At 36.5% G+C, this 144179-nt stretch overlaps 2 protein-coding genes, 3 long non-coding RNA genes and 1 pseudogene across 6 annotated transcripts; 3 read left to right on the top strand and 3 right to left on the bottom strand.

Moving 5' to 3' along the window:
• Window positions 1-348: 348 nt before the first annotated feature.
• Window positions 349-1939, bottom strand: LOC121426377. Its single transcript, XR_005971600.1, has 2 exons — window positions 1142-1939; window positions 349-772 (listed from the first exon to the last, which is right to left on the bottom strand). It is a non-coding gene; the product is annotated as an uncharacterized LOC121426377 (long non-coding RNA).
• A 5962-nt stretch (window positions 1940-7901) lies between these two features.
• Window positions 7902-30886, top strand: LOC121426583. 2 transcript variants are annotated; one of them, XR_005971612.1, is made up of 7 exons: window positions 7902-8331; window positions 16180-16285; window positions 16714-16797; window positions 20843-20959; window positions 26761-27034; window positions 28061-28182; window positions 30310-30886. It is a non-coding gene; the product is annotated as an uncharacterized LOC121426583 (long non-coding RNA). The 2 variants fall into 2 exon arrangements; XR_005971613.1 differs by lacking the exon at window positions 7902-8331 and adding an exon at window positions 10171-10204.
• Window positions 30887-48137: 17251 nt separating this feature from the next.
• LOC121426688 lies at window positions 48138-59152 on the top strand. The gene is made up of 3 exons (XM_041623062.1): window positions 48138-48267; window positions 57754-57954; window positions 58896-59152. Exons 1-3 carry the CDS (start codon window positions 48138-48140, stop codon window positions 59150-59152), a joined length of 588 nt encoding a protein of 195 aa, XP_041478996.1.
• Window positions 59153-84342: 25190 nt separating this feature from the next.
• LOC121426687 lies at window positions 84343-108540 on the bottom strand (annotated as a pseudogene).
• Window positions 108541-109188: 648 nt separating this feature from the next.
• On the top strand, window positions 109189-112067 carry LOC121426896. Its single transcript, XR_005971642.1, has 3 exons — window positions 109189-109276; window positions 110296-110408; window positions 111331-112067. It is a non-coding gene; the product is annotated as an uncharacterized LOC121426896 (long non-coding RNA).
• Window positions 112068-123879: 11812 nt separating this feature from the next.
• LOC121425856 (sushi, von Willebrand factor type A, EGF and pentraxin domain-containing protein 1-like) lies at window positions 123880-141911 on the bottom strand. The gene is made up of 15 exons (XM_041621936.1): window positions 141740-141911; window positions 138873-139085; window positions 138171-138392; window positions 136777-136880; window positions 135693-135861; window positions 135076-135303; window positions 134640-134834; window positions 133391-133588; window positions 132828-132963; window positions 131724-131842; window positions 130805-130993; window positions 129872-130054; window positions 129103-129303; window positions 127767-128013; window positions 123880-123955 (listed from the first exon to the last, which is right to left on the bottom strand). Exons 1-14 carry the CDS (start codon window positions 141786-141788, stop codon window positions 127835-127837), a joined length of 2385 nt encoding a protein of 794 aa, XP_041477870.1. The 5' UTR covers window positions 141789-141911; the 3' UTR covers window positions 123880-123955; window positions 127767-127834.
• Between the last annotated feature and the right edge of the window lie 2268 nt (window positions 141912-144179).

Below are 144179 nucleotides of genomic sequence, written 5' to 3'. Positions count from 1 at the left end.
TTTTAAAGTTTTGCTTATTTTTTACAAAACAGTGATATGCACGACTAGGTGAGTCAGTCGATGATGTCCATCCATTATACAATATTTCTTTTTTTAGATTTGACAATAAGGACCAACTTGACTGAACCATAAACAGTGCTAATTCCACATGTTCAGGGAGGAATTAATCGTTGTATCACTTGACAATGAGAAAATTAGAATATTTCATATAATAAAATACAAAAGAAATAGTGAGTGGATGACATCATGGTCTCCTCATTTGCATACCCGCCAGGATGTGCATATAACTGTTTTTGTGAAATTAAGCTAAACTTTCAAATGTCGTAACTTTTTTTATGGGACCTGTCGTTACATCCAAGTTTGATGAAATTTTCAATGTTATGCTTGTTGGATTTTTCTCGTTTTATACAAACAACTTAATTCCTCCCTGTAGGGATGGACTTGTCGTTTAACTTGTGGCCTGTGATGCATGTTCAAAATTATGTTAACAACATGAATGCAGCTAGTTCAGTACCTGGGATAACAAATTTGTAAAATAATATGTGACAGCTCTCCTGTACTGGGCGTTGTGGCTTGCGCCTGTAATCCAAGCTGTGGGGAAGTTACAAATTGATGCCCTGGTCACGTCTTTCAGATTGTGATGTAAAAGGTCGGTCCCAGACGTAAATAATCTGATTGATACACATCTGACAAAACTCAAATGCACACACATCTCCTGTCCTCCAGAGACTTCTCACTGTCCTTCCCAATTCAGTTGTTGTACTTCTGGGTTCTGTAATGACATTTAAGAAAAAAAAAAATTTTTAACTCTATACAGCAATTATTTTTTTTTATGTCAAATTTTGAAATGCAAAGGTTTTTCATGATCTGTACTGATGGTAATCAATTTTATTTACATCACATTCACTGTTATTAGTGTTAACCTTAAGATGGGCTCTTGTGGCTACTCCATGGCCAGATGTTTGTATACCCCACCCCCCAAAAAAATGAAGTTGAACGAGCACAAAATTTCAACAACGGTAGTGTGAGATGTATTCTGCAAAGCGATTTTCTAAACTAAGACAAGGCATAGTATTGATATAGGCGATTTTGTGTCTCACATTATCATCACACATTATCATTAAAATGTACAATAACTCACCTCCATGATCTCTTTGTTTCGCCGGACGGAAACGACAGGCCTGTTGTACACTTCCCCAGTCCTCTTCGATTGAGCAAGTTGCCCGTTGACTTGTAGAAACAAAGTGTAGACTCCGAGTTCATTGTCCCTTTATGGTGTACTCGTCGCTTTCACTCGAACTGCTTGGCTGGCTCTGCAGCTGGGACGGCCGCGCCCGGGTCCCGGGCGGGAGCGAGTAACCACGGACAGTGAACGAGTACGGCACTACGTACCACTACCAACTGAAGAAGATGAAACTCCTAGTTTTAACTCGTAATTAAAAATGTCAATAATAACGCGTAAGAGAACTTCTGAAGAGAGAAACACTCAAACAGTAGCCAAAACGTGATCCAAAACAAAAACAATGTCGAGAAGAGCTATTTTGGCTTAAACAAGGACCTGGTTATCGAGAGCGGTTTGTAATGTCACGATGTGAAAAGGCAAATACCGGTGTGTACGTGTAGCTAGCTAGGCGTTCTTGCGTGACACATCCCCTATTGTTAGAGCGAGAAGGGCTATTATTCTGCTGGTCTCAATAAACTTTTAATCTCCATTCCCTGACTGTGGCTTTTGTTTTGCAATTGCAATGCTACTGCTAGGGTTGCAGCTATTCTACGAACCGAGACCCTTAAGTAATTACAGTATGTCAAATTATTTCTGATATTGCAAAAAATATATACGGTATATACATGTATAGCGATATTCCTTTGCTAATGACTTGAGTATATCCCGAAATCATAATGTGAAAAATGAATTAATATAATATCAACTAAACTACAAGTTTGGGTAACAGTTATAGGTTATCGGCCTATAGCATGGTGCGCCAGAAGAAATTAATATAAGAAATTTACCTTTGGAAAATCATGATATAATATATCATTATTTTCCAATTTCCAAAGGGAAATCTAGTACGAGACATGTTTTGCATATGGCATAATTCGCGGGCGCGTTCAAAATTTTGGGGAAAATTTTGCTTTTAACGCCTAGGCTCGATCGAGAACCCATAGTCGTTGTAGGCCTATATCATGATCTGCATCATAAAGATGACATGCGTATATAACCCCCCTATGAGCTGTATACATTGTATTTGAATTTCCGGCTAACTGGCCTACTTTTCACAGTAACATTTTGTTTTACCTAAATACATGCATGAGGCACTAGCGTACCTACGGGGGGGGGGGGGTCGAGCCGGGGGCACTCTGCCACCCTGACGAGTCACAGCCTATGCAAAGGACGTATCCCTATCCCTGCCCCCCCCCATCCTCTGACGGCTTGATCGAAAACCTTTTTGGCCCCCTGACGAGCTTAAAACCTTTTTTTTTTGCTTATCATTTTTTTTTCTGGTACGAAATCCTTTTTTTTGTGATTGAAGACATTTTTATTTGCTTGTCAACTTTTGTGGCGGACGGTTTTGCCCCCCCCCCCCCGGCTGTGGAAAATCCTAGGTACGCCACATGTTTTGTGGATGATCTGGAATAAATAATTTAACGGCAATTCGCTTGTGCTCGAGTATAAATGCGTCTGTGTATACATCATACTACTAGTATTGTCAATGTGCCCCGAACTTGTGTTCATGATAGATAGCATATATTATGACCGTGAGTATGGAAAATGAAATACTGGGCATTAATATTGACCGTCCTTGAAAAAAAAATGGCACTGGTAAAAAAAAGGGTTTGTTCAAAAGAGTAAATCCGTGGTCTTGTGATGTTTAAGGGTGATATCTATCATCTCTGACATTAACGTTTTATCATTTTTTATTGTTATTAAAACAAACCTGTGCCACTATTACTTTAGTCATGCAAATTACATGACATTGTCAATCTTCCATATTTTGCCTTTATTCCTTACAATCGAATGGATAAAACCACGGAGTTGGAGTAGATGAACTGCTATATAGCTAGCCTATACTTTAAAATCTAAATTGTTGACTCGTCCTTCTACATTCAGATCTTTGCATGGGTGTCGATCCCGGAGGTGTGGGTATTAACCCCCCCCCCGTCGTATATCATATACAACGGGGGGGGGGGGGGCTATATATCTTGTAGTCTTATAAGGATTGCAACCTCTACAGGCGTGCATGATGTTGGGCTATATTAGGGACCATGGAAGAAAAGGGGTGAATTTGATCAATATAGGCCCTATATTTATGTCAAAATTTGTTACAAAATTAAATTCTTGCAGTAAAAAGGTGATGTTTGCTCGCTCGCTTCGCCTTCTCATTGTTTTCTAAAATAGATTTTGCCTCATAATGTTATGTCTGGACCGCGCAAAATTTACGCATCCCCCCCGGCTCTATCAAACTTACAAAAAATCCCTCACAGAGAACAAAAATTTGGTCTGTCATTCCATTGCCCTCGAAGCAGTGGAGGGGGGGGGGTACTTCCTCGATCCCTACAAAAACTAGGGCCTACCGAAAATGTTCTACTTAGGAAATTGGAAATTGAAACAAAATCAATCATAATAATGTGAACAAATACTTTCGATTTCTTTTAGACAATGCCAGAGCGCCCCATGGCATGGACCTAGTCTGCTGGGCAAACCCTTCACTCGAGATAAGGGTCTGAATGTGCAGCCTACTCATGCCTTGTGTACTGAAGGCTGTCTCGCCCTGTATTGGAACAGCAAGTTTTGTATGTGCCAGTCTTTGCGTGGGGACACACTTGTTGATCAAAGTTCGAATCAGGGTCTGTGCCTGCAGACTAGCATGGACCTATCCACGGAGGATTATCTATTGTTTCTGGGGGTGATGTGACAATGCTCAGCACCCCAGTAACAATAGAATACTCCTCCATGGATAGGTCCATGCCCCGTGGCAAGCTCATTCACTCCCTCTCGTTCGAGTTTGTTAAAAAAAAAATGTGTACGTTTTTATACCCCTCCCCGGGAAAAAATATTTACGATCACGGTCATACCACGAACCTTGAACAAAAATCGACACCCAAGACATGGCCCGATTGACAAAACAGCAAAAATTCAAAAGTTTAATGATATCCTGACATTTAAAGATCATCATAAAAAACAAAGAAACATAAGAAAAAAAATAATACAACATAAACATTACATAGTAACAACGAGGTATTAAAAAAAATGAAATATACAAAGAAAAACTGCATGCAGTCCTATATGATCCGCAAGTCCGTATGGCCAGGAGGTCCGGGTTCCATCGACCCCCCCCCCCTACAAAAATAGGATGAAAAATGTGAAGACAATCGAAGGGAAGGGATTACACTCCCCCTAATGACCCTGCATGGGCCGATCCACAGGTAAGGGAAATTGCCGATCAGCAATTAATAGAAGAGCTATAAAGGTTTTTTTTTATTAAATTAGCTTCGTTTATGCTGTTTTGGCAAGTTTGTTTATAGGGAAAGCAGCAATTGAGGGTTGAGCCAGAGTTATCCTGAAACGTTTATCTGATATTCTTTATATATAACCTTGACGCATTAAATTTTGTAGCGCATTTTATTAATTTTGTATCGCGGATGCTATTATTTCATAGGGGGACCTCAGGCTCTTGGTCAGGGGCCGCGGAACGGTTTTCAAAGTGGGGAGGGGGGCTGAGCCAAAAGTGGGAGGGCTGACCATGCAAAAAATCACAATCTTATGGTCATTTTTACATTTGTGTACACAGTTTTGGGAAAAAGTGCCCCCCCCCCCGCTTCCGCGGCCCCTGGTATAGCTTTTACATAGCAGGCCTACTTTACGTTATTCAGATGAGACGTGGATGAATTATATTGCTTGCAAATCATATTAAATCATATTTGATCATTAAATCATATTAAAAAAAAATATTAGCCATCGAAAAAATTGTGAAAGGCCTCAACTCTCATCACCAAAATACGGGAAGAGATATACGCTGTGTGCATGGTAGGTCACGAATATGTGACTATTCAAATTAAGAATTGCTATTATAGCTTACATGTCATGTTCAGTCAAAATTTACGCCACATATGGGCTGAGTATTCTTTCACGCCCCTTCGCAAAGCATTTTTGTTCGTCCTTTCGATCAGTTCCACAAACTTAACTGAGCGCACATCTTGTCATCAGACTGTCTTCACCTAAGAAATGAGTATTTCCCCTAAGTAAGGCATTCAATTTTTTGACGCCTGTTTTGACACTAAAATGAGTTAATTATCTTTTGGTTGAAAATGATAGGCCTTGAGGAAGTTCCTTCAAAATGGCTGTGATATCATGAAGAACTTAAATCAGAGCAGAAAAGATATATTAATACTTTGGTTTAGGGGGCAAAAATTGTGTTTCTCGTGTAAAGGGAGACCTTAAAATGCAAAATTTCCATTTGCAGTACTCTAGAAACTTCAGCGCACGTTATTTTTATTGTGCATTTCAGAAAGAGTAGTCATAATGCAAGTCAGTAATCCATTTAGCAAATCAAATACTTTTTTGAGAACATAATGCCGAAAAAAACTTTTCAATGTTTCTGATGTAAATAGAAAATAGTAAATATTTTCAAAGTGTACTTTGAAGTGGACACTTAATGTTTAAATAGAAACCACAGATAATACATAAATTAAGTAGAAATTTTAGCAATAACATAAAATAAGATTTAATTGAAGCAATGCATGTCACAACGTAATATTTGGGGGGTCACCAAAATCATCTACGAAATACAATAATGGCCATACTTTTCATTATTTTTTATGTTATTGCTAATCATTCTTTCTAAGCATAATACTATGTAATGGCTACCAGAAAAAATTCTTTAGAAAGATAATATGGATTCTACACCCAAAAGTCGGTGTTTCCCATGTAAGCCATTTGGGGGACACCAAACCTTACATGGTATATAGTAACAATATCTTTTGTTTGTCATTTTCTCTGTAAAACGGGTTATTCTGTACCTTTTTCGTATCAATAGGCAAATCATTTTTTTAGATTGCTCGTGGGCCTGATAGCGCCATCATAAAATGATAAAAAGTGTCCCATGACTGAAACATACACGTCCGATCACGAAAAGAAAACAAATATAAGTTAGAAATAAAAAATGAAAGTCATGTATTTTATATCAACTGCGTAGACAAGATTTAATTTTGGAGGGGCTGTAAGTGCACGCGAAGCGCACTCTCAAAAGGAACTTGAGGGTGTAGGGAGGGGAAAGTTCTTGATATCTGAAAGAAGACGTCTCTTGCATCTCTAGTTTCCTTATCAACTCGCCCCACTTGCTGTGATTAAAACAAATGTATTTAAAAGATACGAGCGTCCCCTAAATGGGAAAAGATTTTTAAAACCGTTGAATGAAATAATACCACACAAAGCGCTGAACGGCTAAAACGTTTTTAAGAACAGATATAGCATGAAATGCCCACCTTGGTCGCATCATGTTTGATGATAAAAACTTTAGCCACCTTAGATGACTTTAAATCACAGTAGTATAGAAGACGGATATGCAAGGCCAGTAAATATTTCTTCCGGCGCGAATGGTTTTGAAGTTCTGAATTGAAACTTTAACCTGCTCTTATTTTGATATTTCTTGGTTAATAAATGGATTACGAAGAAAAAGGGAGCTCAAAATGTGAAAGGGCCTGATGCAAGCCAGAAGAGGGACTTTTCATTTCCCTTCCACGCGAAACATGGTAACATCTGTGATTTATTTCGGAGAAAAAAAGGTGTAATAAAGTCACTCATTATTAAGCGCTTTATTTTGTATGATTTAGAAAGTTCAGTGATATTCAAAATTTCAAATAAGTCGTACCAAACAAGATCAAAGAAGGGTGTAAAAGCAATAAAGTTTCATCGTATATAGCACGGCACGAATTTATAATGCCTCGAGCCCCTTTTGAGCAGATACTTTGCCACAAATTACTCACTGAAAAGTGGAAGATATCTGGGAACTCTGGGAGTGGCAGGAGTGTTGACCCGCTCCGAACAGAAGAGCCGAAATTTTGCGTCAATTATGCAATTTAAAAAAAGAATCATCATATTTTTTTCTTAAATTCATGTATACTCTACGATTTATGGCACGAATATACAAATCCCATAAATGGGAAGGGGAAAAAACCGTATCATAGTTTGGATAGAGCGCGAAAGCAAAATTTTGTATGAATTATAAAAGAACGTCTCATTTAGGTTTTTATTCTTTTGACAAAAAAAATAAAATAGAAAACATTAGGGCTGTACCCATCTTCCCTCTCTTCGCTTTTCCTTTTTCTTCTTCCTCCCTTTCCCCTCTTTCATTTTGGTGCGGTTTTTTTTTTTTGCCGAGGGCGACCGCCCCATCGCTTCCCCCTAGCTGGCTACGCGCCTGTTTTATTATGGTGCTCCTCGTTTGAGGTGAATCTTAAACGGAATTCCTCAAACCTTCACCAATTTTTAGTACTACTTTTTACAACAAACTTTTCTTCAGGGTGAACTTTCCCTTCTTTTAAAAAGGTATACACTTTAACACACACCCCACCCCGCTCCCATCTATTACGGACATGCCCATACAATACATGAACGGAACCGTACATCGGATAGCTCCATGATGGGCCCGTTGCAGAAAGAGTTGCAATCAAACGAACTCTAAAAATTACGCGCAACTTGATTTTCAACCAATCAACATCGCGCATTTTTGACTTGCAAATGATTTTTTGACTCTTTCTGCAACGGACCCCAGACCAGTAACATAACAAAGAAAAAAATACGAGACACGATACACAAACGCACCCTTACACACACACCATGGACATATCTCCTTGGTCCAGCACACAAAACACACACAGGACCTGTCCAGCATTTACACCCTGGCCTATGCCGCCCTATGGCTATGCCTACGGCCAGTGCAAGAAATTTGATTTCGCAATCAATCGCACATGTGTGTTGTTTGTACACAAAGCTGACGCTGAGCACGTGTGTAATTCTACCACACATCTCGAACAGTCGAACTACACATTTGCAATGTGAACTTAATTTAAACGAAGAAGAATTTCCGATGGCGACGAAGCGCGACAGCTTTTCAAAGCTCTCTATTTTACAGAAGAGGAAAATGCTGCAACAAATGAAGAGGCCACCAGTCTACTACGAGCCGGAGTACGGCTCCAGGCCAGCGCCAGGCCCAGTCCCACTCTCAGTCTGATTATTGAGTCGAGTTTTGGCGATTTGACATCAGCTACGGGTTCGAAGATTGCAGCAAGCAACGACGTTGTGTTCGAGCAGATCCGTTGGTGCAGAGAGAGGTAAGGCGCGCCTAAGGCTAAGCCTAGGCTTTAATTTATTTTTAGTTTATACTAAAAACTTTGGTCTCTGTTAAATTGGTTGTTCCGCCACCAATTACTGTTTAGTGTTGGGCCTGTGGCTGTGACAGTGTGAGTGTTGCTCGATCCACTTACAGAGAAATTAAAAAGAAATATTTTTACACTTAGTTTCCATTAGGGGTCATTCTGGCAACAACTTGTTTAGGGCCCAAAATGTGTAAATGATGCCTGTGTAAAACTTGTTTAGGGGGTGTCTTGAAATACATGTAATGTGGTCACGCAGATGTATAGCAATACATTTGACTGCCCCCCCCCCTGGTGATATTGTTCATAGACATCAGCGGCATGAGTTTTTGACTACATTTGGAACGAGTTGAATTAGAGTCGGTAAGCAACACTAGCTTTATATTGGGAGGAGAGAGCTACAGGTCACAGTAGGTGGTTTCAGACCGCCTCGAAGTTCGCCAGTTCCAGGTATTCTCTGATCAGAAAATTTACCCGATCAGAAAATACCAGGTATTTAATGTGAAAGCAAACTACGCGTAATCTCCCCGAAAGAAAATACCCGCTAAATAGTAGGTACTTGGCGAAATTACGAGAACTTTCGTGGGGATTTTTCCAAGGTCGCAGGTATTTTGGCGATGTGAAAGCAAATTACGGGAACTTCTATCCCAGCGTGTCGTTGGGCGCGCGGCGTGGGTGGCTGCTGGGCTAGAGATTTTGAATCTCCCGCCTTGCCTGCTTATCAGACCACACTGCGCATGCTCGTAACTTCGGGAACTTATCCCGAAGGATGTGTTTCGGGGCGGTGTGAATGCAGGAATAATTAACGGGTATTTTTCAGCCTTAAAAAGTTCTCGTAATTTAACGGGGAATCTTGTGATCGAGGCGTTTGAAACCGCCTAGTGATTCAGTTTCGGTTACAGCCCGATAGACCGCGGGCCCGATAGACCGCAGGTCCGATAGTCCGCGGTGTGTGTAAAATTATGATCAGGACATCATAGTGAAATCCATGTCATCAATAGGTCAAAAGGTCATTGATACGAGTCCATGGGGTTCTATAACGATGACCCACAGGACAAATCTCCCCTGACGTCTACTTCAAGGAAAATATCATCTCCATATTTTTATCGTCGGGGACTACACCCCCACCCCCCCCCCCCCCCCCCCGGGAAAAATGCCCTCTTGACGCCATACGGAGCCTCTAAAATGCCATCGACTTGACGACATGGCGAGATACTTTATCTTGCCATGTCGACTAAATAAGCTTATTATGTCCGCATGGCGAGATACGTTATCCTGCCAAGTCAGTCCACTTATAAAAAGTTATATGTCAACATGGCGAGATATTGTATCTTGCCAAGTTTGACTTAATTATGTTACATGTCAACATGGCGATATATCGGGATTCTAGCTTGCCGGAAATTGTACACTTCATATCTCGCCATGTGGACATATCGACTTGACAAGATAGAATATATCGCTATGTCGAAATAATAAGCTTATTAATTACTTTAATAGGCGGCGGAAGGGGGGGGAGGGCTTTCCCCCCTAAATTTGAGGTGGGAGGACGGTCCCCCCTAAATTTTTAGTTGAGAACCTTTTTTTGGTCGTCAATTTCTTTTCTACGCCCCCCCCCCCCCTAAATTGAGGTAGACCACCCTAGAATATTTTTGCCCCCCCCCCTAATTTTGGTTGATAACCTTCTTTTTTTTTCCTTGTCAAAATATTTTGGTGGTCCCTCCTAAAATTTTGGTTGATTTGCTTGTCAATTTTTTACCTGTGTCCATCCCAAAATTTCAGGTGGATCCCCTAAATGTTTTGCCTTCGGCCGCCAATGATTAATTAAAACATGGTAAGTACCACGCCATGTCGTCAAAAAAATCATTGTCTGGAGAGTAAATCTCTTGGGGGGGGTAACAGTCCCTGGCGTTAAAAAAATATGGGGATAATATTTTCCTTGAAGTAGTTGTCAGTGGGTGATTGCCCTAATTGGGTTATTGTTATAGAACCCATGCAGGCGCGGATCCAGGATTTCAAGGGGAGGGAGGGGGAGCAAATTTGACCTGATGTATGGCGCCCATGTGTACTTTTCGAAAAATGGCGCCCACTCCCTCCCGGCCAGGCTAACTTAAATTATCTTATAATCACATAAAAAAAATAAAGACCACTTTTTAATGTGTTCTTGAAAAAAAAATCTATGAATACAAAATACCAAAAGGTAGGGGGGACACAGGGGCGGTTCCAGCCTTCGCCAATAGGGGGGCAGGGGGGTGGGGCGGAATTTGTTTCAGCCATATTTTCCCCGATCGGCAGCTCGAAGATAATTTTTGTTTGTTTCTTTGAAGGGGTAGTCCTCATTAGTCACTTCTTGGCTTTATTCTTATAGATTAATACATAAATATCATAATCCTCATTTATATGATGCGAGCGCGAAGCGCGAGCTAATTTTTGGGATATTTTATGTATTTTTTTCCTAAAATTCGAACTGATTCTGGGCAATGTTTGTTATCATGAAAAAGACATGTATGCAACTTAATAATAACTACGAACGCAAAGCGCGAGGGAAATGAACTGATGAAAAAGATACCTGTTAAAGTAGCATTTAACAATCAAAAATGCAAGCGCAAAGCGCGAGCTGAATCTTTTGAAATTTTCACCCAAAGAAAGGAAATTCTAAGCACTTTTTTAAACTCAAGCAGAATAGGTATATGAGTAAACGATTAAAGCAAGCGCGAAGCGCGAGCGGAAAATTTCTAGATTTAGTCCTATAATATTTACTGAACGAGACACTCTATTCATGATTTGTAAATCTTAAAAAATATGAGCATTAATAATGCGAGCGCAAAGCGCGAGCAAAAAAAAAAATATACGTTTTTACCTGGTACCTGTTAAGGACTGCTTGCACTTGCCATGAAGGCGTCACATAATTATTTCAACAATCAAAAATGCGAGCGCGAAGCGCGAGCTGAACATTTTGAACTTTTTAAACGAAAGAATGGAAATTTTCAATCAGTTTTTGTAATCGTGAACAGGATAGCTATGTAATTTAACGAATGATGCGAGCGCGAAGCGCGAGAAGAAAAAAAATCGAGATTTTGACCTAAAAGTGGGCCACTCTGTTCATGTTTTGTAAATCACCAAAAGGATGAGTAATATGGCGTATTCCTAGAATCCTACATTAATAATGCGAGCACAAAGTGCGAGCAGAAAATTTTTGATATTGTGATCTGACACTAGATAATGATTTAAATTACAGAACAAGTTGGGTATCTGAATAAACAGCGCGAGCGTGTTTCATATTTAGACCTAGAATCTAGACATCTAAATACTTTAATCATGAAAATCATGAAACTTTGATAGTCCGATCTGAAAAAAAGAGTCAATTTCAGCTTTATATTTCTAGCACTTTGTAGAAAAATTGTAAGGTGGATATGGATCGCACTTAAAAAAGAGCTGATATTATTATTACTTTGAGTTTTGACATAGGACCGGGACATCCTTACGACATGCCATCATATGAAAATGATGACTATCTTCCTATTCATCTTGATAAGCACGAGATGAAATGAAGGGAGAATTTAATTATTATATTGATATCATATTTATTAATGCCTAATAAGGCGCGAAATCTGATGATATCATGGCATAAAACTGGACATTTCACTTTTGTTATTATGAATAGGATGCATCAGTTTATATATTTTCAACCATTAATGCGAGTGCAAGTCGCGAGCTATAATTTTTGATAAACAGTCATGAAAAGGGGATTTTTAGTAGTTTGTTGTATAAACAATATTGAAACATTTATATAACTCGCCAATCAAATTGCGAGCGTGCAGCGCTCTAGCTGATGCGCCTTACAATCAGACCAGAAAAGGATATTTTGACAACGTTATGGATTACACGAAAATATAGGTACCTGATAAATCAAAATTTGCGAGCGCGTATCGCAAGCAGCAAATGTTAACATTCAAACCATAAAATTTACATTTTACAGAGCACTTTTTAAAAACCAATTGTAAATTACACAAAATAATGAAAGTTCGATTTCCGAGGTGAAATATGTGTTGTATATTGACTTCCAAACTTGATATTCGAACTCCATATTGAACAAGATATGTAAATCACCTAATAGGCAATGTGAGCGCGAAGCGCGAGCGAAAGTTTTATATAGTTGCACGAAAGATTCTTTTTATTTTCCAAAGTCTTCCCCTCATCTTATTTTATGCCTTCGTCGTCCTCTTCCTTTTCTCTTTCTCCTCCTTTTTTCCTTCTTTCTTTCCTTTTTCTTTTTTTTGCTCCGCCAAGAAGGGGGGGGGGGGAGCTCGGCCCCCTGGATCCGTCTATGGGGACAAGGGGCGGAAAAAAAGGTTATCAACGCCAAAGTAAGGTCATCTTGTCCCAAAATACATGTTTTAATTTGATTTAGAATGATGTATTTCTATGATTATCAAAGACCAAAATAGTAGGGACAGTATTTGATATTGTGTCCCCCCTACTATTTTGAGTAGGTGCATGGGACTAGGCCTACATGGGACACGTCCCCCCTGGGATTTCCGCCCATGATGTAAAATCAATGGGAGCACGAAGCACGAGTGATTGGGGGGGGGTGCAATTCGGTTTAACTTCTCACCAGAGTAGGCCCTACTAGAATATTGTGAACGGGAGCTGTAGTTTCTGTACTATTGTTTTAGTATACCCTTCAATATTATCAATGATAACCTCTAGGAAATATGCAATCTCGACTAATTATCCTCATCAGTGGCGTATTTATTCAGCATTGGTGCAGGGGGGGGGGCGAGGGCACCAAGATAAACAATAAATGAAATGGGGTGGGGGTAGACGTTTAAAGAAAATCTGAGATTTTATTCTTAAAAAACACATTAAGGTATCTCACAAGGCCTAAATAAATAATGAGAACGCGAAGCGTGATCGGATTTTTTTTTCCTGTATTTTATCCTGAAAGCCTAATTCAGGGGCGGACCCAGCTTCCGCCAATAGGGGAGGGGCCATTTTTTTCTCCCATATTTTCCCCGATCGGCCGCTCAAAGTTGATTTGCCCAAGTGTCGTAATGAGCCAACAATTTCGAGGGGGCTTGATATGGCGTATCGCATAAAATTAATAAGAAGTTGGCAGTGAGCGAAGCGAGCAAGCAAATATGTTGACACTTTTATCACAAAAATACAAGGTTGTGATAGATTTTGACATAATATTCGAAAATAATAGTATATTTCATCCTAATCCCTTTCCTTTTCTCTCTATTTTTTCTTAGCCTTGATTCTCTCTTTTTTTTGTGTTGGGGGGGGGCAAACGCCCATGTCCTAACAGTCATTTCCTAGATTTACTTTATAAGCAACGTAATGTGTTATAATCTTATAAGCCATAGGCATATGCAAGCTAAAAATTAAATTTCATGTATATCGTCCTGAAAATTTAACATTCTGGGCAATGTTTGAGAACCTGAACAGGACGCGTATGTAACAGATAATTACCATGTTAAATACTGGTCGAAAAGTTAGTCATCAAGACGATACATATTTCAACAATTAAACTGAAAATTTTTGATATTCCAACCTAAAAAGATGAGATTTCAAATCCCCCAATGGGACATTCGACATTCATTTCCATCTCTCCCTTATCTTTCTTCCCATCTTTCTCTTTTTAATATTATTCTCTTCCTATTTTTTCTTCTTTTCCTTTCTTTTCTTTTCTTTCTTTTCCCTCTTCCTCTTTTTTCTCTTTCCCATTACTTATCCCTCTTTCTTTTTTCTTTCCTTTCCCCTTTTTTCTCTTTTATTTTTTTTCTTCTCTCCCTCCCCTTCCACTCTCTCTCTGTTTATTCTCTTCTTTTCCCCTCTTCCTCTATCTCTCTTTTTTCTTATCTTTCTTCCCATCTTCCTCTCTATTTAAATATTCTTCTCTTCCTTCCTCTTTTCTTTTCTTCTTCTTTTTCCTCCTTTTCCTTTCTCCTAGCTTTCTTTTCTTCTCTTCCTTTTCCCTCCTCTCTTTTTTCTCTTCTTTCTCCCCTGTTCTCCCTTTTTCTTTGTCTTTCCTTTCCCCTCGTACTCTCTTTTCTATTATCTTCTTTTCCCATCTTCCTCTCTCTTTTTATTCTCTCCTTTTCCCTCTCCCCTCTTTTTCTTGAGCGGGGGGGATGGGTGAGGCAGTTCCCCCTCGCCCCCCCCCCTTGGATCCGCACCTGATAGAACCCCATGGTCTCGTATCATTTGACCTTTGGACCGCTCGATGACATTTGATATATCTGATCATAATTTGACACGCACTGCGGATTATCGGACCCGCGGTCTATCGGACCCGCGGTCTAACGAACCCGCGGTCTATCGGACCCGTGGACTATCGGACCAGCGGTCTATCGGACCCGCGGACTATCGGACTCGCGGTCTATCGGACCCGCGGTCTATCGGGATGTCCCCTTCAGTTCACTGTTAGACTACCAGCAGTACCAGGCATGGCACAGCTAGGTGATGCCAAGCAAATGATAATAACATTAAAAAATCAATAGATAAATTTGAAGTGAATGAACGAGAAGTCTAAATACTTGTTATTTTTGGTGTAGGGTGCATAGGGAACTCTTTCCATTTTTTATTTCAAAAGTGATATTTCAAGGAATGAAAAAAACAACTGTAATGCGAGTGATCTACACAGGATTTTTATAAACTGGGAGTTTTATACTGGTGAAACAGTTTTAGGCCTAGAGGGATCTATTCTCTACTCTGTGTTCTAATTCTATGACTATGTGTGTCTTAATGAATGAAATAGATTTGTGCAATGGAAAAGTCAAGCAATCAATGTAAAATCTGATAATGTAAAATTAGATAATGTAAAATTAGCATATTTATCAAATAACATTGAAACAATTTTTTAAGATTATATCTGACCTTAAAGGGGAAGTTCACCCTGACAAAAAGTTTATTGTAAAAATAGCAGAAAAAATAATAAAAGATATTGCCGAAGGTTGAGAAAAAATTCATCAAATAATTAAAAAGTTATTAGAATTTCAATTATTTGATTTGTGACGTCATATGCGAGCAGCATTCCTACATAGCGAATGGTAAAAAATCAATGAAATGTCATTTTCTCAGAAAATTGAAAATGGTTTTTACTGTAACTTTTGTATATCAATAGACAAATCGTTTCACACCCGATCATGAAAAGAAAACAAAATTAAGTCATCAGGAACCATACAAAATTTGAAATTCATACATTTTATATTACATAACACATGGGGCAGCTGCTCGTTTATGACGTCACAAATCCAAAATTTTGAACTCTAATAACTTTCTTACTCTTTAACGGATTTTCCTCAAACCTTCACAGATATTTTTTACTATTTTTTCTGCTATTTTTACAACAAAGTTTTCTTCAGGGTGAACTTCCCCTTTAACACCACAACTATTTTGGGGGGAAGATAATCTTGTAATGATATGAAATGGGGTCTAGAGGCATTCCCTTTGGGGAGATGAACCAAGCTGAAGATAAGCTTTACATGCTTTTCCTTTGTTTATCATATTTAGAAAGTTACACATTACGTACAGGTTTTAATTACCTACCACATGCATGCAAAAGTGAATGCATGGTTAGAATTACATTAACTATATCCCAGGTAAATCAAGTTATCGCCTTATATTAACTGGAATGAACCTATAGCCTGAATATTTGCATACTTTTATACATAGCTAAGCATAGTATTAAAAGAAAGAAGAAGGTTAGCCTTGGTCCTACCTAGGCTACATGTACCGGTACATTGTATGATGTAATTATTCTAATTTTCCTTTCTGAAGTCTGGATTTTTTATCTTTTGTCAGGTGGAACTTGAAGTGTTCAGTGAAAGCAGTGTTGTTCAAAGAGAGAAAGTACATCCATGTACACTACAACATGAACCCCATGCAAGTGAAGTTGAGATTCAAGCAGGTATATTATACGTTTTGAGTAGTTTACAAATCCATATAAAATTGCCTCCTGAAATGTGGCATCAAGGGCAAGCAAACTCAAACAAAAATCGATTTTAAAAAGACGGAGGTTGATATTAGGTAATTTTAACATGTTGTAAACATTGTATTTATGGAAGCAATTTAGTTGTTTTTATATGGTCTTATGTGAAGTTGAAGGATTTAGATGATTTCTTTTCCCTTTAAACTTTTATTAAACAAAAGGTACTGATGCAATTATTTGCATATTATAGAGCCCTCTCTGATTTATATTCTTTATGATGTTCCACCTCTTTAAAATTCTGCTAACATTTATTGAGGACTATCTCTAAATGAATGATGGGTGAAAGGTTTGATCTAAAAATGATTGTATTTGTTGTTTAATTTTTGGTTCTTTAAACATGCTTACAGGTGGCTACTCAACAGAAGTAGATTTCCCTTTCAAAAAGTCGGATTGTTACATTTCTGAAGTCGATATTAACTTTAATTCACCAGGTATGTCTTTGAAAACTTTTTCATGAAGATCGATACAATTACAAAGTACATTTGCATATACATGCAGTGATTGCAGTCTATTTTGCATGATATATGTGTATGAATTTGTATCTCATTTTTTGAGCCTGCCAATTTCCTGAAGACTCTTGTAAACATGAGTTTCTCCAAATTAGTTCATATTTTATCTTCGCCGGATATTTTTTGAAGAAATTGAAAATTAAAGGAAAGGTTAGAATAATAAAGTTTCCATGTGCACTGTGACCTATATAGCTGCCATCTAGGATTTTTCAAAATGGTCGCCCAAAACAGAGTTTTTTACTCAGCTTCTGAGTAACCTAGAATCATGATTTTGACACCAAATCCATCTATTATGAGGTCAAGAAATCTATTCATATAAAAATAATCAACTTAATTCAAGAAAGAAAATCATTTTTGTCTCACCTGCGAAGCAAAGTGAGACTATAGCGCCGCTTTTTCCGACGGCGGCGGCGGCGGCGACGGCGGCGGCGGCGTCAACATCAAATCTTAACCTGAGGTTAAGTTTTAGAAATGACGTCATAACTTAGAAAGTATATGGACCTAGTTAATAAAACTTGGCCATAAGGTTAATCAAGTATTACTGAACATCCTATTAGAGTTTCATGTCACATGACCAAGGTCAAAGGTCATTTAGGGTCAATGAACTTAGACCATGTTGGAGGAATCAACATCGAAATCTTAACCTGAGGTTAAGTTTTTGAAATGTCATCATAACTTAGAAAATATATGACCTAATCATGAAACTTGGACATTAGGTTAATCAAGTATCACTGAACATCCTACATGAGTTTCACGTCACATGACCAAGGTCAAAGGTCATTTAGGGTCAATGAACTTTGGCCGAATTGGGGATATCTGTTGAATTCCCATCATAACTTTGAAAGTTTTATGGATCTGATTCATGAAACTTGGACACAATAGTAATCAAGCATCACTGAAAATTTTGTGCAAGTTTCAGGTCTCATGATTAAGGTCAAAGGTCATTTAGGGTCAATGAACTTTTGCCGAATCGGGGGTATCTGTTGAATTACCATCATAACTTTGAAAGTTTATTGGTCTAGTTCATTAAACTTAGACATTAGAGTAATCAAGTATCACTGAACATCCTGTGCGCGTTTCAGGTCACATGAACAAGGTCAAAGGTCAATGAACTTTGGCCGAATGGGTGTATCTGTTGAATTACCATCATAACTTTGAAAGTTTATGGATCTGATTCATGAAACTTGTACATAAGAGTAATCAGGTATCACTGAATATCCTGTTCGAGTTTCAGGTCACATGATCAAGGTCAAAGGTCATGTAAGGTCATTGAACTTTGGCCATGTTGGGGTTTTTTGTTGAATAACCATCATATCTCTGTAAGTTTATTGGTCTAGTTCATAAAAAGTGGACATAGAGTAACCATGTATCACTGAACATCTTGTGCGAGTTAGAGTAGTATTCAAAGTCAGCACTGCTGCTATATTGTACCGCATGATGCAGGTGAGACGGCCAGAGGCATTCCACTTGTCATGATATTTTCTGCCTTTTCTATGTAGCTGCATGAGGTTCACAAACTTCAACAAAGAATTTTGACTAGAAAATTACTTAAAATTGGTAATTTATTCAAAATTTATTCATTATCACCAAGAAATGCTTTATTAGTTGGTCAACTTTTTATTTTTTCCTACATCTGGTGGAGCTAAATGAGAGTCACCAAACTTCCACACAGAATTTTAAAATGTTGACTAGAAAATAATGCTAGTTTATGTGATATTTATGCAAAATTTAATAATAAATCACAAAAAACACTTATTTCTCCTTCATTTGTCAATTTCAATTTGTTTGCTTTATATGATAGCTCTAGGTGGGGGATGCAAAATTAGAAACTCATTAAATATGCTACATGTTTTTCATGCATGTTTTTCAAAACTCAAGAAACCGAATTTGAATTTTATTGTTCCATCTGATAGCTACATGGGGTTCACCAAGGTTTTACACAGAATTCAAAAATTTTGACTAAAAAATTATTTATGCTTTATTTACAATTTTTTTTCACAAATCACAAAAAATGTTTTTTTCATTTATTCATCAATTTCAATTCTGTTTCCTCAATTTATGTCGCCAATACAGTGACGTACCTAGGATTTTCCACAGGGGGGGGTAAAACCGTCCGCCAAAAAAATTGACAAGCAAAAAAAAAGGTCTTCAATTACAAATAAAGGATTTCGTACCAGAAAAAAATTGACAGGCAAAAAAAAGATCTTCAAGCTCATCAGGGGGGCAAGGATACGTCCTTTGCATGGGTTGTGGCTTGTAGGTACATGTATGCTAGTGCACCAATATAATTCACTACATTGTCAACTGGGCTGAAGTTAAAAATTGCGTTAAATTTCTTTGCGAGTTGGCGGATGAGCTCCACATCATTGATGTGCTAGTATTGTATTAATTTACCTTTTTAAAGTCAATGATTAAGCCCACCAGTTGCTGAAGTAACCTTATTTTATGATTTGGCCTGATAACATGTAATACAACTACTACTACTACTAGCATCATTAGTGTATGAAAAGTAGGAATGGAAATATTTCCAAAAAAAAAATAAGGGAATAGTCTTGTGTATCATTTGACAGAAACCCAGATTCATTAAGTTGTGTATGTGGTATTAATGACCATGTGCCATCCATTGACCACCCATTAACAAAATAGATGTATCAAATAAACCCATATTGATGTTCTGAAAGTATTATTTAGACAGATATTTGTCTCTAAATTATTTTGGAATTTGTTCTTCCTGAAATGCAAAACAAGAGTATTTTCCTAATTTTGTATTCAAGGAAATTTAAAACTTGATAAAACCTTTCATTGATACTTCTCTGCAATCAAGACAGGAAGTGCCTAATTACTGTGTCAAAGTTGCTCTAAGCTGATTTGAATGAGTTATAATCCTCTTTTTGTCACCTTGTACAATAGTGTGAGGGTAAGTGTGCCTCAGTAGACTCCCAAATTTAATCCCTCTTTTGTCAAAAGTAAACATCTGTGGGAGTCAAAGTTCTTCTCTTGGTAATGATGTTGAAAACATCCAATACTCATATCTTCAGATTCAGATTCATTTATTATTGATCCATGATAATTGGCTCCACTTTATATGTTTGTCATTTTGCCTCCGAAGAAGATTCTGCTAGGATCAAAAGTTTAAGCCCCTTTTGACTCTCCATGATAAAATACATAGAAATTTGGCCTCCACTGGCTGTATATACAAATGATATAAATTGTACAAACACAAATGATAAAGTGGGCGAATATATTGGAAAAAAAATACACATAAACAATTCAAACATATATTGCAATACGACATAGAAGGGAGATGTCAAATATATATATATATATCATTATGAAGCTAAGTTTCCCCTATTTCTGTTGGCATATTCAACTGAAAATTTATTTCTGGTGATTTTTGTGGGGTTTGTACTTTGTAGCAATGTCAAAATTGATATTTCCCCAAATATTACCATTTCACTAAGCTACATAAATTTAAAGTGAGTTTAAGGATATTACTTAATTTCATACACTTATTTGTATGATTAATTCTTAGAAAATATTTGGTTATATTTCTCCATTTTACTGCACCTTCCAGAATTCCAGGGGTGCTGCCTGTGGAGAATAATAAATGAATCACTCCAAGGCAAATCTAGCACCTCTGCTTCCCAGGGCCATGGCATCATAATGCTTTTTTTGTTCAGTAGAAAAATGCTCTTTGAGAGGTTTGAAGGCAAGGGGGTTAAGATCAGTGCAAATACAAATGGAAATCTATCCTTAAATTGTTTAAGGCAGGTTTTTAGAATGCTTAGTTAATAGGTTACCAAAACCTAGTTGATATCATAGGGATCTCTGAATGAATGATTAAGCCCACTAAACCATACAGTAGATCTGAAGCTTTAGGCAATAATTTTGTTAGACTTCTTTCAACAGTTCTGAGATCTACTGAAGTATCAATAAGTGATTTTAATTTGTATTTTATCTATTCAAGGTCAACCCTGAGGAAGAAAACGTCAGATGGTATGTTTTGCTGACATAGAGACAGAGTCTGACTCCTCTCATTGCTCTGAAGCTGTATCATGTACGTGTAGAAGGAACTTCAGCAAAAGTAAGCTATTTTTAAATTAAAATTTCACATAATGATAATTTTATGTTACATTTTGCCATTTTTTTTACCTGTACAAACCACAATGTAACTTGTAAGGTAATGACGATAACAGCAGGGCCCGCAGGGAGATCAGGTTTTGGAACTGCATGAGAGGCTACCCTACATGTAGTTATTAAATGAGCTACTATGGGCTAAGGAACGAATGAGAGCATTTGTCGTTTGATAAATCAATTGGAATCTTAATTTGTAACTGTCAATCTAGATTTAACCGTATGTTAGACTGACAAGAGTAATCTTGATTTGGTAGTCATTGCATTTTCATATTTATGTTGTCACTACACTTGGGAAATTAATTTTAAACTATGTCCATGTCACAATATCACAATTTAAAGGTATTGTTTAACTTTGTGAGCAGCCGATTTAAAAAATTCTAAAACCAAGATGAAACATGTGTACAAGTGCATGTATTAGAACTAATAAACCCTGAAAACAACCATTATTGAGAATGAAAAGCTAAAACTACAAGGCAAACCCCGATTTTGTAAATAGGCGTCTTATAGACACCTAAATAGTACACATAAGTGTATGGGATGAAATTAAGATGGTGTTTCCGGTCACTTATATTTCAATTTTTGAAGCACTAAATAATTATTTTCGAACGCAATTTTTTTCTGGGCTTCATTTTTGTAACATATCACAGACACAGGTGACAAGTGTGACCTTCTAGCTCATATTTTTTTAAAGTCAAACCAATGTTAACCAATCACTTTAAGGTCATTTCAGGTTAACTCGCATTTAACGGGGGGGGGGGCTTGGAGGGTGTCCCCAACAATTTTTTTGTCTCACCTGCGAAGCAAAGTGAGACTATAGGCGCCGCTTTTCCGACGGCGGCGGCGGCGGCGTCAACATCAAATCTTAACCTGAGGTAAGTTTTTGAAATGACATCATAACTTAGAAAGTATATGGACCTAGTTCATGAAACTTGGCCATAAGGTTAATCAAGTATTACTGAACATCCTATTAGAGTTTCATGTCACATGACCAAGGTCAAAGGTCATTTAGGGTCAATGAACTTAGACCATGTTGGAGGAATCAACATCGAAATCTTAACCTGTGGTTAAGTTTTTGAAATGTCATCATAACTTAGAAAATATATGGACCTAGTTCATGAAACTTGGACATAAGGTTAATCAAGTATCACTGAACATCCTGCATGAGTTTCACGTCACATGACCAAGGTCAAAGGTCATTTAGGGTCAATGAACTTTGGCCGAATTGGGGATATCTGTTGAATTCCCATCATAACTTTGAAAGTTTATGGATCTGATTCATGAAACTTGGACATAATAGTAATCAAGCATCACTGAAAATTTTGTGCAAGTTTCAGGTCTCATGATTAAGGTTAAAGGTCATTAGGGTCAATGAACTTTGGCCGAATCGGGGGTATCTGTTGAATTACCATCATAACTTTGGAAGTTTATTGGGCTAGTTCATTAAACTTGGACATTAGAGTAATCAAGTATCACTGAACATCCTGTGCACGTTTCAGGTCACATGACCAAGGTCAAAGGTCAATGAACTTTGCCGAATTGGGTGTATCTGTTGAATTACCATCATAACTTTGAAAGTTTATGGATCTGATTCATGAAACTTGTACATAAGAGTAATCAAGTATCACTGAATATCCTGTTTGAGTTTCAGGTCACATGATCATGGTCAAAGGTCATGTAAGGTCAATGAACTTTGGCCATGTTGGGTTTTTTGGTGAATAACCATCATATCTCTGTAAGTTTATTGGTCTAGTTCATAAAAAGTGGACATAAGAGTAACCATGTATCACTGAACATCTTGTGCGAGTTAGAGTAGTATTCAAAGTCAGCACTGCTGCTATATTGAACCGCGTGTTGCAGGTGAGACGGCCAGAGGCATTCCACTTGTTTTCACTATGCAGAGCTTTGCGCAATTTTTTTACTGCGCTGCTCCCTGACTTTTTCTTTTAAATATTGCACATCTTTTGTGATGCCTGGGTATGCGTTTGAGAAATAACACATTTTGAAAGCACATACATGTAAGACCTTCAATTGCTAACATAAATGTATGCACATTTTTCTTTTGTTAATGTTTTCTGCTATTATTGATTGTGAAAGGGTCAGGGTTGGCTAATTTAGATCACTTTGATTTAAATCATGATTAAAATCACTTCCATTGAAACGTGTACAAATTATTGACAATTTTTTTATTTGTGGCTATTTTCTTTTTAATCAAAATTGAAAGATTTTATCAACTTCATATCATCAAGACATGAATAAATCCTTCATATCTACTCTCCAAACAATTGAAATCATGTCATTAAAATCAGGATAATATTGCATTATAGCCTATAAAGTGATGAACACTCGCCCCCTACTCCACTTGCACGATGATTTTTAAAAAATCATTGATTTTAAATAACTTACATTGAAACATGTACAGATGATTGACATGTGGCAGTAATATTTTTTTACTCAAATTAGAAAGATTTTATCAACGTTATATCATCAAAACAAAATCCTTCATATCTACTCAAAACAATTGAAATCATATGTTTAAGACTGGTTGATCATGCAATATAGCCTATATTGGTTAAAGGACAAGTCCACCCCAACAAAAACTTGATTTGAATAAAAAGAGAAAAATTGAACAAGCATGACACTGAAAATTTCATCAAAATTGGATGTAAAATAAGAAAGTTATGGCATTTTAAAGTTTCGCTTCATTTCACAAAAACCTGCACATCTCGGTCGGTATACAAATGAGGAACTGATGACGTCACTCACTATTTCTTTTGTATTTTATTGTATGAATATGAAATATTTTAATTTTCTTGTCATTGTCATGTGAAATGAAGTTTCATTCCTCCCTGAACACGTGGAATTCCGTTATTTTAACATTTTATGCTTCAGGCAAGGAGGTCCTTACCGTAAAATTCGTACAAATCGAAATATTGTATAATTCAAACAATAAAAAACAAAAGAAATAGTGAGTGAGTGACATCATCGACTCTCTCATTTTGATGTAACTGGCTCGTTCATATAACTATTTTGTTAAAAATAAGCGAAACTTTGAAATGTCATAACTTTCTTATTTTACATCCGATTTTGATGAAATTTTCAGCATAGTGCTTGTCTGATATTTCTCTATTGATTCAAATCAACATTTTTCTGAGGTGGACTTGACCTTTAACACTTTATACGCAGCTGTACACCCGCAGCAATAATGGTACTCCAGAACAAAAAAAAATATAAAAAAAGGAATTCAAAATAGTAAAAACTTAATGTATACTATCCTGCCTGAATAGCCAAGGCCTGTTCAGACTTTCTGTACAATTGTGCTCATTCAGCAGGTACACTGAGAAAGGTTCAATAATGCACAGAAAATGCTCCTGCCAATCTTTAAAATCATGGTAACAACCATATAGATCTAGTGCCCTTTGCCACAAATGAGCATTTACTTTTATACATTTCTCATTGAATGTGTTGAATTGAGTGCAATTATACACAAAATCTGCATTGTCCTTGGTTTTTGTCTCACCTGCATAGCAGAGTGAGACTATAGGCGCCGCTTTTCCGACTGCGGCGGCGGTGGCGGCGGCGTCAACATCAAATCTTAACCTGAGGTTAAGTTTTTGAAATGACATCATAACTTAGAAAGTATATGGACCTAGTTCATGAAACTTGGCCATAAGATCAATCAAGTATTATTGAACATCCTATTAGAGTTTCATGTCACATGACCAAGGTCAAAGGTCATTTAGGGTCAATGAACTTAGACCATGATGGGGGAATCAACATCAAAATCTTAACCTGAGGTTAAGTTTTTGAAATGTCATCATAACTTAAGAAAATATATGGACCTAGTTCATGAAACTTGGACATAAGGTGGATAAAGTATTACTGAACATCCTGGTACATTCATGCCCTGATGTTTTTGATGATTTTACAGAGCGAAATGCAGCCTGTCTGGAATTAGCGGCAATACTGAGAATGAAATGCTGCAGAAGTTATTGTCTTCATAAAATATAAAGAATAGATGCAAGGCCCGCAGAGGATTTCAGAACAAGACTCTAGCAGATCAGAGGCTATGGATTTCGCAGTACCTAATTGAACATCACAACTTTGTAAACATGGATGGAGACTCATCCTTGGGATTACTATGACCCGCTTATGGAAGATGGAGTCAGGATTAGCAGGTAAATGTTTCAAGAGGTATCCTTAAAAGGTCAAGTCCATCTCAGAAAAATGTTGATTTGAATCAATAGAGAAAAAGCAGACAAACACAATGCTGAAAATTTCATCAAAATCGGATGTAAAAGAAGAAAGTTATGACATTTTAAAGTTTCGCTTTTTTTCAACAAAATAGTTATATGAACGAGCCAGTTACATCCAAATGAGAGAGTCGATGATGTCACTCACTATTTCTTTTGTTTTTTATTGTTTGAATTATACAATATTTCAATTTTTACGAATTTGTGACAATTAGGACCCCCTTGCCTGAAGCACAAAATGTTAAAATAATGGGATTCCATGTGTTCAGGAGGAGTGAAACTTCATTTCACATGACAATGATGAGAAAATCAAAATATTTCATTTTTCATATAATAAAATACAAAAGAAATAGTGAGTGAGTGATGTCATCAGTTCCCTCATTTGCATACCGACCGAGATGTGCATATAACTGTTTTGTGAAATGAAGCGAAACTTTAAAGTGTCATTGCTTTCTTATTTTACATCCGATTTTGATGAAATTTTCAGTGTTTGCTTGTGGATTTTCTCTTTTTATTCTAATCAAGTTTTAATTGGGGTGGACTTGTCCTTTAACATGACTAGTACCATTCTTGTAAAATTAAATCATCATACGTACTTTAAACTTTCTTTTTTTTCACTTAATTTATTTATAAGGGATTATAGTTTTACATGTTGTCTCTTAGGATCTGGTTCTGCTATTATCATTGGTGCAGGAGCTAAACCCAGCAAGCTTATAGAGGACAATTTTTTGGTTCACTTGATAGTCACAGATGTCTTTTCCCAAACATTACAATTATTCAAGCACAAATTCAATGTGAAAAATGGGTCTCTGTGCTCATTTAGGAGATGGGGAAGGGAGTCTGCTTGTTTTAATCTCAAACAAGTCCTTAACTTATTGTTATATGTGCATGCTGGAAAGAAAGATACATGTACATGTAATGAAGAGGAGTGCTGATATGATAAGACAACTGCAGGAGGCTTGATTGTGGGGATACAGAAAGTCAAAATCCTCCTTACAATGAAAGGTGCATTAATATCAAATTTTTCGACAAATACTGGTCTAAAAAATGGACTTTAAAGCATTGAAATTGGACATATATAAGACCTTGGATATCAAAATTTAGTACACCCAACATTTCACCACCAGAAATGTGGTCACCTATTTCTTAACTCGGTCTTTCCATTGCTTGGCTTGGAATTTAGAACGTAGATAATTCACCCAAATAGAATTTCAAAGGGTAAAAATGACCAAGTACATGTACAAGTGTTACCAAGTTCCCTGCAACATACGTGATGGCAGGATATGATTGAAGGATCAAAGGTAATCAGAATTAATTGATTACATTTTAAAGTGATCACAATTTTAAAGCGATAGTGATTGTTGTACATGTGACCAGTGTAAATTTAGCTCAGGAAATAATATGATTATGTTTCTATTGATAATAATATTGTAGAAGATACATATTTATAGTTTCCTTTGCTTTAAATGTACCACCTCGGTATTCATTTAACCTTCAGAAGGATTGGTGACATCTCGTCCATCAAATCACCATCGTAAAGGACTTTGTTCTTTGTCTGTGATGATGTCAATGGTGTGGCTTAGTGAATTTGTCAATAAGTTTGGAGAGAAACTGCCAACCAACAACAAAATCCATCTTCTTCATGCCTTATACATGGAAATGTGTATCGGATTATGAAGGAGGATGTAGAAGAGCAAGGAGGTTCTGTTTGTAGTCAGCAATACTTCTTCCGCAAATGGAGAATGGAAATGTCTCATGTTACCATTCCAAAGGTAGGTGATTCTCGTGAGTATTTGCACTGTATATTTACTAATATTAACTATTATACATTTAACCATAAATAACTGGGCTATTTCGATACCTAAGAAGACTGGGGTGGGGCTGATTCAGCCACTCCCCCGATATGATCTTGTCCATTGCTCTCAATGAAAATCTGCACTCACATTACACATGGCATAATCTAAAAAATGGTAAAATCTTATTTTCAAAAATATTACATTGCTAATAAATACTGCCAATTTATTATGCTAATTTATGCATAAAATAAAAACCTTTCTTCTAACTATCTAAATAAGGCCCTTAAATTTTGCTAAAAATTATTGAATATCGCAATTATTATTTTTGTATATATCATTTCCAGAATTCTGATTGATTTCTTTTTTTTTTATTGATTTTTATGATGGAAATCTTTATTACACTGATCATGGACAACATGATATTTATTATGTTTAATCAGTGAAAGGAAAGTTGGTAATACATTTTTATAAATTTGGGCTAAAAACACTATTTGCATTGGATTTGAACAAAAATTCATGTTTTGGGGTTTGTATGCACTTACAAAATATTGGGTAATTTTGGAACCATGTATTCAGGGGTTGCAAGTTTATTCTCAAAAGTTGTGTGAGACTTAAAAATAAAAATTTAGTCAATGGCGCAGTCAGAAAATTTCGCATGGCAGATATATCACAAAAAAATGTTGAGGGGAAATCTGAATCATAGGGTAAATCATAAAACCAGAGATTTTGCATTTTATTGAAAAATTTGAAATAACTTCCTATTTCTACCACATTTCATGAAGCTGTTTTGAGACCAAGTAGATTTGATATACTTGACTATGTATTCCCCAACATAAACACAGGTCTTTAGGTGATCTACAATAATAGAGCATACTTTGCTGGCTTTAGCAGTGCAGCTGCTACAATGGTATAGCACCCAACTATGATGATGTTAACTACTGTTCCTCGAAAAACTAAGAAAATATACATTGTGTAATTTTTCTCTTTATTTGTTCATTCCAGGTGAACCGGTTTTTGAAATGCGACATATGCACCAAACTGAAATCTTGCCTAGAGAAGACAACTGGCAGAGAAGAGAGACAAACTTTACTGCAAGAAAGAGAGTCACACCTTTTCCAGCAAAAGTAAGTTTCAATGAAATATTTAATAGTGTATATGTACATGTATTTAGATTTAATCATCACAGTCTTCCAGGATAAGTATTATTTATATGTCATGGATGTCAGCCCGGAAGACTAGCCTCCACAATTATCAATCTTTATTCACTTGCCATCTTTCTTCCCTCTTTTGTGTAAATGTGGTATTTTCAAAGTATATGCAGAGATACGATGTTGAGGCAATTTAAATTCACATTTCAGTGGTACGCAAAAGTTGCAGGGATGAGAACATTCAACACCATATGTAATCCTGGATGTCCATCATGTAATCTAACAGAATGTATTCTAGAATTTGCAATTCCTATTTCTATCAGAAATTTCATGAAGCTTTTTTGTTTTAATAAGTAGAGAATGATTATCTTTTCTAATTTTGAAAACAAATACAGTTTGGAAGCAACATTGCATAGAGAACCATGTGATCTATGTATCAGTATTGTGCAGGTTAAACGGAAAAAAGTCATACAGTCACAGCGAAAGCAACTTTCCTTTCTTTTCAGTCATTGTTGTAGCTAGAAAATTGGTACTGTAAACAGCAAATGATATATTAACAGGCAAAGAGTAATGAGCTAAAAATTGATATTAAATTTTTTTCTGATGTCTTTTTTTAATTTATTATGTAAAATCTTTGTTTTTTCAACTTTTTGTTTTGCATCTTCGATGGACATCATCTGCAATTTATTCAGAATATAAAGAAAATATTATCACTTACTTTTACTGGTAATCAGAAAATGTAGAAATGGTGATATATTTATTGATTTGGCATTACATCACAATTTGCATTGGATCTGTAGAGGAAATCTTGTTTTGGAGCAGTTTTGGGCCTGATGCACACTTTACAAATGTTGTGCGCTGACTAAGGGGTTGCAAATTTGGTTTCAAAAGTTTAGCGAGACTTGAAAAAAACTTTCTTAGAATGAGTCAGCACCAGCTTTTCATGTTACAGATATAATGTAAAATTGTCTGGGAAAGCCCCCCCCCTTTAGGATTAAGTTTTTGCATTTTCAATACAAAAAAAAGTGTACATTCTTATTCCATGAATTATAGAAAAACAAATAGTTATCAAGTATCACTGAAAATATGACATATGAATTCAGGACAATATTTTTCTCAATATTGGGCTGCTATTCTTTGACAATGTTCCATTTAATTATGTTTATTATCTTAACCCTATTTCGCCTGGGCTAATTTAGAATGGCATAGCCCGGGGAGACAGACCTGTTTTTGCTTTCCCCCTTCAAACCTCGGATGTTCATTCCGCTTGATCGCGACAAAAATTTGCATGCACACACGCAAGAAGTAATCTCCACAATTTGATTGTCATTTGTACTAAACTTAATTCAAATTTATGTTTAATCAATTAAATATGTTACCGTAATTAATACATTTAATCATAAGTTGGCTGTGAATCTTTAAAAATACCCACGAAACTGCTAAATTTTGATCTGGGCAGTCTAGACAGGATTATTATGAAATGGTTTAAAAATGGAAATTTTTAAAACTGTTTTTCATTGTTTTTCATTGGAAATCATCTGCAATTTTTTTCAGTCATAACTAACATGAATTCTATTGCTTTTAATCAGTAAAAATAAAAATCGTGATACATTTATTAATGTTAGCTGCATGCAGAATTTGCATTTGATTTGTACATGAAATCACATTTTTAAGCAAATTTTGTTCTTACATACACTTAATGTTTACGTAACATCGTAATTTTGTCTTAAAAGTTGCATGAGGCTTATTAAAGGAAATAAGTCATGAAACATCGCAGCACAATATTTTCTAGTAACAGATTTATCATGAAAGATGTTGAGAGGGCAAAAACAAATTATGAACAACCTATTTAAGCGGTAAGTACCCGGTAAATGTGTAAAAGTAGCCAAATTAATCCTGCCAGTACCCACTTTCCTTAATTTGGGTTGATTGCAGCATAATGTGGTTCAATTTCTTGCTGAAGAAAGTTAACCCATAGCTGGGATTCCAAACACTCAGAATTAATCACTTGTATCCCATAATAAGTTCATGTGCACTATACCACTGTTAACTTGTATTGCCTTTGTAATAAATATTTAGACTTTTCTCATTGTAATATTTCAGGTCCATCTAGGTACTAAGCAGAAAAGGCCTCAACATCCATTATTAAAACTGGGAGATACGGTTGCAGTCTACTTAAAAGAGTTCAGTAATGAGTGGCCACGAGTGAGCAAAGTGTTAGAAATGACTGGAGACAGTGTGAAGCTGCATTAGTACTCAGGATCAGAAACGTCCACGTGGATATCGCCTACCACATCAGTTCGAGGACAGAAGGGTCAGCCGTACACGGGAGAAGTCTCTCTTCAAGAAGTCATTTCTTTCCCCTACAGTCTCACTAAAACAAACAAATTACCATAGGATATCCAGCGTCACGTGAAGAATACTTTGCATGTTAGGTCTGTATGAACATACACTGTATTCATACCAATTTGGAATGAGTTTGTTTGTCCAGGACTCAAAAGCTGTATGTCTATATGGAAGCCACTTGAATTATGTGTTTTTGTGATATTACAATGTACCTATATTTTTCCACATTGGATATGGGGATAATTTCCAGGGTGTATCTTCACATGAGTTTGATCACCTACATGTATCTACATTTAGAAGAGATAAATGCACAATGATTGATAGAGAGTTGGTACCTGAAGTAGGTAATGATTTAACTCTAAATAGACTGGGCTATTTCTACGCCTAAGAAGACTGGGGGGGGGCTGATTCAGCCCCCCTTATGATCTCGGCGGTCGATCGCGCAATCGCGACGAAAATTGGCACACGCATTACCCATGGCATTATCTACAAGACTATAACATCAAATTCTGCCAAAAAACTCATGTCTCATTAATTATGCTAATTTATGCGTAAAATCATAAGTTTGCTCTAATTAATAAAATAATGCCCCTGAAATCCAAATTTTTGTTTCACATACTCGAGATAGGCATCTGATCAAATTTATTTTTAAAAAAATTCAACATCACATTTATTTTCTTATGTATTCTATTGTTTTCTAAATTTCTTATGTATTTCTTTGTTTTTCGACTTTTTGTTTTTTATTGTTTTTTCTATGGAAATTTTCGGGGACATTATTTTGACCATAAAAAAGATGAAATTGATTTATTTTAAGCAGTAAAAGGAAAAATAATGATATATTTATGAATTTGGCTTAAAACACTATTTGCATTGGATTTGTACACAAATTCACGTTTTTTGAGTAATTTTGGGTCTGCATGCACTTACGAAATGTTGCGTAATTTCGGAATCGCATACGCGGGGGTCACAATTTTGGTCTCAAAAGTTGCGCGAAACTTGAAAGTAAAAAGTCAGTGAGCCACGCGGTCAAAAAATTTTGTGCGGCGGATTTATCGTGAAAAATGTCGAGGGAGGGGGGGGCGGAATCAGCCCCCCCCCCCCCCCGTCTTTTTAGGGTTAAGTTCCACTGCCAATGGAAAGTTTACCCTCCCAGTGCTCAAGAGGTAAGCTCCTTACCACGGAACTCATTATGCAGCATTTGCGTATACTGAACAGGCACAAATAACAATTTTCTGTTATGGCACATGTCAGTTATCTCTCAAACAAAAATTTAAAGTCAGACTATGTGAGAAAGAAATTATACATCAACTGGAACCATCTGAAATAGCAGAGCAAGACTATAGGCACCGCTTTTCCGACAGCGGCGGCGTCAACATTGAAATCTTAACCAAGGTTAAGTTTTTGAAATGTCATCATAACTTAGAAAGTATATGGGCCTAGTTTATGAAACTTGGACATAAGGGTAATCAAATATGACTGAACATCCTGCTTGAGTTTCAGGTCACATGACCAAAGTCAAAGGTCATTAAAGGTCAAGTCCACCTCAGAAAAATGTTGACTTGAATCAATAGAGAAAAATCAGACAAGCACAATGCTGAAAATTTCATCAAAATCGGATGTATAATAAGAAAGTTATGACATTTCAAAATTTCGCTTATTTTAACAAAATAGTTATATGAACGAGCCAGTTCTCTCCAAATGAGAGAGTCGATTATGTCACTCACTATTTCTTTTGTTTTTATTGTTTGAATTATACAATATTTCAATTTTTACAAATTTGACGATTAGGACCTCCTTGCCTGAAGCACAAAATGTTGAAATAATGGAATTCCACGTGTTCAGGGATTAATGAAACCTTATTTCACATGACGATGACGAGAAAATAAAAATATTTCATATACCCGGTAATAAAATACAAAAGAAATAGTGAGTGAGTGATGTCATCAGTTCCTCATTTGCATACCGACCGAGATGTGCATATAACTGTTTTGTGAAATGAAGCGAAACCTTAAAATGCCATAATTTTCTTATTTTACATCCGATTTTGATGAAGTTTTCAGTGTTTTGCTTGTTGAATTTTTCTCTTTTTATTCAAATCAAGTTTTGTTGGGTGGACTTGTCCTTTAACCCTATCTAGGCCGGGGGGGGGGCCTCGGAGGCCCCCCCTCGACGAGTCGCGCGATATTTTCACCGCACAAAAGTTTTTGACAGTGCTGCTCGTTGACTTATTACTTTTAAGTCTTGCGCAACTTTTGAGACCAATTTTGCGTCATCCGGGTTCACGGTTCTGAAATTACGCAACGTTATGTAAGTGCATGTCAGACCAAAAATTGCTCAAAAACAGGATTTCGTGTACAAAGTTAATGTATATTGTGTTTTCAACCAAAAATCATAAATGTAGGATTAATTTGAGTTTTGCTGGCCTAAATGTATGTATTTTATGCTGCTTATGATCTTAGAAGAGTCCCCAATGAATTTCATTGAAAAAAACAATGAAAAACAAAGGGTCCAAAAAACAAAGAAATACATAAGAAATTGCAAAAAACATAATACATACTTTTAAGTCTTGCGCAACTTTTGAGACCAATTTTGCGTCATCCGGGTTCACGGTTCTGAAATTACGCAACGTTATGTAAGTGCATGTCAGACCAAAAATTGCTCAAAAACATGATTTCGTGTACAAAGTTAATGTATATTGTGTTTTCAACCAAAAATCATAAATGTAGGATTAATTTGAGTTTTGCTGGCCTAAATGTATGTATTTTATGCTGCTTATGATCTTAGAAGAGTCCCCAATGAATTTCATTGAAAAAAACAATGAAAAACAAAGGGTCCAAAAAACAAAGAAATACATAAGAAATTGCAAAAAACATAATACATAAGAAATTGATCTGATATCAAATTCTTTTCATGTACATTTGCTAAGAACATCACAAAGAGTTTCTATGCCAAAAATTAGAACATTTGGAGCTTTATTTATGGAGTTCGAGGAAAAAGTATGATTTCGCATACTAATACGCATAAATTAGCATGATTACGTAATAACAATTCACATGAAATAAATTGCTATACACTTTAGTAGATTATATCCTAGACAACCTGCCTGCGGTCGACGGCCGAGATCTCAAGGGGGGGCCTGGGAAACCCCCCCCCCCTCCAGGCCATATGAACTCCCAAAATACCCCAGCCTAGATAGGGTTAAAGAGAAATTCCAGTAGTTGCAGTAAACACTGATTTCATGAGAAAGTCTGTAAAACAAGGCTTAATTGTCAGTATATCATCGAGGATCTAGATCTGGTACAGTTACATTAACTGAACTTTGTGAAATCTTGAAATCTATGCTGAAAAATGTTCACACCGAAGATCCCCAACACAGATAAGCCCACGTGGGATAATGTATAATTATTGCTTAGGGCGTCCTACCCGATTCCTGTGCTTATTTGCTGATTTCTCAGCAATTACACAATTTCTTCCAGAATTCTTTGGCACATGCGTTTTATTTATACAAACAGACACTTTGGTGGTCATTTCATTGGATTCTGTACGAACTCATTTTGATATCGTTACCAAAACTAGCATTTACCTTTAAGGGTCAATGAAATTAGACTATGTTGGTGGAATCAATATCGAAATTTTAACCAAGGTCCAGTTTTTGAAATGTTGTCATAACTTGACCTAGGTCATAAAACTTAGACATAAGGGTAATAGTGTATCACTGAAGATCTTCCTTGAGTTTCAGGTCACATGATTGAGGTCAAAGGTCACTTAGGGTCAAACTATGGCCATGTTGGGGTTATTTGAGGAATTATCATAACTTTAAAACTTTATAGATCTAGTTAATGAAACTTGGACATAAGAGCAACCGTGTATCCCTGAATATTATGTGTGAGTTTCAGGTCACATGACCAAGGTCAAAGGTCACTTAGGGTCAACAAACTTTGGCCATATTGGGGTATAGGAGGAATTGCCATCATCCTAAGAAGACGGGGGGGGGGGGGGCTGATTCACCCCCTCGACATTTTTCGCGATAAATCCCTCACTCGAAATTTTTTGACCACGTCGTTCGCTGACTTTTTACTTTCAAGTCTCGTGCAACTTTTGAGACCAAAATTGTGACCCTGGGAACGCGGTTCCGAAATTACGCAAGATTTCGTAAGTAATGCAGCAGCCCAAAATTACTTAAAACGTGAATTTGTGTACAAATCCAATGCAAATAATGTTTTTAGCCCAAAATTCATAAAATGTATCATTATTTTTCCTTTTACTGCTTAAAATCAATTAATTTTATCTTGTTTATGGTCAAAATAAAGTCCCCGATAATTTCCATTGACAAAACAATAAAAAATAAAAAGTCGAAAAACAAAAAATACATAAGAAATTTAGAAAACAATAGAATATGTATATATATATATGTGTATATATAAGACATTTATAAAAAAATACATAAGAAAATAAATGTGATGTTGAAATTTTTGAAAAATAAATTTGATCAGATGCCTATCTAGAGTCTATGAAACAAAAATTAGAAGTTTAGGGGAATTATTTCATTAATTAGAGCAACTTATGATTTTGAATTAGCATAATTAATGAGCAGTGAGACTTTTGACAGAATTTGATATTATAGTTTTGTAGATAATGCCATGGGTAATGCGCATGCTAATTTGCATTCCGATCGCGCGTTCGGCGGCTGAGATCATAAGGGGGGCTGGATGAGCCTCCCCCGTTTTTTTTAGGCGTCGAAATAGCCCAGTCTATTTAGGGTTAAAAGTCTATGGATCTAATTCATGAAACTTTGTGTGTGTTCCAGGAACATGGCCAAGATCAAAGATCATTCAAAGGTTAATGAACTCTGGCCGTGTTGGGAGTATGTGTTGAATTGGCATCATAACTTAGGAAATTTATGTATCTAGCTCATGAAACATCGACAGAAGGGTAATCAAGTATGAATGATTGTTTTGCACATTTCTTATGTCACATGATCATGGTCAAATGTCATTTTGGGTCAATGGACATAGTGTTTTTATATAATTTTGGTGTTTTCTTCTGTGAATAACTATTCATTAGCTGTTTTCAAAGGAAGAACTGCTGCTATATCGAATTGCGATGCAGGCGAGACTGCCAGAGGCGTTCCACTCGTTGAAATGTCATCATAACTTACAAAGTGTGTAGACCCAGTTCATGAAACTTGGATATAAGGGCAATCAAGTATTACTAAGCATCCTGACTGAGTTTCAGGTCACATGACCAGGGTCAAAGGTCATTTAGTGTCAATGAACTTAGACCATGTTGGGGGAATCAATATCGAAATCTTAACCTCAAGTATTTAAATATTTATTTCTTCTGTTTTTCATTGTTATTGATGTAGATGATGTGATGGTGTAGCTTTGAAATTAAGGTAAATTTATCCTCGAGTAGCTTTGAAATTAAGATAAATTTATCCTCGTGTAGCTTTGAAATGAAGATAAATGTATCCTTGTGTAGTTTTCAAGTCAAGATTAATTTATCATGTAGCCTTGAAATTAAGATAAATTTATCCTCGTGTAGCCTTGAAATTAAGATAAATTAATCCTCGTGTATCCTTGTAATTAGGATAAATTTATCCTCGTGTAGCCTTGAAATTAGGATAAATTTATTCTTGTGTAGCCTTGAAATTAGGATAAATTTATCCTCGTGTATCCTTGTAATTAGGATAAATTTATCCTCGTGTATCCTTGTATTTAGGATAAATTTATCCTCATACAGCCTTGAAATTAAGATAAATTTATCCTCATGTAACCTTGAAATTAGGATAAATTTATCCTCATCCAGCCTTGAAATTAAGATAAATTTATCCTCATGTAGCCTTGAAATTAAGATGAATTTATCCTCATGTAACCTTGAAATTAGGATGAATTTATCCTCATGTAACCTTGAAATTAGGATAAATTTATCCTCATGCAGCCTTGAAATTAAGATAAATTAATCCTCGTGTATCCTTGTAATTAGGATAAATTTATCCTCGTGTAGCCCTGAAATTAGGATAAATTTATCCTTGTGTAGCCTTGAAATTAGGATAAATTTATTCTCGTGTATCCTTGTAATTAGGATAAATTTATCCTCGTGTATCCTTGTAATTAGGATAAATTTATCCTCATGCAGCCTTGAAATTAAGATAAATTAATCCTCGTGTATCCTTGTAATTAGGATAAATTTATCCTAGTGTAGCCTTGAAATTAGGATAAATTTATCCTCATGTATCATTGTAATTAGGATAAATTTATCCTCATGCAGCCTTGATATTAAGATAAATTTATCCTCGTGTAGCCTTGAAGTTAGGATAAATTTATCCACGTGTAGCCTTGAAATTAAGATAAATTTATCCTCATGTAGGTTTTAAATTAGGATAAATTTATCCTCATGTAGGTTTTAAATTAGGATAAATTAATCCTCATGTAGCCTTGATATTAAGATAAATTTATCCTCATGTAGTCTTGAACTTAAGATAAATTTATCCTCGTGTAGCCTTGAAGTTAGGATAAATTTATCCTCGTGTAGCCTTGAAATTAAGATAAATTTATCCTCGTGTAGGTTTGAAATTAAGATAAATTTATCCTCATGTAGCCTTGAAATTAGGATAAATTTATCCTCATGAAGCCTTGAAATTAAGATAAATTTATCCTCATGTAGCCTTGAAATTAGGATAAATTTATCCTCATGTGGCCTTGAAATAAGGATAAATTTATCCTCATGTAGTTTTAAATTAGGATAAATTTATCCTCATGTAGCTTTGAAATTAGGATAAATTTATCCTCGTGTAGCCTTGATATTAAGATAAATTTATCCTCATGTAGGTTTGAAATTAGGATAAATTTATCCTCATGTAGCCTTGATATTAGGATAAATTTATCCTCATGTAGCCTTGAAATTAGGATAAATTTATCCTTGTGTATCCTTGTAATTAGGATAAATTTATCCTCGTGTATCCTTGTAATTAGGATAAATTTATCCTCGTGTATACTTGAATTAGGATAAATTTATCCTCGTGTTGCCTTGAAATTAAGATAAATTTATCCTCATGTAGGTTCTAAATTAGGATAAATTTATCCTTGTGTAGGTTTTAAATTAGGATAAATTAATCCTCATGTAGCCTTGATATTAAGATAAATTTATCCTCATGTAGGTTTGAAATTAGGATAAATTTATCCTCATGTAGCCTTGATATTAGGATAAATTTATCCTCATGTAGCCTTGAAATTAGGATAAATTTATCCTTGTGTATCCTTGTAATTAGGATAAATTTATCCTCGTGTATCCTTGTAATTAGGATAAATTTATCCTCGTGTATCCTTGAATTAGGATAAATTTATCCTCATGCAGCCTTGATATTAAGATAAATTTATCCTCGTGTTGCCTTGAAGTTAGGATAAATTTATCCTCGTGTAGCCTTGAAATTAAGATAAATTTATCCTCATGTAGGTTCTAAATTAGGATAAATTTATCCTTGTGTAGGTTTTAAATTAGGATAAATTAATCCTCATGTAGCCTTGATATTAAGATAAATTTATCCTCATGTAGGTTTGAAATTAGGATAAATTTATCCTCATGTAGCCTTGATATTAGGATAAATTTATCCTCATGTAGTCTTGAAATTAAGATAAATTTATCCTCATGTAGCCTTGAAATTAGGATAAATTTATCCTCGTGTATCCTTGTAATTAGGATAAATTAATCCTCATGTAGCCTTGATATTAAGATAAATTTATCCTCATGTAGGTTTGAAATTAGGATAAATTTATCCTCATGTAGCCTTGAAATTAGGATAAATTTATCCTCATGTAGTCTTGAAATTAAGATAAATTTATCCTCATGTAGCCTTGAAATTAGGATAAATTTATCCTCGTGTATCCTTGTAATTAGGATAAATTTATCCTTGTGTATCCTTGTAATTAGGATAAATTTATCCTCGTGTAGCCTTGAAATTAGGATAAATTTATCCTCATGTAGGTTTAAAATTAGGATAAATTTATCCTCATGTAGGTTTTAAATTAGGATAAATTAATCCTCATGTAGCCTTGATATTAAGATAAATTTATCCTCATGTAGTCTTGAAATTAGGATAAATTTATCCTCATGTAGCCTTGAAATTAGGATAAATTTATCCTCGTGTATCCTTGTAATTAGGATAAATTTATCCTCGTGTAGCCTTGAAATTAAGATAAATTTATCCTCATGTAGCCTTGAAATTAAGATAAATTTATCCTCATGTAGGTTTTAAATTAGGATAAATTAATCCTCATGTAGCCTTGATATTAAGATAAATTTATCCTCATGTAGCCTTGAAATTAGGATAAATTTATCCTCATGTAGCCTTGATATTAGGATAAATTTATCCTCATGTAGGTTTGAAATTAGGATAAATTTATCCTCATGTAGCCTTGATATTAAGATAAATTTATCCTCATGTAGGTTTGAAATTAGGATAAATTTATCCTCATGTAGCCTTGATATTAGGATAAATTTATCCTCATGTAGTCTTGAAATTAAGATAAATTTATCCTCATGTAGCCTTGAAATTAGGATAAATTTATCCTCGTGTATCCTTGTAATTAGGATAAATTTATCCTTGTGTATCCTTGTAATTAGGATAAATTTATCCTCGTGTAGCCTTGAAGTTAAGATAAATTTATCCTCATGTAGGTTTTAAATTAGGATAAATTTATCCTCATGCAGGTTTTAAATTAGGATAAATTAATCCTCATGTAGCCTTGATATTAAGATAAATTTATCCTCATGTAGTCTTGAAATTAGGATAAATTTATCCTCATGTAGCCTTGAAATTAGGATAAATTTATCCTCGTGTATCCTTGTAATTAGGATAAATTTATCCTCGTGTAGCCTTGAAATTAAGATAAATTTATCCTCATGTAGCCTTGAAATTAAGATAAATTTATCCTCATGTAGGTTTTAAATTAGGATAAATTAATCCTCATGTAGCCTTGATATTAAGATAAATTTATCCTCATGTAGCCTTGATATTAGGATAAATTTATCCTCATGTAGCCTTGATATTAGGATAAATTTATCCTCATGTAAGTTTGAAATTAGGATAAATTTATCCTCATGTAGATTTAAATTGAGATAAATTTATCCTCATTTAGTCTTGAAATTAAGATAAATTTATCCTTATGTAGGTTTTAAATTAGGATGAATTAATCCTCATGTAGCCTTGTTATTAAGATAAATTTATCCTCATGTAGGTTTGAAATTAGGATAAATTAATCCTCATGTAGCCTTGATATTAAGATAAATTTATCCTCATGTAGGTTTGAAATTAGGATAAATTTATCCTCGTGTAGCCTTGAAGTTAGGATAAATTTATCCTCGTGTAGCCTTGAAATTAAGATAAATTTATCCTCATGTAGGTTTGAAATTAGGATAAATTTATCCTCATGTAGCCTTGATATTAGGATAAATTTATCCTCATGTAGCCTTGAAATTAGGATAAATTTATCCTCATGTAGCCTTGAAATTAAGATAAATTTATCCTCATGTGGCCTTGAAATTAAGATAAATTTATCCTAATGTAGTTTTAAAATGAAGATAAATTAATCCTTGTATCAGCAGGATGAACTGATCCGTACAATTGAAATAGATTTGTATGATATATTTATTTGATCTGTTTTTTCCTATTAAATGGTTGTATTAATTGAAATGCTGTTTCCGTTTGTTTCTTTTATTGTTATAGACTTGCAAACATACATTGAATTGCCAATAGTCATTAAATAGAGTGATTGGAGAGAATGTGTAGATGAGAGAACAAGTCATAAAAGTGGTTGTTACGTGCAAAAATGTGAAATAAATATTGTGGAGTGAACATGAAGAATATTTGAAGAAAAGTGAACAAAGATTCATTCATTTTGAAAAGATTTACTGTTTAAAATGATAATTATTCAAACAATAGCAATATTATTATTAAATAATGATAATGATAATAATGATAGCAGCAATCAAGCAGTAATAATATTAAAAATATTCAAAAGGGATAATGGTATTCTCGATAATACTTACTATTTATTAATGGGCCAAGTTTATTAATTTGTTGCTAAAGGTCGAATACACAACACAAACTACATGCAAGCCGTGCATGCAAACATGCTTTAATTATTTCTCTTCACCGGTCGTAACTTCCGAACGTCTTAAGATTTTAAGATTTGCTCTAAAGCTTTTGACAAGGGAAGTTAATAAACTGTTACCTCTATTCTTTGGTAATACTGATAGTAATCACGTGTGCAGTCGCCGATGTCCCTATTCCGATGAACGCTATTATACAAGAAGGCTGTGAAGTCGAACGTGTAAATTACGGAACAGTTTGCACCATTTCTTGTCAAGAAGGTTATGAAGCTACTGGACCAAGTATGTCTAGAGATGTGACGTGCTCTGATGATGGAGATGACGTCGGATCTTGGTCTGGTGACGCTATACAATGCATTGGTAATATTTTACCCTTATAGTTTGGCATTTGAGATGGTGTATGCAATTTATAAATAATAGGCTATATACGCTTATACAGGTATAAGATATTCCGAAGGCAAATGCAAGGACACACGTTAACATCCGGCGACACATTTTTTGCAAAGTCAAAATTGTCTTTAACAAAATTAATTGAAAGCCCGAAGAGAGTAAAGCGTGCAAGCGAAATTGTTGACCTATATTTTTTTTAAACACTTTTTGACGTGAATTCCAATTGAAATACCATTACACGACCCTCTCCCTGTACTTATTTGCCGTTCTCCGTTTTATTTAATTTCTCGAAAAAAGCCCCCTCTCCCATCTAAACGCCAGTTCCCACAAAAAAAAACATTCACCAAGAACAAAGAAATTGATCACCCGAATTACTTGTCTCTCGCTCAGAGGTAACCTGTCTGGCCCCAATTGCAGAGGAAAGTGGAGTCACCCCGTTCACTGTGGAATGCTCCTACAATGATGAACCAACTACAATATCCGATAGCAAGAAAATTTCTACTTCATGCTCCTTCGAATGTGTAGATGGGTACTCATTAGTGGAAGGCTCTTCTGTAAGAATTTGCTTGCCAACAGGAGAATGGGATGGAACTCCGGTATCCTGCAAAGGTAGGTTACTGAAAAGATCCAGGTGCGGCGGAACGTTTTGAGGAGAACTGAGGTTATAATAGTTACGTTACAAAGTTATTGAAATAATGGGAGACAATCCCCACAGACCCATGTATTCATTTTGTATATACCGATGCATACCATAAAATGCTGGGCGTACGTATAATCAAGGGTCTTTAAAGAGCCATTCAACATGTTCAACACATTCCCTATTAACAGTTAATCTTCGATGCCGCATGGATGTTCTTCATTCGATTTTCTTAATATCAAATATTGTAGACATAAGATACACACGTAGTTACCTACAATTACAGACTTACTACATACAAATGAAAACCTGCTGCTTTTGCAATGATAATTATTTTTCGCTTCCTCTAGTCAGATATAGCAGACACATTACTAGCTTTCAGGGGGAGGCAAATATAAATGTTATAATATCTACTGAAAAATGATTTGCCACGTGCCGTATGTGACCCCAACAGTGACACATAACATCACAAATAGATATATGTCCTTGAACTAATCTTAATTGTTTGTAATGTTGAAATTCGTCAAATGTTGATTTAAAAGTTGACAAATGCTAATGTTTTTTTAACTTTAAAACTATTATCATACAATATTTTGCCCAATTTCAGGACATAAGTCGGCATTGAGATATACTTCATTATGTTTTTAAAATCCACATTTTGTGAATTGTAGATATTCCCAGTTATCAATTTTCAACACATATCACTTTTCATTTTTTTCCATTATATTGGCGGCATCACAGCTCACCATCAAAGACTACAAGTGCAGCTTTTACACGTTTTATGGCCATTGCTTTATTCGATATCTTTATTGATAATTTTCTTGCCGGGATTTTGCATTTATTGATAATTATGCCAACAGTGCTTACAAAAAATATCAGAAGAATATCATTTTCAATAGATCAAAACTTTCACTCGCGACTTTTTAAAATTATCCTCATATGCCTATGCCATGTTTAGTCGCCTTATTGTTTTATCTCCTTCTTTTTGTCTTGGGGGGGGGGGGGAGTCTAACACGTCACTGCTCGCAAGGGTTTGGGGGTTTGTCGCATATAACTATGAAGGCAATATTGTCATCAATATTTCCTTTGGATTGAGGATTATCAAACTGGATAATTGTTTCGAGAATGCAACTATATATCAAACACGATGATTTGTCTTACTGCCACTGCACCAGCCCCAACAAAGACCTAAAATGTAGCATAATCGTTTCACTTAATGACACATTATGTTACAGATATAACACCTCCTGAACTGACTTGCCCTTCTGATGTGGTGTTGAAAGCCGACAAAGGGACGACTTCTGTTGACTTACCATGGAGTCTATGGGAACCGATTCTGGTTTGTCGCTACATATTGAGAACAAAGTAGACTATAAGTTATGACTAGTTGAATTTAAGAACATGATTAAATAAAGATACATGTACATGTACATCGTACAATGAGATATATTATATTGTGTTCTAGTAAAAAAAAATGACTACTTCATAATGGAAATATCAAACAAATGACAATTGGTGCTATAGCGGACCCATTCATAGTCATTTCAGCTATTTTGTTTTCATGATGTATAAAGGGGTAACTTGTCCTGAAATCAAATTTGCTAGACGAAAAATGAGAAGGTATATATTTATTTTTCAGAACTATAGATGGTGAAGGATGTCTGTGTGATGGGCACTTATTAGGAACGAGGTACATGTAGGTCAGGCTAATAAATCGAGGATCCACTTTATTGCCAAGATTATCAAGACAAATTGAAATATCCCGTTCTCAATCTCACTTCACATTTTCATGTTTGAGTTAATTGGCATAAGTCCGTTTACTCTGTAATTTTGTTCTGGTACACCTGCAAAAGTTTATAATGACCCGACGCGTAAGAAGAGACGAAGGTCGTTATCAGATATTTCTTATTTCAGTTTCCGATTGTCACAAAATCCACTTAACTCGAGCTTAAACTTAAAGAAGGTGTTTCTTACTTTATTTTCTATCTGGCTACATTCTAATTTGTTTTCGTCGCACAACCTCTGTTTCATTTTTACACGACCGGTTACAGAAATGTTGGTTAACTTCATGAAAATTAAAAACATTCAAATTTCAGTTTCAAAGGATATAATGATAATACATGAAATATTGAGACAAAAAGTGGAAAACTCCGCGTGTTATTATTCTCCACAGGCTATAGATCTCGGTACAACAATTGAAGCGACTCTTCTCAGTATTAACCACATTGATGTAGGGGAGAATCGTCCATCATCGTTATCAGAAGGTATCCATACACTCGTTTATCATGCAAGAGACTCGTCTGAAAATGAAGCCGACTGCTCCTTTTCTGTCACAGTTACAGGTATGTACAATATGTTTAACATGTTTAGATTCGATGTTGTTTCTCATATCTAAGCAAATACTTAAATTCGGATTCTCTTGTGATTTATTACCAGTGGCGTAAAAATGGGGGAGGGCTTGGAGCGCTTGCCTCCCCCCCCCCAAAAAAAAAAAAAAAATCACGACCAAGAAAAGATAACAGAGAAGAGGAAAGAAAATGAAAGAGGGAAGAGCGAAATACATCTTCTGAATTATGTTAAAAATATATCACAAAATGGATCTCCTGTATTAAAATGTCAAAATGTTTACTTGCTGGCTTCTCTCCCGCAACTTATAAATTTTACACGATGCGCCATATGGCCCGCTCGAAGATTTATGCTCATTACGCCACTGCTTGATCTTTAATATAATCGTAATACTTACTGGAAGATAATCCGCCTGTACTGACTAGAATGCTTAACGTTTCGATATTTCCATGCAGTCTGCAGATGCGCACCACTGCAAATACCCGAAGACAGCATCGTGACGCTACAATCAGGAGTTGGATCTTGCAGTACCGGGGTGTGTATGGATCTGTTTGTACCATTAGCTGTAAGATTGGCTACGAACTGTCAACGGGGGACATCTCGTTGAATAGAACCTGCGATATTACGGAGTCTGATCAGGGTTGTGATGCAACATGGAGTGGCGTTGATCCTGTCTGTGAAAGTAAGTTTAATCAAGTTATGAGGAAGGCCTCACAGAAAACTAATAAGTAGAATGGGATTCTTGGACAACGGAGATGAATCAAATTGCTTGACGCCGTATTCTGTACAGTATCAGAATACTTTTCTAGATCATGTTTTATCATTCATTTTGTTAAGTTGTAAGCATCAGTATCATGATTATGCGGATCCATGAATATTTATTGGGAAATGCCATTAACGTTTTATTACAATTCCATTTACAGTTGTAAGATGCAACACTCCTGGCATTACAAATGGCTATTTGGATTGTTCGCCATCTACTCGTCCTAGTGTGGCCTACCTCACATCCTGCGAGTTCTCCTGCAATACTGGTTATAGGACACCAACCGGGGAAGAGAATCGTATGCGTACATGCCAGGCAAACACTACCTGGAGTGGGGAAGATTTCCAATGCACTGGTAACCACCACCCTGAATCTTCTTATTCTGCATTCCTCTATATAAAGTTGTTTTTATGTACTTGTTTTCATGAGGGAGACGCTGTTGCTTAAGCATATATAGGGCGTTGGTCTCGTATCCCGGTGAGCCGGATTCGAACCAGCTCGATGCGCTAGCCCAAGCAGTTCTCCTTTGATGACGAAATTTGATTCTTCGAAATGGGTGAATCATGGGGCCGTCGACAAGCGGGCGCTAGATAACGGTATTGTGGTCACATGGTGTTACACCTTGATGCAGAGGTTCGAGCCCTGGTCTCGTCTAAACGTAAATGTACAGAGTGCTGCCTGTAGACTACTTGATAGATGTGTATTCCATATTACTGAGCACCCGCTTTTGGATACACCCTTTCATCCCGTAAAAACAATCTGGTGATAAAACAAATATTCAACTATCAAGCACTTTATACACCTGGGTAATGTCTTTATGATCTGTATACTTATCTCTGCAAGACCCACTGGAAAGGTCCATTATTTCTTGTCCTCTTTCCATTTATTATTGGGCACGGTTCAGACTTCATAGGTTTAATATTGAGTTAAAACCTCTACGTTTATCATTATATTTTCAGAAATGGTTACTTGTCCAGCTCGACTTGACATTACTTACGGCAGTGTGGCACCATCTTCTTGCGAGTCTTCCGACTCGGTTCCGTTTCATTCCACATGTACCTTTACATGTGAAGCTGGTTTCCGTCTCGACGGTCCTATCAGTGTGGAGTGTAGTCCGAACGGACAGTGGGCACCAAGTGGAGATTCAGTCTGCGTTGGTATGTGAGGATTTTTTTTTTTCTCAGGCTGTTCAGTAAAACAAAATTATTTAGTAAAAATGGGAAATTCCCCCCCCCCCCTTCGTCTTATATTGATCGTATGAATATAGGTTCTGGTGTTCATTCCAGAGATGACCTGGCACCCCAAAACCACCAGAGTCGCCAGGTAAAGGTTCTGTGTTGAACGCCAAACAGGTAACATGAACTCCCACCTTTTAACGTCTTGTTTGGTCTGACGCTCTTCTAACTGAGCCAACACACCCCGTTCATCATAAAAAAATCCCTTCATCCTGGTGTATATATAAGCAATAGTACAGGCTATGCGACAAAATGAACAAGACAGCGTCAAGTCTTTTGCAACGGTGTATCTTAAAATATATTATATGCTCTTTTTTGCTCCTTTTTTTCTCTCTGTTTAGATATACAGTCTCCCACATTCAACCTAGAATGCCCCCACAAAATTGGAGTTGATGCTCCACCTAACCAGACCACCGCTGTAGTGCACTTCGAGGAACCCATTCCAGAGGATAACTCTGGAATAGTTACTCTAACAAGGTAGTTCCATTATAGTTTGTAACTTTTTTCAAATCAATAAATCCAAGTCCATGTTTAGTTCAGTTATATTTTGCACTTATTAAGGAAGATTTCATATACATGTATCTATAATAATTATATTATTTAATCACTGTTATGTTTTCTTATGCTTTCTTGCCATCGTCATCTATACTCTGTTTGAAGAGTCATGGTCATTACATTGTCACAGTATATTCATCCTTTAATTTTCAGTATTTTAGTGCCCTAATTATCAACTTTCAGTTTCAATATAAAGATGTTACAAATGTATATGCATTAATAATTACCTTCATTTTGGTTATTATGATATATTCCTAAATTTCAGTTACATTTATTTACCTATACACTGATTACCTTATTCTTGGACCCCTTTGAATATAACTTGAAATCGGACATCTACATTTAGTGCAATCATTTTCAATTTGATAATCCCTATTCATTTTTTTATTCGATTATTTTCATGCAAATTTTACCAGTATTTCCAGTGCATCGGTTGGTTGGGCGGAGGGACCATTAGGTCACAGTGATTAAGTTTGCTCTCCTCTTCCCTGGCCACCAACTGATGCACTGGACAAACTGCTATCAAATATTGCACGTACCTGTATAATTTTTATGTCATTTATGTAACGTTTGATATTGCTTTGTAAATCTTAAATATGTTTGAAGTGCCGAATAAATAATAAATAATAAATAAATAAATAAATACTGGTTACTGCAAAGCTCAAACAGAGAAAATGTACTCTGAACATCTGATTTGTACATTATGTGCTAGAAAATTCAAAGAATTTCAAAAGAGAATTAATTTTCTGTTTCCTATATTCCTCCCGATAAATGAAGATGTAAAATTTATATTCCATTTGTTATATTTTTTACTGATGTAAATAAGAAATAATTGTGCTGTGCAATGAGTTTAAACTGTCATTTTACGCTATTTGTAAACACAGAGAAATCATGAATTTCAAACCTGCTTCAAGAACATTACTTTACTTGACAAAAACATTTTCTCCTTCCATTTATTTTTGTTTTACCACTCCCCCCCCAAAAAAAAATACATATATATAAATAAAATGAAATTACGTAATGAAAAAGCTGATGATCTACGATCTAAAAGGATGTGTTTTAGGAGACGATGTGGTCGGGATCAAAGGTTTGATGGGCCAAGCACCTAAATATACTACAATACTGTACCCTGATTGGTCGAATAGACCACACGACATCCCAGAATCCAAAAGATTCAACCAATCCAGCTCCATATTTTCCATAAAGTACTCGACCTCTTCTGAGAACTCTGGATAACACAATATTCAGAGATTTAGGAAATCTCGCATTCTTTTTGGTAAAAAGTGCGATTTTTATCAAAAGGTGTTGGTTGGTTGGTTTGTTTTATTCACAATTAAAAATGCATAAATATAAACAAAAAAGCATTACATAATCGAATAATTAAAAAAAACAAATTAGCAATAAAACAGTAATGAAGTTTCCAATGCATATAATACAGAATCGTAAGGATAGACCCGTTGGTGTCAAAAGTTTAGGAACGACATTGCAAGAAACTACGTTTTTTTTCAGCTTTGTGGTGATATATAAATTAGATGTATTTTCTTCAACGATGTATGACAGGTTGGATCCTAGTCATACTTCCGGGAGTAAATTTCCAGAAGGCACAACTACAATACAATACAAAGCCACTGACGGGTTTGAACTCACCTCATTCTGCAGCATTATCATTGAAGTGACTGGTAAGTTTGTGCTTGCATTAGCATTTCATTGGTACCTTCGTTATATATGATTTTGTGTGTATTGTGCGCATGAATGTATATCATTCTGCTAACCGATTAGCTTGATTTTAGTAAGTCATTATTATTACTATTGACCAGCTAACAAAATAAGCGACATATTATATCGAGCAACATGAACAATATCATCTCGGGGCAGTAATTTTAATTGACCAAAGGAACAGTCAATATTTGTATAATACCATACGGTATTCGGACATTTTCCCGATGTGTAATGTCTTGTTTTTAAGAAAAGTTGGCTAAATCAATGTGAAAGTGATGAAAATGGAGAAAATAAAATAAACATCACGAACAAGGCGAACCGTCTCCTTCTCGCATCCCTGGTCTGATCTAGAGATAAGCAAACCCACAACGGTATTATTATCTCCGAGATATTTTCTTGACGGAGTAGATAATAAGTGTTGGGGGGGGGGGGTCAAAACGCATAACAGTTGCTGAAATGTGTTGAACAATATTGCCTTGTTTATATATATATATATATTTACATAACAAAATATGCTGAAGATAAAAGGTAATGCTTTCAATGCCAATATAGATTTTATTTACTCGAATTTTCGACGGACCTCCGTCTTCTTCAGGAGTATATACAATGTGTGGTATCAATCAGAGAGCGCATCCTCAGACAGATGTTGTTATGATGACTGGCTGAGGATGCGCGCCCTTCACAGAAACATACATAGTAACGCTTGTTTGTAATTATCTAATTGTTACGTAACAATTAATATTGCGCAATAACATTTCTTGTTACGCAACAATAAGAAATTTAAGAGATGAGATGATAGAACGAAGATCAAATTGGTTAAGAGAAAATGGTTCTCTTACGGTTTTACTCTGCGCACGCTGCCCCCAAGCAATCTATATTGGTGAAACCAGCACGAAATTCCGCCTCTTTGACGAAATTGAATACAAATGTCATGATCTAAAAATCCTTAAAGGGAATGAAACCCTTGGAACAAGTGAGTTTGTGTGGAAAGACAAAAATCAAAGAATAAGATCAAAGAAAGTTTGAGCAAGATTGGAAAATTAATGAGAAAGTTATGAGTATTTGAATATTGCGATCACTAATGCTATGGAGATCCTCATATTGGCAATGCGACAGATATGTGTGATGTCACATGTGAACAACTTCCCTTTGATGGACTATAAAATACCCCCAAATGTTTCTTTTTGCTCTTTTTTGTGGTGATACAAACTCTTTATCCATAATATATTCTTTAAAAATCTGTATTACAAGCCCTCCTATAGATAGAATTAATGATCTACTGATAGATGTGACAAACGATGCATTTTGAGTGAAATATGTACAAAAGCAATGGGAAAGTTGTTCACATGTGATATCACACGTTTTTGTCGCATTGCTTAAGGGAGGATCTAGTCCAGGATAGAAGACGCATAACCTTGTTTTTTTTTATATATACAATATTTTTATGGTTTCTTGTCAATTCGAGGGTGCTGATTACGAATCAGAATGATGTCACTCGTGTAACTTTGAGCACTTTCCGCAAATTGGAAAAGTCCAATATAGCCTCCAAAATATGCAAATTACCCATGAAAATCATAAATTGTCCGCACATTGGCTATGAAATGCATGAAATTGTGTGGCAGGAGTGAAATACCCTATGAAAAAATATTTTTTGACAAAATATTTATTTTCCTGGTATTCAAAATGGCTACCATAGGGCTTGTATACTCTATTATGTACAATATGAATTGGGAAAACTAATTTTAAACAAAAATGAGCACTTTAACTGCAAAAAATCACGATGAATTAACAAAGTAATATATGCAAATAAATCATCATTACTAGCAAGATATATCATCTATTTTGTCATATATGGGAACATTGCTGTATCTTGATATCTAAAATAGCCGCAACTGCCGGCCCAAACAGTATTGCGTACAATTGCAATGGGAGCCAAAAAATCACAAGAGTGTTCACTGAAATGCATATTATTAAGATTAAACGAGTGGAATACTGACTAAAAACATAACTGTTAACAAAATATATTATTAGGATGCCATGTATGTGATAATAATAATTATAATTATACATGCTTATATAGCGCTTAATACTGACTTTGTCAGAAGTCTCTAAGCGCTCTACAGTATATGCAGCATAATTACCCTGGTTTTAGCAGTGCAGCGGTTACGCGCGCTGCGTTTCAAGGAATAAATTCGTGCCAGGTACCCATTTACCTCATCTGGGTTGAGTACAGCACATTGTGGATCAATTTCTTGCTGAAGGAAATTACGCCATGATTGGGATTCGAACCCACGACCCTCTGTTTCAGAGTCTGGAGACTAATCCACTGGGCCACAACGCTTCATTATGAATGATGTGATGAATGTTGTATGTTGATATTTAAAATGACTGCCAAAGGCCCTAAAAGTATTATGCACAATGAGAAAGAGGAGCAAAAATCACAAGAGTGAGCACTAAAATACACATATATGTGATAAATTAATGGGATACTGTCTAAAAACGTATTTTCTAAAAAAAATATATCATTCAGGTTTTGAAGTTTGTGTTAAATACTGTATTTTGACTTTCAAAATGGTCGCCATAGACATTAACTATACCAATATTCACAGGGGTGAACACCATAAATCCACGTAATAGTGATTTATGAGTAAAACATTGTCTGATAGAATAATTTATATTAAGATATTTCATTTATTCTGCCAGTTAGGTGATAAATACTGTTATTGGAAAGTCAAACATGGCCGCTGCAGGCCCTTGCGGTATTATGCACAATATGAATGGGAACTAATCATTTCAACAGAATTTGGCTTTGCTTGGCCAAATGTGATGTGTGAGTGAAATATTGTCTGAAAAAATGATTAAAATCAAAATATATCATATCCTATGTAATTTAGGTGATAAATACTGTATTTCAACGTTCGAAATGGCTGCCATATGCCCTTTTTTGAACATTATTTGTCTCCACTCAAATTGTATATTATATGATAATGGCCTATGGTTGCCATTTTCAATTTAAAAATGCATCATTTATCACCTTAATTACACAACATTATGGTATATCTCGCTAGAAACCATGGTTTTAGACAATATTTCACCCTTACATCACAATTCTCAATTATATGCAATATTTAGAGTCAAGTAATGCCAAATTCTGTCAAAATTATATGTCCCATGTTACAATGTGCACAATACTTTTAGGACCTATGGCAACCATTTTGGATTTCAAAGTACAACATTTATTACCTCCACGACCAATATGTGATGTATTTAGTAAGATATCATGTGTTTAAGATTTTTACTCGTACATCACAGTTCTATGCATTTTATGATTCTCACTCTTGTTGTTATTTTCCCTATTTGCATGTAACATAATTTATTTAGGGCTTTTTAGAGGTTATTTTGAATGTCAAATTACAGTATTTATCGCCTACATGTATATGGCAGAAGAAATGCTATAATTTATATAAAACAAAAATATTTTCAAATAACATTTTACTCATACAACAGGATTATATGGATGTCATAGTCAAATAAATCCAAATTCTTACAGAATTATAGATAATGATGTTAGGGCCTATAGGGGCCATTTTGAATTTCATAATACAACATTTTATATATCATTGCATGACAAAAGAAATGATATGTTTTGCTCTAAAGCACGTTGTGAGACAATATTTTACTTGTAGATCACAATTAAATGCATTTTATTTTTCTTACTCGTTTGAAAATTAGTTTCTCCATTCGCATGGTACATGATGAATATAGGGCCTATGGCGGCCATTTTGAATTTCAAAATGCAGCATTTATCACATGAATAGCATATCAACAATTAGGTTAGTCAGTATTCTACTCGTTTATCTTAATAATATGCATTTTAGTAATCACTCTTGTCATATTTTTGGCCCCGGTCATTGTCATTGTACATAATACTGTTTGGGCCAGTGGCGGCTATGTTAGATATCAAAATACAGCAATGTTCCCATATATGACATAATAAATGATATATCTCGTTTGTAATGATGATTTGCATATATTACTTCGTTCATACATCGCGATTGTTTGCAGTTTAGTGCTCATTTTTGTAAAAATTAGTTTTTCCTATTCCTTTTGTACAAAATAGAGTATACAATGGCCTATGGCGGCCCTTTTGAATATCAGGAAAATAAACATTTTGTCAAAACTTATATTTTCAGAGAGTATTCTACTTCTACCACACGATTTCATGCATTTCATAGCCAATGTGCGGACAATTTTATGATTGTCATGGGTAATTTGCATATTTTGGCGGCCATATTGGATTTTGCCAATTTGAGGGAAATGCTTATGGTTACACGAGTGGCATCATCCAGATTCGTAATCAGCACCCTCGAATTGACAAGAAACCATAAAAAATATTGTATATATATATAAAAAACAAAGTTTCTATGGGGCCTATCCTGAACTAATCTACATTACAATAATGATCTCTAAACTTCAAATGCTCATAACTTTCTTATTATCCATTCATTTTTTATCAAACTTTCCTTGATCTGTTTCTTAGATTTTTCTGCTTTCATACAAGCTATCTTGTTCCAAAAGTTTCATTTTTCTTTAAAATCTGACCGTACTGTTGTACTTTTTCTTCCCTGATGATGATCCAAGTGCACCGTTGCTCCGCCCTACACCCTCCCGTTCACGGCTTCATCATTGGTTGCGATGATCCCCACATTGGCAGTGAATGTTCGTTTTCATGTGACGGGGGCTACGATCTGGAGGGAGCGTCATCATTACAGTGTGAGCTGTCATCTGATCGTACCCCTGCGTGGAACAAAGACACGCCAACCTGCCAAAGTAAGTTACAGATATGAATTGTGTGAAGGTGATAAACACTTTTTTGTATTCGCCGTTAATGAAATAAAACATGACAGTATGTGTATATCCGACAGAAAGCGCAAATGGGAGAAGCGCGTACACTAGCTGCCTTTCGAGAAAAATGCGTTTGAACTTCAAAAATTTCTTGAAATTTAATGAAAATAATGTACCCTAAAATACATTCTTGCTCAAATAAATGACCAAATTTCAGATGCATTCCGGAACGTAAGGAATCTGATGTCAAATGCCCTTCATGAAAACGATGTCATCGTCGATGGTCGGTAATTTGGAATATAGTAGACTTGTTAAGAGGTTGAACGCTGCATTTTTTAGTACAAATGTCCCACTTGGCACAAATGTTCCTCGAGTCAAAAGAAAAAGATTCATCCAAAGAGACACGCTGTATCTATGCAAATAAGCAAGTAATTTGCATAAATTTGCATATTATGTCGATATGGTATAAACAAGTAATTCAGAATATATATTTCACCAGAACTGCCCTAAAATTGGAAATAAAGACTTAGGGTAAGACAGGGAAGAAAATTGTCATAAAATAATTGGGATATCCTTGTTTATTAATACCTAATTTACATAAATTATGCAAATTATAATTTAAAACAGAGTATTTTTTTCAAGAATCCTGAACTGTTTTATAAATAACAGCAATTAATACAAAATGTCAACATTCTACATGAAAGAGAATATATTAGTGAAAACATCGATATGCTTCATGACAGTATTGGTGTCTTAATTTGCTTAGAAAGAGGGCAAATATGTCAAAATGTATGGGACACTACGTGATATTGCGCTAAAACGAGACCAAAACAACCTATATGTCACAGTCACACTCACGAATCGGACAATAAAGCGATCAATGGTATGTCATTCGAGATAACACAATCTCAACACAATAGCTTCCATCGGCTTCTCGTATCGCTTTTGTTGGTGTCTGCCACACCGTAATCTATGATACATACGGGCAAAATGCATTTCGGTATCGGTAAAACACTATTAATTTTGTTTTATTTGTTTATAATTTGTTTCTCTTGGAAAATTTACAGGAGACATTGCTTTGCAGGTTACTGCTTTAATGAAGCTCTGGCACATGAATCATGACGAATGTACCCCACCTCAATCCATATATTAACTTTGTTAAAATATATATCTTTTGGAGACCCCAAAGTGGCAAAACTGCATCTCCCCGGCATTCCCGCTACTTTACAAAACCAGTTTGACTTGTATTATCAACTTGGAAAAAACAGATATATGGGACATCAGACAACATGATTCCTGAAAAAAGGTTTTTTTATTTTTGTTTATTTAAGCCCACGGGAGCCCTCCGAATTTACCCCATCCCCTCTCCGTATTTCGACTTTAAATAAAAAAAAATATCATGTTTTAAAGCCATCGGCAAGGCAAATTGCGGTTTTTGGTATAATAAAGCAACTTTTATATCTATATTTTCATATTTACATTCATCATTATTGATATTATTATAATTATCATTAATATTATTATTACTATTATTATTACTATTATTGTTCTGCCGTTTGTAATAGTGCTCTAGCACAGTAAAGGCTATAACCCAACAGGAGCATGCCTAGGATACCCTTTCCCTTTTTGGTTTTATGTATTAAAAAATAGTTTATTGTCTTTAGAACTCTTAAAAGATTACTTTTGTTTGTATTGATACCTTGGAATAGATTGAGGAGAAAATACTCTTCAACTGACATGTAGAGGAGCTGTGGTAAATTGAAGAACAGCCACACGGCCCTTTATTGATTCCACTCTATGTTGAATTTAAATATTTTGAGAGCCCAATCGGAAGAAAGATACATTTCTACTACACACATTAAAGCCTCTTTGCGTTCTCCTCTTGAAAAAAAAAACATAGAAGGCATTGTTTTATATCTTATAAAATAAGTTCGTGTACGTGACGGTGGCCTGTCGAAGTTGCCAAAACCGTTTATTTTGTTTTGACAATATATATTTAGAATATCGTCTAAATGAAGCCCTCATCTGGAAAAGGGCACTTATTAAAGGCAGCATCTACATTATATAGAGGAGGCCTTGGTACTGGGAAGAGGGGGCTGAAGCTTGTTTAATTTCTTGGGACCAAAATTTTACATTGAACCTTTTTTGATTTTCAAATTTACATCAATTAATTTTACAGGCAAATAAACAAAAAGGATTGCACTACAAAATGAAGTTTTTGGGTAACGTTTCTTTTTTTGTCACATCTGCCGGAATTCCAGGGGGTGCTATCTATCGAGAATAATACACGCAGCACCCCCCCCCCCCCCCCTTCCGGAAAATCGCAATTCGCCTTGCCGGTGGCTTTTAAACGCGATATTTTTTTATTTAGTGTCGAAATACAGGGAGGGGATGGAGTAAATTCGGTGGGCTCCCGTGGACGTGGGCTTAAATAAACAAAAAAAAAACTATCTTCATGAAACATGTTATCTGATGTCTCATACATCTGTCTTTTCCAAGTCGATAATACAAGTCAAACTGTTTTTGTAAAGTAGCGGGAATGCCGCGGGGGAATGCAGTTTTGCCACTTCGGGGTCTCCAAAAGACATATTTTAACAAAGTTAAAATATGGATTGAGGTGGGGTACATTCGTCATGGTTCATGTGCCAGAGCTTCATTTAAGCAGTAACCAGCAAAGCAATGTCTCCTGTAAATTTTCCAAGAGAAACAAATTAGAAACAATTAAAACAAACTTAATAGTGTTTTACCGATACCGAAATGCATTTTGCCCGTATATAGCGCAGATTACGGTGGGCAGACACACCAACAAAAGCGATACGAGAAGCCGGTGGAAGCTATTGTGTTGAGATTGTGTTATCTCGAATGACATACCATTGATCGCTTCATTGTCTGATTCGTGAGTGTGACTGGACATATAGGTTGTTTTGGTCTCTTTATAGCGCAATATCACGTCATACATTTTGACATATTTGCCCCCTTTCTAAGCAAATTAAGACACTAATACTGTCATAAAGCATATCGATGTTTTCGCTAATATATTCTCTTTCATGTAGAATATTGACATTTTGTATTAATTGCTGTTAGTTATAAAACAGTTCAGGATACTTGAAAAAATACTCTGTTTTAAATTATAATTTGCATAATTTATGTAAATTAGGTAATAATAAACAAGGATATCCCAATTATTTTATGACAATTTTCTTCCCTGTCTTACCCTAAGTCTTTATTTCCAATTTTAGGGCAGTTCTGGTGAAATATATATTCTGAATTACTTGTTTTTACATATAGACATAACATGCAAATTTATGCAAATTACTTGCTTATTTGCATAGAAACAGCGTGTCTCTTTGGATGAATCTTTTTCTTTTGACTCAAGGAACATTTGTGCCAAGTGAGACATTTGTACTCAAAAATGCAGCGTTCACCCTTTTTTTTGCAGTTAACAAGTCTACTAATAGAAGTTTCGTCAGTAGATCTGGACAAACGACATTTATGTGCTCGTTTTCCGTCAGCTCCGCAACGTCGGAATAAAATGTTGTTCCAATTCACCGTCCCTCGACAAAGACACATTGTAATTGAATTTGATGAGATGTAGGATTCAATCTTCTGTCGGGAACAAAATAAGTTAAATGGTAATTGTGATGACGAGTTCTCTATCAGTCTTGAGTTAATTTTGACCCAAAAGAAATATTTGGGGGTTGAAATTCGCAGAGCATCCAATACTAAGCTTGTTTTTCGAACTTTAAACCTGGGAAAAGTTTTACGTCATCGTTCTGTGCACGAGACATGGTGCATTGAGTCGAGTGAAGTCAGGAAATGGGGTTACTAATTACCTTATAAAAGTTTCGTTATCACAGTACAGACATGCTCTCCCCTTCAAGTCCCGGAGTTTGCTTTTTCTCCTGGCTGTGACGACTCATTTGTTACTTTTGGAACAACCTGCACATTCTCCTGTGAACAAGGATACGCTGGAAAGGGGCCAGCACATTGACCTGTTCGGAAGGAGGGGTATGGCCTAGTACAGACTTTGTATGTGAAAGTAAGTGATATATTCCGCAATCGCAATCGATGAAATGGTATCATGATGGTATAACCATATACAAAGTAGGTGCCTAGAAATGGATATAGATATTATTTCTGGAGTTCATTAGAGACTGATACGCAGTAATCAAAATTCATACATTCCTATTACAATCTGTATTTTTCAAGTATCGAGTGAAATAACTTTAATTGAAGAATCGTGTATATATTCGCTATCCCCTCTTCATCATGAACTAATGTTGGACTCTCTTTTTTAAGAACTTTGAAACAATCATGTCACAGCTAGCAGACCCCCCCCCCCCCATACACACAAAAAAAAAACAGACAAGCAAACAGAAACAAAACAATAATATGTATAGATAGCTACAATGGTCGTCTAAGCAAGGAAAAGCATCAAATGTTATTTACTCATGATTTTTTTGTAAAAAAAAAATTCGTATAATTTGTTGTAAGTGCTACAAGTTAACAAGAATTCACCTTTATATATTTCTTTAAACAAATTAGCAATTAATGAAGAAAGTAACATGCAAATGGCTACTGTGAAAAATTGTATTTACCAGGAATATCCTGTGAGGCGCTGTCGGAGCCCACTTCAATTGTCATTTCACCGGAGATATGTTTGTCTGATCCACGTTTTGGTGATATCTGTACCCTGGAATGTGAGCAGACCGGATTCAAAATAACCCCTCCGAATTTGAGGGAACTTACTTGCAACAGTGATCAGACGTGGTCTGGAAACACGGAGGAGGTTCAGTGTGTGGGTAAGTGGCTCATGGAAAGTTCATATGGGCTTGTGAAGGGATATGAGTGTGTGTGTTTGAAAGGTGCCGTTGGCGGTTTGTCTAAAGGCGCCAAACTTTCGCATGAAAAGGCCTACATTCGATTCCCATTGAACATGATTTATTTTTACTTTGTTTGTATTACTTTTAACCATGCGTCAACTTTAAACTGCGTCTCGGAAAAAAAGGTTATTATTTGCGATGAAGTAATAAAACTCATCGATAATGATGAACATATATACATTTATACATACATACATACATACATATATATATATATATATATTGATGGGACGCTAAGTATATAGGCATACAGTAATGTGAAATTGGTGTGTGGGGAGGGGGGTCGAGGTCGAATCAGAATCGATGTGGGAGGGTGTGTATGCGTGTGCGCTGGCTGGATGATGTGTATGTGCGTCTGTGGGTGTGTGAAGGTGTCTGCGTAATGAGTGTGGTGGGTCTTGGTGAGTGTGGGTTTGTTGGGTTTCGAACGGATCTCATAATTTTGGAATGTAGCTGTGTGTGGTATATGTGTCCCGCTATTGATCGGACTTTTTTTACACAGAAGTACCAGGCTAGGTGTCAAAAACAAAACGTGTACCAAAAGCAAGAACAATTTTTTTTTCCATTTATTTTTTTATTTCATCATTGTTTTGTGATTTTACTGCTTTTGAACTGTTCCAATTTTCAAATCATTCCAATTACCTGTAAATATTGTGATTATATGTTATTTTGAATACCAATAAAACACATAATTAAAAAAAAAAGAACAATTATAAAAAGCAATTTCAAAGTTATGAATTGAAATTTATTGTTAGACTTTAATAGATAAACTTAGATATTAATCTAATCAAGATTGCATCATACAATTTCATAAATGGCTTCACTTGTTCTTATTTGGATGTTTCTCTTTTCATATTTAGATCTGCAGGCACCAGAATTCGAAGACTGTCCACAAGATATGGTAGTCTTTGTAAACAGAGGAGAAGATACAGCTTATGTTGGATGGTCTTTAGTTGTAAGAGACAATGACCCGCAGTCACTAGAACTAGTAGGGGTGTGTAACCAACAGCCGGGGATGAAGACCATAGGGGAATATATTATATCTTGCAGTGCTGTGGATGAAGAAGGCAACGAGGGCCTTTGTCAGTTTACTTTGGAAGTTAAAGGTACATTTTAGTCGATAATACACACTAAGAAATGAGGGTTGAAATTTGAACCCTAGGGTTAGTTCTATAGCAGCAGTTAGCTATATTATGCACCCTGTAGGGTGCAGATGCGAACCATATTGTAAAGGTGCTAATTTGAACGGTTTTTTTTCAGCGTCAAGTATTATGCACTTGAAGAGGTTTATATTTGCACCTTTTAACAGTTGATTCATTCGTGCAAATGATAATAATAGTGTCGTAGGTACGAATCCTAGCCATGGCGTGTTTTCCTTCACAAGGAATTTATCCACACTGTGCTGCACTCGACCCAGGTGAGGAGAATGGGTACCCAGTAGAATTAGTTCCTAGAATGCACGAGCACCGAGAGGCAGCTTGAGCTAAAGGCGGGGTAATAATGATAATAATAACGATCAATAACGATTAAAGGTCAAGTCCACCCCCCAAAAGTTGATTTGAATAAATAGAGAAAAAATAAACATGCATAACGCTGAAAACTTCATCAAAATCGGATGTAAAATAAGAAAGTTATGACATTTTAAAGTTTCGCATATTTTTCACTAAATAGTGCTACGATCAACTCAGTGATATGCAAATGAGAGAGTCGATGATGTCACTCACTATTCTTTTTTTATTTTTTGAATAATACAAAATTTCAAGTTTCACAAATTCGACAATGAGGACCCCTTGCTTGAACCACAAAATGTTAAAATAATGGAATTACATGTGTTCAGGGAGGAATGAAACTTTGTTTCACATGACAATGATGAGAAAATAAAAATATTTCATATTTCAAATAATAAAATACAAAAGAAATAGTGAGTGGATGATGTTATCGGTCCCCTTATTTGCATGCCGACCAGGATGTGCATATAACTGTTTTGAAAAATTAAGCGAAACTTTAAAATGTTATAACTTTCTTATTTTACATCCGATTTTTATGAAATTTTCAATGTTATGCTTGTTTGATTTTTCTCTTTCTACTTAAATCAGCTTTTTGTTGGGGTGGACTTGTCCTTTAACAATACGCCTCGGAATAGATTGTTTCTAGATAGATGGCGCTAAACAAATGGTTGGTACAAGTGTTTATTCAGGATGCAAATATGTGTAAATCAGACATCATTAAGTGCGACTGGGCTTACGGTTCAAATGACATTGCTTACACACCTCTTACCCTCCCAAATAACAAAGAAATGGAAACCAACTAGAACTACAATCTTATCAGAACGATGTGCATGCATTGACGCCTGTGCTTTGATAGAGAGCAACAAACAAAAGGAGAAAACTCTAGTAATACGTTTATACATTTTCAAAATATTAGAGGGCGCTATTTCTTGAATGAATGGTCACTAACGCGTAAAACGCAGTTGGATTATGTAAAATCAGATAATTGGCAAACCCTGAAAATATGAGACCAAAATAACTGGATGAAACCGAGGGCGCTATTTATTAAGGTAATGATCACTGATGCGTAAAATCCATTTGAAATATGAGGGACGATACTATAGGCAAACCCTGAAAATATGCGACCAAAATAATTGAAAACAAAGAAGTTATAGCCATTTGACTATTTTTGACTTTTCAATAGAGGGCGCTATTTCTGACGATAGTGGTCACTGACACGTAAAAAAACAGTAAAATTATGAGGGATTATACCATAAGCATTATACCATAAGCAAACACTAAAAATGTGAGACAAAAATGAATGAAAACAGGGAAGTTATGGCCATTTTACTATTTCCACTTTTCAATAGAGGGCGCTATTTCTAAAGATGATATTCACTTGTGTGTAACAAACCAATTGAATCATGGGGGGTGATACCATAAGCAAACGCTGAAAATATGAAACCAAAATTATTGAAAACAAGGAAGTTATGGTCATTCTACTATTTTCGACTTTTCAAAAGAGGTCGGTATTTCTTATAGGCAATGGTCACTGATGCGTAAAAGCATAATGAATTATGAGTATTGATATAATAACCATACCTTGTAAATATGAGACCGAAATGAATGAAAACAAGGAAATTATTGCCATTTTAATATTTCTTTAGTTTGCAATAGAGGGCGCTATCTAAAATGTAATGGTTACTCATGCGTTAAGCAAATGGATTATGAGGAATGATATCATGAGCCAGCCCTGAAAATATGAGACCGAAATGAATGATAACAACAAAGTTATTGTCATTTTACTATTTGTTGACTTGACTAAGGCGCTATTTCTAAATTTAGTAGTCATTGATGCACAAAAAACTGTTTAATTGTGAAGAATGATACTATTAGTTAACCATAAAATTATTAGACGGAAATGAAAAAGAACAAGGAAGTTTATGGCCATTTTACGATTTTCCTACTTTGCATTTCAATAAATATGAAGTTTTTGAACGTAGACTTTTTTGGATTTGAATTTAGGGCATGAGCGGTATACTTTTTGTTTTACTGGACTGTTTTCCCATGTTTGAATAGTGTACAAAAATAAAGTATTAATTACATATGAGTGCAAAATTTGATTTTAAGATTGATTAGAATTAGAAATTTATGTCACATTTGATTATTCATAGTTGAACAATGATATACTTTTTCTTTTTCTCCTCTCCCTCTTTCTTCTTCTTCTCTTCCTTCTTCTTCTTCCTCTTTTTCTTCTTTTTGTCTTCTTCCCTTTTTTCTCTCCTTCTCGCTCTTTTTACTCCTTTTCATTCATTTTTTTTCTTGATAATCTGCCTCATTTGCATCGCTCATACGTGAATAAACAATTATAGGAGTTGTTGAATTAACAACTACATATTAATACCCTGTCATTTTTATTGTTAATGTTGTCTTTTGCTTGTGCTGTAATTATTTTCAAAGACTCAGTATGCAATATTAAATTATATCATAACAATTTTTACTTCCAGCGAGGGAGTGCGAAACCCTAAGCCCTCCTGAACACGGCTATCTACGAGATGAATGTGAAATGATTCATGGATCTGCATGCCATCTCGAATGCTTTGAAGGATATACTTTGGAGGGGTCTTCAACTGCGACTTGTGAATTTGATGGATCCGATACCTACTGGCATTTTGAGGATGAACCAGTTTGCCGAAGTAAGACCGACGTCATTGAATTATTACAACGAAAAGACGATGTAGAAATACCTATTGTCAACCTTTTCTGTATGAAAAGGTAGACAACGCCATTTATTCGATTTTTTTTTATATAAACGTACTCACAGTGACAGGTTTTAAATGGATTTTAACTCTGTAGAATGGCTTATACGTCAGATTTTCATGTAATACATTGTACACCAGATTTCCCGAATACTCTAAGACTAAATAAGGGATTTTTTTTCTTTGGACCAACAGTGATCACACTCTATTTAGACAATATAAATAATTTATACTTTCTTGATTAAAAACACATTTTGCCTAGTAAGTGAATTGAATCGAGCAGATGCGCGACATTTGTCAGACCGATAGGTCAATGAAAATAATAGAACTAAGCTCCAATCTGTTTCAGTTTGTAGCTGATGCAGTTCTTCAGTCCAACATACTTGATGTAAAGTTTGGTTCAAAGATATTCAGTCCCACATATTTACTTAGTATATGGTTGGGTTTGAAGATCTTCGATCACTCCCACATTCTTGGTACAGTATATAGTTGGGTTCAAAGATCGCCATACCTACATAATTGGTATAAAGTTGAGTTTGAAGATCTTCAGTCCACATACTTGGTATAAAGATGGATTTGAAGATCTTCAGTCCCAAATGCTTGGTATGAAGTTGGGTTTGACATCTAAAGAGACGTTTGGGACTCGCTTGGGATTGGGCCTATAATAGTCCGATAGTCCGAGTCCCACGCATTCGATTCCCAGCCTGAGTCTGAGCCTAGCTACATGTACATAATTTATTAATTTTGTAAGGAGGGAAATTATGTATTTAATTAATTTTGCAGCAACTAGTTGCACACCTCTTGTTCACGATGAAGTGATATTCTCTCCTTCAACCTGTTCCGGGTCTGACATGGTACCTGATGGATCAGTGTGCACCATGAGCTGTGACTTCCTCCTTACATTGGATACAGATCTCCAGTCATTCACATGCCAAGACGGGAAATGGGATCAAGAAATAGATATAACAGTAATGCCGTGCAAAGGTAAAATCTTGAATACATTATGTTCAGTCAACATTTCAACCAGTTTATAATTGGGAATCCCAGTTCAAATGCTGCAAATAAACTTACAACTTAATTGAGCAGTAAATATTTTATTTAATTTGTTTTCCATATCATGTATGATATTTTCACTGTATTCTTTATGTATACATAAAACAGCATTGTGTCAGTACTTTTGCTTTTTTTCAGTCGTATTCATCGCACCAGAGGTTACATTTACAGCCGGATCGCATAACACATATTAGGTCCAAAGAATTGAACTCAATGAAGACCTGTATTTTGTACGTATTTAGGGGTGAGAAATAAAACTACTGATAAAAACAGCAAGAATGAGAATTTGCCCTCTGGCTTCAACTTGGTGATAGGAATGTTTGGAACTGGATGGATACTTCTTTCACCTTAAAAAAATTATTTTCTAAATTTGTCATTGCATTTCCTATTCAGCTCACGTGTTGAGGTTACCTCCGTATGTGTACCTGCATTATTTTTTTTCATGACAACAATTTTCTCCCTCATTATGTTTTATTGCCTTAAAGATGAAGTTCCTCCTACACTTATGTCTTGCCCCCAATCTCCTCTTCGGCTTGATCGCTTTAATTATTGGGGTGTAGAAGTTGAATTTGTCAACCCAAGAGCAATCGACAATTTTGACACAGAACTGCTGATAACTACCGACCCTCTCGATTTAAAGTCTCCGTACAACTTCACATCTGATACGGCGTGTACATACACATTTACCGATGACGCAGGCAATAGTGTGTCTTGTTTATTCATAGTCGACATAACGAGTAAGTGTTGCGGCTTTGCTGCATTATCAATCAAGTACGTTTCCCAAGTAGTATTTAATGCTCGTAACATTTATTATGGGCACATCTCTCACGGAAATGGCCGCGGGCGTGAGCTGGTTATGAGAAAGAAAACAATATCTCTATAAAAGAACAATGAAAATCAAGCACAGAAGCAGTGTCGTAAATTCTCGCCCAATTTTGTGACGTCACACGCAAGCATTCAATATAAATTCTTATAAAATCATATTTCGTCAGCAGATACAAGAAAATATTGATTAAAAAATTTCTTATCAAGCAGGTTTTCCACTTCAGCTGAAATATGTTCTTCCAGCCACCCCTCCTGACAACCTACCAGAGGCGTCGTTCCCGGGGGGGGGGGGGCAGGGGGCGATCGCCCCACCAATGAAAATATTGGGGGGGGGGCAAACATTATTTTGCCCCCCCCCAAAAAAAAAATTTCCGGATATGGCAAAAAAAAAAAGATTGTAATGTTCAGCAAGCGAGAATGAGATACACAACTCGTTCTTTATTTAAAATCGTGCTCAAAATGCCCGCTTTTCTGATTGAATACAAAAATTTTCAGCTTGCGCTTCGCGCTCGATTCATTTCTGTAGCAAAACCCCATACTTTTCATGATAAATAGGTGAATGCAAATGTCCCGTTTTCACTTTAAAGCCTCAAAAGAATTCCTGCTTCGATTTGCAATCATCTTTTCTTGGATATATATCTGGTTCTTTATCAAAAACTTCCATTAAACTGTCATTTTTTTTCATATCGAAAAATCAAATTTTTCAGCTCGCATTAATTTGTTGGTGAGATACGTGTCTGTGTCTCATGAGTCATATATATATGTATATATATATGTGTGTGTGTGTGTGTGTGAAGCTATACATGTACAACAGCTTTGGCAACTCTTTTATTTTAAATATTGTGTAAAGAAATGGATGAAGAGAACAATGGTAGGCGTAGCTTAAATCAAGGTTCCCCAGAGCTATCTACCCTTTGGAAAAATTGGTGATGCCGAAAAAATGTCTCTGCCGGGAATCGAACCCGGCCCCCAGCTTTGAACGCCGGTGCCTTAACCACTAGACCACAGAGACGGGTTAGTGGCTAGACCGACCCTCGGATCCAATTGACCGTCAGATAGACAGATTTTCGACACCATACCAATTATAATTTCCTTTGTCGGGTGAAGTTGGGTTTTGAACAATGACAAGCCGCCATGCCTCAGCTGGATCAAAGCTATTGCTTTGATACAAAGCTAGTGCTTTGATACAGTACACGTATGGGAGAAAGTATACAAATGTGTGTGAAGCTATAGTATTGTACATGTACAACATGGCATGGCGGCTTGTCATTGTTCAAAACTCAACTTCACCCGACAAGGGAAATTATAATTGGTATGGTGTCGAAAATCTGTCTATCTGACGGTCAATTGGATCCGAGGGTCGGCCTAGCCACTAACCCGTCTCTGTGGTCCAGTGGTTAAGGCACCGGCGCACAGTGGGCCAGAATGAGTTGAAAGTGCGCCAAAATTATATTCCGTGTTAGAGTTTTACTTTAACATGTTGATTAAGGGTAATTTTGGGCGTAAAATCGACTGAACATAATTTTAAGCTGATATGACGTCACCTTGATACCAAATTTTGATTGGCTACTTGAAATATCTGTGAAAAGACAAATTACACTAGGTAAATTGTGTAGTATATAAACTTTGTGTTATGTGCTACTTTATAGTTGGCCAGAGTGAATGTTAGTTTATGCCTAAAAAGTGTTAAATTAAGAGATGCCGAAAATAATTTTTACTGTATCAAAATGATTATTAAATACATTTATAAACAAAAAAGTATGAAATCTGAAAAAAAATATTAACCGTGCGTTAAGCTGTTTTGACTAGTGTAAAACGTACGCAGAGTATATAACACCACGAATGTATCACTATGACGAGGGTTTTGGGCTGAAATTATTCTACAAGTAAGTTTTATCCCTGGAAGAGTTGTGGGTATAGCCCTTATTTGCTTTAGCAACATTTATTTTGTTTACATTAAGCCCGGAATTCATGTCATTTTCATGGAATGGGAATCGTCCTCACCGTGCAAAAGCGAACGACAATGTACCCCCATGCGGTGCGCTACGATGACTGCGCGGTATAAAAATGACCGTTTTTGAACAGGTTTTGGGGGTCTTGTGTCAAGTTAAATCGGCTCTAATATAAAAAGGGCAAAAACGGGCAGCTAAATTTGGTATCGACTTAAAGCTGAGATATCGAGAAAAAACGATGTTTATAGAATTTAGACGGAAATCCGCGGAAATCTTAACTAATCGATTGTAAATGCAAAAAACATTGATTTTTCAGCCTATTTCGAGGAAAAATCATCCTATAACCTCTTGAAAGGTGTCTTTTATCTACTTTGAACCCTTTCACACGAAAAAAAGAATATATCAGGATTATATGGGAGCCATTTCAGATTCCTACATGAAAAAAACTCCTGTAAAATGGCCTGTTTTTCAACTAGGATGTCATATACGCGACATTTCGCAAAATGTCACATTTTACGATTTGAGGAAGAAATTAACAACCTTTATGCGAATTCCGGAATGAAATATTTTGCTGAAATATTCTTCAAAGTATTGTCTTTCAGCGGGCATGACAAAAATCTGAAATTGCCCAAAATGACTTTTGGCGCACTTTTGTTTTTGCCCCGGCCCACTGTGCGGCGTTAATAGTCTGGGGGCCCGGGTTCGATTCCTGGCAGAGACATTTTTTCGGCATCACCAATTTTTCAAAAGGGTAGATAGCTCTGGGGAACCTTGATTTAAGCTACGCCTACCAGTGTTCTCCTTATCCATTTCTTTACACTATATATACACTCAGCAAAAAAAGTCCTTGGACACTTATTAAAGTTAAAATATTCCATATAGATATTTGATTAAATGCAAATTATTGTATGTTAACATGACCAGACAATATTCCTCTTCCAATATGACATGACATTTTCATGTGAACAGTCATGCATGAGTGGTTAAATGCTTTAAATGATAGCAATGTCAGTAAAAGAAAATTTCAAGAAATGGCCATTCAAATGCTAATGATCATGGCCATCATGTAGGCATACTTTCAACAATTTCAACAGGCGTTTATCATTTGAATTGAATGCTTAAGAATGCATCATGAGATGGATCATTTGGACACCCACTTTTACGATGAAGCTTTCCAACCAAGGGCGTGCAAGTGCAATAGGAATGTTGCAGGCTGGGCAGTCATTTAGACAAGTGGCTCGATATTTCCAAATTTCACCAACAACAATTTCAAATTTGAACCAGCGGTATTTGGCTACTAATGAAGTTAGATACCGCCCTAGGAGTGTTCGAACTAGGGTCACCACCCCTGCAGAAGATAGGAGGATAAGGATAATTTTCTTTTGCTTATGCCAAGATACTGAAATTTTGTCAATTTTTTAATCGACTAACTTTGACTTAAAATTCCAGTGGAATAGTAATGCATCCAAGGTGTATAACTTTCTCTTCACTATTAGAGTTTGCTTTTATCGTTTAATGGATATTTATGCCACACAAACTTTCACAACTGAAAGAATAATTGATCGTTTGCTTGCAATTTTCTTTTACTGACATTGCTATTGTTTAATGCCTGTCACCAGCCATGCACTGACTGGTCCATTTCTTGTAATTTTCTTTTACTGACATTGCTATTGTAAAAGCATTTAACCACCCATGCATGACTGTTCAGATGAAAATGTCATGTCATACTGGAAGAGGAATATTATCTGGCCATGTTGACATACAATAAGTCGCCTTTAATCAAATATCTATATGGAATATTTTAACTTTTATAAGTGTCCAAGAACTTTTTTTGCTGAGTGTATATATATATATATATATGTATGTATGTTGTGTGTGGGTTTCTTGTAATGATTTTGCCCCCCCCCCATCTGAAAAATGGATCGACGCCCCTGCAACCTACTGTTTTATTTCCTTCCAATTTTCTTTTTGTTATCTAGATAAGGTTCAACCAGTTATAACATCATGTCCACTTGGCGGTGAGGTAATTACAACTGAGGGAACTGCAAAGGTAAAATATAAACACCCTTCCTACGAACCTATTCCAGGTATTGATCTTGTGGTGTCGTGTGATGTTCCAGATAGCCCTGTAACACTACCAGTAGGACACCATGAAATCACGTGTTATGTCTCCGATCCGGAAACTGCTCTGCAGTCAGAGTGCAAAATGGATTTTGATGTCACGTGTAAGTTTTCCACATCAAACTTCTAGTGGCATAGTAAGCCCCCGGAAATAGAGGGACATGAGAGCAAAAGACTTGAAAACCTTTAATATTAAAAATTAACTTTGTTATAGATGTTTGCATAATGAAGAAAATGAAACCACGTCCTATCCTTATTTCTACTTTTTTTCTTTTTCACCTGTTTATTGGGGGAGTTGGGGGTAGTGGAAGCTTTGAGGTTGCCTTGGCCCACCCCCCCCCCAAAAAAAAAGACCGTAAGCAAGTACAACTTACGTTATGGTTAGATGACCTTCAGCATTTCAAATGATTGTGAGAATGCGCATACATTCGTAATTCTGAAGCTTCGTCATTCCGAAGGTTCGTATTTCCGAAGGTTCGTCAATCCAAAAACGAAATAAGATTCGTAATTCCGAAGGTTTGTTAGTCCGAAAACGAAATGAGGTTCGTAATTCGGAAGGTTCGCTAGTCCGAAAATGAAATGATTAACAAACCTTATTTCGTTTTCGGACTAACGAACCTTATTTCGTTTTCGGACTAACGAACCTTATTTCGTTTTCGGACTAACGAACCTACGGAACAACAAACCTTATTTCGTTTTCGGATTAACGAACCTTCGGAACATCGAGCCTTATTTCGTTTTCATATTATCGAACCATCGGAATAACGCCACGAATGTTCGGATTTACGTTTTCGGATTATCGAGGTATGGGCAATTCACGTGTTTCGGAATAACGAACCTTCGGAATTACGAAGTGTAACCGTCAGAATGAAACAGGAATCTTTTAAGCTAAATTGTTAAGAGACATTGCCTTCAATACCATTATTATGGGAGCTGCAATATTTGGATGTGTTATACGGTGCGTAGCGAAAAAAGTTTACACTTTGAAAATGCCCTGGGAATTAAAAAAATATACAAGTATCAGACCGCAGGTCCCTTTGCTTAATGAGCGAAAAGGCCAGATTCATCCAAATCATCTCGTGGCTGAATCCTCCTCCTTGCAAAATCTCGTGATTCGTGAGATTTTCTTTCGTTAAGAATTTACATGTTTTAACCTCAAGTTAAATGAAATATTATTGCACCATCAGATAGAGTAAAGATTTACTCTTTCATACTGGTCATTTATTTTTTATATAATATTTTGTTAATTAAGTAAATTTCTGGCCTGAAAATGTGCCTCAAAACTGAATTTTCTTCCTCTGTTTTTTTTTGCGAATAGTGCAAAACTTTTTATTTTGAGCCTCAATAATATCTATATCACCATAAAGCTGAACTTCTGTACTTTCTTACAATACCACTCTTGATATGCGGCACCTTTTAATCGGGTCGAGATCACACTTTTCCCACCAAGATACAAGACGAGATTTCTGAAATTTCGTACTTGCATGAAATCAAGAGTTCTAATTGGCTGGATAAGGTTAACAGAACAACAGGCGCGGGGTATTGGAGGAGATTACCACACGGAAGTGTGACCTTCCCACGAACCCAGGCACAGGAACCGTTGGAATTTGCCATTGTGTGGTCTCTTTGACCAATCAGAGTGCAGTATTCTTGTTTCCAAACTGCTTTATGTACTTGGCAAATGAAAAGTGTGATCTTGACCCGATTAAACCAATTCTTATTTTGAAACCTATATCATTTCAAAGCATACATATTCAGCTTTATCATGATAGAAAAATCATTTGGGCTCAAACAAAAATAAAGTGTGAAAATAGCAGCTTTTGTCAGGTGAAAATATTTATTTTGTAGCATATTTTAGATCAAAACTTTAACCTTTTTACAAAATCGTTGAATAAATCCAAACACATGACCTAAAAGAATGATTCTTCTTCTTTACAATGGTACCAAATTCATGAAATTCGATGCACAATTAGAGCAGCAATGACCGAATGAAAAGAGGTGTTTTGGTCCGCATCAAGCTCATTAAATATGCAAAATATCTCAAGTCATGAATATCACTTTGATGAAAGAAGCCATTTTCTTGGGACCTGCAGTCTGACTGGGTAATTTTTTACATTATAATCTTGGGTATAAGTCTCATCTATCCAATGAAAATGAAAGTTTTGACAGAATGTTACACTTGAGTGAGCACTGTCCATTTTTGTAAAGCTTGCAAAAATCTGCGCAGAAATGCTCATTTTCACGCAGTGTCAAGGGAAGGGCAAAATCAAACTTACACCGCGAAACATTTGCAATTTTAGTCAATTGAAATAAAACGGATACATTCAAGCATTCAACACTTCGTAAGCACACACCTTTACCCTCTTTGTGCCAGCTGGATCTCAAGAATTTTTCACTAAGTTTTTATCATTTAACTTGGGTTTGCATTTCATTTTTCATTAAATACTTGTTTCTTTACACTTTTCCCAAGCTTAACAGTGATTAACAAAATGAAAATCAAGCCTAAGCCATTTCATGTAAATCACAGCTCAGTGTAAGCAATGATATCGTCACGATGACCTCGGTGTGATGTGAGGGAGTGTGGTTAGGTGCATTGCACTCTTTGAAGTGTTTTGGACAAGAAAACATGTTACAAAGGGTAAAAGATATCTTCGAATCAATTTTACGAGCTAAATTCCACGTGTTCTTCATGATTAAAAGTTACTTTTATTCGCATAGCTATTTCAAAGTTCTGCGCAAATCATTTTTCAATAACTTTTCAAAGTGATCGGTGCTCACTCAAGCGGAAATATTTTTCGACAGTTATATCTTCATTTGCTTAAATGAATCTGTACCAATGTTAAAGTGTTAATAAATCTTCAGGATACAACAAATGCATAATTTTACAGGATTTTTTCAAAGTGTAAACTCTTTATACGCACTGTGTATTGATCTATTTCGCCTCGGAAGGTACTACAAAAAATGAATATAATAATAACAATAATAATATGCAACATTTATATAGCGCTAAACGCCTTGCCAAAGGACGCTAGTGTTGCGATGGGATTTGAACCCCGGACCTTGCGGTTCAAAGTCCGAAGACTTATCCACTTAGCCACAACACCTCTACATATGATATGATATATGACAGTCAGCAGAACGTCAAGTTGGATATTGTTAAAATTTGATTTAGTGGAATGTGGTTGATAGTGCCCCGGGGGGGGGAGCCACTTCCATTCACGAGTGGATACCATGCGCGACCACGGGGTCTCGAAAAGCACCCTAAACACGTAATTTCCATATTATGAAAATGCACCCCTTAACAAGTATTGGCGTGTGAAACCCTACCCTTAACAAGTATTGGAAACAAAACGATACTCTTGACAAATATTCCCTGAAATGAACCCCTAAACAAGTACAGAAATGTTTTATTGTTACGGGTCCTTCGGTCGTCGGCTTTACGTTATTTGGTTAAGTACGACCCCACCTTCTACACCTCGCGCAAATCGGACTCTAAACACGAAGTGTTGGGGCAAAAAGGACATCCTTTATAAAACATTTTAATTTTGTTTTATCATCCCCGCAAATTCGACCCTAAACACGTAATTTTTCTAGCGAAATAGATACCCTTTTTTCATTATTTTTGTTTTTTTGACACCCTTATCACGTTACGTACGTAACGTGCCCTATCATGAAAAAGACATCCTTTTTACGTGTTTTTTGGTCGCGCATGGTATCCACTCGTCAATGTAAGTGGCCCCCCGGGATAGTGCCTTATCATTATAGTTGCTGAATTTCCCTAGCTGAAATGAATACAACCATGGCAAGTCTCTAATTCTCGACTATTAAATTCCAAAGAATTATCCTTCGGCATAATAAGTGCATTCTAAGTTTTGTTTAAAACCATTACCATGATTATTTCGCAGATGTAAACAGGTGCCCACAATTATACCCTCCTGAGAATGGGGCATTGGCTTGTGACATGTTTGTCTATGGCCAGTTCTGCAGTATGCTCTGTGATAAGGGCTACGATATTCCACGAACAGGTCCTCGGACTGAAATGTTCATATGCAGTACCTCTGGGATTGGAATCGTCGCAGTGATATACCCAGATGTTTAGGTAAATACTCACGACTCGATAAGGACGGAAATTATTTGCAGCATAAACATATTTTTCTTTTGGAAAACATCATTAATGTTTAACTCTTTCCGGAAAAAAATTATGAATCCTGTGAACTATATAGATCAGGGGTTCTCAATTTTTTTCTTTGAAGGGCCTGATGAGACTCCAAGTAAACCTGAAAGGGCCAGGGTGAAGTGGACACTTAGAAAAAATATTGTGCGCGAAGCGCAATGACCCTTGCGGTCGGGGTCCTAGATGCCCTTTTTTGCAATCTGGCCCTTACTTTGGGAACATTTAATCTAACAAATTCATAACAGTTTCATATGGAACGCAGGCAAAATTAGAAAAGATTTCAAAACACAGCAAAAGTCAATATTAATCAATGATAACAAATTGTAGAACTTTAAAACATATTAAAACGAATCTAGATTGTACCTATACATACCTGGTATTGGGGAGACAGATAATGTCTTGAAGTATCAATATTTTTTTGTAGTCAAAGTAGAATGAATAATATACCATGTCTGCTGTAGACTATAACAAGGATGGGGCAAGCAGGGGCCGTGGAAGGGGGGGGGGAGCTGACAGCTCCCCACTTTTTTTTCAAAAACCATGTACAAAAACGTAAAACTGACCATATGATTGTGATTTTTTGCATGACCAGACCCCCATTTGAAAACCATTTGGCCCCTAAGGTACTTCGGTATGAGTTAGTTCTTTGAAAATGTTCATTATGGAAAATGTACTTTTGCACCTGTATGTAAATCCAAACATGGTGACAACAGCGCTGGTCAATCTAATAAGAAAGTAGATCAAACAGACAGTAAAGACTCCACTAAACTTTGTTTAAAAGTCAAATTGACTGCCATTACTTTTATTACGGTTAGGTCTACGTGGGTACACAATGTTATCATATTGAGCTATGTTTCATATTGTGACTTAAAAGTGATTAAAAAAATCCCAGCAGAGTCTCGCGGGCCGGATTGAGAAGCTCTGCGGGCCGGATCCGGCCCGCGGGCCGTAGTTTGAGAACCCCTGATATAGATTATATCGATGTGAAATACAAAGTGAAACAAAGCAAACATGGCAAATGCATTAGCGACAAAGTATCTAGCGAAAAAGTTGGACAATAATGCATCTCACGTATCGCCAAAACGTCCTGAAAAATAACATTTCCCCAAAAATAATTTGATACATAATTTTATATAGTTAAAATTTGATAATCAAGAGTGATTCAATGCTATGATGTAAAATTTGATTGTATGAAAGAAAGGAAAGACTACAATGAACATGACAAATGAATGCAGTACTAGCGGCTCGTAACACAAAGCTTAGATGTTTTTTAACGATTGGTCAAACTGACTATAGTGTATGACTAGTCGCAAAAATCAAGCGTATGATTAACCTTTAGGGACCCAGATGTCCATGAATTCGTCATCTGGCATGAGCTGCTGCAAATTTCATCTTGAAATATGTAAAATTATTTACCTAAATGGAGGCGTTATGTAAAGCCCCCCCCAAAAAAAATAAAATAAAAATGAATAAAGAAATAAATAGATAAATAAAATAAAATAAAAATAGACCATACTTCGCAAGGAATAGTGATGATGTAAAAGCATAGATTCCCTATAAATTTGCATACCATCATGTCGTGGATATGACCGCTGAATGAAACTAGACAATCTTTGCAATGTCATACATTTCTGAGCTCACATCCTATTTTCAGTGCTGTTGTTTCGGTTCCTTATTTATCCACATGTATTTGTTTATTTGTTCATTCATTCATTCAATTTCTGGTATTTATTTATTTATAGTAATCAACTTTTTAGGGCCATATACTATTCATGACTTTCACTTTCTCTAGAGCGAAAGCCAACAAGCATGTCGAGGAATGTTCTACCCCGAGAGCTTGTACTACCCCTCCCCGTGTTCCGAGGATGAGGAGACCAGTGTAAACACAATAGCCCAAGGTTTCCTTAATATTTTAAAGGCTAGTGAGTTCGGGTATATTTGTGATGATAATGACCAGTGCTCAGTGGAGAATGTAAACGTATCTTGCGGTATAAGGAGCGATCGCAGAAGGCGCCACATTTCAGACAACGGACCATTTGCACACGTTTCTCTGGTAAGTATGGCTAAGGTTCCTTTCCCCCCAAAATCGGAATAGTTTGTCCCATAATACAAGAACTATCCCCTACTAAGTTCGGATTTGTATGACTTTATGCCAATATTTAGAGGAAAAGTTCTTAATTATTTTGTGATTAAACAACTTCCACATAATCTGGCAGAACGCCAATTCCCATGTGCATGTATGGAAGAGAGCCTTCGAGGCATCATACATTTGACGTCATTGCACCGCTATCCTAGAGATCAGTGCCATTGTCTAAGTAGCGTTTGGGATAAGCATCTGTTGGCGCATCTCTGACAACTCCGTTGACGAGTACTCCTACCAATTGCGTCCGGTATAGGTTTTCGAATATTCCACGGAACATGAGAGTGTGTACTCTTTGTTATATTGAAGTTATGAGAGATGAAATTCGTTATTTACTTCAATGCCCCTTTTTCTAAAAAGAAAGGAAAGTACTCCTTTAAGAAATATGTTATCAACTCCTTTAAGAAATATGTTATCAAGAGATCTAAATCATTCAAATTGAATCAAGTCATTAATACCATCAGCCGCAAAAATCCTTTAAACCTAGTAAAATTTGTAATTTGATAACGAATTGTTTCTGTTAGCTATACAGCATAGTGTTCTTTTTTCCCAATAAGTATACCCTTTCTCTGTATACCCCCCCCCCCTCTCTCTCTCTCTTCGTCGTATATAACGTTACGTATTAAGATAATTTTACTAATAGCTGTACAAATGATTGATTGAAATGAATATTCAAGCTCGAGGAATTAACTCTTTTTTTAATTTTTTTTCTTTCCTTTTATCGTCTTTTTTATGTTTATGTTACGTATCCTATTTATCAGTGCCTTTGTTGCTTTTCTTCTTATTCTTCATTACCACCATCTTCTACTTCTTTTCCCCTCTCCCTCTTCTGCGTCTTCATTGTCATTCTATCTCTTCTTCTTTGTAGATATTTTGTTGTATACATTGTACATAGTTTTGTAAATAGTATGTAAATATTTAAAATGCAAAAAAAAGAATACATTGTAAAGTTTGCATGAAAGTGACTTCAATACCCTAATAAGGGTGACATGGGTCTAATGAATTCATTGTCATTGTCGTTTAGCCTCTGAGGGAGCGCTATTATCATCACGTCACATGCATAAGGTCTAATACAAACTGACTTTGTGTCACGTGTTGTATGACCTGGCATTACCTTCGTATATTTTGAATAATACATGTATTTTGCATTTGTATTCATTAAACTTATTAGATTTGGTATAGTGAATCATTTAATTGAAGCCTACATGTGTATTGAATTCTTCATTCAGATTTTTATATTTGTATAGAATATTTCAGTTCTGCATTTTCCCTTTTCCGAACAGGGAAAAGTGGGTTTTATTCCTTCCCAACAATTTGCAATGCTTTTCTTTAGTCTAATGATGGTAATACTCTTGCGGGTATAAGACGAAATACTTAAGTGAAAAAATAACAATTATTTTTTACACATACATCTAACATTAGGCCAATAGCGATTAATGCTATTTCGATCGTTCTAGGATAATATGATGGCCGAGAAGAAAATAAGGGCAATTCGCCTGTTACTGCCATGCATACGAATAATCCAGAGACGACCAGCGTCTCTGCAGAAACCGGTTGCAACGAAGGACATTACTTCGACAAGGTTAAACTCAAATGTGGTAAGAATAATTTGAATCAATCAAAATCAAAATAATGACCTTGGATATTTATCCATGACATCCAAGACCCAAGAATCCATATATTGAGCAGCGGTGTTCATAGTTGACAATAATTAGGGAAAAAGATTGCCTCTGACTGTTATTTTGTACACTTAACTATAGATACGTAATTCTCTAGTGCAGTGTATATTTTTGGCTAGTTTGCCGAATTCAAGTGCCCCCCCCCCCCCCCCCGTATTTCGATATGTGATAAGACGAAGTAGTATTTACAGGTCTGTGAGCGATTTCTTGAAATATAGGTTAAAATTATTTCGTTTTCGGACAGATGTCGATATCAAGATTGAAAAAAAATCACGAATGATACAATTTGTTTAAAGAATGATTAAACTACATGTTTATGTAGACAATGATGACTGAGAATCTTTCATTGCCCGCTCTGCGATTACCCTTTGTATATCACCACATGATATTAGGAATTTGTTTTTTCTTGTAGTTACGTTCTTTTTAAGTTCATTTACATTCCTTTGATGTTAATATACAATGTTATAGATAAAGGACGATTAACAAGTATATCATGCAGCTCGACTTACATGTAAGTAATCATTTTACTTTTTATGGGCTTGAAATCTTCACAGTTCCTTGCCCTATTGGGTATTATCTTGATATGGCCACCAAGATCTGTAATCCTTGTGATCTAGGATTCTACCAGGATAAGCAGGCTCAAAATGAATGCAAACCGTGCAGGGAAGATACATCAACCATCGAAAAGGAGCTAACGAATGCTGAGCAGTGCAAGGGTATAACTGTTTCTCCAGATTAAATATGTTTTATGAATGTAGATTTTTAAATTAATTCAAATTCATTTCATTCAAAATTAATAACAATTATGAGGTAAAAATATATACAACAAAATAGACTATGGAGAGAGCTTGAAAGAACATTGACTTCTTATTAAATGCTGCCACAAATTACAAGAGCATATGAAAAGAAAGACTTCAAACAAGATGATACAATAAGGTAAATTGAGCATTTAACAAAACCTTACAAACCCTAGACGGACACAACATAAATATAAAAAGAAACGAAATTAACAATAAATAAAATGAGCCTAATAATTTACATGCAATTTTTGTATGAGCAGTTTCTTACAATATTTAAAAGAGTTTAAAGAAGGACTTGATTTCTATCCTTTTGATAGAGCATTCCGGATTTTGGGCCCTTTATAATAAAGACTGAATTTATGCCAACATTATTTAAAAAAAAATGAATCGGTTCGCATTTCATAAGAAGTTAATTCAGAAGTCAAAGTAAATTTATGTATGAGACATTTAAAGTACGACGTTATTTTTAATATTATATACATTAAAATGGCGGTATTGAAAAGATTCAAATCACATATATTTAACAATTTAAATTCATAAAATATAGGTGATATATGGGCAAGAAATATGGCATGAAATCAATACGAACTGTTTTTTTCTGCAAAGGGAATAGTCTTAACATTGAATAATTGGTAGGAGATGCCCAAGCAACATTGCAATAATTAAGGTGTGGGGGTAATAATATCATTATATATCATGAATGAAAAAAATGTTTTTGGGGGAAAAAAAGTATAATTTATATAAAACACCTAAACACCAAGGAATTTCAGAGATTTTACCCCTTTTATTTTGTCATTGTTCATCTTGATATTGATATCGTTATAATCAATTTTCTTGTTGGTAAAAATCATACACAGTGTTTTCTTTACATTTAGAATGAATTCATTAAAAACAAGCCAAATACTGATTTCTTTTTTTTGTGCAATTCAATCGGTTAATTGATCGATTGAGTGAATTATTAATATCTAAATAATTTATTTCACTCCATATTATAAAGTAAGGCAGAATATAATACAAATTGTCTGTTAAAAATTTGAAGTTTCAAAAGATATAAGTTTCATAATCAATGTTGTTAAAACGTACTTTTTAATAAGAAGGATCATGAAAGTTGGGGTGCCTTTCCAAGTAGATTGTTAAGCTTAAAAACATTTACTGCAATATTTTTGTTATAGAGTTTTGTCCAGCCGGGCATTTCTCCAAGAGTGGATTCTTTCCTTGCCGACGTTGCCCGCCAGGCTTCTACCAAAGACGCCCCCAGAGGAGATCATGTAGGCGATGCCCAGTGAATACGACCACAACCATATCCGGAGCAACCTCTGTCAAAAGTTGTCATATCTTGAACTAGATATTCACACCACAATAATTGTTCCATTGTGTGTTCGTCGACGTTGATCGTTGATGGGAGGCTCTTTTTTATATAAAAGCTACAAATTTGGTCTCAAAGTAATTTGCGCGAGACTTGAAAGTAAAAAGTTAACGAATGAAGCTGTTACAAAATTTCGCGCGGCGGATATTTATCGCGAAAAATGTCGAAGGGTGAGCTTAACCCCCCCCTCTCTGTAAGTTGGGTAAATAATGTCACAACATATATTTTCAATATCCTTACAATACACATCAATAAAGTAATGGAAAAGAAATTGTTATTCTTTTGTCTAGACCACAATGCTTTCACATAAACACATCTCTAAATAGTGTATATTAAAAAGAGAAAATATACAAATGCTATTACAATGACTCAATGTTTTATTTTATCCATCAAGAGTAGAAATGTATTTTGATATCAGCATAAAACTTAAGTATCCCAGAATATGAAAATTTGCTGCAAAATGATACTTGCGAATGATTATTCGGGGAAAATATATTTTTTAAATCTTTGTTCGTTACAATAAACTAGTAAAATTATTAGATTATTATTTACTAGTAAAAAGTAAATATACTATACAAACTAGCAATCAAGAGGTGGTGGTAAACTTTCTCGCCTATTTTTTTTAGTTTCAATTGAAATTAAAAAAAAATATATATATATTTTTTGAAGATTGCAGCGGCTGTTTGCAATGTTTTCATAGAATAATGTTAAAGGCTTGGTGTTATTTTGGGGTATAAATACTGTTTTCTGTTAAATTCTGTTTGCTTTGATGAGTAATAATTACAAACCATCCAAGCAACATTCTGTTGAAAAAAAATCGCGAAGTAGTTCACAATAACTTGCAAATAACAATAAAGACTGAAATGTAGCCTTGGGATGATGGGAAATCGTATATATGAGCAAGATAATGTTTGTACGGTGTAGCTTTTAGGCTTAATTTTGTAGCTTGTTTGTATACAAGACCGGGGTGGGGGGGGGGCAGTTCCGTTGACGAGTGGATACCATGCGCGACCATTGGGTCTCGAAAAGCACCCTAAACACTTATTTTCCATATTCTGAAAATGCACCCCTTAACAAGTATTGGCGTGTGAAACCCTACCCTTTACAAGTATTGGAAACAAAACGGTACCCCTGGCAAGTATTCACTGAATTGATCCCTAAACAAGTGAAATTTTAATTTTTATATCACGGACGTCGGTCCTTTACCTAAATTGGGCTTATTACAGTCCCACCTCGCGCAAATCAGACTCTAAACACGTAGTGCACTGGGGCAAAAAGTACATCCTTTATAAATCTTTTAGTCTTGATTTTTATACCCCCGCAAATTTCGGACCCTAAACACATATTGCTTTCCTAACGAAATAGATACCCTTTTATCAGTATTTCAGTGTTTTGTTGATCCCCTTATTACCTTACGTACGTAACGTGCCATAAGACTCCCTTTTACGCGTTTTTTGGTCGCGCAAGGTATCCACTTGTCAATGTAAGTGCCCCCCCACGATACAAGAGAACTGTTGCTGAGCCATGGGCGTCATTAGACGGCGGGTGCGCATGACCACGCGCAGATGATATTTCGGGGGGGGGGCAAGACTGGAACATTTGGTGCACATCTCACATTTGCACATTTTGCATAGTTTTCATGTTTTCATGAAATGTTAAGGGGAAAAAAAATGTTTTTACAATAGCAGATCGCAAATTTTCCCCCCACCCCTTCCCCCCTTGCGACCATTCCCTGAAGTCCACTGAAACATGTTTCATTATAACAGAAAATATACATCAATTTAAACGACCTTTCTAAAACATATATAGAGAGAGATTGAAAAACGTATTAAAGAAACAAACAAAAATTAACACAAATTATGCATATGTGCGATTTCAAAATCTCGCGAATTAACCCTTTTATTGCGATGAGGCCAATATTAATAGATGTACAATTTTGTTTTACTGTATGTATATATATATATATTCACAGGGGTGTCGATCCTTTTTTCAGATTTTGGGGCAAAATCATGAATCAACTTTCCAAACGCGCTTGATATCACACAAAACAAATAAACTCACACAAACACATACACACATAAGCATATATATATTTATATATATATATATATATATATATATATATATATATATATATATATATATATATATAATATATATATATTTATATGACTCATGAGATAGAGGCACATTATCTCACCAACAAATTAATGCGAGAGCGAAGCGTGAGCTGTAATTTTTTTTGTATACTGACCTGAAAACAGGAAAAAGGTGCCTGTTTATGACTGTTTGTAGTAACTCATGAGGAGGATACATATCTCACTACACAGATAATGCGAGTGCCGAGGGCGAGCTGAAATTTCTTTATATTCCGACCAGAAAGCTTGATATTCTATGCATTTTTGGTACCAATGATTAAGATGGGTATCTAAAAAAATAGATGCGAGCGCGAGCTTTAAATTTTGATATTTCGATCTGAATAAAAAAAATTAGTTTAACGGACGTTTGTAATAAGGAACAGGATTATATCCAGCAAAAGATTATTGCAAATCGAAGCGGGAGTTCTTTTGACGTTTAAAACTGAAAACGAGACATTCTATTCTTCTATTTAATCATGAAAATCTAAGGTTTTGCTACAGAAATGATGCGAAGCGCGAGCTGAAAATTTTTATATTCCGATCTGAGAAGCGGATAATTTGAGCACTATTTGAAATAAAGAATGAGTTGTGTAGCTCAATCTCAATATACGACTGGTTGCGTAAATATACACTCCCGGTACTAGCAACGGGTTTTAGCAAAATTTTGGACTAAAATATAGAATAATCTTTATAAAACACTATAGTAGCTGTCTTACACTAAAGGCCATAAAGGTGGCACAATGTGGAATGTGTAAAGAAGAAAAGTGACTGACCTTTTGTTTTTATTAAAGCATTGGAAAATAAGATCAAAATTAAAGGATTTGCTCTACGCTTTTGTATGATTCTGGGATTTTTTAAAATAAATTAAAGATTTCATGACATCTGTGGGCAACTGCACCACCCAGCCCACTCTAAGCTGTGTTATAACCATTCAATAATAAAGTGTATAACCAGGTGCCACTGATCATTCTTGACCGGCGCCGATCTAGATTTGGCTGGCAATAGGCCCTTCTTTATTATTCTACCGGCGCCTGATTATTTCTGACCGGCGCCGATTTAGAACAAATAATGCTGTTTATTTTTACCAACGTCACGTAAGTTTCAGGCAGCGGCAATTCATATTCGACTGGCGCTGATTTTTAACCAGGTGGTGCTGATTATTCTTGTCCGGCGCCGATTTAGATTTGGGTGGAGCTGATTATTCTTGATCGCGCCGGTTAAGACTCAGGCAGCGCCGATTTATTACCAGATGGCACTGATTATTCTTGTCCGGCCTCGATTATCCTTGATGGGCGCCGGTAAGAACTCAGGCAGCGTCGATTTTCCTTTACCGGCGCCGATTTATAACCAGATGGCGCCGATTATTTTTATCTGGTGCCCATTTAGATTTAGGTGGCGAAGATTATCCTTGATCGGCGCCTGTTAAGACTCTGGCATTGCCGATTTTTCTTGACTGGTGCCGATTAGTAACCAAATGGCGCTGATTATTCTTGTCCGGCGCCGATTTAGATTTCCTGATTCAGAGAGATGTTAATGGTGAGGAGAAAGCAAGAATTCCCCCATGCTTGAAGCCAACACAGTCATGACTGATCCGTCGAGCAGGGGCGGATCCAGTTCCCGCCAATAGGGGGGAGGGGGGGGGGGGCAAAAAACCCCAAAACATTGTTTAATCTGGAATTGACCCCATGGGAATAACCTCTCTAATTTCGCTAAGTGACGTAATGGACTTTCAGCAATGCTGGCGTATGCCAAGCCCTTTAACAGTTCTTCCGATGAAGAAATTCAATTCTTGATAGGAATAACTGACATACTCCTGTGTTGTTGAAAACCGCGACCGTCGCTGAGCAAAAACTTGCTAATAAGTGGGATGGTTCATCAGATACTCTTGAGCATAACATTAACATTCAGTCCAGAGATTACATTATTATACAAGTAATTTATTTTTTATCAAGACTCACAGATTTTTAAAATAATATGTGACAATTAATAATCTAAGTTCAAGTTTTACTTGAACTGAAAACGATTTACCTTTACAAAATAGTTAGAAAAATGCAAATCTATAATATGTGAGGTTTATGTATCAAAATACTTAAAATCCCTGATTATTTTTAAGGCTAGTGTAAACAAATGGAAAAAATACTTGGAAGCATTTTTATTTACCCCATTAAATTGCAGCTAGTATGTTAAAAGTTACTACATTGATATATTCCGTTCATTTTTGGTTACAATCTACTACTAATATAAAAACTTTTATCAATCATACATATTTACATTATATTAATTAAATGGTTATAGTACAAACCTACTTATCTGAAGAAAAAATAGCAAGTAGACACTTGATTATCTAAATTAGCAAAAAATGTAAATATTCATATAATATAAATGTATACTAGTAATCTGATTTTTTTTCTCAAGATGTGATACATTTTGAGGAAAATCTGATGAGGTCAATTTACATCACTATTCTAAAGCATATTTTGCTTTAATACTCATCAACTCTAATAAAAAAAAAACCCTATTATGAAATATGTAAAATAATCACATAATTGGCTTAAAAAAACCATTTTTTCAGTACAGACAAATGGATTAATTTAGCAAAACTTTTAAACATTTCAAATCATATTGTCTCAGTCTTTGGAACTTGATTGAAATGAAAATTTGGAATACACATAAAAGCAATATACTATAAATAAATAAAAACTAATGACTTTAAAAAGAAGATAAAAGAAGAATTACCTTTTCATGAAAGATAATGTTGGTAATGTTTTCCCTCAGGCTTTTACAACAGATTTGCATTCTAACACCTAATCTAAAAACTTATATAGATAGAAATGCATGCTTTATTTCATGGAAATGAAATACAAATTAACTTTGTTTAGTGAAAAAATCAAGCATGATTGTCTGAGACAAGTTTTGTGTCAATTTGACCTTTCACGGACAACATCTAAGGGGACTGGGTGCAAAATTTACCTGCCCTCTAAGTAAATTGCTCTTAAAATGCCTAGTTAAAACATGGCTAAAGTAAAAAGGTTTGATTGAAAAAGACAAAATAATGATAATTGGCAAGTTATCACGAACACTGGGCTACACGTTTACTGTATCCTATTCTTGATCTCCAACCTACATATACATGTAACACACAAAAAAAACACACACTCGATATCAATATCCCATGATTATATGCATTAGTGAGTGCCTCTAAAAAAAAATCATATAAAAATAAATAACTATTACCCTGTCATACATGTATTTTGGCCATGTAAAATATGACACCATTATAAAAGTACAATAGTAATAATACCTAGACATGGAAGCCTATGATTGATTGATTGATTGATTGATTTTATTTGTCAGGTAACTGTGAACAAGTACATGAAGATATGAACAGTAGTGTATACCTTGACAGGATTGCCTATGTTAATTCAGAGTGTGAGATTCATATCAATAAGAGTTAACCACAGTTCAGAATATTGGGCAATTTGTTCAGCATATGTGAAAAGCAATCTCCTGAGAAAATTGGGTTATACACTGTAAGTTAAAAAGAATATCCACATGTTCAGCCAATGGAAAAATAAAATCTACTGGTCAATCAGAAAACCAGAGATGTCTAGTGAACATTGCAAACCAGGATTTGAATCTTACACAATGTGTTCAGCCTATGGTAATTAGAAAATCTACTAGTCTACTGATTACAATTTATTAGAGAGATGTAAACAGCAACCAGTTTTGACCTTAAGCTTTTAATCTTTGACAAAATGTTCAGCCTATATTTGTAAGCTCAGGGCCTCGTAACACAAAGGATAGCAATTAATCACTTATTTGAAAGAACATTTCTGACTGGTTCCTCAGTCAACTGAGCGAAAGCCGCATGCTACTATGCAATCGCTAACCTTTGTGTCACTGGGCCCAGATATCCATAAGAGCCATCACTCAATGGGTGACTACATGTATGTATCTTCAACCCGAGTGTGACTTTGAATATGTTTCAAGTATCTCTTTCCTTCGCTAGGTCCATCTTCACTCTATCACTCAACGAGACAACGCTTTCCGTTCTGGTGTACTCTTGGGTCATCTGCCTATTTCTTTGTTCATCTTCAGCCTGTTCAACATCTACAACTTTGACCTTTGACCTATCAGTCTGGATTGAAGACATGGATGAGTAGGACACACCTTCCTCTTCAGCCGTATTCCTAACAACAGCTCGAGCAAGCTGATTGGCCAACCGCTTCACATCTCCTGACCCAGGGTTATCGCCTCTCTGACCTCCGATATGGTCCTGGTGACCATGCTTCCAGCTTGATTCTGAGGTGCTTTTCTCTTCAGTGACAGTAATGTCCTCCTTGTGCAGCCTACCTGATGACTTTGTAGGTGATGGAGCTCTTGAACTGTTTCTACTTCCAGTAATACTGCCTGGGTTGGCATCTGTCATGAACACGCTCTGATCATCCGCATCGTTGTTATCGCTTTCGAAGCTGCCATCCTCATATGCTTCGGCTGCTTCTTGATCCGGGTGGTTGATCTTTCGCTCTGAGGTCTAGAGGTGGCTGAGGTCAAGGTGGTAGATGGAAATGAGGAAATACTTCCTGCATTATTGGCCGTAATGGCAGCAGCAATAGGGGCTTCATCTTCGGAGCCATCTGTTTTCCTACTGATAGTATCTTCACTCGTCATGTCAACTCCATCGACGATCTCAAGTTCTTTTCCAGAGGAGCAATCTACCCTATCATCATCTGCACCTCTTCCTCCTCTTCCAAATCATCCTCATACATGCTTTCCTCTGCATCAGCAAAGCCATCCTCAGATTCTATGGGAGCGCTGCACTGAGGTAAACTTGTTTTGCTTCGATCAGGCTCAAGGAGTTTTTCAAGTACAGCAGTTTTACTTTGCTTCTCCTGCTGGCGCTTTATCTCCATCCTACAATATTAAAGTAAAAAGGAAATTAGGACATGTGGAAACATGGGGGTGTAATGGCTCAATGGATTAGCCTCGGGACTTTAAAACAGAAAGTTGTAGGTTCAAATCCCAGTCATGTTGTAATAGTGTACCGAAGCGATGATGTCAGTTGCCATGATGTCATGGCTGCCTGGTTCTAAACAACTGATTGGTCTACATGTACATGTATATAGCGTGTGTTTCTCATAGGAGAAAATGGATGCTATTGGAATTTCATCAGTTGCAATCTATTTTTCAGAGGAGCCAAATTCATTGCCTCAAAACGCAAATTGATCAACATCGTTTTGATCACTAAATGAGATTAAAATGTATACCAACCTTAATGTCCTAATCCATTTTTCCTTTACACTTTCATCTTTTGGAAACCTACGAAAACTGCATTTGGTAACAACCAGGGAAAAACACATGACCATTCTTGCAAATACAAACATGTAAAGAAATTGTCAGCTGTGACTCTGTTTAGAACCAGCTGGTTCGTTCTCATGACATTGATGTCACACTTCGGTACTCTATTTCTTTCAGCAAAACATAATCTACATTCTGCTGCACTCGACCTAGGTGATGATGGATACCAGGCCTTGAAAAACTTGCAGGCTGTAAATAGCCGGCTGGTCTAAGGCAAAGTAGTAATACAGTCCCTTTTGAATCACCTGTAGATGTACATGGCATGCAATATCTTTCCCATCACAACTTCTTCAACGCACACAGCTTTAAATAAAAAAAAACTTGTGTAAAAGCAGGCTGGAACTTCTATTACTCATTACTCCCCTAAAATGAAACCACTGCTTTCTGCACAAAATTTGACAAATCTTGATTATCCTTCTAATAGTATCTGTCACTATTCCACACGATTTCAGCTGGATCATCCTACTTTGATAGCACCTAGAGAGACCTACATGAATATATATATATATATCCAAAAAGATCCTGGTTTGGATTTACATTCACTGCAGTTCTACTTCTCTGATATTCAAATACCACATGGGCTAAACCCATTTGCCTGTATTCTGAACTCCGGTTTGAATTAAACCCTGGCTTGTTGTACTTTAACTATGGAGAGCCAACTTGGGCACGGATCCTTAATGGTATACATCCAATTTACTAAGTCATTTGCCACTCAAATTGTTCATAATTGTCTGGAATGATAACTTAATTATTTTTCTTCATTATGAAAGCATTAGGAAACAAAATTGTAAAAAATTTTGGCTCCCCATAATTTTAGCACAGAGTTAGACCACAGTTTGAGTTAAACCTGACTTCAAAATAACTGCCATTTGGTCTAGTATCAACTTGGTTGAATTTGCCGTTTGGTATACACTACACTTATACGCACTTGGTCTAATTCTCATTTCATCTAAATACCCTGATGATCTACTTTGCTTAATTCCTTATTAGTCCTTTCATCAAACGAAGTTGCAAAAGGGGTTAGACCCATTTTTCATCAAATTTAATTTGACTTTGTCTCAAAGCATAGACTTTTAGTAACTCTAAAAGATGATACCAAAAGAAAAGTTGAATTTCCCATTAAAAAGTGAACAAAAATGACAAAGAAAGATCACATTTTTTTCTAAAGGGGTAGACCAATTTTTCATCAAATATAATTTGTTTTTATCTCAATGTAGACTTTTAGTAGCTTTACAAGATGATACCAAAAAGAAAAGTTGAAATTCCCATTAAAAGGTGAACAAAATTAATGACAAAGAAAATTCTCTCTTTTTCAAAAGGGGTTAGACCCATTTTTCATCAAATATTGTTTGTTTTTGTCTCACTGTATAGACTTTTAGTACCTTTATAAGATGATACCAAAAGAAAGGCGAATTCCCATTAAAAAGTGAACAAAAGTGACAAAGAAAAATCACTTTTTTTCAAAACGGGTTAGACCCCTTTCAGTTTACTTGCAAAAGGGGTTAGATCCATACGGGGGGTAGATTTTGTCAATTTTATGTTCGCGTTGTAGGGCATCACTATCATGAAAATTTACTTTCGCATAAGAATATTGCAGTAAGGGAGAATAAAAAAAAATGATTTTCTTGGAGTGGATCCAACCCCTTTTGCAAACAAACTTTTCTGAAGAGCTCATTTGTCAAAAGGGGTGAGATCCATTTTTCTAAAAAAATTATTGCTTTTTGTCTCAAAACCTATAGACTTTTAGTCACTCTGATGATACCTACCATGAATAAAAGTGGCAAAGAAAAATCACTTTTTTGTTTAAAGGGATTGGATCCATTCAGTTTGCTTGCAAAAGGGGCTAGATCCACAATGGTATTTTTTTATAAAAAAATAGAAAAAAAATTAAGACGGGTAAATTTATTTTATACTCAATTTTATGTTCACATGGCAGGGTAGTACATCATGAAAATTTAGCTTCTCATACGAATATATTGCAATATGGGAGAATACAAAAAAATGATTTTCTCGGAATGGTCCAAAGTGGATCTAACCCCTTTTGTGACCAAACTCTTAATATATAGACTAAATGTAAGTGGTGTTTGACCGAGTTGATATTATATTTGGGGATAGCCTAACTGAAAATAAAATAAAATGATAAAAGGAATGAATGAAACTTAAACCAGACGGATGGCACACAGAATGGTTGCAGATGAATGAGGATTAGACCATGTGGGATCAAACTGAACGAGAGTTAGACAAGAGCAAGCGTGGATCAAGAGCCGGGGGGGGGGGCACTTCCATTCACAAGTGGACACCATGCGCGACCATGGGGTCTTGAAAAGCACCCTAAACACACATTTTCCATTTACTGAAAATGCACCCCTTAACAAGTATTGGAAACAAAACAATATTCTTGGTAAGTATTCCCTGAAATGAACCCCTATAAACAAGTACACCCATATTTTATTGTTATGTCACGGGTCCTTCGGTCGTCGGTTTTACCTTTACACATCATTTGGTTTAGTACGACCCCATTTTCCACACCTCGTGCAAATCGGACTCTAAACACACAGTGTTGGGCAAAAAGGACATCCTTTAAAACATTTTAAATTTTGTTTTATCATCCCCACATATTTGAACTTTTTTTTTCATTACTTTTGTGTTTTTGACACCTTATCATGTTACGTACGTAATGTGCCCTATCTTGAAAAAGACATCCTTTTTACATGTTTTTGGGGTCTCGCATGGTATCCACTCGTCAATGTAAGTGCCCCCCCCCCCCCCGCGATCAAGAGACAATTAACAAAGATCTCTGACCTGATTCCTGGTGGTAGCTTTGCCATTTCCCTCTCCTTAGCTTTCTGTGCAACCTTCTCTTTTGCCTGTGTCAAGAACAACAAAAATAACTACACCTAAAAAAAAGTTACACCTAGTAATTCCGAAGGTTCGTAATTCCGAAGGTTCTTTATTCTGAAGGTTCGTAATTCCGAAACAGGTACATTGCTTATACCTCGATGTTCGTTAATCCGAAAACATAAAAGGTTTCGTTAATCCGAACATTTGTGACGTTATTCCGAAGGTTCGATAATCCGAAAACGAAATAAGGTCCGATGTTAATCAGGTTCGTTAATCCGAAAACGAAGTATGGTTCGTTGTTCCAAGGTTCGTTTGTCCGAAAACGAATAAGGTTCGTTGATCATTTAGTTTTAGGACTAACGAACCTTCGGAATTACGAACCTTATTTCGTTTTCTGATTAACGAATCTTCTGAATTACGAACCTCATTAGTTTTCGGACTAATGAACCTTCAGAATTATGAACCTTCAGAATATCGAACCTTCGGATTTCGGAATATCCGAACCTTCGGAATAACGAAGCTTCGGAATTACGAATGTATGCGGAATAAACAGTCAGGGAGTATGGCAATTCCAAAGAGGACATATGAAAAAGTACATGTTGATGTGACAGGTTGGGCTGTCAAATATACATGACGAAAACCTCCGTTTGAGAACACTATACCCCAGTTTTTCCATGAACCTACTCCATGGTTTTTCAATTCTCTTCTCCAGTACGATAAACCCTACTGCCCCAAGTAAGTATCAAAACACCGGTTTCTTGACCTCAGTCTGAAGATAACATAAGAGCCAAGCATGCCAACATTTTTTATTCACTTACTTTCCTTATTTCGAGGTCGAATTTCTTCGTTCGAAATTGAAAATGGACCAACATTGAATCTCTGAATACAATATGCCTTTGAAAACGTGATTGAATATCGAATACAATAATTTCATTCCGAAGGTCCTACTGCAGGCAGAGAAGTCTTACGTAATAGCACAGATGTTGTTTATCATTTTGTCCCTGGCTCAACGTTCACAATCTGGCCTGTGGAGGTGAAATTGAGACAGCAGGGATTACCTGGCCAAGCGGGGTTGATCAGGCGGGTCTTTCATAAAGCTGTTCGTAAGTTAAGAGCGACTGGGGATCCTGTCTTGTGGTAAATGGTACACACTTTTGGCGATGATCACCAGTCGTTTTTAAAGTCGCTCTTACGAACAGCTTTATGAAACGACCCAAACTCAAAATGATCTCAAATACAATTTGGGGTCTAATACCGCAGTGTGCAGTCTGAACTGCGGTCTCTCTCCAAACGGGGGTTTGACGCAATGGGAAGAACTATTACACATGCAGATCACAACGAAGAGAATCATGATGTGTAGCTTGTATGAGGTATGAGGCCTTTATGGCAGTGGCTTTAAGATGCAATCTTGGTGCCCAGTTTTAAGACTTTCATAATTTCACCTTATTTTGATATCAACTTTGCAAATTTTGTTGTTAGATGCTATGGTATCTGAAGTAAACTTAAATTTTTTATCGCCGACCTGCATGCTGATTCCTGAATACTATAGAAAACAAAGTTCCTACAATGGCAAAGCTATCATTTAAAAAGGTAAAAGGATGGAATATTCCATCTCAAAGAGACATATTAAATGGATAAGAAAAAACACACAAACAAAATACCTGTGCATGTAGTACAAATAGCAATTATTTTAGGTAAATAAATCAACTTTAATCAGCTCACCTTGGCTTTCTGCTGCTCTCGATATTTATTTACCTTTTCTCTTTCATCTGAAATGAAAGGGGAGAATATGATCCCATTTTCAATAACATGCAAGACAAACGATTCACCACAGTTTACAGTTCTGCTTTGCAAGGACTTGGGGTAAGTCCACTGGGGTATGTGGGATTGTGGGGTGTGTATTGCAGGGGGAGGGGTGACTAAACTATATCGATGTACAATTGCAATACAAACGTTTTTAAACCAACCTCATTTGTCAGAGCAACTTCCCTGTACGTTTATATAGTATCCCTAAATTAGACCCCAAAGTAGCCAATCTGGAATAAAATTATTGGAAATGGTTTTTTGACTGATTTGAGTAGGTATGGGTGTCAACATTTACCAAAAAAAAGTTAGGATGAATACGGGTTGGGGAAAGTGCTTTTTTCAAGGTCAAAGGTCAATGAACTTTTCATACTCTATAATGGTATCTCTGAGATGGAAAGGTGCAGGTTGGTGATAATGGTGTCAAAATGCACAAATTCTTACCAGAATATAAAATAAAATAAAATTAAGTACCTAGAATGCACATTCACCGATAAAATTCAAGGTCAAAGCCTTTCAAAGGTCAATGACCTTTTTTACATTATATACCATACTGCATAATGGTATCTCTGAGATGATAAGGTACAGGCTGGCGATCATGGTGTCAAAATGTACAGATTCTTACAAGAAGATAAAATAGAATGAATTCAAGTACTTAGAATTGACATTCACCAATGAAATTTAAGGTCAAAGGTTTAAAAAGGTCAATGACCTTTTTACATTATATTTACCATACTGTATAATGGTATCTATGAGATGAAAAGGCACAGGTTGGTGATCATGGTGTCAAAATGCACAGATTCTGACCAGAAGACCAAATGAAATAAAATTAAGTACCTAGAATGCACATTCACCCATAAAATTTAAGGCCAAAGGTCAATGATCTTTTATACATTATATACCATAATTATTATATAATGGTATCTCTAAGATAAAACGGCGAAGGTTGGTGTTCTTGGTGTCAAAATACACAGATTCTTACAGGAAGATTAAATAAAATAAAATTAAGCATCAAGAATTTACATTCACCTTTAAAATTCAAGGACAAAGGTCAATGTCCTTTTTAACATAAGATAATGATAATGGTATCTCTGAGATAAAACATCACAGGTTCGTAATCTTGGTGCCAAAATGCAAAGATTTGTACCAGTAGATTAAACAACACCAAAATCAGTATACAGAATATTGTTTCATCACCCTTGAATTCCAAGTTCAGATGAATATTATATATACATATATACATGTATACATATATATATATACATACATACATATATATATATATATATACATATACATTCATATATATGTGTGTGTGTATAATCTGTATGACATAAAAAATAACAAAACATTTATCCTATGTGTTCATATTTGTGATAATGTAAATAAAGATGGCTAATTTGTAATGAAAACATGGAGGTTTCATAATTTCAGTCTGAAGTAAGGTCATGGAGAATGTATTTAGGGGTCAGAGGTCAATGAACTCTTTCCAAAATATCAGTGGAAATTAAGTTTAAAAAAGGTGATAACCAAATAACACTTCTTCATATACTGCGATGCATTTCCAAAAGCAATGAAAAAAATGAAATGGATTATACAATTTGAAATTTGATGCATCATAATATCTAAATCAAGGTTGTCGTGTCTTTTTCTCTCCAGCGATAGTCCATTCATCTCATTAGCTTAATCTTCTGAAAATGGATAGGATAGGTCTAAATCTCATGTCACAGCTAGCATCATCTGAGAGCATTTCCAAACAGCAGAGGGATGACGATGAAGATGAAATGAAGGCCATCATTAGAGCTGCAGTTTTTGTCATAGTAAATGGCATGTATCTCAACTTTAACAAAGATGAATTCCCGTATTATTATTACACCTGTATTAATTACCTCTCATTGCGAGCTGCCAGAATCTCTTGAGATGCTAATTAATGCTGCATGACAAAACTTCATATCTGCTCTCTAGCTGCCGTAGGTCACCCATGATGCTATTTCTACTACATATCAGTTTGTACAGGGATCATGTATTTGGTCCAGAACAACTGATTGTTATCATGCATAGTAATGAAATTCTGAAATTCAAAAGGAGATAATAGCTTACAAGTACACATCCATTGACCTAACAACACTCCTACAGCACCACTTCCAGTTCTTGAGGATCAAGCTGTGCAACATATCAGTAATAATATAGATCCTGATATGTTATCCCTTGACAGAACATAAGGCTTTCATTGAATGGGCCAGATCAAAGTCCTGAAAATGTCAGAAGGTTTCCAAGAGTTTGATTACTCTTTGCTGAAGTTGAGACACTTAACTGCATTTACTATGACAAAAGCTGCAGCTCTAATGATTGCCTTATTTCAATTCTTCATCATTGTCCCTGGCTATATGAAAATGTTCTTGGATGATGCCTATCCTTTCCATTTACAGCTTAAGTTATAGTATATAGCATTTGAGGTTAGTGAAATATTGCTACCAAGAAATTAGTACCTTGATTTAGATTTATAAAATGCATATATAAATGCTGCTACTTTAGACAACTTTCCTCATTTCAAATTATATCATACATGATTTTTTTTACACTTTTGGCAATGCATTACTACAGTATATATTAAAGAGTGCTATTTGATTTAAATTTCACCTCGAACTTGTATTTTGACATCATCATTGGTCCAGGAATCAACTATTAAATTTCTGTTCATTTTCCACGCAGGTGAGTCTTTTTCCCATCAGAATCACTATATACCTACATGCCACAATCAAGTTATCGACCTATTTACTTAAATTTCCAGCCGTTTTTGACATAGTTCATTGACCTCTAGCCCCTAAATATATTTTTCATGGCCATTATTTATCCTTATTTCAAAGTAAAATTATTAAACATCCAAGTTTTCATTACAAATAGCTATTTTTCTTTCTATTATTCACAAAAAATGTGAATATAATGGATTAATTTCTTTTTTGGGAATCATGAATGGATATATCAATATTTATTAACTTTTGACCTTTGACATTGGATATCAAAGGTGAAGGATAATTCTTTAATATTATTTTGTGCCTTTTTATCTTCTTGCAAAAATTGCTTTTTTTTACACCAAAATCACCAACATGCAGCGTTTTATCTCAAAGATACCATTATACGATATATATACCCTATGTAAAAAGGTCATTGACCTTTGACCTTGAACTTTATGGATTAATATGCACTCTGGGTACTTATTTTCATTTTATTTGATCTTCCTGTAAGAAACTCTGCATTTTGACACCAAGATCACTAACCTGCGCCTTTTCATCTCACAGATACCATTATACCGTATATGGTATAGATGTAAAAAAAAGCTCCTTGACGTTTGAAAGGTTTTGACCTTGAATTTCATTGGTGAATGAGCACTGAATGTACTTGATTTTATTTTATTTGATCTTCTTGTAAGAATCTGTGCATTTTGACACCAAGATCATCAACCTGCGCCTTTTCATCTCAGAGATACCATTATATCGTATATGGTATATAATGTAAAAAGGTCAATGAAGGTCAATGACCTTTGAAAGGTTTTGACCTTGAAAGTTTTCCGTTTAATGTGCATTCTGGGTACTTAATTTCATTTTGTTTGATATTGTGGTAAGAATTTGTGCATTTTGACACCATTATCACCAACCTGCGCCTTTCCATCTCAGAGATACCATTATACAGTATATATGAAAAGGTCATTGACCTTTGACCTTGAAAAAAAGCACTTTCCCCAACCCGTATTCCTCCTAACTTTTTTTTAGTAAATATTGACACCCATACCTACTCAAATCAGTCAAAAAAACATTTCCAATAATTTATTCCAGATGGTTACTAATTACGGGATACTATAAATGCTTTCCAGGGATCATATTTCACATTCTGGACAACTGCAAACCATGTCTGATTTTGCAGAAGTGGGATATGAACACACAACACTCTGATTACAAGGTGAAAGGCAGAAACACTCCACAAGGAAACTAAACATGAAATATACCAAGGATATCTCACCATTTTCTTTTCTATACCTCCATGCTTCTTCTGCATTCAACATGGCATGGACATTCGTGGAGATCTGCTTCACTTTGCCCTGCAATAAAGAACATTACAGAAAGTATTATACAGGGAAACCTGTTACAAAGACAACCCTATGCCTACAAAATTAGTCTTCATGTGCAGGTGTTTATATCGACAGATTCTATATAGATAACAAGGGAAATAAAAGTGGTCATAATAATTATTACAGACAGGAGGTAGTTATAGCAGGTTATGAATGTAGAGACTGGATCGCCTTACACGCAGACCAACTCGCAACAGAGCTCTTATTTGTTTGTGTTTTTTTGTGTGGCTTGTGAGGGAAACGAACATTTCAACTATTATTATGTGTTATGATATCATCTTTGGACTTTGCTGGATAAGTTTCTACTGATTTTACCCTACCATCTTTCGGATTTTGATAGTTCATCATTTCCTATCAGACTGTGTTATAATGACAGAGCCTCCATTTCAGCTCACAGCAACTTACCATTGACTTCTACATGGGCTATTCAACTCTTTCACTGGACTCATTCAACCCTACTCACACAATAGTAAGTGTCCAGTTCATGAGACAATTCTATTCATCATGTTACTGCAAGTGTTTTCTTCATATACTAACCTTGCTTTACGTTCATGAACGTGCTATTACAGAATTCCAACCTTTAACTGTGAAACACATGAACTCTATATATCATTTGAAACACTTACACCATCCTATCAGCTATTACCCCAATCATACGGCTTGTTTCACTGTTCAACTTTTTGTATGTGGTGACATTGAATTAAACCCTGGCCCGACATCGTCACAAGTTCACCGATATACAGTTACTGAACTTTATAAAATAAAACGAACCAACCCCCAGACTAAATTATCAAATGAAACTTGGGGTATCCTGAAAAAAACTTGGTATTATTTCTAATCGACTAAGCCATCGTGGAAAACGAGGCGGAACAAGGAAACAACACGTAATACCAGTCATTATTAGTAGAAGAAACAGTCAACAAATACCAACTAAAGTATCAAAAAGGGATGTTTCGAGATCTCGATATGTTGTGAACCCCCAATCCTCACTGTTCCAATCATCATCAGTACCTTCCTTGTATATACTGAATGCAAGGTCTTTGAAAAATAAGTTTGACGAATTCACCTTTCTTGTTAAAAGTTATGACGTCGATATTGTCTGTGTGAGTGAGACCTGGTTTCACGACAATGTTCCAGTGACAGCGGTCAGCATCCCCAACTACAACAATTCTACAAAAACCGAAATTCTCAACAAGGTGGAGGAGTTGCTATTTATGTGAAATCTTCTTTGAACGCTACTCAAGCCTACGTAGATGTTCCAGAAGAACATGAGATTGTTTGGACGCATATCCGACCAACAAGATTACCTCGGAATGTATCTTCAGTATTTGTGGCATCAGTCTACTCACCACCAACCAGTTCAGATGTGGAAAGCTTTATCAGCTATCTCACAAAGACTTTTGATGATATTGTTCTGAGGCACCCTTTGGCAGGTATCATTATCTCTGGTGATTTTAATCGAGCTATGTGTCTCGGCTTTTAATTGGACACAACCTGACTCAGGTAGTTAATCGCCCAACGCGAGATCTTTCCATTCTGGACTTGATTATTACAAACATGAAGAGTTTGTATACCGCCATACAAATTGTCGCCCCCATTGGAATGAGCGACCACAATGGAGTCATGTGGAAGCCAAAACAGCGATCATGCAAAAGAAATGAAGTTAGACAGAAAACGGTTCGACCAATGCGTCAATCAGATGTGCGTGAATTTGGTAGTTGGATCACACACCACGACTGGACAAATGTTTATCAAGAAACAGATGTTGAGGTATTCTACAATGAGTTGAATGAGGCCATCAACATCCATTTTCCAACCAAGACTGTAAAGCTGCACATGATGGATAAACCTTGGATGACGACTAAAGTCAAAGACTTAATACATCAACGCCAACATGCTTTTCACTCAGGGTCCTCAACTTGGCGAAGACTTCGAAACAAAGTGCAGCGAGCAATCGACAAAGCGAAACGATTATTCTACAAAGTACGCGTACAACATTTGAAACGTGAAAATCCAGCTTCGTGGTATAAATCAAACTGATGATCTCAAATAGACAACAAGATACGTTTATTTTCCTAGCAGATTTAGATTCCCCAAGCACATTGGACGTGGCAAATGTCATAAACTCATTTTTTGTAAGCATTGGAAAAGACACTCCATCTCTTGACATGAACAACATCCCTGCGTTCAGACCGATTCAGCTGGACACTTTACCAACCATTCAACCTTGGACAGTCTAACGTTAATTGTCTAAAACTCCTGTTGGAAAAAGTGGTGGACCGGATAGAGTCTCACCTCGTTTGATTCGGGAATTTGCAGTGGAACTCAGCTCCCCCTCTCTGCAACACCTTTAATGCGTCGTTCCAAGAAGGCAAGGTTCCTAGTTGTTGGAGGAAGTCCATAGTAATTCCGGTTCCAAAAGAAACCCCTGCAACACTGCAGAAGCTATACGACCTGTCGCTTTAACTGACTTTTTCGCGAAACTTTTGGAGTTGTTTGCATACAAAATGATTTTCAAAGACATCTCTCACCTCATTGATCATCAGCAGTTCGGCAATCGCCCCGGTTGGTCAACAGCCCACTATTTGTTAAGTTTGCTTGAATACCTGCATTCGAATGCTGAAAAACCTGGATCGACTACTAGTGTGGTACTTACCGATTTTTCCAAAGCCTTCGACCTGGTGAACCACAACGTAGCAATTACGAAGCTGTATACCATGGGAGTGCGCCTGTCATTAATTCCCTGGTTGTGCAGTTTCCCGAGTGAGAGAACGCAGTCCGGTATAAAAACCAACTTTCAACATTACTTACCTGCTTAGCCGGGGTTCCTCAAGGGACGCGACTTGGGCCATTAGTTTTTCTAGCGATTGTCAACGACGCTCTCCAATAATCTGCATGCTCTAGGTGGAAGTATGTACTGTTGCAGAAACGCGTCGATTAACTTCACCAAGTTCTATCAATTCTACATTGTCGGCACTCAGAGAATGGTGTAAGGAATCGAATATGCGTCTAAACCCATCCAAATGTCAACTCATGAGGGTGTCATTTACTCGCGGACAACTCCCACCAGCGGAGATTAGGATTGGCGATGAGATCTCAGACAAGCAACAAGTGAAATTGCTTGGCGTTGTTCTGAGCAGCGATCTTCGATGGACAGAGCATGTCAACTACGTTACATCAAAGGCAGCCAAGAAACTGTATCTACTACGGATGCTGAAACGTTTCTCCATGCCACTTTCTGATTTGATTACAGTCTACAATTCGTACATAAGACCGTTTCTGGAGTATTGTTGTGTCCATCTTTTAAAACCAAAATCACAAGAATTCTATTCATTCTTACACCTTCCTATGCCTAATGCGTAGGAAGGTTTTAAGTATTATTATATAAAATATATAAAAAAATGAAGATTTCTTACCTAACTGATGCCGCGTAGACCCCCCGTTCCAAATGTAAACAACGGAAATACAATAGCGTCGACCCTTGAACCGCTTATGTATGACGTACTTCCGGAAAGCAATCCCGTCTTAACGAACAATTTAGAGATAAAAATTGTTATTTAACAAATATTAAAATTTATTTTTTGATTATAAATAATTCATTTTATAATATATAAATTATTTATGATCACGAAATCAATTTTAATATTTGTTGATCTCTAAATTTTATATTCTTATATAATATTTAACACCTTCCTACGCATTAGGCGTAGGAAGGTGTAATGATGAATAGAATTAATAGAATTCTTGTGATTTTGGTTCTAAAAAGATGGATTTTCTAGGGAAATCCATCTTTGTTTTGGTCCTTCACTTAAGACACTATGGAGAGAGTGTCAAGACGTCAATGATGAAGAAGTATATGACATATCTAAAAAAAGTGGGCAATTATGTGATTAACTATGTGATCTGAAGTCTAACACTGTGTCCACATAGTTTACACATAGTCAACTATGTGAACACACTGTGGTAACACTGTGTTTGTTACCCAACTATGTGGGCAATTATGTGATTAACTATGTGATCTGAGTCTCACACTGTGACCACATAGTTTACACATAGTCAACTATGTGAACACACTGTGGCAACACTGTGTTTGTTGCCAAAGTATGTGGGCAATTATGATTAACTATGTGATCTGAAGTCTAACACTGTGTCCATATAGTTTACACATAGTCAACTATGTGAACACACTGTGGTAACACTGTGTTTGTTACCCAACTATGTGGGCAATTATGTGATTAACTATGTGATCTGAAGTCTCACACTGTGACCACATAGTTTACACATAGTCAACTATGAACACACTGTGGTAACACTGTGTTTGTTACCCAACTATGTGGGCAATTATGTGATTAAATATGTGATCTGAAGTCTAACACTGTGTCCACATAGTTTACACATAGTCAACTATGTGAACACACTGTGGTAACACTGTGTTTGTTACCCAACTATGTGGGCAATTATGTGATTAACTATGTGATCTGAAGTCTCACACTGTGACCACATAGTTTACACATAGTCAACTATGTGAACACACTGTGGTAACACTGTGTTTGTTACCCAACTATGTGGGCAATTGTGTGATTAACTATGTGATCTGAAGTCTCACACTGTGACAACACTGTGACCACATAGTTAACACATAGTTTACACATAGTCAACTATGTGAACACACTGTGGTAACACTGTGTTTGTTCCATAAGGGACGTCTCACTCGTTTATAATAAATTTTAATGCGCCAAGATAGAAATGAGGCATACATGTAATTATGACCGGAGTTTAATAGAATCAAACGAATGTTTGTTGCATGTGATAAACCCTTCAAGCAAAGGCGTCGATTTAGTTTAAGAGTGTATAATTAACTTTTGCTTGAATAAAAACATTTACAATGTTCGACGTTGAATGTTAAAGTATCCATCCTACATGATTACAAAAGTGTACAGTTATACTAAGGGGAATCTTTCCTTTTTTCACAACAGCCCGAACCGTTATCCTTTTAATCGATAGACCTATCAGCATTGTCATAATTATATTCAACATGATAAACACCACCGCTACCAATAGCATTGTCATGGTAACAACCAACATTGTCAGCTATCCAGTCATCATCATCATCATAACTATTATCATTATCACTGTCATTTTGCTTTTAGTTTCTTTTTCCTCCTCATGGTCATCTTTTTCTTATCCTTATTTTTCTTTTCCGTGTTCATGTTTTTTTCTGTAGGAAATAACAAAAACACCGATTGAAACACATCAATATGAGGGCGCGGATGCATGTAATTGCCTTCTAGGCGCGGAAAGTGTTTTATATGTGTTGGTAGTAAAAAAATTCTTTACATCCCAAGAATAATTTGGCGCCCACCCCAGTCCGAAATCCTGGATCCGCCCCTGCATGTTTCATGTCATAGGATCATGTTCTCTTAAACTAGTCTGCAGGCCCTGACTCATATTTGACACTTCAACGAATAACATGTCTAAAGTGAAGACTAGACTCTAAAGACTCTGTCTGTGTCAAATAGAGCCAGCCACAGTATTTAGTGAAATTAGTCTCGCTAATTCAGACTGCATTATGCACTATGCATATTGCGAAAACCAAGTGTCTGTGCCTGCAAACTACACTTAAAGCTATCATGATTTAATATAGTCGTTGATCAGTGCCAACTATATACTTCCTTATACTACCTTAATCCTCACAAATCAAGGAGGCTATCTTGGGAAGATATCAACCTCTTATCAATTTTGAATAAAATTTTAAAATGAAAATCAATAACACTTTGTCTCTGCGTTTTATATTGTGTCAATTGTCTTGTCCATTCTATTGACCTTGATAATAATGATGACTGATGGTATTTGCAGGCACATGAATTTGATTCAAATCATTCGATGGCACAGGAATGACTGGATAAAAGATCATATTTTTATAAGAATACCTCAGTTCATCATGTGACGGCCAGTTGCGCCACCATTATTTTGTCGAATTGTAAAGCCTAAAAACAATACTGTAGAATTCATCAATAACATATTTTTCCACAATAAGATTTTTTTTAATTTTTAAAAATGTTTCGATTTTATAGGCCGTTCTCAATTAATTCACAATAACAGTTCAACTTAGATTAATCAGGTATCCATTTTAACGATTACAGATAGTAAAGATTGTTGAAAAAACATTTTTTTACAAATATCCAAAGCCGTCATTATTTTTTATTACCTTCATCTTTATTCTGTTCATCTCTTTTATCGTATATTTTTTTGATTTTTTTTTAAATATTTTCAGATTTCCTTCCCGTATTCATTTTCTTACCCTTCTTTTTCACACACTCCCTTCCTATTTTAGTTTCTTTTTTTTGTCTTCGTAATCATCTTCTTTCTTCCCCTTGTCTTCTCTTCCGTTTTCACATTTTTCTATAAAGAATGCAAAATAAACCGATCAACAACATAGTCATTCCAGAAAGGAAATGATTGTAATTGTTTTTCAAGGGGCAGAGGTTGTTCCATGTGTTTCGGTAGAAAAAAAAAGAAAATCCGCTCCAACCACATCGGAACAATTTTGGTACCCTTCCCAGTCCGAAATCCTGGATCAGCCCATGCATACTTCATGTCATCACATTATATTGGAGCTATCAAGATTTTTAATGTAGTCATCAATTTATTCCAACCTGTTAATACTACCCAATGCTACCTTAATAATCCTCACAAATAAAGGAGGTTATCTTCGGAAGATATCAACCTCTTATTGATTCAAAATAAGATTTTGAAAAAAATAAATCTTTGTTTTTTCGTTTCATAAAGTGCCAATTCATTGTCCATTTACTTTCTAACCTTGATGCTAATGATGATGATGACTGATGGTATTTGTGTGGCAAAATATAGGCCCATCAATTTGATTTAAATCATTCGATGGCGCAGGAGAAAATGTCATATTTTCATGAGAATACGTTATTACTTCATAGTAACAACCTTCCGTAAACCTCGGAACGGTAATAATAGGGTCACGTAACAAACAGGTTAGTAATCGTACACTAGATTGCAGGACATTATAGTCAATGGAATCAATCGTAGAAAACTGTTCTACAATCATTGCTAAGCTTTGTGTTATGGGTCCTACATCTGTGTAGATTGCAGGACATTATAGTCAATGGAATCAATCGTAGAAAACTGTTCTACAATCATTGCTAAGCTTTGTGTTATGGGTCCCTACATCTGTGTGCAAAGTTCTTCCATGTGACACCACGCTTGTGAGATTAGAAAACCCCGTGCTTTCATGTACATACGACTGGTCACCACAGCATGCCCGCCTGATCACGGGACTTTACTTCGGCCGCTGGGTGGTCGGAGATATGAGAAACATTCGGCGTATATAGTGTGGTATGACATGGATAAGGAGAGGTTTTTCCCCCCAAACAAAGCGAGTACATATTAAGTGAGGTAAGCCTTACTGATGAATGCTAAGTATATATCATTAGTCTATCGAATCGATATTGCATCTAACGTGGATTATTGGTGGACCGCTGGCAATTAAATCCATTGGTCGTATTCACCTCTCCAGCTAAACCATTTCGCATGCGTTATCAGCACAGCAAATATGTCTAAAAACGATCCGGATTTTTTTATGCTGGCTCGATCCCCTACACAAAGGGCAAGCCATCTTGCACAAAATGTGAAGGACATATCCCCGTGTGCATGGTGGGCATCATGTTTTACTTAATTTCCTCCGAAGGGGAATTAGATTTCAAATTTCCTGGGACTATTTCCATTGACGAGTGGATACCAGGCGCGACCATGGGGTTTCAAAAAGTACCCCAGGCAATTCTTTCCATATTATGGAAATCTATTCATTGGCGTGTGAAATTCTACCATACGCAAGTAATTGAAATTTGACCGTTAACACTTAGCTTTCCTTACAAAATATATACCCTTTTTCAGAGTTTTATATGGCATTTTTGACACCCTTATTACGTTACATGTGTAACGTGCCCACTTTTTAAAATGAAATTCCTTATTACGCGTGGTCGCGCCTGGTATCCACTCGTCAATGGAACTGGATCCCGGGCACCTCGAGCTCTAAGAGTCACTTGCGGCTCTGGAAACTCGTCCTAATTCGGATTTGTCGCTGTCGCAGCCAGAATTATACACACGAGCCGCGAAGATGAATGAATCCGTTGTGGATGCGATAGGTAAACAAATTCTCATGTCACACAACTTGTATTGCAGGACAGTCTTTTACGACGGGCCCAAAATCAAATGCGTCGTAAAGGTCCGTTCGCGCGGTAATAGGTCCGGACTACTGATCACATGAGAAGCCAGTTGCGCCATCAGCAAATTCAAAGTAGGCGGGGGTTGGGGTGGGGTGAGACAAAACATGTATTTGGGCAAGGGCGCCCTGGATAAGAAATGGAAGAAAATCTTTTTAGCTTAGAGTGAAATATGATTAAGTTTAAATATGATGCTTGTGACAACAAATAAGTTCTATATCAAGAGTACTGTACAACTTGATAATCATTTTTCGTAATTTCTTGTGGAATGCCCCCCCTAACTGGTAGATCCAGGACACAGCCGGCCCGTGCCCAACCCCCCCCCCCCCCACCCCTTTGAGAGGCACTATTGAATTGTTTTTTTGTAAAATACCCATGATTTTTTCATTAAAACCTCACTTTTTGGCTTGTCAAAATTTTCCTCGGAAAAATGTGAACCCCCCTTCGAAAAATCCTGGATCCGCCCCTGCCTGACGTCATGGTAGTTGATGTGTGTGAGGGTGTGGTTGTGTGTAAAAAGATGAGGTAGTATGTGTGGAAGTAGGAATAATTTTGTGCGTGTGTTTGTGATTGTTAGTTTATGTAATCTGGTGAGGATGTGGGGTGTGTGAGTTTGTTGGTTCTGTGTGTCGTTTGTGGGTGCAAATAACAGTTAGGAATGTGTGAATGTATATCGTGTGTGTTTTCGAGTGTGTGTGTTTCTGAGACTGGTGTACCTCGTTTGGATGTGTCAGGTGGAGGTTAACTGTGAGTCTCCGAGTGTGTGTTCGGTTTGCCTTGAATATCACATAACAAACGAATGAATCTAAGCACAATGAAGGAAGTCTGGTCAACGTTTATGAGAATAAACTAACTTTTGGAACCTTACAAAGTAAAAATCTCAGCTTGTGATTACTTTTTACCTGATAATCGGAAATTGATATCATTATTTCCCCATTTTTTTCTATACGTTAGGGAGTGTGTGTATGAATGAATATGTACATATTACGTGAGTAGTGTACAAACACCCTCTACCCAATTTCTTTACAGGGTATTAAGAGAAAGCGTTACTTGATAATTTAGAACTATCATGAGGATTATGAGAACGGCAATTACATGAGGATGATAATGATAACAACTATAAGTTCATATCATAATAATCACATTTTAGTTTGATTTTTTCCATGAAACCCCGGCTGGTTTCATTGTACACAGCATCCCCGCCCGGAACTTTGGCGGGAGGGGGTAGTGCAGCCCATCCCTCCTCTTCTTGCACCCCCTTTTCTATACAAATTAATCTCGAATTCGAAGAGCTACAATCAATAGAAAGGTTGATGACATTAACCTTCAGCCAGGTAGCAAGAATGAACACAGTCATGTTTCATAAATGCTAGTGAAAAAAAGTGGTACAAAAATGCTGATTGGAAATTTTGATGTCTAAATTATTAAAAGAAAGTTCGAGTTTTTACATTATTTCATTTGTGTGGATGCACGAACAAAAGATAAGCAGAGAAGTTTTTTATTGTCATTACAAAAAGTACGTAGGTTAGCTGTCATTTTTTGTATAAATAGTTCTATTCAATATTTTGAACTGAAACTACTTCATCTTTACATCTTCAATTGACTCAAAGGAGTACTCCACATGGTATTGTCAAAGTCAAACATTTGTTTCCAATTTGTGAGACTTTTTCATTCTTAAACATATACTTAAAAAAAGCACAATTATAAAAAAAACTTTGATTATCAATCCAATGCTTCAGAATAAAACAAGAAGATACAAAGACCTTTTGGTATGACATATTTATATTAAAAACACATGAAGCAATAAACAGGTCATGTACATTGTATTTGTGTTGAAAATCAAAATATGAGACAATTTTCCCCATTTGTTGCCAAAAGTCATTATCAAAACGTACCCTTGGCGAACCAAGACTTGAAACATATCACCTCTATTTTTAAATATTTGATTATTCCAAAGGACTTGACATGCAACATCATCAACAATATAACGAGTAGGCCTGTAGGTTTATTCTTTAACGACGTTATTAATTCCTAAGGGTATGGGTGAAGGAGAAATCGTGAACTCTTTCGTCTCAACTCTCTTTTCCTCTCACTTTAGTGTTTGTTCAAGTTCAATGAAAACCTTTTCGGTTTCCCCCTACAAAGTATCACCCCCTGTGTGGTGGAACCACTGCAAAAATAAAAAATAAAATAAACGAAATAAAAAAAATGCTAAAACAATAGTGAGACTAGTGTTCCGATCATATCGATGAGCATACAATTGCATTATACTTGCTTATGTAGCGCTTAATACTTACTTTGTCAGAAGTACGTCTCTAAGCTCTCTACAGTATATGCGCATAATTAGTATACCCTGGCTTTAGCAGTGCAGCTGCTACGCGCGCTGCGTTCAAGGAATAAATTCCTGCCAGGTACCCATTTATCTCACCTGCGTAGAGTGCAGCACATTGTGGATCAATTTTTTGCTGAAGGAAATTACGCCATGGTTGGGATTCGAACCCACGACCTTCTGTTTCAAAGTCCGGAGACTAATCCACTGGGCCAGAACGTGACAATGGAACCCATCCTGAGTATTAACACCCCCGCAATCGAAGATCAATCGTTTCATATTATACAAGGTAGGACTAAACAATCATAATCGCAACATCGAGATATCTCATTATCGGTATCAACACTCCACACCTGGACAAACGTAAGTAAATACATCAGATCCAGCTTCAAGCTCACGAAAAGAGCGATTGCTGGTCCTGAACTTCGCATTCAAAGTAAAAGAGGATAGCCAGTGCTGCACTCGTAGAAACAGACAAGAACACCTGTGGTTTCTCAAACATCGCACCTTGAAATGAATACTGTGTACACGCCTAGTCGTATACTTTTCGAAGCTACCTTGCAGAATTCAGAGGCCAGAAAATGTATAAATTGAGGGCTGGTGGAGCTGGGAAATTCACAGTCAGCATCGTTTGGTATACTGACAACAAGCAGCAAGGAATCTTTCTGAGCTGATAGCATCATCATCGTCATCATGGAAAGCAGAATAATTCTAGCCGTGCTCGTTGCCATCTCGGTTCTTGCTGTTTGTGCCGCCCAGGCTCGTAAGTATAGGCCCTATGGTATTTTTTAAAAGGGTTTTGAGGGTTACTGAGAAGCTTCAAAAGAACATTTTTACGAGAATATCAGGGACACCTGTAGTATTATGACTTATTATCGTAAAATAAGGGTATAATCCAAGCATCGCGATTGGTCGAAACAAGTCACATGACAGACCTTTTATTCGCGACTTGCAGTCAGCGCAATACATGGCGCACATCGAATGTAAAATTGCATGTTCCAGTAGACTAGCGTTTTGTTAGCACATAGTGGTACACAGTTTGGCACAGTTTCTGAAGAATCTAAACCCTACATGTTATTATATCGGACATGGCCGGCGATCTCGGAAAAGGGAGTACAAGGGGGCCGTGCCCTCGCCGAATTTCAAATGAAGAACAGCAACAAATGAACAGCGTCATCTCCTCAAACATGCCCCCCCCCCCCCTGCAGGTACCAAAATTCCACTGTTTCTGCATTGTTTTCTTGGATAGCCTGAAGGTCATCATATTGCATCAAATCAAAACAAAATGTGCGAAAATAAGACGGAGAAGATCATTAATAAATGCGGAAGACCGTTATGCGACTTGCCGGCGTGTTTGTATATATAGTCAAAGATGCTTCGTTGTTTACAATGGCTGCTTTGAGATTTCCATTTTAATGCCGTAATAATTGCGGGTGAAAATAAGTTGATTGTTTTTTGTTTTATAATACGTAATTACCTCACAGTTCGGCACATATAGTTTCTCAAGAATCTAAACCCTAAAGAATGATTTTTTTTAGGAATTTTAATTTTAATGGATAAATTTTAAAAGTTCGTGGCTGTCTGCAGCTTAAAGTAGACAACCGAAGAAATTTTGTGGTCATCATTATGAAGGGGAAGTATTACTAATCAGATATATAACTTCACTTTTTAAAATAGCGATATAGAGTTTGCAGAAATCAGCTCTCATAAATGACTTATTTTCATGGCATATTTCTGCCTTCGTCCGTCCTCTGGCGAGCTCCAGCTGATGACGTCACACCAAGAGCAGTGGCAGCTGAGGTGACAGCAGCCCATTGAAGACGATCTTTCCAATCAGCGTTTTTTGCTCTTAAAATTGTTTATTCCTCACAAGATTGGTCTTATTACATAGATAAAAGTTTGAATTTTTCTGAACAGTAAAATGAAATGCACATTTAACATATTTTGGTAACCGATATTAGCTTAGAAAAAATTATTTGTTTTCAAGAAATGAACGTGAATAAACAAAGCATATTTTCACTTAGAAATCATGCTTGCACCACATTGATATATTATCAATATAGAACATAGACATTCGTCTTCACGACTGAATAAAAAATTATGAAATTTGATTACGTAGCAAGTTCAGGAACCACAAAAAAACACGGCAATATCCATCGCGAAATTGATTGGAATTGCAGTTGGATTGCCGAAGCATTGCGAGGCAACAGCAGCGAACGCACTTTGTATATATATCATTATAAACCCGAGAACGATGAAGTTCCTATCTGTGGACAAATTTGTACGCACGTAGTTTTTTTGTGAGTGCGGGGATCCTGGTTCGAAACTCTTTGATTTTTTTTTGGTTCGGGATTTTTTTTTTCAATTATATTCCTTCCCCGTTCCTACCAGCTCTTTTTTCTCTTTTATTTTCATGTGAGATTCTGTTCAGTCCTGTATTTATTAAATCTTACTTCTTAATTGCTGCTTTTTATTTTCAAGTTAGATTCTCTAGGCCTACTTTGGGCAGCGACTCCCTCACGGTAGTCACTTAAGAACCAAGTTTGAAAGGACACTCGTAAAATTACGTCACTCTCACCGATGAATATTCATTAGATCGTGGTCGTGCGTGTTCAATACAAACTCTGCATGCATGCACTCAGTGTGTATTGAACACGCACGACCACGATCTAATGAATATTCATCAGCGAGAGTGACGTAATTTTACGAGTATCCTTTCAAACTTGTTCTTAAGTGACTACCGGATCACTCACTGACTGGAGTGGAGCAACACAATGACGAATGTAGTAGACAAAATCGGTCTTTACAGTCCACAATTCAATAAAAACGGGCAAAGGAACACAGTAACTGATTCACGTTTTGTCTGAAGTTGTCAAAAACAGAAATTGAATGTCACATAACATGAAGAAAACGGTAAATTCGGAAGATATTGAACAGGTCAGTAAGGTGATTCAGTGCATGATGCACAGAGAGCTGATGAGCTCGTCGATTGTGTGACGTCATTATTCTCGACCGTTTTCGGCTGCGTGATTGTCGGTCTGGGGGGCTGAGAAGGCCGGGTGTCTAATAATTTCATTTCTTGCATTTCCACGACATCTATAAGACTTTTTAGTGATATATTTGTGTATAAAAAGACAATACCTTTCCATCCATATATAATTTGTCTATAATCATCACTTTCGTGAATTTTCTTCGTGTGTATCCTTTAAATGTTTTTAAATGAAAAGTTGAATTCCTAGTATAAACGTAAGAAATAGACTCACTATTGTAAAACCTTTCTGACTTACAATGGCATTGTCCATGAATCTCGTCTTTTCGGTTTTACATTTGTGCAGCAAATGGATTTCGGCCCAGACCAGGACCAAGGCCGAGACCTGAAAACGGCACAAGGCCGAGACCAGAAAACGGCACCAGGCCTGGACCAAGACCGAGACCAGAAAACGGCACGAGTCCTGGACCACGATCGGGACCAGAAAACGGCACCAGTCCTGGACCACGACCGGGACCAGAAAACGGCACCAGTCCTGGACCACGACCGAGACCAGAAAACGGCACCAGTCCTGGACCACGACCGAGACCGGGGGACGGCGGAGGAAACCACTCTCAACCTATCAACGGCACCAGACCGGGCAACGGCACTGGCAACTATTCAAGTGACGGTCATATCGTAAAGCGCCAGATATTTTTCTCTACCACGCCACCCCCATCAGGAAATGGATCTGGAAATCACTCAAACCCTCCTCCTCCTCCCCCAACACCAAGCAACAGTTCTGCTCCACCACCACCACCACCACACAACAGCACAGCTCCCCCTCCACCAAGCAACAGTTCTGCTCCACCACCACCACCACCACCAAACAACAGCACTGCTCCCCCTCCACCAACCAACAGTTCTCTCGCTCCCCGCCCTCGCACAAGAGCCTTCCCCACCCCCACCAAACAACAGTTCTTTCGCTCCTCCACCCCCGTCCAATAGCTCTGCCCCTCCCCCTACCAACAGCCCATCGCCTCCCCCACCTCCCAGCAGCCCTCCTTCAGGTGAGCGAACTGTATAATTTCATTTCATACAACATTATTTATCACGGAATTTACCACTTCTATTAAATTTTTGACAAGAATACAGTGCAAGTCAGGCATTAGTGTAGCTTAGGCAGTACACGGGTCGTCATGAATATCGACGCATTTTACGAAATTTTCCTTGAAGACTGTTATGAGCTTCTGAATTCAATGGATCTGAATGGCCCAGAAAAATGATGAAAAATACAGCCTTTTTACATAATGAATCACTCGTTTTGGCTTCAAAACTATTATTGTTTTAGTGAAGGTTTACGGTAAACACCATGTATGTAGTCCTGAAAAGGACTGTTTGTTATTCTTTCTTGATTGTATGTTAGCTCTGAAAAGAACTATTAACGACGTTTCGACCAGCGTGTTCTGGTCGTCATCAGGAATATTATTGTTTTATTATTATTTGTTTGAAATATTTTGTAATATTATATTAAAAAAAGGAGACCACTTATTTGTGTTTTCGCATTTCCCCTTTATTCTATGCGCTATTGCATTTCATGATTTGTTTTCTTTTTGTAAATGCAATGAATTACAATGTCATTATCATTATCACTAAGTTATAAAGACTGATAAAGCATTAAGTAACATAAAAAAGAATGATTTTGTAAACAAAGATTCATCTTGACTTTGATGACAAACTCTCGTGCAATCATTCGTGTTTCACTATCATCATTTAAAGTTCCTATTAGTATATGAAGTATGGAGTAGAATACAGAAGGAAAAAAGGAAGAAAAAAAACCAAGTCGGATTGTGTTTTTAATATTCTTATTTCAATAAATTATTATTCAGAAGTTAAGAGCTTGTAAAAGAGGGGTTATGCTAACGTGTAATAATGTGATATTTCACTTGCGCTATCACTTTTACTTGTTGATTAGGGCTATCCATTTGTTCGTAAACTTATTGGTTAGTTTCTAAGCATCTTTACGAAATGGCCCCTCTCCACTTTGTAATGTCGTGTGCTCTTCTCCACATATTTGTTCACATTACAGGCCCATCGTGCAGGGGAAGATGTGGTAACTATAATGGTTCTAGAAGTTGTCAATGCGACGATGCATGCAGGATGTACAGAGACTGTTGCCGTGATCTAGAGTCTGTGTGCCAGGTGAGACGAATAATATTTGCGATTTTGTAAACGTACGTGTCGGCCTATATAGACCTTGTGCAGTACATTACGCGGCCATGTTAGAGGCTGAAGTCATTGCCATGCATGCGTTGTTTAGCTGCAGCTGGCGCATCTCTGAACGAGGGCGCTGTGTGATATTCATGATGTTTATTCGAAACTCCGGCTCTCCTTTATTTTTTTGTGTGCCAATTACGTGCTTATTCGTGTTTTAGATATATTTCGTATTCTTATGTAACCTGTCTGACTAAACGTGATAAAAAAAACCAAAATAAATCGTAAATAGAGAACATACATTGTATCTTACCCCAAATAAGTTTTGCACACATGTATGCAAAACCGTACGAACAGATTTGTTGGGCAGATTTGACCAATCATAATTCGATGTTCCTGAATGTATGATTGCATAATTGTATGGTAAATAATTATCATCGTTAAATAATCAGATAAAAAATGAAAGAGAATTGAAATCGGAGTTAAGATGTTAAATTCATTGGATCTCAAAGAACGATAGGGTACAGCATAACTTATACAGCTGGTAGCCGTCTGTTTCGAGGAGTATTTTTTAACTTGTTTTTAATTTTTTAAATTAAACATATAAAACATATGGCCATTGAGTCCACTGTACAGATCGCGCTAGAACTTCGGTCTCTGTATTTGGTGAGTGAAGCCAACGGAGTTCAGCTGAACAACAAACACAACAGAGACCGAAGCTTTTGGTCTAAGTTATTACTGTGCATTTGGACAAATCAATAGTCTACACTACTATTCCAAAATTATTCTTATTCCTATCTTTATCACAATTTAGTGGACTCAACCTTTAAATGCTTCATTTTACCTTTTAACAGTTTAACATATGAAAACTATATCTTTCAGTTTTTGCATTTTTTTTGTCCTTATTTAGAACCGAAACTAGGCGGATTCACCGACTCATTGATATGATGTTGGAATCGGACCAGGAACTGGACAGGGAATACGGATCAGTAAACAAAAAAAATAACTTAGCCCTAAGACCTTTAACAAGCCTATGCCTTTTACGATAAATACAAATTAGATATTGAAATTTGATATCAATCAATCTGTTAAGTTTTAAACTTTCGTTTTCCCTATGTAGCTATTGTACAACATGATATACAAAGTAGATGTAGAAAAACAATTGTAGGCATAATACCCCCCAAAAAAGAGAATTATGTCAAAACTATTTTCCTCTTATCATAATCTTTGAAATATTAGTATGTTCATTTCTCGACTTTGCGAATTTGAATTCCTTGCTTTTAGAAGTAGCGATTCATCAGCGCACTTAAATCGCCTTGTTAAAAAAAAATCAATGCACAGATCTGATGGAGGAAAGTCTGGATGGGTTGGCCTAGGTAAGCCTTCTCAGCATAAGTAATAACGATCGATTTTTTTTCTTTCCCGCTATAGCACCAAAATGAAGCATTATTATACAGGTACCAAATAGATTACTGTCCCAGCAGTCGTCTTAAGTGTCGTTAAATGAAACATGCACACTTCTTCCTAACGTTGGCTATTTAGGACTGTTTATGTATCCTACTCTTTCGGGAATCAATCAACCTGAATTGCAATCGGCATCAGGTTTGTAGTATGATTTCGATAATAAACATTTGCAGAAATCAGAAACTCAAGCGCCTCGTTTTCTTCTTTGGTATTTGGAGGGTCACGTTATCCATTTAAGCTCTACATAATTTGATTTCTGTTTGTGACTTTATCCATGAGGTTTACAGTAATATTAATTTGTGTGGGTATCGGTGGCATGGTAAAGAAACAGTTACGTGTAGGTTTGGAGGATGCAGTGTTTTCGAAGGGATGGGATGTGTAATTGAATATGACTACAGAGAGAGATATATAGAGACGCATAAAGTTGGAATGTGGCATTGAGTGCGATGGTGTAGGTGTGTTTTTGCAATTACCCGCACAGTCAACATAACGACTTATTTTATACACACGCATTTCTCATTTGAATTTCATATTTAAAACGAGGACACACAGCGAAAATAGGACGCTCTCAGATCGTTAATCTCTGCAAATCTTCCCAAATTATACGTAGGCCTACTGTATATGCAGAGAAGGTGCACTGTAACAAGAAATGGTGAAGGACATATTTCCTTAATGTAAAAATGTTCTCGGTTGTAAAGTAAAACTTTCATATAATCGGCAGTTGACCTCTGAAAATCATGTCCTCTCATTCTGTCATTAATGTGTATGCGTGTGTGCAGAGAAAGAGAAAAAGAGGGAGAGGTGGGGAACAGAATATAGGTTACTATGGGTCTAATGAAAATATTAAGAATGATATTTCCTTTTTCTCCCACCTAAAGAATCACCTCATCAATTATGTCCCATAATCCATCCATTGTTAATACTCTTTCTACTTCCCTACATTCTTAAAGTTTTCATCCTTCCCTTGTTCCTCTCTTACCCACCCTCTGTTTTATCTTTCCACCCCTCTTCTCCGAGAGCGCGTAGAGGCGTGGAATGATAAAATAGCGGACGGATGAAATGTTATTATTGTTGTTTTACTTCTATTTCAAATGCAATACTGCATAATTCGTCAAAACTAATTTTTTTTCATAAGAATTCGATGTTTCTTTCAAAAAAGTCTTTTACGTGTCTTTGTTTTACTGACATGACATTTTCCGTCTTTGTGGTCCACTCTAAAAAATGAAGTGCTAATTCAGCTCTTAAAGAGCGTGTATAGTGACTGCACTTCGGAGTGCTGATTTTTCTCGTTCAAATTTGAAATAGACAAATCAGCACTCTGAAGTGCAGTCACTATACACGCTCTTTAAGAGCTGAATTAGCACTTCATATTTTAGAGTGTCCTTTCGTTTCTTAATACCATAAACGTGACAATAGCAAGTGATTTTGCTGGTTATGATACCTTATTTAGTTAATTTAATTGACAAGACATTACGAGGAGTCAAAGCACACAGGCGTCATGTACCCCTCTCTTGCACACACACACACACACATACGCACCAGTGAAGTTTAACTCCCACTTTCCTGTACGTCCCCACACACCCATCTATACATACGGCCCCTCCACACAACGTCCAACGTCTGAAATGGATCAGCAAAACTGAAAATGTTGAATTTTAGTGTTCGCAATTTTCCTTTATATCATGCAAAAAAATCTATACAATATTGACTTCCTTAAAACATGTCAAAATTTCGAATGTTGAATGAAAACATATTACAACAATTAATATAAATGTAACAAAACTACGAAGGAATAAAATCCTGCTTTGCAATCATAAAGATAAAAAAAAATGTTTCATCCAATGATACAAGGGAATGTGTGACAATGTCGGTTCCGTAATTTGCATACAACCGGTGTAAAACTTCAAATTCCATATTTCTCTCGAGTCCCTACATATGATCAGGATACTTTGAAAACATTGTTTTTAGTGATTTTTCTCTGTGATCGAATATATTTCATTTGATTAAACTACATGATTGAACCTTCAATACATATATTCCTTGAAGGCGATTTAAACCGTAAAAAAAAAATTATTCTTAACGTAAAACAAAGACTATTGCTTTGAATTGATACAATGGTAAATTATAACAGCTCACAAGCCATGCAATGGATGAATATGGTTGTGATACAAGGACAGATAATTTGATATTTCATGTATTTGAATGACAAATGCATAGAATAATGGCAAATAAAGAAAAGCCTATACTTGCGAAACATGTTGATCCTTCACTGTAAAAACTGTGGTGTTAAAACTGACACCAGTTGGTGTTAATAGAGGACCACACCCTGAGGTGTTAAAATTACACCCTAGAGATTGAATGTAACACCAAAGAGTGTACATGTAACAACCAAAGGTGTTGTAATTACACCTGTTGGTGTAAAACTAACACCACCAATTTAACACCGGTGTAAAACGACTGGTGTGGTCCTCTATGTACACCGGTTAACACCACAGTTTTTGCTGAAGCGCTGTAATCATAATAATTTGATATTTCGTCAACGATTCAAATGGGGGAATGCATGCCTTCTTTTCCATGTCCTCCCATGGTATGGTCGGAACGGAAATGGTGATTTTTGTCGGGGGGGGGGTATTACTTATGCTTTTATGCTTAAGCTATATAAGCAATCAGTGTTAAATCTCAGTTGTCACTTTTTCTTGAACAGAATGCACTAAACTAATTATTTCAAAAATCAAACATCACATATCTGAATAATAACAGTGTAGATTTATACAACGCATCCATAGTGCAAAGACGCTCGTGGCTCAGCAACAGTTGTCTTGTATAAAACCAAGCTACAAGCGTAAAAGCTACAATATGCAACAATTATTCTGCTCGTATAAAAACAAAAACAAAAGAAAATATTTTGCTCGCATATACAATTTCCCATCATCCCTATGCTGGTTACATTTCAGTCTATATTCTTATTTGTAAGTTTACAATTGTGAACAACTTCGCAATTTATTATTGCCAACAGAATGTTGTTTCGACCTTCCCCTATCAAGTTCATATATTATTTATCAATACAAATAAAATCGAGCAGAAAACTGTATACATAGCCAAAAATGACACCAAGCCTTTTGCACTATTCTATAAAAACATTGAAACAGCGATATTTATATTAAGACTAATCGGATATAATTTCGTATAATTGATTTCAAGTTCCAAACTAAATATTTAGGAAAGTTTACAGACCATTGCTGGTCTGCCTACATTATAGTTAACCACCATCTGAATATTTTACTAATTTACGAACAAAATCAAAAGGTACTTTCCCAGAATCAACATTTTGCAAGTAACATTTTACAGCAAACTTTCATTTTCTTGGATACATAAGTTTTGTGCTGATAATTATCAATATATATACAATTTTACTCTCGTGAAGAAATAAAACATAGGAGTAAAAATAGCCTTTGGCTATTTTCGTTTATTGATATGAACCATTTACAGACATGTTTATGTGGAAGCATCGTGGTCTAAAAAATAATTGTTTCTTTTCGATTACTTTGTGCGTATTGTAAGTATATTGGATATGTCAGTTGAGACAGGTTTAACCATGACTTACCTAAACAGAGAGAGAGAGATAGAGGGGGGGGGGGGGTATGTTTGCTCACCTATCGACATTTTTTGAGATAATTCCGCCGCGCGAAATTTTGTAACCGCTTCGTTCGCTAACTTCATTTTTACTTTTATGTCTCGAGCAAAATTTTGAGACCACATTCGTATGCAATTTCGAAATTACACAAGAGCCTCCCATTAACGTCGAGAAACATCTCATGCAACAATTTATATGGTGTAAATATCTAGTTCAAGATATGACAACTTTTTACAGAGGTTGCTCCGGATATGGTTGTGGTCGTATTCACTGGGCATCGTCTGCATGATGTGCTCTGTGGGCGTCTTTGGTAGAAGCCTGGCGGGCAACGTCGGCAAGGAAAGAATCCACTCTTGGAGAAATACCCGGCTGGACAAAACTCTACAACAAAAATATTGCAGAAATTATTTTTAAGCTTTCCAATCTACTAGGAGAGGATCCCCCAACTTTATGATCCTTCAAAATTAAGTTTTCACAACAATGATTATGAACATTACTTTTAAAATTTCAAATTGTTAACATTCTAAAGACAGGTTTTATTATGTTTCGCCTTACATTGTAATTGCAATATCGAAAATATTGAATGAAATTAATTATTTATTAATTAATATCTCACTCAATTAGTTAATCGATCAACCAATCAATTCATCAGCTCATCAACCAATGGGATTGACTTGATGTGAATATGATTGCTATGTATTTTTTTTAAATTTTTCTTCGATACATAATTATCATTTTATTTTACAAATGGTGCATAAGTGACGTCACAATGACACGTTACCCTAAAAAAGTTTTGCACGATGTGTCAATAGCAGACTCCATAGATGACATGACAAAGTGTGTAAATTCAAATGACTGATTTCTAGATATCGAGTACACCATAACTGATTGAAAACAAAAATCTTAGACATAAGTATTATGTACGGTATGTATAAAATGTAAGAGAAAATAATGTATGTCAGATATTTTGAGAACAAATTGAATTGATTTAGAATTCATTTATCACATTGTTTTACTTCATTTTTGTTAAGAATTGTCAAATATATGGATGCGTTTATCACAATATTTGTACGTTCAAATTAAACTTTGTAATTATGGGTAATTTGATTTGATATTGCTTTTGAATTTATGATCATAAATGTTATATTTTACTATGTTTGATTTTGTTTTATGAGAGAAGAAAATAAAAGATTACTACAAAAATGCACGACGAAAATTCTGACAAATTGAAATGTTGATCCGACGACATCGAATCGCATAAACATATTAAAATCTGCGTTCATAAAACATGTGTATTCTCTAGGAATAGTTTTACCCTTGCACTGCTTAGCATCCGTAGCTCCCTTTTCGATGGTTGATTTATCTTCCCTGCACAGTTTGCATTCATTTTGAGCCTGCCTATCCTGGTAGAACCCTAGATCACATGGATTACAGATCTTGGTGGCCTTATCAAAATAATACCCAGCAGGGCAAGGAACTGTGAAGATTTCAATCCCATGAAAACATATATGATTACTAGAGTCGAGCTGCATGATATACATGTATACCGGATTTTAACTATGCCATTTTAAATCAACATCAAAGAAATGTACATCAACTGCAAAAGACGTAATTCCAAGGAAAAATAAGTCTCTAATAGAAAAAAACTCTAATGTTCAAAAGGTAATCGCAGAGATCGTAATGAAACGTAGTATAATCATTAGTAGTGATTTTTCTTCTTTCAGTCTTAACATGGTCGCCTATCCCGAAAACGAAATAATGTTCTATATTTCAAGAAATGGCTAACAAATCTGTAAATATAATTTCGTCTTATCATATTATCTCGAAACACGGGAGGGGTGTTAGTTGAATTCGGCACAAGTATTAGTTGAGAGCCAAAACAACACACTGTACTAGATAAATATGTGTCTCTACTAAAAGGGGAATCCAACCCAAACAAAAAATTGTTTATATATATATATATAAAAGAACAATAAGACAAGTTGGCAGGTAGAAGTTTGAACAATATCGGACAAACAATAAGAAAGCTGTAAATTTTTTAAAAGTTGTAAATATTGTTAATCACTATACCCATGCAGACTTTAAATTGGCTGCAAATGTGATGCCGTAGCGATGTAAGACATAAAATGGCGAAAATGTTATTTTTTCCAAAACTTTTATTTTCAAATTATACTTTTCTTTCATGAAGACAAAAAACAATGTATACTACTATTACATTTAGATTACTTTCACAGGGGAATGGGTACTTAGGAGGAAACTACAAATCCCTGAAATTATGACTCGGCCTAGGGCAAAGTTTTCCTTGTCTCTTGTCATAATTTACTTACCCAGTTGGCAATTTATTATTTGCATAGTCTTAGTTATCTCAATTCTAAAGCAGCTTCACATTTCCTATTACTTGTCCATTTTTTTCACTTTCATCATTCTGATTAAAATATATTTCTCCTTTCAAACAAAACCTTTTTAATGGCCAATAACAGTCGGGGGCAATTTTGAATATTATCTTGTTTCCCTACTTGTCAACATCGCTGCACAAAATATGGATTCTTGGGTTAGGGAATGAATATCCAAGGTCACTATTTTGATTTGAATGATTCAAATTCTTCTTACCACATTTGAGGTCAACCTTGTCAAAGGAATGTCCCTCGTCGCATCCCGCGTCTGAGGAGAGGATTGTCGTCTTTGGATTATCTTTCTTATGCATGGTATCTACAGGCGTATCGCCCCCTTTCTTTTCGGCCATCATATTATCCTATAACAATCGAAATAGCACTACTAATCGTTAGAGGTCTAATGTTAGCTGTATGTGTAAAAATTAGTCATTTTCACTTCTTTATTTCGTACTAAACCGGAAGAGTATTCCAATCATTAGACTAATGAAAAACAATGAATATTGTTGGAAAGGAATAAAAACCACTTCCCCAAGTTTGGTAATGGGGAAAGTACAGAAACTGAAATATTTCGCAAAAAAAGATATTCAGATTGAATAATTCAATATAAGCTTCACTTCACTACCAAATCAAATTATGTTTAATAAAGACAAGTGCAAAGTGTTGTTTAAAATTTACGAATGCAATGTCAGGTAATGCGCACCATTTACTATGCTTAAATTGATTTTAATAGCACATGCCAGACGGTTAGTTTAATTATTTATTTATTTATTTCACATCCTTATCCAGAGTAGCCTGTTCAGCTTCATACAAACAAATATGTAAAATTACACAATATATACAATTAAAATATTCATTAAAAATCGCTGGTCTTCCACAGGGCTCTGCATAAATACCAAACAACATATAATTCATAACATAAAGAAAACATAAGTAAAGAAAACATATACACATCAAAATGAGATTTGGAATGAGAAAGTAAAAGGACATGGTAAGATAGGAAGAAAGAGATAGAAAGAGAGAGAAAGGGGGCAGAGGTAAACAGAGAGGGAGAGAGAGAGGCAGAGAGGTGGAGAGAGAGGGAAGAAAATGTGAGAGAGAGAGAGAAAGAGAGGGAGGGAGAGAGAGTTCAGGAGCAAAGGTAATTATGTAATATTTGACAAGTCAAACGCATTAGACCTTATGTATATGACGTATAATGATCTCGCGCTCTCCCAAAAGGAATGGAGTTGTCAGATATGCGCCAGCAGCTGCTTATCCACAACGCACGCAATATAATATATATAATAAAATATAATAGCACTAATCTCTTAGATGGCGGGAGCTGACGTAAATACATAAAGTCTTTGGTACCTTAACGCTCTTTTCATCTGTGCTTATGGTAATTGGCAATGTGCCATAATATGTGGGTGTTTTTTTTTCATCTAAAAAGAATAACGAACATTTTATCAAAATATTGGTGTAAAACTATACAGTTCCCAAAATAGTTGAGGATGATTATTTTACTCTGGGATGATTTTTTTTAATTTTATTTATTCATTGTTATTATTATCATTATCATTTTTATTATTATTATTTTTATTTTTATTTATTTATTTATTTATTTATTTATTTATTTTATAATTTTTTTTTTTGGGGGGGGGGAGAATCTTAGCAATACTTACGAGCGGAGAAATACGTGCAAATGGTCCGTTGTCTGAAATGTGGCGCCTTCTGCGATCGCTCCTTATTCCGCAAGAAACGTTTACATTCTCCACCGAGCACTGGTCATTATCTTCACAAATATACCCGAACTCACTAGCTTTCAAAATGTCAAGGAATCCTTGGGCTATCGTGTTTACACTGGTGTCCTCATTCTCGGAACACGGGGAGGGGTAGTAAAGAGTCTCGGGTAGAACATTCCTCGAGACGCTTCTTGGCTTTCGCTCTAGAGAAAGTAAAATTCATGGGTATAGTACATGTATATCGCCCAACATTAAGTTCATTCCTATAAACAGATAAATAAATACGACACCTAAACAAACAACAACCCTAAAAATCGGACGTGAGCTCAGAAATGTATGACATTGCAACGATTGCCTCGTTTCATTCAGCGGTCATACGCACAAAATGATGGTATGCAAATTAGGGAACCTATGCTTTGACATCATTACTATTCCTTTAAAAGAATTTGGTTCTTATCAATTATTATCATTATCTATTTCAATTATTTATTTATTTTATTTATTTATCATTATTATTATTATCATTATTTATTTTTTATTTATTTATTCATTTATTTATTTTTTTTTTTTTTGGGGGGGGGGTTAATAATAACATATCCCCTCCAGTGGTGTACATAAAATTTTTCACAGGGGGGGGCAAATTTGCCCGCTCAAAAATTTGACAAGCCCCAAAAAGAAAAAAAAGAGGTCTTCAAGCTTGTCAGGGAGGGGGGGATACGTCCATTGCATGGGTTGGGACTCGTCAGGGGGGGGGGGCAGACTGGTGATATGCGACATGTATTTTTTCACTTATTCATTAGATAATTCGTCGCTAATGCATTTGTAACTTTTGTATTGTTTCCCTTTATATTTTATATCGATGTAATTCATAAAGTTCACAGGATTCGTCATTTGTTCAGGTTAGAGTAAAACATTGATTACATTTCCCCCAAGAAATGTGCATGCAGCAAATAATTCCTATGCTTATCGAATCGCAAATATTTACCTGAACAACCTGGTACATCGCTGCGAGGACTCCAATCACCAGAGGTGCTGCATATGAACATTTCAGTCCGAGGAGCTTTTCTTGGAATATCGTAGCCCTTCTCACAGAGCATACTACAGAACTGGCCATAGGCAAATCTGTCACAGGCCAGTGCCCCGTTCTCGGGAGGGTATAAATGTGGGCACCTGCTTACATCTGTGAAATAATCATGACAATCCTCTCACACAAAATTTAGAATACATGTATTATGCCCAATTTTAATTTTTTGGAATTTAATAGTCGAGAATCAGAGAATTGTCATGTCTGTATTCATTTCAGAACGGGAAATTTAACAACTATAATAAAGCACAATCCCCCACGTTCCACGAAATCAAAGTTTAACAATATCCAACTTGACGCTCTGTTAAGTATCGTATTCGATATTTGTAGTACTTTCCAAGCCGAAATACAGCATAATTCCAAATTCTCCAGCTCCCATACTAATGGTAGATGAGATAATATTTATATTACTTTGCATTTAATAATTAGCTTAATTGATTTTGCTTCATTCTATTATTTGCAATGCTAAAAGTCATCTAACCATGACGCAAGTTGTACTTACATAAGGTCTTTTTTTTTTGGGGGGGGGGTTGGAGGCCATGACAACCTCAAATTTTCAAATATCCCCGCTCCCCTCCCAAGAAAAAATATAAAAGGATTGGATGTGGTCTCATATTCTTCATAATATGCAAAAATCTGTAACACAACTATTTTTTTTTATTTCTAAGGGTTCAAGTATTTTGCTTTTTTTCGGGGCCTCACTATGCCACTGGAAATTTGATGCGGAAGACTTACACGTGACATCAAAATCCATTTTGCACTCTGACTGTAGACCAGTTTCGGGATCGGAGACATAACACGTGATTTCATGGTGTCCTACTGGTAGTGTTACCGGGCTATCTGGAACATCACACGACACCACAAGATCAATACCCGGAATAGGTGAGTAGGACGGGTGTTCATATTTAACCTCTGCAGTTCCCTCAGTTGCAATTACCTCACCGCCAAGTGGACATGATGTTATAACTGGTTGAACCTTATCTAGACAAAAAAAGAAATTGGGAAGGGAAATAATAGCATGTTATGAGGGCATGTTATGGCTGGACCAACAGCTTTCACCTGTAGTGGAAATCCTGTTAGATAAGAGGCAATATTATAATCAACATTTTTCTTTATTATGTTTATTTACTGACATAATTCACTGACGAAAAATGAGATAGTAATAATTCAAACTGAATGCTCGCGGGTGACGTCACACATTGGACGAACATTTAAGATACTTGTTCTAGGATTGATTTTCAACGTTGTTTTTTTTATCTAGGTCTTGTCTTCTTCCTCATAACAAGGCAATCCCCCCCCCCCCCGTGCGTGAGAGACGTGCCAATAATAAAAGTTAAGAACATCGAATACTACTTTGGAAACTTATCTTGAACTTGATTGATATCGGCAGAGCCACAACACTTACTCGTTATGTCGACTATGAATACACAAGACACACTATTGCCTGCCTCATCGGTGAATGTATATGTACACTTCGTATCAGATGTGAAGTTGTAAGGAGACTTTAAATCGAGAGGGTCGGTAGTTATCAGCAGTTCTGTGTCAAAATTATCGATTGCTATTGGGTTGAAGAATGTAACCTCTACACCCCAAAGCTTAATGCGATCAACTCGAAGGGGAGACTGTGGACAATCCCTTATAGTAGGTGGAACTTCATCTGTAGGGAAATAGAGACATATTCTACAACTTACCTATCACCGTATTGAGGTGGGAGGGCAAATAACCATTCTTGACACTTTAAGAGTTTTATTTCTCACCCCCAAATAAAAATATAGGTCTTCATTGAGTTTGTTAAAAGAATTCTCTGGACCTAACATGGGTTAAGCAATCCGGCAGTCCTTGTTACTTCTGGTGCGATGAATACGACTGACAAAGCAAAAGTACTGGAACGACACCGTTTTATATAATAAAACAGGCCTGCAGTGAAAATATCATGCGTGATATAAAAATAACTGCTCGTTTAATTTGTACCTTTCTGTCGAGCATTTGAACTGGAATTCCTCACTTATAAGCTGGTTAAATGGTGGCCGAAAAGGTTGTATTTAAGATTTTACCTTTGCACGGTATTACTGATATATCTAGTTCTTGATCCCATTCTCCTTCTCGGCATGTGAATGACCGGAAATCTGTATCCAATGTAAGGAGGAAGTCACAGCTCATGGTACACACTGTTCCATCAGGTACCATGTCAGACCCGGAACAGGTTGACGGAGAGAATATCACTTCATCGTGAACAACAAGAGGTGTGCAACCAGGTGCTGCAAGAGTAGTTAAATAAGAAGTTTTCTCTTTAGAAAATGAATTAATTATCAGTGTTGTACTTTATACCAAGTATGTAGGACTGAATACATTTAAACTCAGCTATATACCAAGTACATATATGTAGGACTGAAGATCTCCAAATCCAACTTTGTACCAAGTATGAAGGACTGAAGTTATTCAAACTCAACTATATACCAAGTTTGCAGGACTGATAAACTTCAAACCGAACTATGTACTAAGTACGTGGGACTGATCGAAGATCTTCAAATCAAACCACATAATAAGTTTGTGGGACTGACGATCTTCAAACCAAACTTTATACCAAGTATGTTGGACTTTAGAATTACATCAGCTACAAACTGACAAAGATTGGAATATATTTCTATAATTTTCACCGACCTATCGGTGCGATACATGAGCATCTGCATAATTCAATTCATCGGAATGCTTATTAAGATAAGTAGACCCGCAAAATGTTTTTTTTTTTCAAGGAAGCATAAACTGTTTGAATAGGGTCTGATTCATCATTGTTGGTCTGATAAACTCCCCAACTATGAAGCTAGGGAATACTTGGAAAATCGGGGGTATAATGATGTTAAATGAATGTCTGACTTATATCCAATTCGAGAATGTAAAAACCCATTTAAAACGTATCACGGTGAGTACGTTTGAAAACAATAAATCGAATATATGACATGATGAAATTTTCATATAAGGAGGTGGGGCAATGGGTAGGCCTATCTTTACATCGTCTCATCGTTGTGATAATTCAATGATGTCGGTCTTACTTCGGCAAACTGGTGTATCTTCATAATGCCAGTAGGTATCAGATCCATCAAATTCACAAGTCGCAGTAGAAGACCCCTCCAAAATATACCCTTCAGAGCATTCGAGATGGCACGCAGATCCATGGATCATTTTACATTCATCTAGTAGATAACCGTGTTCAGGAGGGCTTAGGGTTTCGCACTCCCTCGCTGCAAGATAAGTATTTTTCATGATATACTTTAATATCAAATTTACATACCGAGTAATAGAAAATAATTACGAGTAAAAGACGGCAGGCAATAACATACAACAAGTGGTGGAACGCCTCTGGTTATTTAGCCTGCATTATGCGATTCAATGTAGCAGCAGTGCTGACTTTGAAAAAAGCTATTGAATAATTATTCAAAAAAGAAAACACTCAGTTTTATGATAACAAAAAATACTATGTCCATTGACCCAACGTGGCCTTTGACTATGATCATTTGACCTAATACGTGTGCAAAACAATCACTCATTCTTGATTACCGTTATATCTATGTTTTGTGAACTACATGTGCATGTAGATACATAACCTCAGGTTCTGAGTTCTAATGCCAATTCAAGAAGTACCCCCTACACGGCAAAAGTTATTGACCTCAAATGACCTTTGATCTTGGTCATGTGACCTGAAAGTCGGGAAAGATGTTTAGTAATACTTAATTATCCTTATGACCAAGTTTCATGAATTATATCTATAAACTCTTAAAGTTATGATGACAATTCCACTAATACCCCCAACATCAAAGTTCGTTGACCCTCAATGACCTTTGACCTTAGTCATGTGACGTAAAACTCAGGCAGGCTCTCCAGTGATACACCGCCACCATTATGTCCAAGTTAAAATGAACTAAGTCTAAACACTTTCTAGGTTATGACATTTCAAAAACTTAAAAAAAAAACACTTAAACTTGGTTAAGATTTCAATATTGATTCCCCAACATGGTCTAGGTTCATGGACCCTAAATGACCTTTGACCTTCATCCCGTGACCTGAAACCAATGTAGTTTGTTTGATAATACGTATTTTCTTTTATATTTAAGTTTCATGAACTAGGTCTATATACTTTCTAAGTTACGAAGACATTTCAAAAACATAACATTGATTAAGATTTCGATATTTATTCCCCAACATGGTCTACATGCAGGTTAATTGACCCTAAATGACCTTTGACCTTGGTCATGTGACCTGAAACCCAGGTAGGATGTTTGGTAATACTTGATAACCCTCATGTCTTAGTTTAATATGAGGACATTTCAAAAACGTAACCTTGATTACGATTTCAATGTTGACGACGCCGCCGCCGTCGGAAAAGCGGCGCCTACGGTCTCGCTATGCTATGCAGGCGAGACAAAAATGATATCAAAATATTTCAACTACGCTTATTATCGTTTATGCACGTATGAGCGATGCAAATAAGGCAGATTATCAAGAAGAAAAAAAATGAATGAAAAAGAGTGAAAAGGGCGAGCAGGAGAAAAACAGAAGGATGAATAGAAAGAGAAGAAGGAAAGGAAGAAAAAGAAGAACCGAAAACCAGTCCCACTTTGTCCTGCTTGCTGTATACGCCTACTCTACATTTTTTTTGTACCCTTAATGAAACACTCCTACCGACCTGTTGGGTTGCAATCTTGCACCCTGAATAAAACAAAGGTGTAAAATGCACCTTTTACTATTTGCACCAATAAATCAACCATTAAAGGTGCAACTGTAAACCTCCTAAGGTGCATAATACTTGACGTTGGAAAAAGGTTCAAATTTGCACCTTTAAAACATGGTTCACATCTGCACCCTACAGAGTGCTTAATATAGCTAACCGTACCCTTAAAGGTACACAGATAAGCAAATTGTCACGAAATGGGTTTTATTTCGTGTTAGGAAATTATATTTGGTTGATTTATAATGATTTTGTCGTAGCTGGCGATATTACATGCATGTTTCTACGGTAATAATGACGTAGATAAGACATTGAAAGTTATGCATGTTTTGAACCGTTTTTGTGGAATAACAATTTTCTGGAGATGCTTAACTGATTATTACGGTTATTACTAGCTTGATCTAAATTAATGCTTTATTTTGATATGTCATTCATGCATATCCGGTTTCGGAGAGCAAAGTTATAGCTGTTCTAAGATTGTAACAGAGGTTAACTATAACAGATATTGTATAATTAATGGATAAGTACAGTAACTTGGAGTATTCGTGTGGCTTCGCCGATGATCTGTTGAAATACGGCGCCCACGGGGTGCAATGCACGTAAAGTATACATATCGATTTGGATTCGCTATCCAATAAATGAAGTTGGTGGATGCGATCGAAATGATTTATATGATCGTTCGCATGTCTTTCCACGGGGAAACCTAGAATCCTAGGCGACGACTGTGGTTAGATTTCCTTGTATGTTGGGTCTTTTGCACGCCAGCAAGAGACTATACCAGGGCTTGCTCTTTTGGTAGTCTGGTTGGTCTGGAGGCGGACTGTTCGGAGTCTGGAGCAGAAGGGTTGGTCTGAAGCGGATGGTTGCTGGTCTGGAAGCAGACGGTCGGAGGTCCGGAGCAGACAACGGGAAAAACTACAAGTAGAGCAGAGCCAATGGGTGTGGTCGTGGGAACCTGACTGCAGAAGGACCAATACATATCAGACGTCGATTCTGGTACTGAACAGAGGTCCCTGGTTGCAGTACGGTAACAGACGAGGTTGCGGTACTGAACATACGTGGTTGCAGTACGGAATCAGACGTGCTTGGTTGCAGTACTGAACAGATGTCAGTGGTTGCAGTACGGACTCAGACGTGGTCGTGGTACTGAACAGACGTGGTAGCAGTACTGAACAGATGTCAGTGGTTGCAGTACGGACTCAGACGTGGTCGTGGTACTGAACAGACGTGGTCGCGTACTGAACAGACGTGGTTGCAGTACGGAATTCAGACGTGGTTGCTGTACGGAGCAGACGTGGTCGCTGTACTGAACAGACGTAGTAGCTGGTCGTAAGCAGACGACGGAGGAAATTACCTGAGTCCATGGGTATGGTCGTAGGAGTTTAACTACAGAGAAACCCATACCTATGGTCAAGAGAGCTTAACTACAGGAATCAGATGCATATGGTCGTTGGAGCTTAACTACAGGAATCAGATGCATATGGTCGGGTGAGCTTTTGGAGCTGATAACAAAGAGTGTAGCCGTCTGGAGGTTGCCTGGTGGTGGTACTGACAGTATATCTCTGCCAAACGGATCCACGACTAAAAGTTTGGAAATCGACGTGGCGACACACCCGCCGGCGGCAGGCATCCTGACAAGAGCGAGCTGCCGGCGGACCGAACCCACCCGCCCCGCCCAGCGGTTCCGTCACAATATTATACGCTGACCCCTTCCGGGGGGGGGACACTCGACCAAAAACGTGGTTGGGGTGTGCCGTGGGAGAGACAAAAAACGGGGGCCTTGGAGCGGGCTTATTGTAGAGGAGGGTCCTCGGAACGGGCTTCGGAACTACAATTTTGTGAAAACGGAGGTCCTTGGAACGGATCGCCAGCGTGTGAGTACGTGCGTATGCATCCCTATGGAACGGGCATCCGTGCATGATGCAGCTAGCGCGCCCTCCGCCCGGGTGCGCTCGCGAAGAGACGATGGTCGGACAGCGCTCTGCGGCCGCTTTTCACCAAAATTGCAGCAGATCATTGTGACCGGAATAGCGTAACGAAAAATATGCAAAGCCATGGAGCGGATTTCTTTCTTCTTTTTTATCAATAAGAACAAAATGCTTTGCCTTGGAGCGGCTTTTTTTTCTCTCAATAAGACAAAAATGCTATGCCTTGGAACGGAAATTTGGGTGTAAAAATGGGGGTCCCCTCCGCGGCACATACCCACTATGCATTATATACTGAGTGCCCCACGTGCACTCATTGGGGTGCTGCTATTATATAGTACCAATCCTAGGGTTCAAATTTTAACCCTCATTTCTTAATGTGTATTATCAACTAAAATGTACCTTTAACTTCCAGAGTAAACTGACAAACACCCTCGTTGCCTGCTTCATCCACAGCACTGCAAGATATGTTATATTCTCCTCTTGTCATGAGCCCCCGGCTGTGGGTTACACATCGCTTCTAGTTCTAGTGACTGTGGGTCATTGTCACTTACAACTACAGACCATTCAACAAAAGCTGAGTCTTCTCCTCTGCTTACAAAGACTACCATATCTTGTGGACAGTCCTGGAATTCTGGTGCCTGCAGATCTAGATATGAAAAGAGAAAAATCCAAATAAGAACAAGTAAAGTCATATGAATTTATCTGATATTATCTTGATTAAATTAATATGTAATTTAACCTATTGAAATGTAACAATAACCTATCAATTTATAACTTTAAGATTGCTATTCATAGCATGTATAATGGCATCCAGTTTTGGTACCCGTATTTCTGTGTAAAAAAGTCCGGTTAACAGCGGGCCACGCATACCAACCAGCTACATTCCAAGGTTCTGAGATCTGTTCCAAACCCAACAACCCACACTCACTGCAAACACACCCTCATACACCCACACACACCCTCACACATCCATTCTCATTCGACCTCCTCTTCCCCCACACACCCATTTTACATTACTGTAGGCATATATATAGCGCTTCCCACCGATAAATGTATATATATGTGTGTATATATATACATATATATGTTCCCCTTGCCAAAGCTGTTGAAAATGTGTAGCTTCACACATTTGTATTTCTTTCTCCCATACGTGTACTGCATCAAAGCAATAGCTTTGATCCAGTTGAGGCACGGCGGCTTGTAATTGTTGAAAACCCACCCTCACCCGACAAAGGAAATTACAATTGGTATAGTGTCGAAAATCTGTCTGAAGGTCAATCGGATCGGGGTCGCCCTAGCCACTAACCCGTCTCTGTGGTCTAGTGGTTAAAGACACCGGCATTCAAAGCTGGGGGCCCGGGTTCGCAGAGGCATTTTTTCGGCATCACCAATTTTTCCAAAGGGTAGATAGTTCGGGGGAACCTTGATTTAAGCTTCGCCTACAATTGTTCTCTTCATCCATTTCTTTACACTATAATATGTTCATCATTATTGATGAGTTTCATTACTTCATCACAAATACTTTTTTTCCGGGAGGCACTATAAAGTTGATGCATGGTTCAAAAGTATGTACAACCAAAGTAAGAATAAATCATGTTCATTGATAAATTAATAGGATATAACCCTTTCATGCGAAAGTTAGGCGCCTTTAGACAAACCGACCACGGCACCTTTCAAACACACACACACTGATATCCCTTCACAAGCCCATATGAACTTTTCATGAGCCACTTACCCACACACTGAACCTCCTCCGTGTTTCCAGACCACGTCTGATCACTGTTGCAAGTAAGTTCTTTCAAATTTGGAGGGGCTATTTTGAATCCGGACTGCTCACATTCCAGGGTACAGATATCACCAAAACGTGGATCAGACAAACACGTCTCCGGTGAAATGACAATTGAAGTGGGCTCCGACAGCACCTCACAGGATATTCCTGGTATACATAATTATTCACAGTAGCCATTTGCATGTTACTTTCTGTATTAAGAGCTAATCTCTCAACAAAATTATATAAAGATGAATTATATCAAACTGCTATGATTAATACAGATTCTTATTAACTTGTAGCACTTACAACAAATTATATTCTGTTCATTGCAAAAAAACAAAAACAAAACAATGGATTTACAACAAAATCAAGAGTAAATAATATTTTGTTCCTTCCCTTGCTGAGACGACCATCATAGCTATCTCTACATATTATTGTGGGTTTGTTTTGTGGGGGGGGGGGGGGCTTGCAAGCTGTGGCATGATTGGATGAAAGTTCCTAAGAGAGGCCAACATTAGTTCATCATGAAGAGGGGGTAGCGAAGATATATATGACTCTTCCATTAAAATTATATCCATCGGTACCTGAAGAAAATATATTCTAATAGGAATGTACAATGTATGAATTTTGATTACTGCGTATCAGTCTCTAATGGACTCCAGACATAGTATCTATATCATTTTCTAGGCATGTTTGTATATATCATTTCATCAATTGCGATTATATCACTTACTTTCACATTCAAAGTCTGTACTAGGCCACACTCCTCCTTCCAAACAGATCAATGTGCTGGCCCCTTTCCCAGTGTACCCTGGTTCACAGGAGAATGTGCAGGTTGTTCCAAAAGTCACAAATGAGTCGTCACAGCCAGGCGCAGAAGCAAACTCCGGGACTTGAAGGGGACGGCAAGTCTGTACTGTGATAACGAACCATGGGAAAAGGTAAGCATCATCATTTTGCTTTCATTTAGTTCATTCGAGTCCACCATGTCTCGCGCACAGAACGATGACGAAAAACTTTACCTAGCTTTAAAGATTGTATAGTATAAAACAAGCCTTGTATTAAATACTCTGCAAATTTCAAAACTCACCGCCACATTTACAATTTACTTGTTTTTGTTCCCAACAGAACAATAAATCCTACAACTCAATCAAATGCACTGACAATGCAAATGAAATCACAATGAAGTCTTTGTCGAAGGTCGAAAAATTCGAACATCAGTTTAGTCCGACGTACGGTTTCAGAGCTAGAAACGGAAAATTGCAAATAATATGTTGTTTGTCCAGATTTACTAATGAAACTTCTATTTAGATTCACCGACAATGACTAAATTTTCATGAAGGGTATTTGACAATATATTCCCTACGTTCCGAAACGCGTCTGTGTAGCTGTTGCGAAGTCTCTTAAAGTTGAACTGTGATTTACTTGATCAAGGATGCATTTCGGGGTATATTATTTTCATTAAATTTCAAGAAGTTATCAAAGTTCAAACGCATGTTTTCTCGATAGGCAGTGTACGCGTTTTTCCCATTTGCGCTTTCTGTCGGAAATACATATACTGCCATGTTTGATTTCGGAAATACATATACTGCCATGTTTAATTTCGTTATCGGCGAATACTAAAAAGGTGTTTATCACATTCACGCAATGCTTATTTGTAACTTACGTTGGCAGGTTGGCATGTCTTTGTTCCACGCAGGGATACCATCTGATGACAGCTCACACTGTAATGATGACGCTCCTTCCAGATCGTAGCCCCCGTCACATGAAAACGAACATTCACTGCCAATGTAGGGATCATCGCAACCAATCATGGAACCGTGAAGGGTCGGGTGTAAGGTGGAGCAACGGTGCACTAGGACCATTATCACGGAAGCGAAAGTAAAGCAATACGATCAGATTTTAAGGATTTTTAGATGACATCTGTTGCATGTCTGTATTCGATTTCGTCAAGAGGCAACCGAAATTAACCAAAATCATCCACCGAAGGAATGCACGTATACGCTATTCTAAGTTTTTTCTAAGTATTTGCCCCATTAATAAGATCTTATATATATATATAAAACAAGGCAATATTGTTCAACACATTTAACCAACTGAGGCTCTATCTGAGAATAGTTTACTTCCTAACCTTCACCGGCCTATAAATAATTTTGCGTGATTCTTTAACAGTAAACTACATACGTTTATGCGTTTTTACACCCCCCGACTTATTATTTACTCCGTCAAGAATACCTCGGAGACAAAATGGGTTTGCTTATCTCTAGGTCAGGTGATTTTTTATTTTAAATTTTCCATTTTCATCACTTTCAAATTAATTCAGCTAACATTTATTAAAACAAGATGCAAGATATTATACACCGAGAAAATTTCGAATACCGTATGGTACTATTCATGGGGGATGATATTGTTCATATTGCTTGATATATGCCTTATTATTTTGTAAGCTGGTCAATAGAAAAAATAATGACTTACTAAAATCAAGCAAATCGGTAAATAGAATGATATACATTCATGCGCACAATACACACAAAGTCATATATAACGAAGGTACCAATGAAATGCTAATGCAAGCACAAACTTACCAGTCACATCAATGATAATGCTACAGAAGGAGGTGAGTGCAAACCCGTCAGTGGCTTCGTATTGTATTGTAGTTGTGCCTTCTGGAAATGTACTCCCGGAAGTAAGACTAGGGTCCAACCTGTCGTATATCGTTGAAAAAAAATAATATAATATCTATATCACCGCAAAGCTTAAAGAAACTTACTTTCTTGCAATGCCGTTCCTAAACTTTGACACTTATTAATCGAGTCAAAATCGCACATTTTCACTTAAGAAGAAGTCGAGATTTCTTAAATCTTTGAATATTCTCAGAAGAGGTCGATTAATTTAAAGAGACTACTTCATGGAGAATGTGGAGCTGGACTGGTTGAATCTTTTGGATTCTGGGATGTCGTGTGGTCTGTTCGACCAATCAGGGTACAATAGTCTAGTGTTTTAGGTGTTGGCCCATCAAACCTTTGATCGCGATCACAGTGCCATCTAAAACTCCTATTCTTATAGACCGTATCTCATCAGATCTTTCATTACGTAATTTCTTTTTATTTCTTTATTATTATAATTTATTTTTAGGGGAGGATGATAAATAGAAGGATTTCTTTTTCAAGTAAAGAAATGTCCTTGAAGCAGGTTCGAAATTCAGCATTTCTCTTTCTTTACAAATAACGTAAAATGAAAGCCTAAACTCATGGCACAACACGAATATTTATTTCCTTAAAAAAAATATTACAAAATTAAATTCTTTATTTTTCGGGAGGAATATAGGAAACTGAAAATTGATATTTTTTCTAGAACCCTTGAATTTTCTAGCACATAATGGATAAATCAGAAGGTCAAGATATATTCAGATTCAACAAAGAAATTCAGATCCATGTTAAAAAAAACTACCTTTTTGTTAGATAGCCTTTCCCTTCGCATGTGAAGCACCTCAACTGTCTGAAGTCTACTGTGAACTATACATTACTTGAGTTCTTCCAGAATTCTTCTCTCTTTTTTTCTAAGCGCTTAGAAACATGTTTTGTGATAAGGGCTATACATATAATGTTAACTAATTAATTAATAAATTTATATCTGTGCTTGAGGTTCGATGTGACCAGTAAAAGGGTATAAACTATTTATGGTACTACCTTGTTAGAGTAACTATTCCAGAGTTATCCTCTGGAATGGGTTCTTCGAAGTGCACTACAGCGGTGATCCGGTTAGGTGGAGCTTCAACTCCAATTTTGTGGGGGCATTCTAGGTTGAATATGGGAGGCTGTATATCTAAACAAAAAGGGCAAAGAAAGTAACATATTATATCTAAATTAGATACACTGTTGCAAGAGACTTGACGCTTTGTTTGTTTTGTTACATATCCTGTACTATTGCTTATATGTTTTACTATGTGTCAACAATACAGTAACACATGGTATATATCAGGATGAGGGTTTCTTTTATGATGAACGGGTGAGTTGGCTCAGTTGGTAGAGCGTCAGACCAAACAAGACGTTAAAATGTGGGAGTTCATGTTACCTGTTTGGCGTTCAACACAGAATCTTTACCTGGCGGCTTTCATGGCCCGGGGTGCCAGGTCATCTCTGGAATGAACACCAGAACCTATATTTATACGATCAATATAAGGCGAAGGGGGGGAGGGGTTAATTTCACATTTTTATTAGATAACAGTCTGAGAAAAAAAATCCTCACATACCAACGCAGACTGAATCTCCACTTGGTGCCCACTGTCCGTTCGGACTACACTCCACACTGATAGGACCGTCGAGACGGAAACCAGCTTCACATGTAAAGGTACAGGTGGAATGAAATGGAACCGAGTCGGAAGACTCGCAAGGAGATGGTGCCACACTGCCGTAAGGAATGCCAAGTCGAGCTGGACAAGTAACCATTTCTGAAATTATAATGATAGACGTAGAGGTTTGAACTCAATATCAAACCTCTGAAGTCTGAACCGTGCCCAATAATGAATGGAAAATCGACAAGAAAAATTGTACTTTTCCAGTGGATCTTGCAAAGATAAGTATACAGATCATAATGATGTTGCTCAGGTGTATAAAGTGTTTGATAGTTGAATATTTGTTTTATCACCAGATCGCTATTACGGGATCAAAGGTGTATCCAAAAAGCGAGTGTTCAGTTATGGAAGCCGCGTCGATCAAGTAGTCTTCGATGCAGCACTCTGTACATTTGTGAGTGTAACTGAGTTTTGTTAGACGTGTATTATCATATAATTATGATTATTTACGTCTGGAACCGACCTTTGACGTCAACATCCGAAAGACGAGACAAGGGGAGCGTTTCATCAATATTTTCATCCGACAAGTTGTCGGATCTGACATCTTTTCTTGATTCTGATTGGCTGAGAGGCACTGTTCATATGGTAACTGTCGGATAAACAAGTACTTGTCGTATAAAATGTCCGACAAGTCCTTTCATGAAACGCCCCCAGGGCTCGAACCTCTGCATAATTTTGTTCAAGTAAGGTAATCCACGTAGCTTGGATTACAGGTGTAAACCACACGCCTATAGTGTATCACGCCGTGCTTTTAAGGAGCATCATTTTACCTGTGACGCGAAAAGACTGGGAGTCGTGAAATACATTAAGCAATGCACAAAGTCATTCGGATAATTATTGTATTCATTGAGATCATGTTGCGCTGACTCTGACCTGTACAAACATGTGACGAGAATACCGTTATCGAGCGCCTGCTTGTCGACGGCCCCATGGATTGACCCATTTCGACGAATCAAGTTTCGTCATCAAAGGAGAAGTGCTTGGACTAGCGCGTCGAGCTGGTTCGAACCCGGCTCACCGGGATACGAGACCAACGCCCTATAACTAAGCAACCGCGTCTACCTCGTGAAAACAAGTTCATAAAAGACCAACTTTATATATAGGAATGATAGGATTGCAGAATAAGAAGATTCAGGGTGGTGGTTACCAGTGCATTTGAAATCTTCCCCACTCCAGGTAGTGTCTGCCTGACATGTACGCATACGATTCTCTTCCCCGGTTGGTGTCCTATAACCAGTATTGCAGGAGAACTCGCAGGATGTGCGGTAGGCCACACTAGGTTGAGTGGCTGGCGAACAATCCAAAAAGCCATTTGTAATGCTAGGAGTGTCACATCTTACAACTGTAAATGGAATTGTAATAAAACGTTAATGGCAATTTCCAATAAATATTCATGGATCCGCATTATCATGATACTGACGCATACAACTGAAAAACATGAATGATAAAACATGATCTAGAAAAGTATTCTGATACTGTATAGAATACGACGTCAAGCAATTAGATTCATCTCCCTTGTCCAAGAATCTCATTCTACTTATCAGTTTTCTGTGAGGCCTACGTCATCACTTGGTTAACCTTACTTTCACAGACAGGATCAACACCACTCCATGAAGCATCACAACTCTGATCAGACTCCGTAATATCGCAAGTTCTACTCAAAGAAATGTCCCCTGTTGACAGTTCGTAGCCAATCTCGCAGCTAATGGTACAAACGGATCCATACACAACTCCGGTACTGCAAGATCCAACTCCCGATTGTAACGTCACGATGCTGTCTTCGGGTATTTGCAGTGGTGCACATCTGCAAACTGCATGAAAATGTCGAAAAGTTAAAGCATTCTAGTTAGTACATGCGAATTATCTTTAAGTATTACGATTATATTAAAGTTCAAGCAGTGGCATAATGAGCCAAACAAATTCGAGCGGGCCAGACATGGGGCATCGGGACAATTTTATGAAAAAGTTGCGGGAGAGAGAGTAAACATTCTGAAAATTTGTCTATATTTTTGACATAATATTCAGAAATTATATTTCACTCTTCCATCTTTCCTTTTCTTTCCTCTTCTCTTTTCTTGGTCGTGGTTTCTTTTTTGTACGCCACTGGTAATAAATTACTAGAGAATCCGAATTTAAGTATTTGCTTAGATATGAGAAACAACTTCGAATCTAAACATGTTAAACATATTATTGTACATACTTGTAACTGTGACAGAAAAGGAGCAGTCGGCTTCATTATCAGACGAGTCTCTTGCCTGATAAACGAGTGTATGGATACCTTCTGAGAACGATGATGTGCGATTCTCCTCTACATCAATGTGGTTAATACTGAGAAGAGTCGCTTCAATTGTTGTACCGAGATCGATAGCCTGTGGAAAATATTAAAACAAGAAGTTTTCCACTTTTTTGTCTCAATATTCTATGTATTATCCTTATATCCATTGAACCTAAAGTTTGAATGTTTTTTTTTAATTTTCATGACCCAAAATTTCTGTGATCCGTCGCATCAAAATGAACCAAAAGTTGTGCGACGAAAAAAAATGAGAATGTAACCGGATAATCATAAAAAAAGTAAGAAGCACATTCAAGTTTAAGGTCGAGCTAATTCAATTTTGTGATAATCGAAAATTAGAATAAGAAATATCTGACAACGACCTACGTCTGTTTTTTTACCCGTCGTGTGATTATAACTTACATAGCCTATGACAAGAATGAGCGTACCAGAGCAAAATTACAGAGTATACGGAGGTTTATGCCTATTAGCTCACACATGAAAGTGTTTCGGTGGGTCTTAAAAATTTCCGTAATGTGAGAGTCAAGTATGATAGAGAACTGGAGGGATATTAATTTATCTTGACAATCTCGGCACGGCAATATATTGGATCCTTGATTTATTAACCTAACCTACAGGTGACCATCAGACGGACATCCTTCACCATCTACGGTTCTGAAAATAAATATATTCCTTCTCATTTTACAAACTAACTAAAACCCTTTTTACGTCTGGCAAATTTGATTTCAGGGCGAATTCCCCATTTGTATATCATGATACAAACTAAAATAAATGAGTTAAAATGACTATTAACGGGTCCGATGTGACCCTGGTAGCAATTGTCATTTTTCTATAATATTTCCAGTTTTACGTCGTTTTTTCGTTCTTTACAAGAACACAATCTCATATATCTTATAGACAGATGTGTACAAATCTATTTTTATTTAATCATGTTTTTTTATCAATCTAGTCATAATATTATCTAATTTGTTCTTAGAATGTAGCGACAAACCAGAATCGGTTCCCATAGACTCCATGGTATGTCAACAGAAGTCGTCCCTTTGTCAGCTTTCAACGCCACATCAACAGGGCAAGTCAGTTCAGGAGGTGTTATATCTGTAACAGAATGTGTCATTGATTATGCTACATTTAAGCTCATGGTTGGGGCTGGGACAATCGCAGTAGGATGAATAATCCGGGTAAATAATCGTGTTAAAAATAAAGTTGCATTCTCTAAACAGTTATCCAGTTTGGTAATACTCAATCCAAAGTATTAATGTTGATGACAATATTGTAAGATACATGCCTTTATAGTCATATGCGATAAACCGAAAACCCGTGCAAGGAGTGACTCATAGAACCCCCCCCCCCCCTAAAAAAAAAAGAAGATAAGACAATAAGGCGACAAAACATGGCATAGGCCTATGAGGATAATTTGCCAAAGTAGCGAGTGAAAGTTTTGATATTTTGAAAATGATACTCTTTTTTGGTAAGCACTGTTGGCATAATTATCAATGAATGCAAATCCCGGCAAGAAAATTATTATTAATGTAGATACATAATAAAGCAAAGGGCCATAAAAGGTGCACTTGTCTTTGATGGCGACCTTTGATGCCGCCAATTTAATGGGAAAACTGAAAACTGATATGTGCTGAAAATTGATAATTGGGAATGTCTCAAAATTTATTTAATCACAAAATGTGGATTTTAAACACATGATGAAATATATCTCAAAGCCGACTTATGTCCTGAAATTTGGCAAAATATTTTATGATAACAGTTTCAAAATGTAAAAAACCATTAGCATTTGTCAACTTTCAAAATTAACTTAAACATTACAAAAAAAAGAGTCAAGGAAATATATCTATTTGCGATGGTATGTGTCACAGTTGGGGCCACATATATGGCCAGTATATAGCAAATCATATTATCAGTAGATATTACAACATTTATTGTTTCTCCCCCCCCCCCTAAAAGTTAGCGATAAGTCTGCTCATAATATCTGAGTAGAGGAAGCGAAAAGTAATTATCATTGCAAAAGCAGCAGATTTTCTTTAGTAGTAAGTGTGTTATTGTAGGTAAATACGTGTGTATATTAAGTCTACAATCTAAAAGAAGAAAATCATTGAAGAACACGGCAAACATTTTTGTTATCCTTGCGGCATCAGAGTTGCTTAAAAGGGAATGTGTTGGATGGTTCTTCATCAATTTAAACCACTTTATTATACATAAGCCCAACAGTTTCTGGTATGCATCGGTATATACACAGTGAATACATGGGTCTGAGGGGATTGTCTTCCATTATTTCAATAACTTTGTAACGTAACTATTACAACCTGATTATTTTTTACATGGTCAGCTCTCCTCAAAACGTTCCGCGGCACCTGTTTTTTTTCGGTAACCTACCTTTGCATGTTACCGGAGTCCCATCCCATTCTCCTGTTGCCAAGCAGACTCTCACAGATGAGCCTTCCTCTAAGGAGTACCCATCTACACATTCGAAGAAGCATGAAGTAGAAATTCTCTGCCTATCGGATATTGTAGTTTGTTCATCATTGTAGGAGCATTCCACAGTGAACGGGGTGAATCCACTTTCCTCTGCAATAATTGGGGCCAGGCAGGTTACCTCTGAGCAAGAGAAAATGGATTCGGGTGATCAATTCCTTTGTTCTGGTTGAATGGCTTTTCGGTGGGCACTGGCGTTTAGACATTAGAGGGGACTTTTTTTTGGGGGGGGAGGGGGCATTGGCCCAAAACTTTACACCACTATGACAAAAAATTTTAAAAAAGGAGAAAGGGAAATAAGTACAGTAAGAAGGGTATTGTGGCGGTATTTGAATTGGAATTCGCGTCATAAAAGTGTTACAGAATTAATAGTTCATTAAAAATATGTAGGTTAACAATTTCGTTTTCACGCTTTACTCCCTTCGGGCTCTCAATTAATTTTATTAAAGACAATTTTGACTTTGCAAAAATATGTCGCCGGATGTTAACGGGTGTCCCTGCATTTGCCTTCGGAATATCTTATACCTGCATAGTGTATGTAGCCTACTATCCATAAATTGCATACACCTTCCCAAATGCCTAACTATAAATGTAAAATTTTACCACTGCATTGAATAGAATCACCAGACCAAGATCCAACGTCATCCCCATCATTAGAGCACGTCATATCCGTGGACATACTTGGTCCTGTAGCTTCATAACCTTCTTGACAAGAAATGGTGCAAACTGTTCCGTAATTTACATGTTCGACTTTGCAGGCTTCTTGTATAATAGCGTTCATCGGAACGGGGACATCAGCGACTGCACACGTGATTACTATTATATAATAAAGAAATCGAAATAATAGTTAATCAAATTCCCATGACAAAACTTTTAGAGCAATTCAAAAAATCTTAAGTTTGGAAGTTACGACCGGTGAAGAGAAGTAATTAAAGCGTGTTTGCATGCTTTGTTTGCATGTAGTTTCTTGTCAAGTGTGCTGTATATTCGTCATTAAAGCAACAAATAATTAACTTGGCCCATGATTAAATAATAAGTATTATGAAGAATACAAATTCCCCCTTTTTTGAATAATTTTAATATCATTACTGCTTGATTGCCGCTATTACTATTATCATTATAATTATTTGATAATAATATTGCTATTGTTTGAATCATTATCAATTTAGATATTTTAGTTATTTGTTCTTACTGTAAATATGATCATAGCTGATTGCTATTCGAATTCGATTGATTTTTATTATTTGTTTTCTTTTAGTATAATTTTCGATAGTGTTTTATGATTAGTATTTACATAATGATTACTATCACCATTATGATTTACATGATTATCACTAGGTTAAAGGCCCTCCACATTTCTACTGGGACTTATGCTGATGGAACTTGATCTATCTTTTTGAAACATTCCGGCAGTTTGGTCTACTGGTATCTGTGTATTACTTTAGATATGTAAATATGATTTCCCGAAGGGAAATCCATTTTTCTAACAAAATATTGACAATGAATGTGAGATTCGATAGGGATACACAACCATAAAATAGCAAAATTTGATTAAAAAGTAATTGAAACTTTTAATCAATTTGAAGTGTGAATAATATGAACATGAAAATATTCATTGAATTGATTTAAATTTCATGCAAGACTACAGAATAAGAAAAGCACAATCATCAATATTTGTTATGATGTTGACAAATCCCGAGTAAAACTGATTCGTATGCCTCGGTTGCCTGAAACAATTTATTCACCCGAAATTATGTCACATCTTGCTATTTCGGACCATTCTGACCAAGAAGAGGGTGCCGGCCCGACCAATTTGAGTCTTGGGTCACGCCTGAATCAGAATTTCAAAGGTTCTTAGACAAGTCTTTGTGCATCGTTTGCTTATCTTAATTCCTTTTATACATGATGGCAGTAGTCAAGTTTTCCCCACATTCAAGAGCATCGGCGCCAGATCATTCTCAACGCACTTGACAAATTCATTGTACAGCAGTGTCCATTCCCCCGCTTGTACGGCATCCCCGTGAATTATTATTCTTTTATGATTTATTCAGCTATGGAAGCTTAAAAGTGCCACCGAGATGTTGAGATAATTATCTTGGGAAGTCAACATCTTGATAGCAAAAGATAAGATGACGAGATCCCGGATCTCATCATGTCGACATCCTTAAGAAGGATGGTGAGATGACAAGATCCCGAATCTCATCGATGTCAACATCTTTTAGAAGAGATGATGAGATGACAAGATCCTGGATCTCATCATGTCAACATCTTTTAGAAGAGGGGGGGGGAGATGATGAGATGACGAGATCCGGATCTCATCATGTTGACATCTTGTAGAAGAGATGATGAGATGACAAGATCCCGGATCTCATCATGTTGACATCTTGTAGAAGAGATGATGAGATGACAAGATCCCGGATCTCATCATGTTGACATCTTGTAGAAGAGATGATGAGATGACAAGATCCCGGATCTCATCATGTTGACATGTTGGTTAAGAGATGATGAGATGACAAGATCCCGGATCTCATCATGTTGACATCTTGTAGAAGAGATGATCAGATGACAAGATCTTGGATCTCGTCATGTCTACATCCAGTGGAAGAGATGATCAGATGTCATGATCTCGTAACTCGTCATGTCTACATCTTTAAGAAGAGATGATTAGATGACATGATCATGGATCGAAGATCTTGTCATCTGACCATTTCTTCTAAAAGATGTCGACATGACGAGATCCGGGATCTTGTCATCTGATCATCTCTTCTAAAAGATGTTGACATGATGAGATCCTGGATCTTGTCATCTGATCATCTCTTCTAAAAGATGACGGCATGACGAGATCCGGGATCTTGTCATCTCATCATCTCTTCTAAAAGATGTTGACATGATGAGATCCGGGATCTTGTCATCTGATCATCTCTTCTAAAAGATGTTGACATGATGAGATCCGGGATCTCGTCATCTCATCATCTCTTCTAAAAGTTGTTGACATGATGAGATCCGGGATCTTGTCATCTCATCATCTCTTCTAAAAGATGTTGACATGATGAGATCCGGGATCTTGTCATCTCATCATCTCTTCTAAAAGATGTTGACATGATGAGATCCGGTATCTTGTCATCTCATCATCTCTTTTACAAGATGTCAACATGATGAGATCGAGGATCTCGTCATCTGATCTTTTGCTATCAAGATGTCGACTTCCCAAGACTTCTCAACATCTCGGTGGCACTTTTAAGCTTCCATATTCAGCAGCTTTACAAAGGTGTAATGAGTAGGAGTGCAGTGATTTGATTATGAATTTAAACGGATTCCAATGATTTTCTTTGCGCATGGGGGCAAATAAGGTTTGTATAGACATTTGTCGAGAAAAATACAAATACTGAAAACTACATCGTTGGAGCAAATTTCACCAAATGTAACGTTTTTTCTATCTTCGTACTTTCAACATGTAACGATATACTTACAGCTACAAGTAGGGAAGGTACCGCTCCAAGTTCGATCCTCTTGACACATCAAATCATCATTTCCTTGAAGGTAGTATCCCACCGTGCAAAAAAAATGACAGTGGTTACCTGATGGAACTTGGCTTCCAGATGGACATTCGGAAGAGACGTTGATCTGAACACCGATGGAAAATGGCGGCTTCGTGCAGTAAATTCCTGTTGATAGTATGATGCACAATAATGTGTAGCAACTGGTAGAAAAACTATTGAATTCATTTCTATACACCATCGTTTATTCCTAAAATCGCGCATTGCCCTTCAGAAATGGAGGTAAATGTCGAAGCTGTGATTTTTGGTTACGTTAATCATTAATAATAAAGACCATTAATGATAATTGTACAAAAAATAATTCATTCCTATTGAGAGTAATAGTATTAACTGTTACATCGCCATCACCAACATTTGATTAATTGGGGCAAATTAAGGTTGAAGAGATAGGAAGGAGTAGGAAAGGATGGTATGCCTTTTATTTCAATCAATATCCCAGATATCCGTAAGTACCAATTGTATTTCATTGTTAAAATAATATCCCTAGATATAAAGTTTATACAAAAAAGTTGATAAAAAATCAATACTCCATATCATTTTTAGTATTCATTGGTACAAGTATGGGACGTTGCAAAACTTACGTTCGATTCCAAACCAACGGTTTAAGTCAAAGCATGCTGTTTTATTAAATGCAGATGCGGAGTTAGTTATATTCAATATTTCAACTTATATTTTTTTACCGTCACGATTTAGTCTTGATTTGCAAGTGAAAGTAAATTTTTGCAATGACCAAAGATAGAAAATTATTGGTCCACTAATGTTAAATACCTGAACGCCTTGCAACATGTACAAGGTGTTAGCCTAACGTGCGACGTGAACTGTTTGAAGTTATTTCATTCTTTTATTTTCTGTAAAATCTGATGAAATGAAGGGTAAATTCGGGTTTTCTCATTATGCATCACTTGTATGACGTTTGTACTATGTACATAGTCATAAAGACCATTCTTAATTGTTTCGTCTGACATGACATAGACATGCGATCCAGAGTCGAAAGACCTTAAAATTGCCTGGAGCTTTCAATTGTCATTGCACTACATGACTGAATTCAAATTTCTTGTCCTTTCATAATTCTTTTCTTCGGTATGATTTATTGTTTTGATATGAAAAGATGCCTTGTTCATGATTGTGAATGAAATCATTATATTATGATATTAACATTACATAATTTGAGATAGACTTGACCCAGGCCATCGGCCATCGTATAGGCCTAAAGGTGCAGAAGAAACCAGAATTCTGGATCATCCCTCGTTGCGTTCGTCCATCCATCCACGCGTCCCGTTTCCGCACTTACGAGAGCTGAAGAAAGCATTAAAATTACCCATAACATTCACTGCTCAAATCATTTTACCCTGCCCTTTTATCGTGTGCCCGAGACTATAGATGATCTCCTCTTTTATCAGTTACATTTTTTGGCTGATCTATATCAATTTATATTAAAAGTTACACCTGCCTTAACCCACAAGAAAGAACACGCAAGACGACCAATTCGTATTAGACCTGTCACCTATGCTATCCTTTCATCCATGAACCTGAAAAGTAATAAGCCAATTTGTCTAGCTAGAAAGCCACTCGTGTCCTGCTACCCTCGCTCTATGATCTCATATCCAACATCGCACTCAAAATAGCAGGTCGATCCAAAATTTCTGCTACACTCCCCTTTCAATCCCCCATTTTCTAACAGGGGTGGTTCTTCACACTGGGTAACTAGTGCAGATTAAAGAGAGAAATATCACCAATCACAGTACAGCTCGACAGTAGAAATGACAGAGGCACATTTTGTTCATTGTCTACATTTGGAATAGGCTTCGATTTTTCTTGAGATACATGTAGGAATATGCAACTAAAAGTTACGCTTACAAATATACAGTACTTGCACTCTAACTTCCAAGGATTCCATATGAATTGAATTCAGCTGAGAAAAGGTTAGAGCTAAAAGGGTCAGAATTTAAAAACGAATCCTAAAATTGAATCAGCACGTACTTTGACAGGTAGGCGTCGCTGTGTCCCACGCTCCATCTGACCCTGTCAGTAAACACCGACTCGTCTCTTGCCCATCAAGAATGTACCCCGTGCTGCAACTAAAGGTACACTCAGAACCTCGAACATAACCATCTGAGCAATTTACTTGAAGAGGAAGGTCCACAGAAATTTCAGGGCAATGCACCACTGTACAATGAAGTGATAATATGCATTAATAAAAGTGAGTGATTTCTACATGGCAGTTATACTCTCCTCACACCCTTTTCAATGGTGTATGCATTCTAGATATCACGGTGCAATAAACGCTTAATTTATTTAATAAACAAGTCAGGTAAAGCCATGCAATTTCCAAAAGTTGTCTTTTGAAAGATAT

The sequence above is a fragment of the Lytechinus variegatus genome, chromosome 13, assembly GCF_018143015.1.
Source record: "Lytechinus variegatus isolate NC3 chromosome 13, Lvar_3.0, whole genome shotgun sequence".
Taxonomy (NCBI): domain Eukaryota; kingdom Metazoa; phylum Echinodermata; class Echinoidea; order Temnopleuroida; family Toxopneustidae; genus Lytechinus; species Lytechinus variegatus.
The sequence above is the reverse complement of the archived record's forward strand: the minus strand, read 5'-3'. Positions and strand labels throughout refer to the sequence as shown.

Bases quoted from the DNA above. Each gene is read 5' to 3' on its own strand.
- LOC121426688 (XM_041623062.1), top strand. From the start codon at position 48,138: ATGTATGACAGGTTGGATCCTAGTCATACTTCCGGGAGTAAATTTCCA. The intron at 48,268-57,753 runs GTAAGTTTGTGC...TGTATTTACCAG, and splicing joins CATTATCATTGAAGTGACTG to GAATATCCTGTGAGGCGCTG. The intron at 57,955-58,895 runs GTAAGTGGCTCA...TTTCATATTTAG, and splicing joins GGAGGAGGTTCAGTGTGTGG to ATCTGCAGGCACCAGAATTC.
- LOC121425856 (XM_041621936.1), bottom strand. From the start codon at position 141,788: ATGTGTCAAGAGGATCGAACTTGGAGCGGTACCTTCCCTACTTGTAGC. The intron at 136,881-138,170 runs GTAGGTTACCGA...ATTCTGTTACAG, and splicing joins GACTCCGGTAACATGCAAAG to ATATAACACCTCCTGAACTG. The intron at 135,304-135,692 runs GTATGTACAATA...ATTTTCATGCAG, and splicing joins CTTTTCTGTCACAGTTACAA to TTTGCAGATGTGCACCACTG.